Source organism: Heloderma suspectum, chromosome 10, assembly GCF_057233095.1.
Source record: "Heloderma suspectum isolate Gila_16-S chromosome 10, 16-S_ref, whole genome shotgun sequence".
NCBI lineage: Eukaryota > Metazoa > Chordata > Lepidosauria > Squamata > Helodermatidae > Heloderma > Heloderma suspectum.
In genome coordinates, this window is record NC_139467.1 from 30,312,797 (window position 1) to 30,456,673 (window position 143,877).

The following is a 143,877-nucleotide window of genomic DNA, read 5'->3' on the forward strand; positions in this document are numbered from 1 at the left end:
TGCCTGATTCATGGAATTTTACAGGGGTCCAGATGATGGCAGGGGCTTCAAGATGGAGGGCTCATAGTGCTCTCAAGAAGGCCTTGTGCAGCAATTCTGTCTTTTTTTCCTTAACAGATTTTCTGCAGTAAGAAAAGAGATGGAAGAAATGGTCAGAAAACATGGGAGACCTATGAGTGGAAGATATTATCCAGACCCCCACAAAATTCCATGGATGAGGCAGGATGATGGTGCCATAAATGCCCTGTCTGGAAACACTTGCCATCTCATATTTCTAACCCTCCTGTGTTTTTCCAGCAGTCCTTCTATCTTTTTTCCTATTAGAGAAAACCCATTAAGCAGGGGAAGATGGAATAACTCCATCATGTCTTTTGATTGGTAGTGTTAGGGGCTTCATGGATCATTGCCTTGTTGTGGCGAAGGGGCTTGCGTAACTCAGTGAAGCCATAAACTATGCTGTGCAGGGCCACCCAAGACGGACAGGTCATGCCAGAGAGTTCTGACAAAATGTGGTCAACTGGAGAAGGAAATGGCAACCCACTCCAGTATTCTTGCCAAGAAAACCCCATGGAATGTATCACAAGGCTAAAAGATATGATGACGGAAGATGAGCGCCTCAGGTCGGAAGGTGTCCAATACACTACTGGGGAAGAGCAGAGGGTATTTCCAAGTAGCGCCAGAAAGAGTGAAGCGGCTGGGCCAAAGCCGAAAGGACACTCAGCTGTGGATGTGTCTGGTGGTGAAAAGAAAGTCCGATGCTGTAAAGAACAATATTGTTTAGGAACCTGGAATTAGGGATGGACGAAAGGGACTTACCTTGTCCCGCAGCTTGCCCACGGGGCGCCACCATTTGTGTACGCACTTTTTTTTTTTTTCAAAGTCACCTGTGATAGGCTACGTGACGATTTACGTAGCCTATCACAGCTGACTTTGGAAATCTAGCCGTGATAGGCTACATAAATCGTCACGTAGCCTATCATGGGTGTGTGTGTGTGTGTGTGTGTGTGTTTTTACTGTACTTTTTTTTTTTGTAATGGCGGCGGCGGCAGCCGGTCGGGAGACTGGCCCCTGCCCCCGCCCCCGTCGAACCGCCGCTGGGACCCGCCGCTGAGAGGGACATTCGCCGAAGGTAAGTCCCATCCCGGGGGGGTGGGGGGCCGGCGGAGAATTTCCCCACCAATTTCGGGGGGCCGAATGCGTCGGCACTCGGCCTCCTGAAGATTCGTGGAGAAATTCTCCGCCATCCCTACCTGGAATGTAAGATCAATGAATCAAGGTAAGCTGGAGGTGGTCAAAGATTTGATGGCAAAATTGAACATCGACATCTTGGGAATCAGCGAACTCAAATGGACAAGCATGGGCAAATTTAATTCAGGTGACCATTATATCTACTACTGTGGGCAAGAATCCCTTAGAAGAAATGGAGTAGCACTCATAGTCAATAAAAGGGTGGGAAAAGCAGTACTGGGGTACTATCTCAAAAATGATAGAATGATCTCAGTACGAATCCAAGGCAAACCATTCAGCATCACAGTAATTCAAGTCTACGCCCCAACCACTGAGGCTGAAGAAGCTGAGGTTGATTGGTTCTATGAAGACCTAACAACACCTTCTAGAACTAACACCAAAAAAAGATGTCCTCTTCATCATAGGGGATTGGAATGCCAAAGTAGGAAGTCAAGAAATAATGGTGATAATAGGCAAGTATGGCCTTAGTGTACAAAATGAAGCAGAACAAAGGCTAATAGAGTTTTGCCAAGAGAACACGCTGATCATAGCAAACACTCTTTTCCAACAGCACAAGAGGCGACTCTACACATGGACATCACCAGATGGTCAATACTGAAATCAGACTGATTATGTCCTTTGCAGCCAAAGATGGAGAAGCTCTATACAGTCAGTCAAAACAAGACCTGGAGCTGACTGTGGCTTAGATCATGAGCTTCTTCTTGCAAAATTACAGCTTAAATTGAAGAACGTAGGGAAAACCACTAAACCGTTCAGGTATGACCTAAATCATACCCCTTATGAATATACAGTGGAGGTGAGGAATAGATTTCAGGGATTAGACCTGATAGACAGAGTGCCTGAGGAACTATGGATGGAGGTCCGTAACATTGTTCAGGAGGCAGCAACGAAATCCATCCCAAAGAAAAAGAAATGCAAGAAAGCCAAGTGGCTGTCTAATGAGGCTTTACAAGTAGCTGAGGAGAGAAGGGAAGCGAAAAGCAAAGGAGAAAGGGGAAGATATACCTAACTGAATGCAGAGTTTCAGAGAATAGCAAGGAGAGACAAGAAGGCCTTCTTAAATTAATAATGCAAAGAAATTGAGGAAAACAACAGAATGGGAAAGACTAGAGACCTTTCAAGAAAATCAGAGATATCAAGGGAACGTTTTGTGCAAAGACGGGCATGATAAAGGACAAAGAAGGCAAGGACCTAACAGAAGCAGATGAGATTAAGAAGAGTTGGAAAGAACACACAGAAGAACTATACAGGAAAGATCTTAATGTCCCTGATAGCCATGATAGTGCGCTCACTGAACTTGAGCCAGACATGCTAGAGAGTGAAGTCAAGTGGGCCTTAGGAAGCATTACTAACAACAACGCTAGCGGAGATGACAGTTTTCCAGCCGAGCTATTTAAAATCCTAAAAGATGATGCTGTTAAAGTGCTGCACTCAATATGCCAACACATTTGGAACACTCAACAGTGGCCACAAGACTGGAAAAGGTCAGTTTACATTCCAATTCCAAAGAGGGGCAATGCCAAAGAGTGTTCAAACTACTGTACAATTCACATGCCAGCAAGGTGATGCTCAAAATCTTACAAGCTAGGCTTCAGCAGTATGTGAACCGAGAACTTCCGGAAGTACAAGCTGAGTTTCGAAGAGGCAGAGGAACTAGAGATCAAATTGCCAACATTCACTGGATCATGGAGAAAGCAAGAGAATTCCAGAAAAACATCTATTTCTGCTTCATTGACTACGCTAAAGCTTTTGATTGTGTGGATCACAACAAACTGTGGCAAATTCTTAAAGTGATGGGAGTACCAGACCACCTTACCTGTCTCCTGAGAAACCTGTACGAGGGTCAAGAAGCAACAGTAAGAACCAGACATGGAACAACCGATTGGTTCAAAATTGGGAAAAGAGTACGACAAGGCTGCATATTGTCACCCTGCTTATTTAACTTATATGCAGAGTACGTCATGAGAAACGCTGGGTTGGATGAATCACAGCTCGGAATTAAGATTGCCGGGAGAATTATCAACAACCTCAGATATGCAGACGATACCACCCTAATGGCAGAAAGCGAAGAGGATCTAAAAAGCCTCTTGTTGAAGGTGAAAGTGGAGAGTGCAAAAGCTGGTTTGAAATTCAACATTAAAAAAACTAAGATCATGGCATCTGGCCCCATCACTTCCTGGCATATAGAAGGGGAAGAAATGGAAGCAGTGACAGATTTTATTTTCTTGGGCTCCAAGATCACCGCAGACGGTGACTGTAGCCATGAAATTAAAAGATGCTTGCTCCTTGGGAGGAAAGCTATGGCAAACCTAGACAGCATAGTAAGAAGCAGAGACATCACCTTGCTGACAAAGATTCGAACAATCAAAGCTATGGTTTTCCCAGTAGTAATGTATGGCTGTGAGAGCTGGACTATAAGGAAGGCTGAGAGCCAAAGAATCGATGCTTTCGAACTGTGGTGCTGGAGAAGACTCTTACGAGTCCCCTGGGCTGCAAGGAGGTCAAATCAGTCAATCCTAAAGGAAATCAACCCTGACTGCTCATTGGAAGGACAGATACTGAAGCTGAAGCTTAGATATTTTGGCCATCTAACGCGAGGAGAAAAGTCACTGGAAAAGACCCTGATGCTGGGAAAGATTGAAGGCAAAAGGAGAAGGGGACGGCAGAGGATGAGATGGCTAGATAGCATCACCGATGCAATGAATATGAACTTGAGCACACTCCGGGAGACAGTGGAGGACAGGAAGGCCTGGCGTGCTATGGTCCATGGGGTCACAAAGCATCGGACATGATTTAATGACTGAACAACATCTGGAAGCACCCTAGCTGAAAGTCTTTGGGACTATTCCATAAATAGGATTGCCAAGTTTTCATCCAGCTCCTGTAGTTGTGCCTTTAACATCAGCTTGATGTGCAGACTTTAGCAAGTGATGTTTATCTCCATTCTGTGAAAAAGTTTCAACTTCAAATCAAGCTGATGTTAAAGGTACAAATACAGGACTGGCATTTTTCTGGTCATTTGGCAACCCTATAACATAAACAGGAGCTTGCAAACTTTTTACCAAGCCTCACTTTGGAGGTTCAAATCCACTACTAATTTTCTTATTCAGAGCAGGGATACCAGTAAACAGATTCCTCAGTGTAATTTGATTTTAGGGCGTCATTACTTGTCTTGCATCATGGCCATTTCTTACATAACAACCACCCATGGGTGAAACAACCCACGGTTAGCCCTACAACAATCCATGGGTTAACTGCTGGGTTGTTTACACAGTGCTCTGCATTTGCACATCACACTCAACCTATGACCCGGCTGATCGCAGATTGTTGATTAAAAGCAGAAGTATAGAACCAGTTCTATGCAATCCCAGTGTGTGGTCTGAGAGCCCATGATAGAGCCACCTTGCTGAAGCTAAGCAGGTCTGGTTATTTATTTATTAATTAAATTTATTAATCGCCCATCTGGCTGGTCACCCAGCCACTTTGGTCAATGCTTGGATGGGAGATCACTTGGGAACCCCACCTACACTATCTCAAGTTCTATGATGGAGAAAGGCAAGTTATAAAATGCACTGAATAAAACAAATCAATACTTTCAGAAGAACATGAGGTTTTGCTGGAAGGCCAGCCAACTTCAGGAGTTTTCCTTAATGTCTTCCCTTTGTCAAGTTGTCCCAAGCCCTTTAATGGGTCAGATATCACACTCTGCGGAACCATGATGCAAAGAAATGGGGTGTTGTGCTACTTTACAAAGAGCAGCAGAGGGAGCTGTAAGCCAAGCTTGATAAAGTGCTATATATATAACCTATAAGTTTTTGTTCCACATAGAACACAGGATGCTGGGCATGCTATTTCAGAGCTCCCAAGAAAAGCATGTTACAGAAGATCTGTGCCAATTCTCAAGCTGATCCATCCAGGGGCGGGGGGGAATCCAAACCTCACAGTTGGGCAGTACTTTTATTAAAGGTAAACGTGTCCCCAACCAGTCGTGTCCGACTCTAGGGTGCGGTGCTCATCCCCGTTTCTAAGCCGAAGAGCCAGCGCTGTCCGAAGACGCTTCCGTGGTCATGTGGCCGGCATGACTGAACACCGAGGTGCATGGAACGCTGTTACCTTTCCCGCCGAGGCGGTACCTGTTTATCTACTTGCAATTTCTTGCTTTCGAACTGCTAGGTTGGCAGAAGCTGGGACTGAAGACGGGAGCTCACTCCGTCATGCACTACTCGGGTCTCGAACTGCTGTCCTGCCGACCTTCCGGTCTGCAGTTCAGCGTCTTAACCACTAAGCCAGCGCGGCCCCAATACTTTTATTAGGACCAACCAAAATATTGCCAAATGGTGTTTTTTTGTTTTGTTTTTTGTAGCTATCTTTGCTTGTTATCTGGAAAAAATGGTTGTTGTTGTTGTTGTTGTTCAGTCATTCAGTCGTGTCCGACTCTTCGTGACCCCATGGACCATAGCACGCCAGGCCTTCCTGTCCTGCGCTCTCTCCCGGAGTGTGCTCAAGTTCATATTCATTGCATCCGTGATGCTATCTAGCCATCTCATCCTCTGCCGTCCCCTTCTCCTTTTGCCTTCAGTCTTTCCCAGCATCAGGGTCTTTTCCAGGGAGTTTTCTCTTCGCATTAGGTGGCCAAAATATTGGAGCTTCAGCTTCATTATCTGTCCTTCCAATGAGCACTCAGGGTTGATTTCCTTTAGGATGGACTGATTTGACCTCCTTGCAGTCCAGGGCACTCGTAAGAGTCTTCTCCAGCACCACAGTTCGAAAGCATCAATTCTTCGGCGCTCAGCCTTCCTTATAGTCCAGCTCTCACAGCCATACATTACTACTGGGAAAACCATAGCTTTAATTAGACGGACCTTTGTCGGCAAGGTGATGTCTCTGCTTCTTACTATGCTGTCTAGGTTGGCCATAGCTTTCCTCCCAAGGAGCAAGCGTCTTTTAATTTCATGGCTACAGTCACCGTCTGCGGTGATCTTGGAGCCCAAGAAAGTAAAATCTGTCACTGCTTCCATTTCTTCCCCTTCTATATGCCAGGAAGTGATGGGGCCAGATGCCATGATCTTAGTTTTTTTAATGTTGAGTTTCAAACCAGCTTTTGCACTCTCCACTTTCACCCTCAGCAAGAGGCTCTTGAGATCCTCTTCGCTTTCTGCCATTAGGGTGGTATCGTCTGCATATCTGAGGTTGTTGATAATTCTCCCAGCAATCTTAATTCCGACCTCTGATTCATCCAACCCGGCGTTTCTCATGATGTACTCTGCATATAAGTTAAATAAGCAGGGTGACAATATGCAGCCTTGTTGTACTCCTTTCCCAATTTTGAACCAATCGGTTGTTCCATGTCTGGTTCTTACTGTTGCTTCTTGACCCTCGTACAGGTTTCTCAGGAGACAGGTAAGGTGGTCTGGTACTCCCATCACTTTAAGAATTTGCCACAGTTTGTTGTGATCCACACAATCAAAGGCTTTAGCATAGTCAATGAAGCAGAAATAGACGTTTTTCTGGAATTCTCTTGCTTTCTCCATGATGCAGCGAATGTTGGCGATTTGATCTCTAGTTCCTCTGCCTCTTCTAAACCCAGCTTGAACTTCCGGTAGTTCTCGGTTCACATACTGCTGAAGCCTAGCTTGTAGGATTTTGAGCATCACCTTGCTGGCATGTGAAATGAGCGCAATGGTGCGGTAGTTTGAACACTCTTTGGCGTTGCCCTTCTTTGGAATTGGAATGTAAACTGACCTTTTCCAGTCTTGTGGCCACTGTTGAGTGTTCCAGATTTGTTGGCATATTGAATGCAGCACTTTAACAGCATCATCTTTTAGGATTTTAAATAGCTCGGCTGGAATATTGTCGTCTCCGCTAGCTTTGTTGTTACTAATGCTTCCTAAGGCCCACTTGACTTCACTCTCTAGGATGTCCGGCTCAAGTTCAGTGACCGCACTATCATGGCTATCAGGGACATTCAGATCTTTCCTGTATAGTTCTTCTGTGTATTCTTGCCACCTCTTCTTAATCTCATCTGCTTCTGTTAGGCACCTGCCTTCTTTGTCTTTATCATGCCCGTCTTTGCACAAAACGTTCCCTTGAGATCTCCAATTTTCTTGAAGAGATCTCTAGTCTTTCCCATTCTGTTGTTTTCCTCGATTTCTTTGCATTGTTCATTTAAGAAGGCCTTCTTGTCTCTCCTTGCTATTCTCTGGAACTCTGCATTCAGTTGGGTATATCTTCCCCTTTCTCCCTTGCTTTTCGCTTCCCTTCTCTCCTCAGCTACTTGTAAAGCCTCATTAGACAGCCACTTGGCTTTCTTGCATTTCTTTTTCTTTGGGATGGATTTCGTTGCTGCCTCCTGAACAATGTTACGGACCTCCGTCCATAGTTCCTCAGGCACTCTGTCTATCAGGTCTAATCCCTGAAATCTATTCCTCACCTCCACTGTATATTCATCAGGGATATGATTTAGGTCATACCTGAACGGTTTAGTGGTTTTCCCGACGTTCTTCAATTTAAGCCGAAATTTTGCAAGAAGCAGCTCATGATCTGAGCCACAGTCAGCTCCAGGTCTTGTTTTTACTGACTGTATGGAGTTTCTCCATCTTTGGCTGCAAAGGACATAATCAATCTGATTTCGATATTGACCATCTGGTGACGTCCATGTGTAGAGTCGCCTCTTGTGCTGTTGGAAAAGAGTGTTTGCTATGATCAGCATGTCCTCTTGGCAAAACTCTATTAGCTTTTGTCCTGCTTCATTTTGTACACCAAGGCCATGCCTGCCTGTTATCCCGGTGATTTCTTGACTTCCTACTTTAGCATTCCAATCCCCTATGATGAAGAGGACATCTTTTTTTGGTGTTAGTTCTAGAAAGTGTTGTAGGTCTTCATAGAACCCATCAACCTCAGCTTCTTCGGCCTCAGTGGTTGGGGCATAGACTTGAATTACTGTGATGTTGAATGGTTTGCCTTGGATTCGTACTGAGATCATTCTATCATTTTTAAGATTGTACCCCAGTACTGCTTTTCCCACCCTTTTGTTGACTATGAGTGCTACTCCATTTCTTCTAAGGGATTCTTGCCCACAATAGTAGATATGATGGTCACCTGAATTAAATTTGCCCATGCTTGTCCATTTTAGTTCGCTGATTCCCAAGATGTCGATGTTCAATCTTGCCATCTCATGTTTGACCACCTCCAGCTTACCTTGATTCATTGATCTGACATTCCAGGTTCCTAAACAATATTGTTCTTTACAGCATCGGATTTTCTTTTCACCACCAGACACATCCACAGCTGAGTGTCCTTTCGGGTTTGGCCCAGCCGCTTCACTCTTTCTGGCGCTACTTGGAAATACCCTCTGCTCTTCCCCAGTAGCATATTGGACACCTTCCGACCTGAGGGGCTCATCTTCCGGCGTCATCTCTTTTAGCCTTGTGATACGTTCGATGGGGTTTTCTTGGCAAGAATACTGGAGTGGGTTGCCATTTCCTTCTCCAGTGGACCACATTTTGTTAGAACTCTCTGCCATGACCTGTCCGTCTTGGGTGGCCCTGCACGGCATAGCTTATGGCTTCACTGAGTTACGCAAGCCCCTTCGCCACAACAAGGCAGTGATCCATGAAGGGGTGGAAAAAATGGACCTAGCTTCAATTACACACATCCTGGTTACATCCAGACTAGACTATTTCAGTGCTCTCTGTGTAGGGCTGCCTTTAAAGACAGTTTGGAAACTTCATTTGGTACTGAACACAGCCTCCAGGATGTGTGTGTGTGTGTGTGTGTACACGTGTACATTTTGATCATGTTGTGCCAGTTGCAATGGCTGCCTATTCTTTTCCAGATTCAGTAACATGCCGTTTTTTACCTTTAAATACCTTAATTATTTGAAGATGAACCTGCCGGGGCCCTGCAATCAGCCCCAGAGACCCTGTTCTCTCGCCTGCCATCAAGAGCTATCAGATTTTCAGGCACCACAGTGGTGCCTGCCTTTTCAGTGGTGGCCCCACCTTTTTTGGAACTCCCTCCTCTTGGAAGTATGTATTGCCCCTTTCTTGGCAATCTTTATGTGGACCTTGAACAATTTTCTGTTTCATTTAGCTTTCATTGAATTTCATTGGTTTTCTGCTGGTTTGGTATTTTAGCAGCTGCTGCTGCTAATTGTGTTATTTAATTTATTAATTCTAGCTTGGCTTGTTTTAATGCTATATTGTAATGTACACTTTAATTGCATCTCATGTGTGAATTACGTAATGTGTATGTGCATATGCATACATATGCATAGCGCATGCATGTGCTTGCAGGTACATGCGTGCGCATGTCCATGCATCCGTGCTCATGCGGGTGCTGTATGTGCATGTGTGGCCGCCAACCCACTACCCAGCACTGCATGCAGCCAAAAAGGTTGCCCACCCATGCTATATACTAATTGTGAACTTATTCTCTGTGTGTGGATCCTTATGCAGCCAAAATGGCGTCATCCGAGCACAAAAAGGAAGTATCCGCATGCTCAGGAAAACCCCAAGGTTTGAGAAAATGTGAAAAAACACATACCAGATGGGACTCCCCCCCCCATCCCCCAGCCCAATGAGGAGTGGGCATAGTCATTGGCTACAGAATGCTGGCTGTGCATCCAATGAGGGAGAAACGTGGGAAACTGGAGAAAGTGTGTGTGTGAATGGAGAACATTGCTTAAAATTCTTCATATTTCAGCTTCCTCCTTCACGTTTCTAGAATTACAATTCCAGAAGTTCTCTAGTGCACAAGTGCATAACTGTACGCAGTGAAATCAAAGGCCAGTTGTCCTGCTTCCTTTTAAACCCCCTCCTACCTACCTCCCCAGATGGTAAGCGTGGCTCACCATGTTCAAGTTGCTGCTATGTTCTGATAAATCTAACTAGCAACGTTGTGAAACTAAACACAGAAGCACAACTGTTATGGTCAGTTTACTAACACTCTCTGCAGGATGTTTCACAATGGAGCTGGTTGGACTTGTTACAGAATAGTTGCAACTGAGTTCAAGACGGGCTGCAACAGAATAAAATAACACAGTGACCAGCAAGCAAAAAAGAGAGAGAAGAAACATGTTGACCCCCCCCCGCTGAATTGTTAGTGTAAGGCAGCCTTCCACAGCCAGTGGCCTCCAGATGTGTTGGGCTCCAGCTCCCATAATCCCCAGCTGGCCTAGCTATGCTGACTGGGGCTGATGGGAATTATAGTCCAACACATCTGGACGGTGCCCAGTGGGTGCCCTTCCCTACTTCTATTCATTAACAATTGAAGGGGCTGCTTGAACAAGTCACTGATTTCTCCTAATTGTCTCACACTTTAGGTAAAATGCTAATTAGAATGGCCTCCAGCACAGTGTTTTGAATATCTCCAAATGTGTTCAAAGTGGCTTACAACAACAGAGAAAGAGATGTGCGGCTTAACTGACCTGCGGAGGATGCTGTGTTCTGCCATGGCTTGTCCTGGGAACCTAGGTGGCAGGGGCAGTGTTATTTGGGGGTTGGCTCAAATAACATGCTGGGCTGTTGTTTTGTGCGAACCAGGCCAACTAGAGGTAAAACTAGAGCTAAGATTTTATGTAACTATCATTTTTCTAGTCCAAAACAAAACCTCTAGGGCAGCCTTCATCTGAAGATGGGTCTGGGCAGGTATGTGTGGAAGGAGACAATCCTTCAGGTTGCCTGTCCTCAAGCCATATAGGGCTTTAAAGTTTAGTACCAGCACTTTGAATTGGGCCCAGAAATAGACTGGAAGCCAGTAAAGATCACAGTCAATGGCATAACATGATCATATCAGCCAGTCCCTGTTAATACTCTCGTGGCCCTATTTAGAACCACTGAAATTTCCATACCATTTTCAAAGGCAGCCCACATCTAATGCACTGCTGTAATCGAAACAAGAGGTCATCAGAGGATAGCTAACTGCAGCCAGGGTATCTCTGTCCAGCTAGGGTTGTAAATGGCAGGTCAGCCTGAGCTGATAAAAGATGCTCCGTGCCGCTGAGGCCCCCTGTGCCTGCAGTGACAATGCTGGATACAAGAGCATCCCTCAAACTATGAACCTGATCCAGTTTAGGGGGGCTGCGACCCCCTCCAAGAACAGGTTGACCTCCACTTAGCTGGTCAGACAGACCACCCACTAATGGCTCTTCCATCTTGTCTGGATTGAAGACGAGAATTAAAGAATTTACTGCCAAGAGATGTAGCTTAGAGGGCGATCAAAGGCGATCTAATAGCAGCAATAACTTATGCCCTTTTTGTTTTTAAAACTTTTAGATTTATTTAGGGTGCAATCCTACGGGGATAGGTGACCGCCTCCGAACTCGGGGGTGACCACCTATCCAATTCAGGACAGGAGAATCACAGAGGGGATCACTCCCTCTGTGCTTCTCCTGCCCTGCATTTGCGGCTAGACAGCAGGTTTTGGTTGTCTGGCCACGGGAAGGCGGCGCAGGGGAGGAGGCTGCTGGACGACACATAGGATGTGTCATACTGACATTTCCGCCTTCCCCACCCCTGAACACCCCTGGAATGCCCCGTTTCAGCCACTCCACACTCCTCTTCCGAGCACGGAGTGTGAGGCTGTGCTGCCTGCGAGGCAGCGTGGAAAGGGGGGAAGGTTGGCCAGTTCCTGGAAAACCACATATCCTATGGCCTTCTAGCCACTGACTAGCGGCCATAGGATTGCTCCTTTGTTTGTTTGTTTGTTTGTTTATTGCATTGTTACCTTGCTCTTCAGCTGAAAAGGTTCCCACGGTGGCTTACATACAATGAATCAAAGTAAGATTTTCCCTGCCCACAGGGTAGGGAATCCAAAAAGACATAGCACAAAATGAAAATGATATGGGGGGAAAGAGAGGGAGGGAAAAAAAGGCAAACTCAGGAACCAATTTTCTATTTCCTCCGAGCTTAGCTGCAAATTGCAATCCACACAGCATGGGGCAGTGGGGGTGGGGTGGACAGATTTTCCCAGCAACAATATTTTGGTAAGAACCAGACATGGAACAACCGAGTGGTTCAAAATTGGGAAAGGAGTACGACAAGGCTGCATATTGTCACCCTGCTTATTTAACTTAAATGCAGAGTACATCATGAGAAACGCCGGGTTGGATGAATCACAGGTTGGAATTAAGATTGCCGGGAGAATTATCAACAACCTCCGATATGCAGACGATATCACCCTAATGGCAGAAAGCGAAGAGGATCTAAAGAGCCTCTTGTTGAGGGTGAAAGAGGAGAGTGCAAAAGCTGGTTTGAAACTCAACATTAAAAAAACGAAGATCATGGCATCTGGCCCCATCACTTCCTGGCATATAGAAGGGGAAGAAATGGAAGCAGTGACAGATTTTATTTTCTTGGGCTCCAAGACCACCACAGACGGTGACTGTAGCCATGAAATTAAAAGACGCTTGCTCCTTGGGAGGAAAGCTATGGCCAACCTAGACAGCATAGTAAGAAGCAGAGACATCACCTTGCTGACAAAGGTCCATCTAATCAAAGCTATGGTTTTCCCAGTAGTAATGTATGGCTGTGAGAGCTGGACTATAAGGAAGGCTGAGCGCCGAAGAATTGATGCTTTCGAACTGTGGTGCTGGAGAAGACTCTTACGAGTGCCCTGGACTGCAAGGAGGTCAAATCAGTCCATCCTAAAGGAAATCAACCCTGAGTGCTCATTGGAAGGACAGATACTGAAGCTGAACCTCAAATATTTTGGCCACCTAATGCGAAGAGAAAAGTCACTGGAAAAGACCCTGATGCTGGGAAGGATTGAAGGCAAAAGGAGAAGGGGACGGCAGAGGATGAGATGGCTGGATAGCATCACCGATGCAATGAATATGAACTTGAGCACGCTCCGGGAGAGAGCGCAGGACAGGAAGGCCTGGCGTGCTATGGTCCATGGGGTCATGAAAAGTCCAACTGAACGACTGAACAACAACAACAATCCCTGTTGTAATGCAAAGTATTTTGGGGTGGCTTGGTCTTGAATGGGCAGTTAAGAACCATTCCCTTTACAAAAGACCTGCTCCTGGTGGAAATGAAGATGGCTAGAATGGTTTGTTGCTATGGATCAATACAGCTGGTGAAGTCATACTTCTAATTTGTGGTTGGACGTAATAACAGTATTATGTGACTATTACTTTCTTGTGGTCACTCATGGTAACTTGTGAGCATGAGAAGTGCTCACCCATTACAACTATGGTTAGACCCCACTAACATTCACACATTACGAAATTCACTGCAATAAGAACAACCATCTTGGGTATATTTTTAAAAAATATTACAGACTGTCACAAGTAGTAAATATAACAAAACCAAAACACTTAAGAACGAGGACAATAAAAGCCTGACCACGAGCCTTTACTGGAGATAATCATGTGGACCTCTACTGTAACTATTTTATTTTATTTAAAAATCCCCCCACAGTTTTATTAAAAGTAATTCAAAGTGGCTTACAATGACATTTTAAAAATTAAAGAAAATACAATAAGATATCAACCAGGGCTGCAACCTCTTTATCATCTAGGACTGTAAGACATGGAATAACAGGATTAATTTACAGGAAGGCAGATTTTGGTTGAACATCAGGAAAAACTTTGTAACGGCCAGAGCACTCAGACAATGGAACCAACTGCCTAGAGGGCCAGTGGGCTCTCCCACACTGGAGGCATTCAAGCTGAGACTGGGCAGTCATCTGTCAGGGATGCTTTAAATTGGATTCCTGCACTGAGCAGGGGGTTGAACTCAATGGCCAAAATGGCCCCCTTCCAACTCTATGATTCTATGATCAAGAATTTAAGCAAAGCAGTAACACATGACACAACATATCCAACAGCAATAATAAAGCAATTTTATTGTTAGCCACCTTGAGATCGTGTGTGTGTGTGTGTGTGTGGAAAGGTGAGATACAATTTTAATGAATAAACAAAAACAGCAGATTCAGTGGAGGCTGATGGCTCCGATGTGATTGGGGCAGTGAATCTTCTCCGGGTTTCACCCCGGTTCTGAGTGAAACCCGGAGCAGATTCACTGCCCCACTCACATCGGGGCCATCAGCCTCCACTGATGCAGATTAAAAGCAAAATTGGTACAAGCAAAGCAGGAATTAGCAGGTCAGCAGTCATCAACCTCCCTGTATGTGGCAGATATGCTTAAGAGAGCAATCCTAGCCCCTCCTTGTTGAGGGCTGCAGGGGGTTACCATATTACGGAGGGTGCCCTCTGCTGGCAGGAAGGAGTACCACTATTAGGGGGAGGCTCCTCTGCAGAGGAGACCCTGCACTGCCCACATAGACAGACAGCTATCATGGGTAGTTCACCCCTGATGGTAGCAGGCAGAGATCCTCAAAATGGGGCATTCTGGGGCCATGTCAGAGCTGGTTTTCAATACACTACATCAGGGGTGGGAAGCCTCATGCCCAGGAGCTGAGTATCTCCCTCCTAAGGTCCCAATCTGCCCCCTTCAAGGTCCCCTAGCTGGCCATGCCCCCTTCCTCTGGCCACTTCAGGGTTCTCTAGTTGGCCATGTCCCCTTCCTCTGGCCACTTCAAGGTCCCCTGGCTGGCCATGCCCCCTTCCTCTGGCTGCTTTTGGAGTTTCCTGAAATTCAGTTTTGAAGAAGCTCTCAGGGGCTGCATTGCAGGAGTGGGCAGGGGGAAAGGCAAAATGGGGTGCGATCAAAGGCAAAAAGGGCAAGGTCAACATACCAAAAATACTAGCATATGTTAGCCTAAAACTCCTTCCGTCGGTAACTAAGCCTTGAAAAACCGTCCAAATGCCAGCAGAGTATCAAACAAGGAAAGGGGATGAGGCCAGGCAAGGGGGTGTGGCCATTTGGAGAACCCCCAGAAGGCCAGATGGGGACCCCAGGTGAGGTCCTGCTCCCCTGCCCTAAACCAACAGAACATGTAATGATACTTCAGTAGTAAGCTGTCCAAATGTTCTGTGCAGGACAGAATCCAAACAATAATGTTAAAAATTAAGCCTGGTCCTGCTTGGTTAAAGTCCAAACCAGCCATTTTCTAGCTTACTTTGTTAAGGGGTGGCCCTGATGAATATGGATCTGAATTTAAATTACTGACCTTTCCTTTGCATCAGATCTCTCTTTGCACTGGAGTCTTTTGTGTGCTTGTCAAATGGATATCACCTTTCCTATCAGGACAATATTTCTTCCACCTATCTTGATGGCCCTTTACTGATGTGAAGATTGAACAAAGCCTGTCAGATGCGCTGATGAGAATACTACAGCCCAAACTCAGCAACAGTAGCTTTGCACAGAATAGCAACAAAGAGTCTTGTGGCACCTTAAAGACTAACAGATTTATTATGGCATTAGCCTTCGTGGACTACAGTCTGCCTCATCAGATGCTTGGAATGCATGTGAGAACAAGCCCAACGTGACAGGAAGGGCTGTCGGTTGGGAAGCGACCTTGCAGAAGCTTTGCAATAAAGTCAATTCCGATCAGTATATACACCAGGGGTGCAGAACCTCAGGTGTACCTGGGGCCTCAATCTGGCCTGCTGTGATTCATAAAAACTTCAGAAGAGCCCTGCTGGATCAGACCAAAGGTCCATCCATTCCAGCATTCCATTCACACAGTGGCCAACCAGCTGTGAACCAGGAAACCACACGCAGGATGCAAGTGCAACAGCACCTTCCCGCCCATGTTCCCCAGCAACTGGTGTACGTAGGCTCACCACCTCTGGTACTGGAGGTAGCACATAGCCATCAAGACTAGTAACCATTGGTAGCCTTTTCCTCCAGGAATTTCCCCAACCCCCTTTTAAAGCCATCCAAATTGGTGGTCATCACTACATCTTGTGGTAGCAAATTCCATAGTTTAACTCAGCGCCGTGTGAAATCCTTCCTTTTTTCTGTCCTGAATCTTCCACCAGTCAGCTTCATGGGATGACCCCGGGTTCTAGTATTTTGAGAGAGGGAGAAAAATGGCTCCCTATCCACTTTCTCCACACTATGCATAATTTTGTAGACTTGATAGAAGTCTCCCCTTACCCTCCTTTTTTCCAAGCTGAACAATCCCAGCTGTTGTAATTTTCCCTCATAGAGGAGATGCTCCAGCCTCTTGGTAATTTTAGTTGCCCTTTTCTGCACTTTCCCCAGAGGGCCATGCATCTTCCCCTGACCTCCGATAGTTTGCTGGTTTCCTGGCTTTTCTGCAGTTTTCCCCCATTCTAAAAGATTGAAATGCCTCTCTTTAGGCTTACTTACTGACAGTAAGAGCTTTACACTCAAACCTGCCAGCATTTGGGGTGCTTTGGCCCTGCCCCTTTTGCTTTTGGCTCTGCCCACCACTGGAATGCTGCCCCCGAGAACCTCTTTGGAATGGAAACCAGCCCTTGGAATGAAATAGGATCAAGACCCCTGATATACACAGTGGGAGCCAGGAATGCATGTGGAGAGAGCATTTTATTTTTTTGGCCTAGGCAAAGTATCCAACAATGCAATCCTATACATGTCTACTCTGAAGTAATCTGCAGAGGTCAGTGGGGCAAAAACCTGTATAGCGGGCATGGAGGGGGGAGGGAAACGTGTGGCCCTCTGGATGTTGCTGGGCTGCAACTCCCATCATTCCTTACCATTGGCTATGCTGGCTGTGGCTGATGGGGTGTAGACCTCCAATGACCTGGAGGTCTACACATTCTGCACCTCTGCTATCTAGCTCTAAGTACAATTCTATGCGTGTTTGTGTTGTTTATTCGGTCAGTCGCTTCCGACTCTTCATGACTTCATGGACCAGCCCATGCCAGAGCTTCCTGTCGGCCGTCGCCACCCCCAGCTCCCCCAAGGTCGAGCCCATCACCTCCAGAATATCATCCATCCACCTTGCCCTTGGTCGGCCGCTCTTCCTTTTGCCTTCCACTTTCCCTAGCATCAGCATCTTCTCCAGCGTATCCTGTCTTCTCATTATGTGGCCAAAGTACTTCAGTTTTGCCTTTAATATCCTTCCCTCAAGTGAGCAGTCTGGCTTTATTTCCTGGAGTATGGACTGGTTTGATCTTCTTGCAGTCCAAGGCACTCTCAGAATTTTCCTCCAGCACCACAGTTCAAAAGCATCTATCTTCCTTCGCTCAGCCTTCCTTATGGTCCAGCTCTCGCAGCCATAGGTTACTACGGGGAATACCACTGCTTTAACTATGTGGACCTTTGTTGTCAGTGTGATGTCTCTGCTCTTAACTATTTTATCAAGATTTGTCATTGCTGTCCTCCCAAGAAGTCAACGTCTTCTGATTTCCTGGCTGCAGTCAGCGTCTGCAGTAATCTTTGCACCTAGAAAGACAAAGTCTGTCACTGCCTCCACGTTTTCTTCCTCTATTTGCCAGTTATCAATCAAGCTGGTTGCCATAACCTTGGTTTTTTTGAGGTTTAACTGCAACCCAGCTTTTGCACTTTCATCTTTCACCTTCGTCATGAGGTTCCTCAGCTCCTCCTCGCTTTCAGCCATCAAAGTGGTATCATCTGCATATCTGAGATTGTTAATGTTTCTTCCAGCGGTTTTAACTCCAGCCTTGGCTTCATCAAGCCCAGCACGTTGCATGATGTGTTCTGTGTACACGTTGAATAGGTAGGGTGAGAGTATACAACCCTGCTGTACTCTTTTTCCAATCTTAAACCAGTCCGTTGTTCCATGGTCTGTTCTTACCGTTGCTACTTGGTCGTTATACAGATTCCTCAGGAGGCAGACAAGATGACTTGGTATCCCCATACCACCAAGAACTTGCCACAATTTGTTATGATCCACACAGTCAAAGGCTTTAGAATAGTCAATAAAACAGAAATAGATGTTTTTCTGAAACTCCCTGGCTTTCTCCATTATCCAGCGGATATTGGCAATTTGGTCTCTAGTTCCTCTGCCTTTTCTAAACCCAGCTTGTACATCTGGCAATTCTCGTTCCATGAATTGCTGGAGTCTACCTTGCAAGATCTTGAGCATTACCTTACTGGCATGTGAAATAAGTGCCACTGTTCAATAGTTTGAACATTCTTTGGTGCTTCCCTTTTTGGGTATGGGGATATAGGTTGATTTTTTCCAATCTGTTGGCCATTCTTGTGTTTTCCAAATTTGCTGGCATATGGCATGCATCACCTTGACAGCATCACCTTGCAAGATTTTAAACAGTTCAGCTGGGACTTTTTTTTGCATTTAATTGGGCATATCTCCCCCTATCACTGTTGCCTTTTGCTTTCCTTCTTTCTTGGGCTGCTTCCAGTGTCTCAGCAGACAGCCATCTTGTTTTCTTGGTTTTCTTTTTTCTTTGGGGATGTTTTTTGTTGCCACCTCCTGAACAATGTTGCGAACTTCTCTCCATAGTTCTTCTGGGACCCTATCTACTAAATCTAGTCCCTTAAATCTATTCTTCACCTCCACTGCATATTCATTAGGAATATTCGTGAGCTCATATCTAACTGATCTGTGGGTCTTCCCTATTCTCTTTAGTCTGATTCTAAATTGTGCAATAAGAAGTTCATGATCTGAACTACAATCAGCTCCAGGTCTTGTTTTTATCGACTGCATAGATGTCCGCCACCTTTGGCTACAAAGGATGTAGTCAATCTGATTTCGGTGTCGACCATCTGGTGAAGTCCATGTATAAAGTCGTCTCTTAGGTTGTTGGAAGAGAGTGTTTGTTAAATGATGTTAATTTAACAATTTATTTATTTAACAAAATAAATTTAATTTATTTTGTAAATCATCATTTTATTTTGTTTTATTTAAATACATTTTTATACTGCCTTTCATAAAATGTATCCAGGGTGATTTACAATGCAATCTGGAATTTTAAAACTCAATTAAAATATATGGCAAAACATTAAAAATTCAATAAAATAGCAGAGTGAAGAGATTGTCAGTGCTTAACAAATACAAAATCATTAAAATGCCAGGCAGGGCAAACCCAGGCTCCCTGGGGTGATAGGATATGTTAGATTCCCCTTCAGGAGGCTGTAGTGTCGACACTCCTACAACTTGACAATAGGCTATTGTCAGAGGTCTGTCTAGCTGAATTTGTTTTGTTTTGGGAAGAACAGAAGGTGAAATTTTATTTTATTTTTCAGTTATTACATTTATATCCTGACTTTTTTCCTCCTGCAAGGAATCCAAGCTGGCTCACAAAGCTCTTCTCCTCTCCATATTATCCTCACAACAACCCTGTGAGGTAGGTTAGGCTGAGAGTCAGTCAAGTCAGTGAGTGGCCTAAAATCACCCAGTGAGCTCCATGGCCAAGTGGGGGCTAGAACTGGGATCTCCCGAGTCCCAGTCCAACACCCCAACCACTACCCCACACTGTCCCTCATCTCTGTCATTCCTCCTACCCTGCCTGGTTCTTGCCAGCAGGGCAGTGGATAGATGGGGGCTCTCTCTGATCTCAGATCTGTAGGGTTACGTTCCAAGCGAATGAAACTTTCTCTTTCTTTCTTTCTTTCTTTTCTGTCTTGCTGGGACCAGCCAACACAGTTTAGAAAATATCTAGAACTTAAAAATAAGACAAATAAAAACATAGTAAAACATGTTTAAAAATACCCTAAAAACCATTATGATTTTAAAAATCTGTGTCTAAAAAGGACCTGTCTTGACCCCCTTCCTGAAGGCAGAGAGAGCAGGGACCAGGTGCCACTCCACAGGGGATATGTTCCAGAGTTTGGGACCAACGCAGAAGAAATCCCTTTCCCGCATGCCCAACAAGTGGGTCTTTGCAAGCAAGGGTGTCTTCAAAAGGGCCATTAAAAATATCTTAGCTTGGTGCTGAAATATGAGAGACGTCCCATGAGCTTTTTGAGGAGGGTGTTCTATAGCTGGGGGTCCTCGTGTAGCCACAATGGCATCATCCATGCATAAGAGGGGGGCGGGGGATCAGCAGGCTTGGGAAAACCCCGAAGTCTGCAGAAATATAAGTAAAATAAAATAATATATTTTTTTAAAAGGTTAGGAAAAAAAGAATACTACAGAAAGGGGGGAAACCCTGAGGGACTTTGCATGTTCAGTGAGGGTGGAATGGTGGCTGGCTACTGGAGAGGAGGGGAGACCAAAAACAAAAAAACAAAAGGGAGGGAGGAGGGGGCTAATGGAATGGAGTGTCCTTGAAGAGGGCATGGCTGGCTAGCAGGAGCCCTGAACAGGAGCACTCTATACTGCAACATTTTGTTGCAGTTCCCACTTGTACAGGGCCGGCCTAAGATGTTTGGCTGCCTGAGGCAAAGAACAGGATGGCTCCCCCACCCTCTTCCACATGTACAAGTGAACCGCACTGGCAGCTGAATTTACCTTCAGTGATGGTGATGGGACAGCCTCCTCCACCACAGGTGAGGGCAGCAGGGAAGTTAAGAGGGTGCAGGACAGGCTGTGTGACACACACAGCTCCAACAAAGAGGAATGGCTGTGTGTGTGTGTGTGGGGGGGTATGCTCAGGAAGAACGGCGGGGGGCTACCACCGCTGCCTTCCCAGCATCTGCCACCTGAGGCAGTTGCCTCTCTCTGCTTAATGGTAGGGCCGGCCCTGCACTTGCATTCTCTCACCTCTTGCTTAGGATCAGTCTGAACTCATAGGATCAGTCTGAACATAGGTAAGCTACCCTCTGGTGGTTTCTTTTGTTGTTTACTGTTTTAAACAACACATTGGGGAGGAAAGGGGGGGGAGAGATGACTACACATCCTTTCTCTCCGCCTGACAGCTTCAGAAGTGCCCTCTGCTCCACAGACAAGAACAGTGGTGGTGGTGGCGGCTTCTCACCTTCACCCCTCAAGTCCCCTCGGTTTCCTTCCCACTTGTATCATTTTGCAATGCTTTGCTTGTGCACCGCCTAATAAAGTAACTTGGTGACCATATTTATTCTTGGTATCTTTTCAGCCTGATTTGGAGGTGGGCAGCCCTAGGACTATTATCCTCCTGTCACCACTTTGGATTAAATTGGAACTTTGCCCCAGCTCAGAGATGTGCTCCCCCTCCAACGCACACATTCAGACTATTTCCCAGGAGATTAAAATCCCTTTACATTATCCACATCCCCTGTAGGCTGAAGTGCGCAAACCCATAGCTTTTAAGATCCTTTCACAAGAAATGATGCGTGGACAATTCGGAATCAATTATTTACATCAGTTTTGTCTCCTGAGTTTGCTGTTTATTCCTACTGTCAAATTTTAGGTTGTAAATTCCTTGGGGCAAGGAGCTCTTCCTTTTGCTTATGTTACCCTTTCGGGTGTTAGATGCACTGCAGATGCTATATAGAGCTAGGACTGGCAAGACCCAAGTTCAAATCACCACTCAGCCAGGAAGCCTGCTGGGGGGGATTTTGGGCCATTTACTACCTCCCAGCTTAACCTACTTCACAGGGTTGTTGTGAGGCTAAAAGAAGGGAAGAAGAATATATGGTATCCCAGGCCCCTGGGAGGAAGGGTGGGACATAAATTGTGGGGCCCCCATCTGTGGAACAAGTTCCCTGATGAGGTCAGCCTGGTGCCAACATTATCTTTTCAGCGCCAGGTTAAGACCTCTCTCTTTCCCCAGGCATTTGGCAGCACATGATGAGTTTTAATTGGTCCTGGATGTGTGTTTAGTTATGACTGATAGTTCAATGTTGCTTTTAGTTATAAGTTGTTCATGTATATTGTCTGCGTGCTTTTATGTGCTTTTTTGTAAAAGGTTTTTAAACTTTTTATATTGTATTTAACGTTCTGTAAACTGCCCAGACAGCTTCAGCTATGGGGCGGTATAGAAATGCAATAAATACATAAATAAGTTCAGTTAATAACGTAACCATGACCGTATCGTTTTTCATGCAAGCAATGAACTTGTGCCTCAGCATTCACCCTTGTTCTGGATATGATGAGATGGGAGGAGACAATTTCTTGCAACACCTTGTACATACCTATCGAGTTTGTAACTACAGGTTATAATGCATATGTAGGAAGGAACCAGGGTCTTATAAAGTGGGGGGGGGGCTTTAAGTGGGAAGAGGCAGAAGGTAGATTGGGATCTACTGGTGATTTCCAGTAGATCACCAAGGATTTCTGACTCCCAATTGTTTAACAATGCAGCAACAAAGTGTCTCCCTGTTATGAATCTGGGACGGAGGGGAGAATGGCTTTTCTTATTGGTGGGCCCCTTCTTAACAAGCATTCCCAAAAAGGGCTTACAGTAAACTGCCACCAGCCTGGTCGAACCTCCTGACCCAACCTGGTCCAGCTTTTCCCAAGATAATCTCCCCCTGGTGTTTTGGACTACAAGACCCACCATTCCTGACCATTGGCCATGTTGGCAAGGGCTGATGGGAGTTGAAGCCCAAACCGTCTGGAGGGCACCAGGCTGCGGGAGGCAGCCCTAGTCAGTCTGGCTGTTTGGGGAGTTCTAAGCCCTTCTGCAAACAACCTCCTCCCTCCGCCCCTTCAGCCCAGTTCCAGGAAAAAGAGAGGTGCTTTGGATTTTCTTGCCCCAAACCCAGACACACAGAACGTAACAAAAACCTTGTGGAAATCCTACAAACACAAGCAGGAGCTTTGCATCTGTGCAGTCCTGCTCATGAGGAGGTGTTGGTGGTGCAGTGTGTGTTTGGCCCTGGTGGGTTCTGGGGGTTGGAAACTGGCCGCCAGACCCTCTGAAGTTGCAAACCCCTGGTTTGAGGGACACAGGTTAAAACCAGCAATTTCTGCCCAGAAACAAACAGATAGCCAGTGCCAATAGGAACATGGGATGGTGCCTTATACCAGCCCAGCCCACCGGCCCATTCAGCTCAGTACACTGACTGGCAGGGACTCTCCAGTGTTTCTGGAGATACGAGGGAGAGAATCTAGGACCATTTCCAGGGAAAGCATGTTCTCTGCCACACTGAGCTCTGATTTCCCCCTAAAAATAAAGTTCTAGTCCTCATGATTCTGAATAAAGGGCTGATTTAAGTGGGACAGAAGGAAGCTGCCTTATACTGAGTCAGACCATTAGACCATCAGTATTGCCTGACTGGGGGCGGGGGGGGGGGAGGGCAGATGGCAGATCTCTAGATGTTTTGGACTTCAGTTCCCACGAGCCCCTACCGGCATGGCCAGTGGTCAGGAATGTTGGGAGCTGAAGTCCCAAACCTCTGGAGATCTACTTTCCACCTACTGCTCGTCTGACTACACAGACTGGCAGGAGCTTCCCAGCCCTACCTGGAGATGCCAGCGCTTGAACCCGGGGCCTTCTCCACGCAAGGCATGCTGTGCACTGCCCCTGAGCGACCACGCTTCCACAACGGGGAGAGGATCTTCAAGCGCCGGCCAAATAGAATCAAATCCGCCCGTCCCGGGCGATCCCATGAGAATTAGGAGCCGCTGTCCCCGGTTGCTCCTTCCCGACGCGCAACGCCACCGACCAGGCCCTCCGCCTTTCCCAGGGGAGGACAGTCCAGGAGCTCTGCACAGCTCTTGCGGGAGAGAGCGCCCGAGGGTGGGAACTCGCCACTCGCCCACGCCGGGGAGGAAAAAAAAAAGCGAGCCAACGCGTCTCCTTCTCCAAACCAGCAGGAGAGGAGCCTGTCAAAAGGCGCAGGGGATGCCCCCGGCTGGCCGCGCCTCCAGCAAGCAGCAAGCGCGCAGTCCAGGGTGGGACCCGGGAGTCAGCGCCCCCCCCGGCACAGCTGACTGGGGGCGGCGATGCGCTGGAAGAGGCGCTCCCGAGCCGTCGAACACACGCGCGCTCGCGCGGCCCCCCCCCCCATTGAGCGCCTGCTCAGCGAGAAAGGGGAGGGCAGAGAAAGGGGAGGGGTGGCGACGGGGGCGGGCGGCGCTCCGTCTTTGGAAGAAATGGTTTTCTTGTAAGCGGCGTTACAGCGGCTGCAGGGCCAGTCGGGGGCATCCGGACGCCCGCCCGCTTGCATGCCCGCCCGAGCCGCGCTCTGCGGCTGCTGCAGCGGCTCCGCCGGCCGCGCGTTGGCCGCCTGTCTCGCCGCCCAGGGGCCGCGGCGCTGCGAGCGCGGGCGGGCGGGCGGGCGGCGATCCCCGCGCGCAGGAGGGAACAGGCCACGCCGCGGCCGGCCGCCGCCGCTTCCCCCGGCGAGGGCGCGCCCGCGGAGAGGGGCCGGCCGGGAGGGCGCGCGCGCCGCAGGTAAGCGGAGCGCTCTCCGCGCGCGCCGAGCCGAGCCGGGCGGTGCGGCGCGGCGCGCCGGCTGATGCCGCGGCGCCCGGGGTGGGAGCAGCGCCGGGAGGCTGCCGGTGGGCGAGGGGAGGCTCGCCGCCTCGGCCTGACGCCCCGCGGCGTTCCCAGCGAGGGCTGGGAGGCGAGGGCGGATCGGCCCCCTGGGGCGGAAGCGCCCCGCCGTCTCTCGCCGCGCCCGGGCTTTTCCTCGCGGCCGCCTCGGAAGCGGAGGGAACCGCGGCGAGGGAAGCCGAGGCGCGCGCGGCGGGGGGGGGGGAGATGCGCCCCTAAATACATGATTGATGGGGCGGGGGGAGAGGAGGGCATACTGGAGTGCGCGCACAACAAAGGCGGGCGCGTGCGGAGGGGGGTCTCCCCCGGGGCCCTGGGGCGCTCTGGTCCAGCACGCTTCCCGGAACTGCGGTGTGACGGTGTTTGTGGGAGGTGGAGGTGGGGGGGGGAGATGGATGGAGACCTGGAGGGCTTCTGAGCCCCTCTCGCCACCACCCGAAGAAGCCACGCTGCGCAAGACAAGGGGTTCCCGGGGCGGGGGGAGGCACACGGAGAGAAGGAGGCGTGTTCGATGGAGACGGGTTTATGACCCTTCTATCTCCTCCCCCAGGCTGTGCCTTCCAACATCTCTCCCCCCACCCCGGCTGTTCATGCGAGGGTGTGCGGGAAAAAAAAGAGGAAACCTGACGCCTCTCCCTCCCCGCGCCCCATTTCTTGACCGGGGCATCACGAACTCCTTTTGTGACACCCGCCTTAACCCCCATTCCCACGTGCCCAAGATCGGGACTAAAATAGAACGTGGGGTTCTGTGTGTGTGCGCGCGCGCGTACACGCGTGTGGTGGGGATGGCTTTCTTGCGATCCGGACGCCAACTCTCTCCCCCACCCCAAACCCGCCTCCGCTATGGCGAGTTACTCCCCGCCCTCGCCAGAGACGCCGGGGCCATCAAGTCCTCGGTTGCCGCCAGCCGCTCCGCGGCAACCGACAAAAGACGCCGGCAAAGAGAGCGGATGGGTTACACGGGTCGCTGCACTCTCTGCTCCGGACCTGCACGGGGGGGGGGGGGGAGTGGCGCGCGCGCGAGTCGCCTCCTAGCGACCTCCCTCCGCCATCGTAAGGCCGGCGATTTAACGGACAGAACAGCGGATCCCGTTAGAGCAGCGGATCCCGTTAGAGCCTCCCTCCCAGCCCGGGTCGCCTCCAGATGTCTTGTACTTCAACGCCCGTCAGCCCAAGCGAGGGTGGCCAGTAGGCAGGAATGCTGGGAGTTGTAGTCTGGAACATCTGGAGGGCAGCCTTTTGGGGAAGGCTGCTTTAAGTGGACTGGACACTTGTGACCACCCTCCTCTGCTTCTGCCTTGCTCCTTCTGCTCCAGGCTGCCTGAGTAGCCTAGTGCCTCTGTTTCCCCACCCGCTTTTCATTCTCATTTCTTTCTGTCCTGCTCTCAATCTTCTTTTGCTTTCATACCACCACCACCACCACCGCTCCCCCACTCCTGCTCTCTGCCACTGATGGGATTCTTCCTAAGTGAGCCGATGCAGCCCTAAGAAAGTTCCCAAAATTTCATGTGGCCAATGGGGCTATCTTTGTTTTTTCCGCCAGGGCCATCCCAAGACATTTTGCTGCCTGAGGCAAAGATCAAGTTGGGGTGCTGCCCTCCCCCCACCCAGCCCCTATTCCACCTACAGAAGCTGATCAGATCGGCAGATGAAACTCATTTCCTCACTGAGGATGGGGCGGCATAATTTACCCCACCACCATCACCTGAGGGCAGCAGGCTAGCTTAGGGGGTGCAGGACAGGTTGCCTGGAACAGGCAGCTCCGACTTTCAATGGGAGAAAATAGCCAGGGGGCTGCCACCCTCACTGCCCCGCCACACTATCCAGCATATGCAGCCTGACGCCTTCACCTCACAGTCTAACAGTAGGGCCGGCCCTCCTTTGTTGTTGCATCATACAGGAATGACTCTCATGCATTTTCATGACAACTCTGACTCCCCCCTTGTAACCGCTCCTCTTCCCCTGAAAAAACAACAGCACCCATTGCAGTGATGGTTTCTGAGGTTGTGGTGACAGCTTCTGAGGAAAATTATTTTCTTTCCTTCTGCCTTGACCAGGCACCCAGAAGTGTCCTTGGTTGCTCTTGTGCATTGTCATTTTTTGGTGGGGCTTGTTTAAATGCCTCCTTCCCCTAATTGGGGGTTTCTCCCAGAACTTGACCAGCCCAGTTTCCGCCTCTCTTCCAACACTCGCAGATCCGGGAATTGGTCTCTCCTTCCGACGGAAATCCTGTTTTCCCAGACAAGAGCTGAGCTGTGAGGAGATGATAGGACTCATGGGTGACAGGGTTTGAGGGGAAACTATGGCTACTCTTGCACATTGTGCTTCCTCGTCAGCTTTAAGCAGAAGTGAGCATTCTATTTCCTGTGTGTGTGTGTGTTTCTCTGGGTCACAGAGACTGTATTTTTCTTTTAAGAAATCACGATTCTGGAGGAGAACCCCTGAGAAAGGGCTGTAGCTCAGTGGCAGAGTGTAAAAGGTCCACGTTCTCTCCCCAGGATTTCCAGGTATGACTGGAGGCCAACCAGCTGCCCCAATAAGAACATAAGAAGAGCCCTGCTGGATCAGACCAAAGGTCCATCTAGCCCACCATTCTGTTCACACAGTGGCCAACCAGCTGCCCACAGGAAATCCACATGCAGGACATGAGTGCAACAGCACCCTTCCGCCCATGTTCCCCAGCAACTGATGTACACAGGCTCACTGACTCTGGTACTGGAGGTAGCACAGAGCCATCAGGACTAGTAGCCATTGATAGCCTTCTCCTCCAGGAATTTGTCCAATCCCCTTTTAAAGTCCTCCAAAGTGGTGGCCATCGCAACATCTTGTAGAAGTGGATTCCATAGTTTATGCGCTGTGTGGAGAAATACTTCCTTTTAGCTGACCTGAATCTCCCACCAGTCAGCTTCATTGGATGACCCCAATGGGTTCTAGTATTTTGAGAGAGGGAGAAAAATGTCCCCCTATCCACTTGCCACATTCTCCACTCCATGCATAAATGGGAAGCCCACAAGCAGGACATGAGTGCAGGAGCCTCGCTTGTGTTCCCCAGCCACTGGTGCACATAGGCATGCTGCCTCTGATACTGGAGGTAGCATAGAGCCATCAGGACTAGTAGCCATTGATAGCCTTCTCCAGGAATGTGTCTAAAGCCTGGAGAGCTGCTGCCCATCATTGTAGACCAGAGGTAGGCAACCTGGTGCCTTCCAGATTTTGTATACTACAACTGCCATAATCCCCAACCATTGCCCGTGCTAGCTGGAGTTTACGGAAGTTGTGGTCTGAAACATCTGGAGATCATTAGATTGCCTACCTCTGGTGTAGACAATACTGGGTAAGATAGACCAGTGGCCCGACTTGATATAAGGCAGCTTCCTATGGTCTATTTTAAATCAGCCCTTTATTCAGAAGCATGAGGACTGGAAACTTTCTTATCTTTAGGAGAAAGACCGTAGCTCAGTGGTAGGTACCACTTTCAATCCCTGACATCTACAAGCAAGGAAAGATTTGTTTGTTTGTTTCATTTATATCCTGCCTTTTTTCTCTTGCACGGAACCCAAGGCTGCTTACATTATCCTTCTCCTTTCCATTTTATCCTCACAACAACCCTGTAAGGCAGGTTGGGCTGAGAGTCTGTGACTGGCCCAGAGTCACCCAGTAAGCTTCCATGGCTGAGTGGAGACTAGAACCCGGATCTCCCGGCTCCCAGTCCAACACTCTAGCCACGACACCACACCAGCTCTGAAAGTTCCCAGTCTGAAGCCCTGGAGAGCTGCTATTAGGCAATACTGAGCTAGACGGACCAAAATGGCTGACGCAGTAAAAGGTAGTGTAATGTAACCTCCTACATGTTTGGCTCCGAAGCAGGTACAGAGTGATTTAGAAAGAGATGTGCCCCACAATGCCTTGCAATATCAGGGAGGATATTGGGAGCATAATATCTGACTTAAGTAATATTATAAGAGTAAAAGCACTGCATTGTTATTTTTTATTTCATTTATTATATTTTGACCACTCTCCACCTACCTGCCCAGAAGTGTATAACCTCAGGCTCAGGATCCTAATCTGGCCCTTCAGGGGTCTCAGTCTGGCCCTCCGGGATTCCCCTGAAGGCCCTGCCCCCTTCTCCCAAGCACTGAACAGTTGGTGGTTTCTTGGCTTTTGGTAGTCTTTTTTCTCATTCCAAAATGTCCAAATACCTCTCCAAAAGCTTAGTTTCTGGCAGTAAGAGCTTTAAGATGCAATCCTATGCATCTTTAGACAGAACAAAGTCCTACAACTCCCAGGAGGGAGTTGTAAGACTTTTTTTCTGTCTAAACACACATATGATTGCACCCTTAAACTAAAATGAATAAATGAATTATCTTTATTGCTAAAAGTGATAAGCCATCACAATTTTATATATTCAAAATAGAATAAAATACAAATAGGACAATAAGCTAAAAGGGAATACCATAAAAATAGTAAAATACAGTAAAAATGTAAAACCCATGGGCCGGTTGGACTCCACCAGGAAAAGAGCCTTCATTGTGGTGGCCCCTTTCCTGTGGAATTCCCTGCCTTTAGAGGTCAGGCGGGTGCCAACATTGTGTTCCTTCTGACGCCTCCTGAAGACTGTTATTTCAAGAGGCCTTCCTTGCATGACCAGCCATGGTTTGTTAAATTCCACTTTGTTGGGGTTTGTCTTTTACAAAAACATTTTTTAACTTTTTTAACCTGCTGTTTTATTCTTTTACCGTGTTGTTCTCCACTCCGAAATCTTCTGATATGGAGTGGTATATAAATATTGTAAAATAAATAAATAAATGTGGTAAACAGAAATACAAGAGCAAAAAGAGTATGAAATGCAAGATCCCATTGACATAGCTCAAAAGCTCCCTGATGGGATACTAGGCCAACACATATAAAGGAGAGCAACATTTATATGGGCCCCACATTTGGATGCATTACGTAAACTAAAATATGCTGGTATTTTTGGTTTCTTGACCCCACCCTTTTTGCCTTTGGCCCCTCCCAGCACCAGAATGCAGCTCCCAAAAGCTTCTCTGACCTGGAATTCAACCCTTGGTTGCACTAGCCCATTAGCTGTAACTGTAACAGAGGAATTTTGCCTCTGGATGTAGAAGTTCCATTTAGCTGTCATGGCAATAGCCATTGGTAGTCTTTATCTGGATCAATGGGCCCCAGCTGGGTTCCTTGTGCACTTAGGATGATGCTGACTTTTGGGCCAGACAGCAGCCAATGTGTGACACCGGTGGGTGGAGGAGGATCTTTGGCTTAAATTCCATTAGGTTGAGTCTAGGCCAGTTTCTCAAACTCCCTGTGTGTCAGGGTTGCCTCTGAGCATATAGAGTGCCAGAGCAGTTCAGATTCTGAGGAAGAGCTGCAACATGTGGGGGAGGAACTTTCCCAGGCTTCAGAGGCACAGCTGGATGGAGAGCCCCCCCCCTTCACACTCCCCTGTGAGTGATAGCAGACGGGGGGAGGCGGGGGAAGGACAACCTGAACTCTTAGATGCAAGGTGCAGACGCAGGCACAAGCGGGAGATTGCAAGGGCTGAACTTAGGCGCTCTGCCCGATTGGCTTGGCGTCAACAGTTGCGCCTAGAGGTGTCATGGAGAGGGGAAGGGTTCCCCCCCCCTTAAGTTAAGAGAGTTTGCTGCCTTTTTCCTTTGTCGTCTGTGAGTCTCTAGCAATTTGCATCTATATGCCTCCTTAGGGTAAATGGAATTAAAGCCTTGGAAATGCAGCCTCTGGTCTGAGTGTTGATTTTGGCTATTGGAGTTTTCAGCAGGGCAAAAGAATCCTGACACCGTGCCCCCTGCTAATTTCCCCCCCTGTCTCCTACCCACCCCGCTCAGCCCCACCAAGTCAGTTCTAACCATCTGTTCCATAGCAGTGTGTGCAAAGATTTGCCTCTGCCATGAACTCGCCAGGTACGGTGGCCATGTGTCCTCTTTTACAGAGGACCGTCCTCTCTTTGACGAACTGTCCTGTGACATTCCAGTTTAAAGATAAAGACCCATATGTCCTGCAGCTCATCACCCTTTAGCACCTGAACAGCAGACTGGACAGGTGGGCACACAGGTCACCTATTAAGCACTGTGGTGAGATTTACTGTATTTCTATTGAAATTAAAATGATTATTTCTAAATTTGCCATCTATACAGGGGATGTGCAAATCTGATGCCAATCGCTGCCCTCTTTTGTAGTGCTGCATTTCCTCTTTTCTGGCAATTCAAGTGACTACCGTATTACCAAGTGAGCCTTGGGCAAACCAGCGCCCCGGTTCACACAATCACAGGGTGGTTAATAAGCCACAGTGGCTTGTTAACCACCCTGCACGTGCCAGTCATGTGCCAGGGGGATTCGCATAATTAGCCTCCGCAGCGCAGCTTGTCCTGTTGTGTGAACACAGCCAGGGTGACTTGTTGCCGTGGGCAACACGCCACCCAGAACCTTCTGGGTGGCCTGTTACCCATGGCAACAAGCCACCCTGGCCGAGTTTGCATGACACGACAAGCTGTGCTGCTGAGGGTAATTTTGCTAATTTTGCCGGCACGCGTGGCAGGGGAAATAAGTCACCGTGGCTTATTTCCCCAGCTGCGATGGTGCAAACCGGGTTCTCTCTTGGCCTCGGTGCCCCCATCTATAATATGGGAAGGGGGGTAATACTGACTTACCTTACAAGGTTGCTGGAAGGATTACAACTTGATAATGTGCATGTGAAGCACTTCCAACACTTGAAAGTATTGTAAATGTGAAGCAATACTATGTCTAAAGATTTGTGGATTGAGACCCTAATCCAGCACTGTTAGAACTGAGCAAGACATCTCAAATTCATTCTAAAAGCACAAACAGGCAAAAAAATACTAGGACCAATTGGGTAGGGATGATGGGGCAACTGGTAGGGGAGGAGCAGCCCCCCCCCAATCCAATATGAATGAAGGAACATTTTCTGGAGGGCATTCAACCCACTCATGTCTTGGCTAGTGAGGCGAGAAGGCTCTACCTTTCTCAGGATCCTTTCTCCTCCTAAACGTTTGCACATTTCTCATGTGTTTTTGAGCCCCTGCAGGAGGGCCCCATTCCACAATTTCTGGTCCTTTGGTCTAGGACCAAGTTTCTCAAAGTATCACATTGGACACGCTGCGTGTCTTTTTCTCTTGGGCGTAAATCATATAAGATCTAGACTGGGGTGAATGCACACTTCTTTTGCCTCCTAGTTTTGCTCTGCCAGATGAAGTGTTAATTTAGTATCGCGGCAACCTATAATTGGTTTAACTGTAGATTAATCAACAAAAGCTTTAGTTGATTGATCTGTGGGGACTGAGAATTAAAAGCATGCCTGTTTTTTGTTTGTTTGTTTGTTTGAGGCTATTTTGGTGTTCATGTGTTACTATAAAAGGGAAGGGAAAAGAAAATGTTAAAGATGGATTTCTGATAATTGTGATAGTTCTTGTTTATTACACTGATTGTTCTTGTTTATTAAACTGTAAGTTGTTTCACACTTCCTTCAATACCTCAGAAAGACATTTGCTTAATTTTCGGGGGTGGGGGAGAAAACACACGTCCAAGGTAATATTCAAATAATTCACTGCATATTTTTAAACATATGTAATTGCTCTCATGATCATAGTCTGAGGATTTAAGTCAACCTTGTGTTGTATGACAACTCCCAGTAACCTCAACCAACGTGGCTGTGCTAGCTGCGTATTATGGGAATTGTCATCCAATGCATTTGGAGAGTGCTGGGTTGGGGGAGGCTGATCTGAGTAGAAGAACTGGCTACATTAAGGGATGCAATCCTATGCATGTTTAGTCAGAAAAAAAGTCCTTCAACTCCCAACATTCCCCAACCAGCATAGTTGGGAGTTATAGGAGTTTTTTCTGTCTAAACAGGCATAGGATTGCGCTCTAAGACACTGAAATCCATTTCCAGAACTGTATTCCTGACCAAACGCTCATGAGCCCTGGCAGTTGCTTTAAAAAGTATTCAAACTACAACTAGTTCAGAATGTTGCCATATCGTGCTAGTTTTACATCTTTTCTCAGTTCTTGTTGGTTTCTGGACTCCATTCAAAATGTGGGGTTTAAACCTTATAAAGACCTTAATGGTCTGGAATATCTCAAGGTATGAACCTACATATTCAGTAAGATACCTCTTGGTAGCTGTGCTCAAGCTCTCTGCACCATCTGCTGTGAGGTGGGTAGCTACGTGGGATTGACACCAGAATTATGGGACTGATTTCGCAGGGAGGGGGGCCAGTGTGGCGTAATGGGTAGAGTGGTGGACTGGGATTTGGGAGATCTGGGTTCTAGTCCCCAGTTGGCCATGATGCTCACTGGGTGACTTTGGACCAGTCACTGACTCTCGGCCTAACCTACCTCACAGGGTTGTTGGGAAGATAAAATGGAGGAGTAGGATCATGTGAGCTGCCTTGGGTTCCTTGCAAGAGGGAAAAATAAACAGAACATAAATGTAATGATAAATAACAATATGTAAATAATCTCGGTCCTCCATGATTTCACAACACTTTTGGGATTTGTGGACTCCTGGTTTTATCTATAAATTCTTGCTGGTGATGCTGGATGTACACTGTGTTTTATTGGTGTTCAGTGATTTTGCTTTTATTGTGCGTTAGGGTCTTAAGATTTCTTGTTAGCTGCTATCTGGGTCTGCAAATCAAAAGGCAGAGTACAGACATTTTAATAAGAACTCGTACAATGGAAGAGGCCACCTTGAGATCTGGGAAGGGGGGGTACCTGTGTTGCGCCCCCCCTGCCCCTGTAAACCGGCAGCATCTGAGAGCATACAAGTTAGTGGTGGCTTAAAATGAAAGGTCTGATCTTACAGAGCTACACTTAAAACTTCTTTTTACCTGGGAACCAGTTCTTACACACACACTCCATGGTCAAGCATCGTGTCTTTAATTAATGGCATGCACATGTTTAAACGGAGGCATTTGCCTGTAAAATACTCATAACCGGCAACCTCCATTGGTGTGTATTTTGCAGGCAAATGCCACCATTTAGACATACGTGAGCCATTCAGAAATGTCACTAGGCACATCCAGTTTGTACCCAGGAAATCACCAAGTACAAAATGTAGCATATGAAGCAACCCCCGCAGTCCCCCCCCCCTCTGCAAGACATCCCTCTGCCTATTCAAAGTTTTTAAATGGCATCTGGGAAGTGTGGGGCCACTAGAATTTTCAATGGATTTATAAAAGAGCGTTCATTTACTCTGCCCTGTAAAAACCCCCTCAAGCTTGTGAAAGTCATTGCTTCTGTATGGAGCTGCATAATGAGTCATTCAATAGCGCTTTCCCTGTGCAAAGTGCTTTGCAATCCTTATCGCATTCAGTTAGTGCCTGGGGTGCTGCAAATGTTGCATTTCATGCCCAGTGTTCTTTTGGACCAGGTTTTCAAAAGCTTACATCTCCCCGCCCCACATATTGCAGCTGTGTGTGTGTGGGGGGGGGCAGGTTGCCAAAAAACTTCAGTTCTGCAGCATGAGCAAAACTATGCTGGTTTTTAATCAATAGAATTGTAGAGTGGGATGCGGGGTGGGGGTGGGCAGTTTTTAGGCCAGCTAATGCAAGTCCCTGCTCACTCCAGCAAATCCAGAGGTGGAGCATCCCTAACACAGGACTATCTAGCTTCTGCTTGAAGACCTCCAGCAAAGGAGAGACCACCACTCCCCTAAGTAATTGGCCAACTGATCTTACCACCAAGATGTTTCTCCTTCTGTCCAACCTTAATCTACCCTCCTGTAACTTAAGCCCATTAGATGTAGTCCTGCCTTCTGGGGCAGAAGAGAACAAGTCGAGAACAGAGAACAGTTGCTGAGGAACGAGGGTGGGAGGGTGCTGTTGCACTCGTGACCTGCTTGTGTGTTCCCGGTCGATAGCTGGTTGGCCGCTGTGTGAACAGAATGCTGGACTAGATGGACCCTAGGTCTGATCCAGCAGGGCTCTTCTGATGTTCTTAAGTCTCTGCTTTCTTCCATATGACAGCCAATTGAGTCCATGTCCAAATCTGGCCTCCTCTTATGAAACCATGCTGAGCCCCATGCAAATTTCCAGATGTGCTTCCAGCCTCCTAGTGTGACTTTCCCTCCCCCTGTGACCTCCCTGCTCTCCATCAGCAGCTGGCTGCGTGGAACTGACGTTGGATGCTGCAGCTGGCCTGCACACTTGTCCATTCTGTATTTTAGCTCCTCTCAGGCTGAGGGGTGGGCAACATTTTTTCCAGCAAGGGAAAAAATCCTCCCATGGGTTATCTGTCAGGGGCCGCATGTTGGGGTGGGTTGCCAACAATGGGTGGGCCCAGAGCCAAAAATGGGTGGGTTACCCCCCCTTTCTCTCTCGCTTTCTCTTTGCCCTCCCTTTTTCTTTGGGTCCATTCAGACTACACCCAAACCCACACTCAGTGGTTGAGTGAGGGTTGTTTGTTGAACCATGGGTTAGCATGTTGTCTGAACACAGCCATGCACTGTGGCTTGTTAACCACCTGAACAACCCAACAACAAACCATGGGTTCTCAAGGTGGCTTGTTGAGAAAAATAAGCCACACTGCATGGTTAACAAGCCACCCTGCAGAAAATGTCCTGGGTTCAGACAACACGCTAACCCACGGTTCAACAAACAAGAAGTGCCTGCAGAGTTTCCTCCTAGCAAAAAGATTGTCTCCTGTATCTGATTTGCCAGTATATTAATACAGGAGACAATCTTTTTGCAGACACTTTTCTCTACCCCCTGAACAAGGCCTCAAAATAAGGGACAGGCCAAAACACATCAGGCTTCTTGTCAATAAACCTATTTTGCAACCTGAGAATGGGTTTCTCTCTTTTGTGACCATCCTTTAACTCCTACAGTGTTCATGCTGAAGCCCACTCCAAATGCGGACGCAGCAGAAGTGTGGTCAATTTTTTACTAGAATGGAATTGTGCATGGCCATGGCTTTCCATACAGCTGTGGTAACATCTGGAGTGGCTTTCCACATGGCTGGAAAGAAGGTGGTTTAGGAAGTTCTTATGCCTGTGCTGCTGCACTTTCCTGTTGGTAGTGCTGGTACAAATTGTCCCCAAATGATCCCAGGGCCACAGGGGATGCTGCTGCAGATGTTACTGAAGCCACATGGGCCTCTGGCCAATACAGCAGTCATTTTTTTGGGGGGGGGGATAAAACATGCTTTTCAGGTAAAATTCACATCATCCACTGCATATTTTAAACTGATGCAATTGCTCTCATGAGCATAGTCTGAGGATCTAAGTCAACCTTCTGTTGGATGACAACTCCCAGTAACCTCAGCCAACGTGGCTGTGCTAGCTGGGTATTATGGGAATTGTCATCCAATGCATTTGGAGAGTGCTGGGTTGGGGGAGGCTAATCTAAGTAGAAGAACTGGCTGCATTAAGGGTGCAATCCTATGCATGTTTAGACAGAAAGAAGCCCTACAACTCCCAGTATTCCCCAGCCAGCCATGCTTGAATAAAGAGATATATCTACAAGAGGCATCTGTGGTCCCAGGGCATAGTCTGAAGGCACATGAGGCAGCCACCTTGCTGAAGTTAAGCAGGTTTGGGTCTGGTCAGTGCTTGGGAACCACATGTAGCCACCTTGAGTTCCATGATGGAAGAAAGGTGCAATATAAATGTAATACATACATACATACATACATAAGCTCAGTGATCATCCTAGCTGCTGCATGCTGCGCTAGCTGCAGCTTCCAAGCCAGGTGCAAGGGCAGCCTCACATAGAGTGCATTACAGTAGTCTAATCATGAAGTTGCCTGATTACACTTGCCATGATAAGTGTGGATGTACTGAAGTCCATTCTGTGATGGTGGCCTGCTCCTTGGTATAAATCATAAGTGTTCTTAATACACTTCACCTCCTTGCAGGTAAGATAAGATCACCGACACCCTCCTCACCACACATACAGCCTTCCTCTCACCCCCTCCCCCATACATACACACAAGAGTCCGGGGCAGATCACATTTGCCTGTTTACATTTTAAAAAAAAATGTAAACTGCTTGGAGCTTTTAGGCTATCAAGTAGTATACAAGTAGTTTAAATAATAAATAATTTCAGGTGGGGAGGATGGAATTTAGGTGGACACCAACAGGAGCAACACCCAAGATAGGAGACCTGCACCTTGGCATTAGAGCTCCTGGCCTGCACAAAAAGGTACCAAGTCCTAAGCTGAGCAGCTGGTAACCAAACTGAGCCCCTGTAGTGGCTCGAGTGTTAGGCTAGGACTGGGGAGACCCAGGTTCAAATCCGTACTTGGCCATGAAGCTCACTGGGTGATGTTGGGTCAGTCACTGTCCCTTAGGCTTGCTGCAAGGATAAAATGGGGTTGAGAGCCATGGGGATCTCTCTAAATGAGAAACTGGGGATAGGAGAGAAATGAGTTTGCATTTCAGTGCGAACTTACCAACTTTGCACATTCAGAAGCTAAACACGAACTGTTATGCAATTATACACTGTGATCCGTGCTTATCCGAAGTTTGCAATGCCTTTCTCCAAAAAAAACAACACAAAAATGCACTACATTTGAAAATGCGCACACAAAACTGTGTGCATTTGAAAGAAAAATGTGTCTGGAAAATTGTGCACAAAAATGCTTCATCCAGTGGAAAAAAATCGCTTGCAAAAAAATGTGTACATTTGAAAAGATGTGCACAACAAATGTGGAAACAGTATGAATTTTTATGCAGACAAAACTGATTTGCAATCTGATGTGGGAATGGGATGGAATGAACTTAGCAGTGCACAAAGGAGAATGTGAGTGAAATTGAGCTTGACAGATTTGTCCATCCCTGCAAAAAATAATTGGAGGAATGAAAACGGTGTTCCCTCTGGAACCTGCTCACCTAAACAGCAAATCCAATTTGCTTTATGGGATGTCCAGCCCTGGCTGCAAGCCACAGTTTCTGCTGGAGGCATTATTCTACCCTGGTGACTCCCAAATATTCTATTGCACAGGAACCCATGGAGAGAGGCAACGCTTTCTGGAGATGGCGTGAGCATCTTCCTGGCCACTGACTCATTCCACAGCCTTGGGTAAAATGTCTCCTGTCTGGCCCTGGCCCTGTGAAAGGGAGATGCTTGCTCAGTGTTTCCTCCCTGGGATGCCCTGGTGACTCCGGTTGCTGCAAAAGTACAGAAAGTCAACAACAACAACAAAAGTCTTCTGTGTTCATGTTTCTGTAGTGGAGGAGGATGCGGTACCCACATGAGCATTCCAGATTTCTCTTTAAGCTTGATGCTGATGGTGCTATGGCCATAGGACTTTAGAAAAATGCTTCTAGTGAAGGTTATAAGGAAAGACCATGGTATAAACTCTGTGTGTATAAGGTTCTAGTCCTTTGGGGTTGATTGCATGTCATCCACTTTCCCCTGCACAGGAACGTAAGAAACTACCTTTTACTGAGTCAGACCCTTGATCCATCTAGCCCGGTACTGTCAACACTGACTGGCAGCATCTCTCCAGTGTTTCAGGCAGGAGTTTTCCCAGTCCTACCTGGAGATGTCGGGGATCGAACCTGGAAACTTCTGCATGTAAAGCAGATGCTCTACTACTGAGCCACAGGCCCCCCCCTTCTTTTGCATCAGTTGTTTAAGGCAGGGGAGCCTTTTTCACCCCAACCATTGCATTTTCTCATGGGTATCCATTCTGGATGCCAAAGCCACAAACACACTCTGTTCAAACAATCCCCCCTCCCCAATACAAACACACTTTGAACCGTAAAGAGCAACACACTTAAAGGCAACACACGCAAGTTCACAGTCCTAGTTCTGGATGCTGCCACCTTTAGATGGGAGGCAGGTGGCAACCAGATAATAGGGCCTTGCTGGTGGTGACACCCTGGTTGTGGAAATCTCTCCCCAGAGATGTTTCACTGGCATCTACTTTGCTAAGTTTTTCAGCATGAAAGGAAAGGTTCCTCCTGTGCAAGCACCGATGACGTGAAGATAATTTTATTCTCCTGAGTTTTTAATGAGTGACTTTTTTACTGCTGCTTTTTATTGTGTGTTTTTATAGTGTATAAAAACACACATTTTATAGTGTGTGTGTTTACCGTGTAATTGTTTTAATGTAATATTCATTATTGAGTCTAAAGTGTTTATTGTTAGAATAACAATGGAAGCTTTTACTGCAAGGTAGGCTAGAGATCTTTTAAAAACAAAAGTGCAATCCTATGCAAGTCTACTCAGGAGTAGGCCCAACATAGTTCACTGGGAATTACTCCCAGGTAGGTGGGTACAGGAGAGCCTAACAGTACAATCCTATGCATGTCTACTTAGAAGAAAGCCCCACTGAGTTCAGTGGGACTTACTCCCAACTAAGTATGTCTAGGATTGCAGTCTTAATAACCTGAGTAAAGCGTTATTAAGATTGGAATAACGCTCCGTCTCACGTTTCTGCACCCACAAGCCTTCTGGATTCTGCAGACAGTTTTACGGCAGCTTGACTTCTCCTGCAGTACTTTTATCTTTGCTTAAATTCAGCCTGGGTGGCAGGTGGTTTTACAATTTTTAATGTGCATGTATTTAAGTGAATGTTAAGTAAATATGCACATGAGTAATGTCTGTCTCTTCCTGTCCACCCCCCTCCCACACACACATACCATGGTCAAGTAACGTGGCCAACTGCTCTACTTTACAGAGAACAGCCTTCTGTTTGAAGTGCTGTCCCATCCAAGTCCAGTTTAAAGATAAGGAGACACAAGAAGGGAGAGCAGGAAGTTTCCCATCCACAGTGAGCACCTGGGCAGCTGACAGAACAGGCAGCATCCAGCTCACCTGGTCACAGTCGTCCTCACTAAGGTGACATTAATTGTGTATCTTTTTAAATGATAGTCGTTATTTCTAAATTGCGTCTATACATATGAATTAGTATGTGCAAACATTGTGCAAAGCGATGTCCTCCGTTGTCATTCTCTTTGTGTCAGGGGTCACCCTAGGTAGAAGAGATGATAGTCCTACTCCTATGCATGCTCCCAGGGTCCTGTGCCTAGTATCCCAGCTGGGGAGGGGAGAGAATGGAGAGGCGTAATTTCACTCTCTCGGGTCGGTGTGGGGCTCAGTTATGAAAATAAAACAAAAACCAGGACAGGACGCGAGTTGGACTAGAAGTGGTTAGCATAGAATTACAGACATGCAGAATGATCAAAAAGTCAAGGAACCTGAGGCATCGTCTTGAAGTTGTGTTTTTTGGAGGGTTGAGTTTAATGTTAATAATCGCCATGTTGGGGGGGTTGGGGGGTCCTGACAGAAATCTCCCCCAACAGAGCAACTATTAATGTTAAACTCCCCTCCAATCCCCTCACCTGCTATTCTGAGGGGGGAGAAAGCCGCCACGGGCACCACTAGAAGGTTCCCTTCCAGTAGCCATAACAGTTTTGCAAGCAGGGCAATTGTTACTGGGACTGTGGCGAGGGAAGAAAGATAAACCCCCTAACTCATATCATCCAGACAGTAGAAGCTGAAGGAAACATCCCTGCTGCTTCATGCACTTTGTACAATGCATTTGTGATGGTTTTAATTTTTGTGAACCGCCCAGAGAACGTCGCTTATGGGGTGGTGTAGAAATATAAGAAATGAATGAAGGTTGCGTTCAATTGCTGCACGTGGCGGCTTTCTCAATGTGAGCAGTGTCAGTTCACCGTGGGTATCAGGGGATTTTTCTACAGGGCACCACAGTCCTTGTGGGGTGGGGAAGAAGGACTGGGGTTGGCCATTTCCAGTCAGGTGATGATAAAATGTCCTGATCCCCGAGGTGTGCTGAAATGTAGAGGCAGCCGCCGTGTGCGGGGGTGGCTCGAGGTTTTTGAGCGCTTTGGGGCAAGGCGGCCTCCCTCAGTGGGTCTGCCTTCTCAGCCCCATTGCCACCAGCTGCTACTCCTCCTCGGCCTCATCATGGCTACCATTTGCTTGCTTGACAGGCAGGGAGCCAGGGAGCAAGCGGGCCGTGGCATCTCCTGCTCCCCCTCCTCACTGCTTCCGTTGTCTGGGCCAGAGCAAGAGGCAGGTGAACAAGCCGGTTCCAGTGGTAGAGAGGAGAAGCAACTCCAGGGGCTCTTGTCAGTGGGCCCGTGCTGGGGTGTGGGCCCTCTGCAGGTGCCTGACCAGGCCTACCCTTGGTGCTGGCCCTGACCAGGCGGAATGATTTGAGGTTGCCTGCCAAAAGAGCACCAAAAGTGTGAGGACAGACAGAGATGATACGCCACTTGCTTCAGCATCAAATGCGGGGCATGGGGACTCGGGATGCTTGTAAGCCACCCAGGGTCACTGAGATCGTCCCTGTCAGATTGGCTAAGTTTGTGATGATTCTTTCTTGATACCAGATGTGAAATGAAAACTCTCCCAAAACAAAAGAGTCTTGTGGTGCCTTTTAAAGTAGCCTTCTCTGACTTGGTGGCTACGCTGGCTGGGAATGATAGGAGTTGTAGTCCAACACGTCTGGAGGGCACCCGGTTCGGGAAGGCTGCCTTAAAGGCCAGCAAATTTATTGTGGAATCAGCTGTCATGGATTTAGATCCTACTGCATCAAATGTACCTTGCAGCAAATTAAGTGCACTGGAGGGGGAACCCTCCATGACCAAATGTATTCTGGTGTGTGGGGGGGTGCATTTTGCACCTCTGTGTGCTTCATTGCATTGAATGTATAACTGGTCACAATCAAAAGCCCAAAGATGAGATTCTCACAAAGCTGTACTTTAAAAAAAAAAAAAAAAAAGTCTAAAAAAGCAAGTTTCTAGCCCTCATGTTAATAGAGGCATGTTTGAAATAGGGACAGGAAACATGATGCTGGAGTTATTTTGAATGCACTGGAACTAAATTGTCATGGCCTCCAGAAGTCAAGGAAGACGTTTGCATAGCTAGATCATAGAATCATAGAATAGTAGGGTTGGAAGGGGCCTACAAGGCCATCGAATCCAACCCCCTGCTCAATGCAGGAATCCAAGTCAGAGCATCCCTGACAAATGGCTGTCCAGCCTCGTCTTGAAGGCCTCCAGTGTGGGAGAGCCCACCACCTCCCGAGGTCATTGGTTCCATTGTCATATTGCTCTTACAGTCAGGAAGTTTTTCCTGATGTTCAGCCGGAATCTGGCTTCCTGTAACTTGAGCCCATTATTCCGTGTCCTGCACTCTGGGACGATCAAGAAGAGATCCTGGCCTTCTTCTCTGTGACAGCCTTTCAAGATGACCTAATGCCATTGCTCCTGTTTTCTTGTCACACTTCCCTTGCTCATGTATGCATGTGGCTTCTTTAGCTTTTGCCTCTCCAAATAAATAAATAGTCCTTGCCTAAGAGATCCCAGAACTTAGGGAGTTCCAGCATCTTCCATATTGTGGGATGTATGTCTTGCAGGATGCAGTTTGCAGAGTGCAGCATTCACTCTTCTTCTGGGACAGATCAGAGTGAGCTTTGAATATGCCCTCGGACACTTGAAGGGCATTTTGATAGGGGTAGGTGAGAATTTAGTTTCAGTTTGGTTTTGATGAGAATTTTTGAAAATTTGCAAAATGTGCATATTCAGGACAAAAACACCTTGAGATTTAAAAAAACGCTGAATGTGGGAGAAACCCAAGTAGACAGATCTGCCCATCCAGGCTCAGGGCTTTGAGTGCTTCGCTCATAAAAGTCTGAGTTGGGATTCCTGTGTATTCACTTGTGCTTCTGCTGAATTAGGGTTGCCACCTCTTTTTGCTGACAGGCTCTTCACCTTTAACAGCTAGAAGGCAGGCAGGTACAACATGGCCCTCTCCAGTCTGGGAATAGCTGTGCCTGAATTTGACTGGCACAGGTGAGTGAGAATTTTGTTTCAGATTGCTTTGATAAGAATGTATCAAAATTCGCAAAGTTTTCCATATTTGGGAGAGAACAAACTTGATATATATATTTTTTTAATTGAATGTTGGAGAAAGCAAAATGGGCTGATTTGCTCATCCCTAATTTTGATCTCACCTGCCACCGAACCCACTAGCCAAACACCTCCCCACCCTGAAAGGGCCCCCTTCTTGTTTGCATTGGGTCACAGACCATCCCGGGAGGATAGCTGGGAAGTCAGATGGCTGCGGAGAGATTTCCCACAATGCACCCTTCTCTCTTTTCCAGTTTCCCCTGTTGCCAAGCAGACCTATATTAGCAGTATTAAGCTATTCCCTCTACAGCTGTCCATCCCATCCCCCCATCTCCTCTCCCGTCCTGCTCAGCTTCCTCCTTGCAGCTGCAATGAACTGGACCGGAATCTCATGGCTTCCTGTCTCCATCCTGTTTCCCTGTAGCAACCGCCCTCTGCTCCCCTCTGCCACTTCCTCTCTTGCTTACACCTCGGTCAGACCCTCTTTTGCTTGAAAGACCTCAGTGCTAGTAACCCTCTCCTTTTTCGGGGACCATCAGCAAACACACACCTCCCCAGTGCAGTGCAAATTATGTTATGGTTGTTTATTAAAAGAACTTCAGGAAAGTTGCCAAAGCAAATGGCAGAATTGATCTGCAAGCTCTTTTTTCCCCAATCTTCAATGGTATATTCCAAGACTAGGGGGAGGGGCAGATAAAAATTTCAAAGCCGAAAGGATGCTCAGAGAGTGTAGGGCTTGGAATGTGGCACGCACGCAGTGTTTTGTGGAGCTATGAGGGGGCGTTCCTTAATTCAGAACACTTAAAAAAAAAAAGTGGGTGTATATTAGCCCCCTTCCAGCATCCATCTCTCCCATAATAACATGTCTATTCCTCAGAGTGACTTTCAGTGCAGTCCTATGCATGACCTGGGCTGGTCTGAAGAGTAGGCATTGTCGGGCACCTGCCAAGGGCCCACACCCCATCAGGCCGCACTGACATGAGCCCCTTGGACTTTCTCCTTCTCGTCACCTTTCCAACCCACTTGTTCTCCTGCTTCCAACCCACTTGATCTTGGAAACTAAGCAGGGTCAGCCCTGGTTAGTACTTGGATGGGAGACTGCCTGGGAATCAGGCTTCCTGCATTGAGCAGGGGGTTGGACTCGATGGTGTTGTAGGGGACCTAACGGCAGTGTCCCAATCCCTAGGCAACAGCTCCTCCGCTGCCACGGAGAATGGGGGTCTCAGGGAAAGGGGGCGTCGATTTGAGGAAAAGGGAAATGATCCTTTTGATCATTTGACACATAGACAGCTGGGTTTGTGATGGGTGTGTAGACTTCATGGTAAATCTCCTGCCTGGTGTGAAGGTTGTGGATATCACACACATCTAGATGGGTTTGTAGATTGTGCTGGGGTGGAGTCAGTGGTTGTGGTCCATGCTGGTACCAATGATGTGGAGAACGGTAGTGTGCAGTCCTGGAAGCTGAACTTAGATTGGTAGGTAGGAGGTTGAAATCCAGGACCACGATGGTGGCTTTCTCTGAAATGCTGCCTGTTCTACATGCAGGACCAGCAAGACAGGCGAAGCTGAGGCGTCTCAATGTGTAGATGAGATGGTGGTGTAGAGAGGAGGGGTTCAGATTTGTTAGGCACTGGAGGACGTTTTGGGACAAGCCGGGCCTGTATGAGAGGGACGGGCTCCACTTGAACCAGAACAGAACCCGACTGCTGGCACTTAACATAAAAAAGGTGTCAGAGCAGCTTCTAAACTGAACCCCGGGGGAAAGCTGACAAGAGCTTGGAAGCAACCAGTTTAATTTAAATAATTCCTAGGGGAAGAAGACGAAGATGTTTCTGATTGCCCAAATGGGGGTGGAGAGGGAATAGGCTGGAGCATATGGTGAAACATAACAGCCAGTCAAAGAGGCCTAAGGGCCAAAGTAGAAAATGCACTTGCCAGAGATATCTGGGGAGGGACACCGTGTATAGGTGCTTCTGTGCAAATGCTAGAAGCCCCTGAGACAAGATGGGAGAACTGGAGGCCTGGTTTTAAAGGAGGACGTAGATATAGTGGGCATAACGGAAAACTGGTGGAATGGAGAGAACCAGTGGGATATGATCATCTCTGGATATAAACTCTATTATAAGAAGAACAGGAAAGGGTGTACAGGAGGAGGCGTTGCTCTGTTTGTTAGAGAGGGCATAGTGGCAGACAGACGAGAAAACCTAAAAGGGACAGACTCCTCCACTGAAGTGCTGTGGGTGATAATACCGGGCCCCAAAGGTTATTTAGTACTAAGGACATGCTGTCATCCCCAGACCAGAATGCTCACGGTGATCTTGCGATGGAAAATGAAATCAAGGAGGCATACGAACAAGGAAGTGTTGTAATAAAGGGTGACTTCAATTACCCCCACATTGGCTGGATAAATATATGTTCCAGTCACAGTAAAGAGGTAACATTTCTTGATGCCCCAAACGACTGTGCCCTGGAACAGTTGGTCATGGAACCGAACAGAGGGGCGGCGACCCTGGACCTAATCCTAAATGGTGTCACCCAGGACCTAGTGCAAGGTGTGAGTGTTGTTGAACCAACTGGAAAACTGTCACCACGATACTGTTAGATTGAACATATATATTTTAGCGGGAAATTGCCAAGGAAGTCCAATACAGTCACATTTGACTTCAAAACGGGAGACTTCTCTAAAATGAGGGAACTGGTAAAAAGGAAGTTGAAAGGGGGGATAAATAGGGTTAAATTCCTTCAAAATGCTTGCAGGTTACTCAGAACCACAATAATAGAAGCTCAGTTAGAATGTATACCACAAGTTAGGAAAGGTAATACCAAGTCCAAGAGGTCACCATGAGCAGTGTCAAGGAAGCTATTAGAGAGAAGAAGGCTTCCTTCAGAAAATGAAAGTCTTGACCCAATGTGAACAAGAGGGAGCACAAAGGAGATGCAAGGAGACAATACAAGATGCAAAAAAGCACTTTGAGGAGCATCTTGCTAACAATATCAAGGCCAACAATAAATAATTCTTTAAATATATGACAAGTAAGAAACCAGCTAGAGAGGCAGTTGAACTGCTGGATGGCAATGGAGTTAAAGGAGGACTAAAGGAGGATAAGAAGATTACGGAGACGTTAAGTTAAATCTTTTCATCTGTCTTTTCTGCTGAAGATGTAGGATAGATACCTGTGCCTGCACAGATGTTTTCAGGAAAAGGAGTCTGAGGAACTGAGGCCAATAGTGACAAAAGATGAAGTTCTCAACTTCATTGGCAAATTGAAAGTTAATAAATCACTGGGCCCAGATAGTATCTATCCTAGAGTTCTTAAAGAACTCAAATGTGAAATTGCTGATCTTCTAATGAAAATGTAAAACATATCCTTAAGATCAGCTGTACCAGAGTACTGGAGAATGGCCAATGTAGCACCAATTTTTAAAAAGGGATCCAGGGGGGATCTGGGAAATTACAGGCCAGTTAGCTTAATGTCTGTTCCAGGTAATTTGGTTGAAAGCTCTATTAAAGATAAAATTAGTAAGCATATAGAAGGACAAGCCCTGCTGAAAAAGAAAACATGGCTTTTGCAAAGGTAAGACATGTCTCACTAACCTTATAAATTTCTTTGAGAGTGTCAATAAATATGTGGACAGGGGTGGTCCAGTAGACAATGTTTACTTGAACTTGCAAAAGGCTTTTTAGCAACATCCCTCTCCAAAGATTTGTGAGCAAACTTAGCAGCCATGGAATAAGAGGAGTGGTCCTCTTATGGATCAGTAACTGGTTAAAGAACAGAAAGCAGAGGGTAGGAATAATGGAAGGATGTAAACAGTGGGATCCCACAGGGATCTGTATTGGGATCAATGCTTTTCAACTTGTTCATAAATTATCTAGAATTAGGAGTCAGCAGTGAGGTGGCCAGATTTGCTGATGACACCAAATTATTTAGGGTGGTTAAAACAAAAAGGGATTGTGAGGATTTCCAAAAGGATCTCTTCAAACTGGGGGAATGAGCATCAAAATGGCAAATGTGGTTCAATGTAAGCAAGTGTAAAGTGATGCACATTGGGACAAAAAATCCCAACTTCACATATATGCTGATGGGATCTGAGCCAGTGGTGACTGACCAAGAAAGAGATCTTGGGGTTGTGGTGGACAGCTCGATGAAAATGTTGACCCAGTATGTGGTTGCTGTGAAAAGGGCAAATTCCATGTTAGGCATAATTAGGAAAGGAATTGAAAATAAAACGGTCAAGATCATACTCCTCTTATACAAATCTATGGTGTGACCACACTTGGAATACTGTGTACAATTCTGGTCAGCACCCCCCCCCCCCAAAAAAAAAAAAAAAGATATTGTAGAGTTGGAAAAAGTTCAGAAAAGAGCAACTAAAATTATCAAGGGGCTGGGGTTACAACATCTGGGATTGTTTAACTTGGAGAAAAGGTGAGTGAGGAGAGACATGATAGATGTGTACAAAAATATGCATGATGTGGAGAAAGTGGATGGGTAGACATTTTTCTCCTCTCATAAGAATAGAATCCAGGGTCATCCCATGAAGCTGATTGGTGGGAGATTCAGAACAGATAAAAGGAGCTACTTCTTCAACAGTGCAGAAGCTATGGAATTTGCTACCGCAAGATGTAGTGACGGCCACCAATTTGGATGGTTTTAAAAGGGGATTGGACAAATTCATGGAGGATAAGGCCCATCAATGGCTACATGCTACCTCCAGTATCAGAGGCAGTATGCCTGTGTACACCAGTTGCTGGGGAACATGGGCAGGAGGGTGCTGTTGCACTCATGTCCTGCTTGTGGGTTTCCTGTTGGGAGCTGGTTGGCCACTGTGTGAAGAGAATGCTGGACTAGATGGACCCTTGGTCTGATCCAGCAGGGCTCTTCTGATGTTCTTAAGATGAGGAGCAAGAACAGCCATTGACAATGACAATGAAAAGGCACACCCAGTGATGGAGCGGGCCCATTGGGGATATCTTGCTCAAGGACTCTCAAAAACATGGAGACGGTACAGCACCCTCCTTTGGGGCACTTGGCTCTGCAGCATTGGCAGCAGGCAGCTGCCATTTTAAATCCCCAAATGTGGCAGTTCACCATCCTTTCCAATCTGCCACCTGAGACAAGGGGTTCACTGAGTCCCATGGTAGGGGTGGCCCTACTCACTTCTAAGCACACAACTTCTCTGGGCTGGGAGGAATTAGCGTATACATGGTGCTCTTTCTTCCCCCCTTCGGCTCTCATTTCTCGTGTTCACGCTTGGCAAGACCTGCTGAAACGTAGCATCTCCCGCATAGCCAGTCATCTCCATGGCCATCTGCCTCCATGTGCAAGCTGGGCTCACATTGCCAGGAACCTGGGCTGTTGGACGGGCCCCAAAGACTACTTCACAGCAAGCTGCTCCTGCCTGGTCAATCTGAGAAAGACCATGTCTTAAGCAAACAGGCACCTGGCTGCTAATGGTTGGTTTTCACATGACATTTAAAGAGTCAGCACCACCAGCTCCTTTTTGCGTCTGCAAAACCTAACGTTCAATGTTCAATGTAACGTTCAATGCAAAGAGGTTTGAGGATGGCTCTCTTCCACGTCCTGTCTTGCCTCAGAACATGCACATGAACATACAAAAAGTGTGAGCAAAAAGCTCAAACTCAAAAGCACTCTTAATGTTTTGTGTGAATATGTGTATCGTATTAGGATTATTTAAATTATATTTTGTATGCTGCCTGTAAGACGAAGAGCTGTATAAACTTTGAAAATAAATAAATAAATACACAAAATAACTTTTTATTGACTCAGACTGGCTAGCAAGTGGCATGATTTTGTGGTGGTGTCGTACAAGATGCTGTAATCTGCCTGTGCATTATTCTGCAAATGTGAGAGTATTCAGTGAAAATACCTTCTAGTCAACATCTAGAGGGCAACAGCAAACCAACCAAAACGCTGGTCCGAACCTTACCAAAACTCAACAGATCGATCTGTTTATTTATGAACCTTCATAGACTGCCTTGTCTGCTCTAAAAAGCCATCAAGGTGGTGAACAACAATTTAAAACAATGAAACCTTAAAACAAGAAAATCAAGAATATTAAAAACAGAGATTTGCTCATGAGTTTCAAGTCTGCAGCATCCTTCTGTCACCCGCCGCCCTGCCACAAATTGTTCAAGGTATAGTGACTGTAAGCTTAGCCTGTAATTGAAATAAGAGAGAAAAGATCTCTTGACGCCATCTTCTAAGTCTGGAGTATATCGCTCTTGCATTTTCTGTACATGTCCAGAGGTGTGGCCTGCCTACTTGTAGCTCTTCCTGCCTGTACTTCCCTTTCTCTTGCCATTGTGGGAGGGCAGAGCCTGTGAGATATTGCCCTTGTTGCGTAGGTCGCTGGATTCCTCTGGGGACAATAGGCCTGCTGGGATGTCAAAGGGGAAGCAGGCCAGGGGGTGGATGGCAAGTCAAGCCCTCCTCCTTCCAGGGCTGCAACCCTAACAATAGGCCTCCTGGGTTCAGCTATTTTAAGCTTTCAATGGGATTCCAATTACTGCTGCTTTTCTTGTTGTTGTTGGGGAAAACTGAGCTGTACCACGCAGGCAGGTTCAGAGCAAGCAGAGGGATCGTGGTGGCAAGGGAGGGACTTCCGATGCAGGGGAGAGAGGGGGTTCCCTACTTTGATTGTGTGGCATCTTGAAAGTGGAAGGTGGCCATGTGTCTTGCTTTAAGGAAGATAGCCTTCTATTTGGAGGGCTGTTGGGGGAAATAGTCCTCTATTTCCAAGTGTCCTCTATTTAAGGTGTCCAGCCTTTGTCCGGTTCAAAGATAAAAACCCATGAAAAGAGAGCGCAGATCAGGAGCTCTGAAGTTGCCCATCCACAGTTAGGACCTGGACAACAGACTGACCAGGCAGGCAGGTCTCCTGTTCACAGTGTTCGCCCACTAATGTGAGATGCGTAGCATTCCTATTTAAATGACAGTCATGATTTCCAGATGTGCAGCCATATGTATCGATCAGCATATGCAAATTTTACACAAATATGTGGCCTCTTTTGCCCTCTTTTGTGGGGAGGGATGCCATTATTCTTTTGTGGTGATGCGTTCATGGCCATTATGTTTCCTCTTGCAATCTGCACAGGCAAGCAGTGAAGGAGAAGTTCCCTATGGCAGGGCTGGCAACTTCAGGCCTAGGGGTCAAATCTGGCCCTCCCTTGGTTCTAATATGGCCCTCTGGGGTTCCTCAGAAGGCCCCGGCCCTGTTCCCCCAAGCACCAATCATTGGGTGCTATTCCAGCATTTGTGTAGTTTCTTCCCCATTGTAAAAGGTTGAAATGCCTCTCCTAAGGCTTAGTTACTGGCTGAAAGAGCTTTAAGCTTACAATACGTGGTTTTTGTTGTTGTAATGTTGGTCCCACCCCCTTTGCCTTTGGCTCCACCCCCTTTGCCTTCAGCCCCCTCCCACCACTGGAATGCAGCCCCCAAGAGCTTCTACGACATTGAATTTGGGCCCTCCGGCCAAAAGAGATTCTCTACCCCTGACATATTGCCAGGGCATTCCATAGTACCGCTCCATCCACCCCTGATACATGTGGCTGGATGGGAGGAAACCAGGGAGGGGCCATAACTTAGTGCGAGAGTGCCCACTTGGTATGTAGAAGATCCTGGGTTCAGTCCCTGGAGACTCCAGTTGAAAAAGGTATCAGGTTGAACCAGGTAGATGTGTGCAATGGAGGCTGGTGGCTCCAACGTCAGTGAGGCAGTGAATCCACTCTGGGTTTCAGTCAGAACTCTGAATGGGGAGGAATAAGCTGAAGCTGAACCCTGACAAGACCGAGGTACTTTTGGTGGGAGACAAGAGGAGGCTGGGGGATGTTGACCTGGTGTTGAATGGGGTACAGCTACCCTTGAAAGACCAGGTCCGCAGCCTGGGGGTCATTTTGGACTCCCAGCTGTCCATGGAGGCTCAGGTGTCAGCTGTGAGCTGGACAGCGCTGTATCAACTCCATCTGATACAGCGGCTGTGCCCCTTCCTTCCCGACTATCTGCTCCCATCCGTAGTACATGCCCTGGTCTCCTCTCGTTTAGACTACTGTAATGCGCTCTACATGGGGTTACCCTTGAAGACGGTTCGGAAACTGCAGCTGGTACAGAACGCGGCGGCTCGCCTGATTAAAGGCAGCCGCCGGCGAGATCACATCACTCCAGTGCTGAAGGAGTTGCACTGGTTACCAGTTGTTTTCCGGGCCAAATTCAAGGTGTTGGTTTTGACCTTTAAAACCCTATATGGTTCTGGCCCAGCCTATCTTAAGGAGCGCCTCCAGCAGCACCAGACAGGCCACTTAACAAGATCAGCCTCGGATGGCCTTCTCTCTGTCCCATCAGCCAGGACAGCTAGACTGGTGGGGAAGAGGGAGAGAGCCTTTTCTGTGGTGGCCCCCACTCTGTGGAACTCCCTCCCTGGGGAACTCCGTCATGCCCCCTCTTTAATGAGCTTCCGTCGTGCATTAAAAACGTGGTTGTTCAGGCAGGCATTTGGGGTGGGTTAGGGTATTTTAGAAAATGCTTTTATTGTAGAATTTTATTGTTTTAAACTGTTTTATTGTATGTTGTACATCGCCCAGAGTGGCTGGGTGACCAGCCAGATGGGTGATTAATAAATTTAATAATAAATAAAAAAAAAAATGAAGGAGCTATCTAAGATGCCCAGTATGTTGGATAGCTCCATTAGAGTTCTGATTGTTTCTGGCTGAAAAGTGAAGAGGACTCACTGCCCCACTGACACTGGAGCCACCAGCCTCCACTGGAGATGCAATGGGGTGGAAAAACACACAGCAAAACCCAGGAAAATTCTGAGAAGACCTTCCTGGTCATTCTGTGGCCGATGGAATGTTGCCAGGTACACTATCAGGCCTTCACGGGGTTGGCACCCACCCTTTGGAACCTTCTCGCACGTGTGGTTCAAGAGGCAGAAACAGTGGTGGGTTTTGAACACCTCTTGAAATCACACTTGTTCACACAGGCTTTCCCTGACTTGTGAAGGACTCTGTTCTATATGGTGCTGTAATGTTTTTATTTATTATTTTTATCTTGCATTTCAATATGAAACACTTAACGGATTTTAATATATGAAGTGGTATAAAATGTTTTTTTAAAAAAATGTGACGGGGGCAGGACAGAGAGAACAGCCTCTCTTGAGGATCTTAAGACCCAGGCAGGCTTATATGGGGAACGTGATCTTTGAAATAGTTTGGCCCCTGTTATGTTGATGTGGCACCAGAGGCAAAAATCCCACAAGTGCCTCACAACAACAACAACCATTTAATAAACAATTTTCTGCCTTTTCATGGCCTGCAAAATTAGCTATATGCTTCAGCCACCTCTTTGTGCCAAATGGTAGGGCCGGCCCTGAGTGCTTATACAAACTGCAGCTGGCAAATAACATTTTAAAAGAGGAATTCACTCTCACCCAGAAAAGAATGCCTCTTCTAAGGTGGTGCCTGCTGTGACACTTGTATGTATCACCTAAAAACAGGGTTGGATGCAGAATTAGTCATACTTGGACTAGATCAATGGCATTTAAGTTAGTCATGAGCTCCACTGATTTCAATAGGCACTGCTCTAAGTATTACTAGATCTGGATTCAACCCAGAGCATTTGCTTCTTCTTGGTTTGGAAACTGAAGTGATGCAGCTAGGTAATTCTAGGCTCTGGACTTAATGATCTTTCTGGCCAATCCAATGTAGATGGTAGTGTGTGGTATTACTTCACGCTTTGTTCAAACTGTGGTTAGCCAGCCTTGCTGGAGCGGGGGGGGGGGGGCTCCTGTTGGTTCTGCTGAGTGGAGGCCTTGGACATCTGTGCCCAAAGACCTGCCCTTAGGGCACCACTGCACAGATGCAAATTGAATCCATAGATTAGTCAGCTCCAGCTCATGTGATTTTAAAATGTATTTAATCAGGTTGCAGTCTAATAAGAATGTGTCTGTCAAAATGTGTGTTGTCGTTGCTTTTTCTTCTAGATGGAAAGGAACTTGTTTAGGTTTCTAAAAGTAGTGTGTGTGGTATGCTGCAGTCATCAGACCTCATGGGAGTATCTTGCCCCAAACCACTAGTTTGCAACTTTGCTACTGTGAACCCTTTTTTTCTCATATAAGGTGAAGCAACTGTGCCTTTCTGGTGTGAGGATGCATGCGGCTTTGACACAGTTGAAAGTGGGCAGGTCTTCTCAGTCTAGTTAGCACCTGGATGGAAGATCGCCTGGGAGCCCTACTGAAGCTGTCCCGAGAGCCAGATATAATAAGTGCTAGTTTGTTTGTTTGTTTGTTTATTTCATTTATATCTCACCTTTTTTCCTCCAAGGAACCCAAGGTGGGGTACACAATCCTCCTCTCCATTTTATCCTCACAACAACAACCCTGTGAGGTAGGTTGGGCTGAGAGTCTGTGATGGGCACAAAGTCACCCAGTGAGCTTCCATGGCCGAGTGGAGACTAGAACCCAGATCTCCCAGCTCCCAGTCCAACACTCAAACTACTACACCACACTGGCTCTCTAGTTAATTATCTGACAAATGCTGGGAGAGCGATTGCTTTGCAGCTATGTGGTGACATATTGCAAATCCCTGTCTAAGGATCCTTTGTATTTGAGGAGGGCAGTTGATTGGAGGAGAGGGAAGGCTCTTGGAGTAGGGGGAGCTAAGCAGACAAGGGGTGGGGGAGCTCTACGCAGGCAAATGTAAATCCCACCTTTCCGCAAACAGTGGCTAACGTAGCAAAGAATTGCATCAAAACAGTTACTATGTGCTATTTAAAAATGTGAGCAATTTTTAAAAAATAGAGGGAATCAATACAAGACTACAGCAATCGAATAAAAACCAGTTAAAAGACTGTTTAAAAAAAAGCAAGCAGTAAAGGAGACCAAATTGCCTAGACAAGCCAAAGGTCTGCCTAAATCAAAAGGTTTCTGGGTGCTGGCAGAAGGACATCGGAGAGGGGACTATGTGGGCCATCCTGGGGAGGGAGTTCCCAGGCTTGAGTTCAGCCACTGAGAAGACCCTCTCTCGAGTCCCCTGCCAAACACACTTTGGGTGTTCATAGCATGGACACTTCAGCATGGCCGGAAAAAAGGAAATGCATCTCTGAAAGAGAGGACAAAAGATGGCATCAATTTGTGTAGCGTTTGCATATGCTAATGTATATGTATATGCAAATTTAAAAATAATTATAATTTAAACAGAAATACAATACAGCTCATTACATTGTGGAAGATTGTGACCTGTGTGCCTGCGGACTCATACTTCAGGTACCCTGGTCCACTTTGAGTAGGGCTTGGAGATAAACAGATAACAGCAAAGCTTTTCTACTGTGGGAGTAACTTTCTCCCCATAATAGCCCCCGGTCAGCAGACTGGCTGCAGCATTCTGAACCAGCTGAAGCTTCTAAACAGTCTTCAAAGGCAGCCCCATGTAGGGCTCATTGCAGTAGTCCAAACCTGATGTGGTGACCAAAACTGGTTCACTTCAGGTTCTCCTGTATCTTGAGCTTTGTCAAGGTCTGACAGCTCCACATCAGCATCACAACTGAGTGGTGGCAGGGCAGGTGATTTTCACAGTAGTCCTCAAGTCTCAATGAATTCTGGGATATCCCATAAAAGGATCCAGCAGCAGGTTCAGCCTTAAGAGGAGCAGCAAGGCATCCTATCAGCAGTGAGAGAGGGCAGATGAGAAACAGCTATGAAGCTATATCCAGACTATGTGGCTAATCTAGCACATAATTCTAAGATATATGATATAATATAATATAATATTTAATATAATATAAGATACTATAATATAATATCTAAGATATAAGATAAGATATATCCACACTATGTGGCTAATCTAGCACACAACCACCCAGCTTATTTCTGAAGGATAAGCTTTGGAAGAGGTGAGCTGTTTGATAGAAGCAGTGCTCCTTGATAGGGAATCAATTTTGCCCAAGGTTAATTTAACACAGTATAATTAACCTAAGTTCATTTGACATGATGATAAACTTAGCAAGATTTTTTTAAAAAAAGAAAAATCTGAATTTCCTTTTCAAAAGATGGCAATGAAGTATGTATTTGGTTCTTTAATGTGATTTGGAATGAATCCAAGTATTAAAGAATACTTGGGCTGGTTACTGATCTTAGTCTTAGCCTAGCTCTGCAGAGCATGGGGTGGGTGGGTGGGGGGTGTGAGGGAAGAAGAGCCTAATCCATTTCTCTTTCTCTTGCTACTCAAGAGTTGGCAGATGTCGAAATGCTTCTTTTTCTCCTTCAGTCATTAAGCCAGCCACCCCCAACCTGGTGTCCTCTAGATGTGTTGGAATACAACTCCCATCATTCCCTGACCATTGGCCCTGCTGGTTGGGGAAGACTTCATTAACCCATCCTCCCTCCAAGTGTGATTGCTGGACATCCCCCTATGTAACTACTGGAGTCAATTCCATGTGTATCTTTGTATGTGTGCGCAAGAGAAGTTGACGTCTACAACAATGACTACCGCTTTGTGTAGCCTCTGGTGATGTTGGACCTCTGCCAACTCCTTGTTTGCCCCAAACTGGAGTAGGGCAGAGGAGGACAGAGAAAGCCTTGATGGTGCGTTAGCCAACTTAATAGAGACTGCTGTGTGTTTCCTCCGTCTGGGGCCCTGCATTCATATTCATATTCATGGCAGGCCCTGGGGGTTTCATGCACCACAGCAACCCCCGTGTCTGATGCACAATTTGCACTTCAGTGCAGCTCTTGACCCGCAGGATCAGGTCACACAATGTCAGGAGGGCAAGCTGGGCATGGCTCCATCTTTAAAAATAGTTCCACATTCCCTCCTGCCTTGAGCCTTGAGCCATGGATCGGCAGTAGGTTCAGAAGAGATGGGAAGGAAGAATCTTCCTGCCTCACACATGATAAGAACATCAGAAGAGCCCTGCTGGATCAAACCAAGGGTCCATCTAGTCCACCATTCTGTTCATACAGTGGCCAACCAGCTGTCGACCAGGAACCCACAAGCGGGACATGAGTGCAACAGCACCCTCCCACCCATGTTCCCCAGCAACTGGTGTACATAGGCTCACTGCCTCTGGTACTGGAGATGGCACATAGCGATCAGGACTAGTAGCCACTGATAGCCTTCTCCAGGAATTTGTCCAACCCCTTTTTAAAGCCATCCAAATTGGTGGCCATCGCTACGTCATGTGGTAGCGAATTCCATAGTTTGACTCTGCGCTGTGTGAAGAAGGGCTTCCTTTTATCTGTCCTGAATCTCCCACCAATCAGCTTCATAAGATGACCCCATTGGGTTCTAGTATTTTGAGAGGTGTTCTACTTAGATCATCATAATTATATAGATATAATTTTTTTAAAGTTAATTGCTTAAAGTGCCCAAACTTTCTCAGGGCTGTCCAGAGGTCAAAGCATAAGACCATCCCTGCCCAGAGGCTAGGAGTACAGAACCTCTTTCAGGCCAAGGGCCAAATTCCCTTTCAGAGAAGCTCTCCGGGGCCGCAATCCACCGGGGGCAGGACCGAAGGCAAAAGAGGCGGGACCAAAACACAAAAAAATGCTGCATATTTCATCTTATACTGACTCAGTATTTAAGGCAGCTTCCTGAGTTTTTGTAAGTTGGCTTAGTATTGTATTTTATCATGTTGGCTTTTGTTTTTGATTTTGTATTGTTATCGTGGTGGTTTTACTGTTCTGCATTTTAGATCTTCATATTGTATTGCTTTATTTTTTAACTGTACAACACCTAGACAACTGGTTTTGTAGGCACCTTAAAAATCAGGGGTGGAGAACACGGGCTGTATGTAGCCCCTGCTGCCCACTAAATTCAGTTAAAAAAATTGTTTTGAAAAAAAGAAAGGCATCCATCATGGCTACGGAGCATAAAAAGCATCAAAATTAGCTTGCAAAGAAGTGAATATTGACCATTCCAGCAATCCATTGCCATGATGGGTGCCTTTTTATTTTATTTTTTATTATGTTTTTTAGGCGCCTGTGGAGAGATTGTGTGCAACCCCCAGGAGCGGGGAGTCCAAAGGGGGCAAAAATAGTCCCTGGACCTCCCAAAATTGCCCACCCCTATTATAAATACAAATAATAAATAAATACATGAGAAATAACAGTATATTTCGTGTAAATGGTTCCCATCCTAAAACACATTTCCTCTGATTTTGAGGGATTATCTTTCAAGACAGCAAGCTTCAGATTGCAGCCATCTTTTAAGTTCCACAGGTTATGATTCAGTTAAAATGTGTATATGAAAAGTACCTTTCCTTCAGGTAACTGCAAGACAATAGGGGTGGAGATTTGCTACTTGTCTTTGGGGGGGGGATGCTTGCCCCCTTCCCTGCCCCCATCTGTGTCTTGGGGTGGGGAACCTGTAGCTCTCCAGATGTTGGACTGGAACTCCTCTACCATCCCTGACTGTTGGTACAGCTGATGGGATTTGGAATCCAGCAAGGTCTGAGAGGGGCATAGGTTACCCATCTCTGATCTATGTGTTGGCCCTTCCTTTTCACCAACACCATATTTTTTATTTTTTAATTACATTTATGTCCCGCCTTTTTTCCTCTTGCAAGGAACCCAAGGCGGCTTACATTATCCTCCTCCTCTTCATTTTATCCTCACAACAACATCCCTGTGTGGTAGGTTGGGCTGAGAGTCTGTGACGGGCCCAAAGTCACCCAGTGAGCTCCCATGGCTGAGTCGGGACTAGAACCCGGATCTCCTGGGTCCCACTCCAACATTCTCACCACTACAACACACTGGCTCTCTACACTACCATATGTAGTGCCAGGGAGGGGAAGTCCTTTCCATCTGCTACTGCAAAGAAATAGTGCATTCCTGGGAGAGGCTAGCAAAGATCTCATCACTATGCCTACTTGCTGGACCAGTCGTGGACCAGTTCTTCTGTTAATTTGCATGATTTGGCTTCTGCTTCCACATGGAGTGGAGACATGGCACACCGGTAACATTGGATGGTCCTATGGCACACCAGTAACAGCCAATGCTGGAAGACCATGCAGGAAGAACAGATGATGCTGTTACTCGCCATGTTGGGAGTATTGAGAGCAATGGTGCTGACACAGGGAAGTAACCACACATTCCCACATAGTCTCCCTGTTCCAAATATTACTAGCATGGCATGGAGACATTTTTCTCCCTTTCTCATAATACTAGAACCCAGTGGGATCATCCCATAAAGCTGATTGGTGGGAGATTCAGGACAGATGAAAGGAAGGGCTTCTTCATGCATCGCATAAACTATGAAATTCGCTACCACAAGACATAGTGATGGCCACCACTTTGGATGATGTTAAAAGGGGGTTGGACATATTTAGCACCATCTTATGTTTGCTTGCCCTACTCAGAAGTCCTATTAAGTTCAAGGGACTTCGCTCCCAGGTAAGTGTGTAATAGGATGGCAACGTACATCTCTGACTTGCAGGACTGCAGACTAAAGCTTTTCTCGAGTCCTGGGGGTCAGAATAGGAAGAGACACAGCAAGACTCAACAGTCTCCCCTTCCCTGGGAACACTGCTCCCAGTCGGAGCCTGCCGTGTTCTAGAGCAGGGCTGACCAGAAGGTAGCTCCCCAGGTGTTCTGGACTTCCACCACCAGAAGCCCCTGCCAGCATGGCCAATGGTCAGGAATGCTGGGAGTTGAAGTTCAAAACATCTGGAGATCAACCTCCCACCCACCCCTGCTCTAGAGATGCAGTCTGCTCGCAGACCCACCCTGCCGCTTGGGGACCTGCAGCCCCACCACACGTCCCGCCACCTTCCTCTTCCATTCTGAGAAATGCAGCTCTGGTCGACTGCGAGCGGCGACTGTGCGGAAGTGAAAGCTGGGCAGTGAGTCAGAGCAAAGGAAACCAACAAGCCCAGCAGCGCCTTGTCTTTGGTTCGCATGAGCCAGAGGTCCGACAGGCGAGCACTGAAGATGGGTCTCTTGGGGACACGTAGCATAACGGCATTTGGCAGGGATGGGGAACATCTGGGCCCCCAGATGTTGTTGGACTCCCAACTCCCATTGGCCCCAGCCAGCATAGGCAGTGGTCAGGGGTGATGAAGTTGCAGTTCAACAGCATCTGAAGAGCCATAGGCCCCCCAGCCATGGCATATGGAAGTGGTGCAGACCCTTGAGGCCGGGGTCCCAGTCTGGGCCTCTAGGGTTCTCCAGATGGCCATACCCCCTTTCCTCAGCCACACTCCCTTTCCTCAGCCCTGCCCTGCCTCGCCTCTTTGCCCCGCCCACCAATCACTGGCTGTTTTCCTGTCTTGGTGCAGTTTTTCCCCCATTTGAAAAGCCTCTCCTAAGGCTTAGCTCCTGGCTGGAAGACCTTTAAGTTATAATATGCTGGTATTTGGGGGTATTTCAGCCCCACCTCCATTTGCCTTCAACCACAGGAATGTGGCCCCCGAGAATTTCTCTGAATTGGAATTTGGCCCTCAGGCTGAACGAGGTTCAACCCCGCTGCCATATAGGTTTATTATTTATTTTATTATTTTCTTTCATTTATATCCCACCTTTCTTCCATTGTGAAACTCAAGGTGGCTACATGCAGTTCCCAGGGGTCTTCCCTCCAAGCACTGACCAGACCCAGACTTGCTTAACTTCAGCATGGTGACTGCCTCATGTGCCTTCAGACCCTGCCCTATGCCTATGAGGTTCTCATTTAGGCCCCAAATGTCCCTATTTACCAGGGACATTCACTAGTTTTTGGCACTTGCTTTGGGTAAAAATCCTGTTGCTGTTTTCTCCCTGTTTTTGGCTTTGGCGAATAATGTTGGGGCTGCTTTAAAACAATTTTTGTCAGCATGCACCAGTGTAAGCTAGAGTTCAAGTGTTCAGTGTTTCCCAGGTTCCTAAGAACATCAAATGCCCATCCAGCCCAGCATCCTGTTTCCAACGGTGGCCCGTTGGATGCCTCCAGGAAGCCCGTTGCAGGGTATGAAAGCAATAGCTCTCCCACACTGTTGCACGCCAACAACTGGTATTCAGCAGCATGCTGTCTCTGAATGTGTATGTTCTGTTTAGCTACTAATGGTTACTGATAGGCCTCTCCTCCATGAGGGATGGCTACTTGTCAGGGATGTTGTTGCAGATTCCTGCAGTGAGCAGGCAGGTTGGGCTATATGCCCTCTAAGGTCCCTTCCAACGCTGACATTCTATGATTAAAATTTGCCCAGACCATTTTTAAAGCCACCTGGGCAGTGGAGGCTGGTGGCTCCAATGTCAGTTGGGCAGCAAATCCACCCTAGATTTCAGTCAGAACCAGTCAGAACTCAATGGGACAGGATTCTGACTCTGGGTATTCATGTTCAATTGTCTATTCATGTTTAATTATAAATTCATGTTTAACTTCTTCCTGTCCTAAGGCTCTTCTGTCCCTACTATCGCCCCTGTGCCTTGTGAATCAGCCCGACTCTCTGCTTGCTTTTACCATGACAAATCTATGTTTATGAGTATATGCATTCATTCTTCAATATACAATCCCCCCCACCCCAATTCTCCACAAACATTGTTAACGCAGTTACAAAACGGCCCTGGGGAATGGTGCCTGTTGGTGATGTCACAGGCACTAGCCCAAGGGTGCTGAAACTCTTTCAGCCTGAGGGCAGAATTCCATTCTGGAGAAGCTCTTGGGGGTGCATTCCAGTGGTGGGTAGGACTGAAGGCAAAGGGATTGGGGCCAAAACTACAAAACCCATTGAGAATACAAAAAGAATACAAACCATGCCAGCCTATTTTAGCTTAAAGCTCCTACTGCCAGTAACCAAGCCTTAGGAGAGGCATTTCAACCTTTTGGAATGGGGAAAAAACTGCACAAAAGCCAGGAAACCACCAAAAAAGTGTGGCTGGGGGAAAGGAGGCAGGGTTAGGGAAAGGGGGTGTGGCCATCTAGGGAACCCTGGAGAGTCAGACTGGGTCTCCAGGAAGGCCGGCTTTGGCTCCCTGGCCCTGAGGTTCTCCACCCCTGCACTAGCCCACAGATGCTTGCAACAGCAAGCTCTTCTCCAGTTCAAACTTAACCATGGTGAAACCAGAATTTACTTTTCCAGAGTTTGCCCCAGGATGACAGAAAAATGAACGCTTACTTGTGGGAGAGCAACAACATTCTCCAATCATTCCCAGCACTCATGAAACATTTATGTCTCCCTTGACCAGAAATAAGGAGATTTCAATGAGTACGTGTGACTTTTGTCGACTTCCATAATGAAATTCGGAATTTCCGAATCCGTGTTTTTCTGACTGCAGAACTTGCCATTTGTTTGGACTTGAACAGGGAGCCCTACAGAGCAGGCACTGGCTACCAGTACCCACCAAGGACTGCTAGCTGGAGGCAGGAACTGCTGGCAGTTCCAGCCAGGAGACTCTCATACAGTGGGGTAGTGGCCAATTTGGAAATGCAGGTGCTGATCATGATAGTCCTCATAGCCATGCCCCCAAGGAGAGTCCAAAAACATCAGGCAGCTGTAGTGTAGCCTTCCCCAACCTGGTGCCCTCCAGATGTGTTGGCCTGCAACTCCCATCATTCCCTGCCACCATGGGAGTTGCAGTCCAACACATCTGGAGGGCACCAGGTTGGGGAAGTCTGCTGTACCGATCTAGATCATCAAGCTAGTTTTAGCAGTTTTCATCTCTACCAGGAGTGGGGCTTTTGTAAAGTGAATAGGTTTTCATTGCCTGTTCAAGACCAAGACATGCCAAAATACTTGGCATTACAACCGGGGTAGCTCACAACAATTTGCTGGGGAAATCCCTCCCTCCGCTCCCCCTCCCTCCCCGGCCTCAGCGACTGTGAGGATTGCAGCTAAGCTCAGAGGGAACAGGGACTTCTGAGGGGGGTGGGGATGGCAGGTGATATCAGCATCCCTGCTCATCAAAAACTTCTGGTGCTTCCACCCTGCGAGCCCTGGTCCTCTACAACACCGCTCCGGTAACATCCCACCAGCATACTGGAAAGTCAGGTGACATTGAAGGGCCAGTCTGATTTGCTCCCTGCAATTATAAAGACTTTAGGGAGCAATCGTATGCATGTTTAGACAGAGAAAAGGCCCACAACTCCCAGCATTCCCCAGCCAGCCATGCTTGCTGGCTGGGGAATGCCTTTTCTCTGTCTAAACATGCATAGGATTGCGCCCTTAAGGTCTGTTGACTTCTTCAGTGTGGACATTGCTGGGGGAGGTGATCTGGTATTCCCTCTGTGCTTCAGATTCCTGTTCTTCAGTTCACCTGCTGGTAACCTGCCTTTAGCTTCCTTGCGTCCAAGATACCTAAGAAAGTGGACTAGAAATACCGAACCTGAGACCTACGTGCACCATGCAAACCCAAAGGCAGTGCGCGTGCGTGTGCGTGTGCGCATGTGTTAAAGCCACCGCAGGGATGGCCATCTTCAGCAGAGGTCAGGCTACATGGGAAGCAGGGTTGTTCCTCCCACCTGTTCCTTTCTAGTCTGATGCACCTTAGCAGGAAACAGTGCAAGCTGAGATATGAAAGTGAAGCCAATACACATGCAGATGAAACCGCAAGAGTTATTTTCATGTCATCTGACTGGACTTTGGCCAGGGTGGTTTCTACTGTGATGAAATGCACCACTTAATCTGAGATCAAAAAAAAAGAAAAAAGGATGCATACTCTTACATCGCTTTGCAATGTTGGGAAATTAGGGGTTTTGGAGGTGGTTCATTCCTTATTCAGCCGTATTGGAAAGGAACCACTTTTTTCATGTAGTATTTCCAGTTTGGTTCACACAGGCACTGAACTCAGTGGCGGTTACAAAATGGAGAAGTTTGCTCAGCAAATCGTGAGTCAAGGCACCTTAATCAGGAAGGTCAGCCCAGTTCTGCTACTTCTGCCTCTTGCTGTGCTGTAGGTTTCAGGGCTGGACTATGCTGTAGGCACAGGAGTAGCATCATTCCGAGGGAAGCCATAAGTCAGTGGTTAAAAAAGAAAAGGAAAAACTCCCAAGTTCTATGCCCAGCATTTCTAGTTCCCTATTAGTAGTTTATTAAGATTTTGCATGCTCTGTAAGAAAAACAGCTAATACTAGAAATGGAGGAGAAGAACTAAGATTAAAAAGTTGAGGTTGGGAGATTGCCACAGTTGTTACAGCCTTGAGCCTCTGTGTAATCATTGAAACCAGAGGGTTCCCCCCCCCCAATTGGATAGGTAGAAAGATAAGGCAGAAGACAGAAGATAAAGGGAAGCAAGAAGGGAAAGCAACATCACTGCAAGTGAGAAGGATCTTGGAATTGTTGCAGATCACAAGCTGAATATGAGCCAACAATGGGATGTGGCTGCAAAAAAGGCAAATGCTATTTTGGGCTGCATTGATAGAAGCATAGCTTCCAAATCCAGGGAAGTACTAGTTCTCCTCTACTTAGCGCTGGTTAGGCCTCATCTGGAGTACTGTGTCCAGTTCTGAGCACTGCACTTTCAGAAGGATGCAGACAAGCTGGAGATGGTTCAGAGGAGGGCAGCAGGGATGATCAGGGGACTGGAAACAAAGCCCAGTGAGGAGAGACTGAAAGAACTGGGCATGTTTAGCCTTGAGAAGAGAAGACTGAGGCGAGATATGATAGCGCTCTTGAAGTACTTGAAAGGTTGTCACAGAGAGGAAGGCCAGGATCTCTTCTTGATCATCCCAGAGTGCAGGACACGGAATAATGGGCTCAAGTTACAGGAAGCCAGATTCTGGTTAAACATCAGGAACTTCCTGACTGTTAGAGCAATACAACAATGGAACCAATGACCTAGGGAGGTGGTGGGCTCTCCCACACTGGAGGCGTTCAAGATGAGGCTGGACAGCCATCTGTCAGGGATGCTCTGACTTGGATTCCTTCATTGAGCAGGGAGTTGGACTCGATGGCCTTGTAGGCCCCTTCCAACCCTACTATTCTATGATTCTATGAAAGGAGGGGATGGGTAAGGGAGAGAACCATCCAACTCCCCATGGTTCCCCCATGAGAAAGAGCTGTAACGACCTTTGGTCTCTTAGTCTTTCTCTTCCCCTCGCCTTCTCTTTTGCATCCAGAAGGAAGAGGCTTGACTTTAAACCAGGTGTGGGGAACTGCCGGCCCACAGAGATTCCCCATCCAGTCTACAGAGCTTCCATGCATTCCTCCGCTGTATCTCTGCTCTCCCATTGGGAGGGTGAGTGATGCACAGAGGAATCCCCTGTTTTCTCCAATCACAGAGCAGAGAGATAACAGTGGGGATGCAGATGTGCGCAGTGCTGGGGACCTGGCAGGTGCTGGAATGATCGGCTCTTACTGCTGGCCATGTCTTCCTTTGTGTGCCTCTCGCTGACCCCAGTGGGGATGGTGAAAGATGCTCAGAGGAGGTGCCTGACTTGGCCAGTGCTGGGAGAGCTGCTCTCAGCGCCAGCCGAGTTCCTTTCTCTGTGCCAAGAGAGGCACAGAGAGCCATCCCTTTCTCAGCACGGAGAAAGGCAAAATGAGTGGGGCAGGGGACAGGGTGTCAGTGCTGTGGCTGTGCCCACTGACATCATCTGGCCCAGGGAGAGCCCGGGGGGGGGGAATCAGCCCCTCACCTTAAAGTACCCCTGCTTTAAAGTTTTAAAGCCTCCACCCCTGCTTTAAATTAACCTCATTTCCCAAGACCTCCGCACTTGGGGAACTTCACTTAAATTGTGTTTCTGTTAAAAGCATGGGTGGGCAACCTGTAGTCTTCGGAGGCCATTGCTGCCTCCCACAGGTGCCCTGCCGCCGCCGTTCCCCTGGCCTTTACCACCACAATCACACAAGGTGCACGAGGAGTGTCACCCCACGTGCCCCGTTTCCCAGCAAAGAAGCGTTCCTGAAAAGGCTTTAACCAGGACATTCTTCTATGCAAGCCCATCAAAAGGAATGTGAGACCACTCATGTGCGTTTGCGCAGCTCCGGTTCCTTTCAGCAGGGCTTGTGTGCAGAGAACTTCCCGCAGGATTGCGCCCACCTTTCTTGTGCTTTTGAATAATAGTTGTTGTCTCGCTCCCAACGTGGCATTTAAGCCATTGTTTAATATTCATGCTTTGGAGCTCCAGCAAAAGATGGAATGAGCATGGGCGCATAGCCGACCACTTGGTCTCCTGTGTTTGAATAAGAATTGCCTCAAGTGGGGATTTTAAAAATAAGAATACGTTTTCCCCCCCCCCTTTTATGCAACGAATGCCTAACAAAGTACCCCATAAATGAACAGCACATGAGCCTAGTTTTGCAGTATTTGTTTTAATTCTTTTAAAACATTACAGTTGTGGCACAACAGTCTTTCCTAGCGCTACAGTGGTTGTGGAAATCACTGCAGAGGGTCCCTGAGTATTCCGTGGCAACTCCAGGTTTTTGAGGGCCCCTGAGCAAGGCCCCCTCAATGGGCCGCCCTCAGTGGCAGTGAGTCTATCTTCTCACTGCCACTGTCACCATCTCCTAATGCTCCTCGTTCTCTTTCTCAGCGTTGCTGCCACTTGCTTGCTTGACAGGCAGAGAGCCAGTGAGCAAGTGGGCAGGCGCATCTCCTCTCCTCCTTCTCACAGCCACCATTGTCTGGCCCAGAGCAAGAGGCAAGTGAGCAAGCAGGTTGTGGTGGTGAAGAGGAGGAGCAGCTCCAGGGGGGCTCTTGTCAGTGGGCCCCTGCTGGGCTGTGAGCCATCTGCAGTTGCCCGACCAGGCCTACCCTTGACAGTGCCTCCCCTGTGAGCATTTCTTGTTTGCCCAGGACTTTTTCCTTGAGGTTGTATTCTGGTTGCTTTCTGCAACAGTATATCCAAGTGAGAGTGAGAAAAATGGAGTGAGAGAGAGAAAAATGGCCCCAAGATGGTTATGTGAATTGGCCATTGAAGAAGGGACAGGGGTTGCCAAAATCCAACCAGGCTGCAGAAAGGAGTTTTTTGCAACTCAATGCATGGGGCAGCACGCCAGAGCTGTCCCACATGCAGACATCGGGCTCTCCTTTTGTTGCTGCTCAGCAAACCGTTAAGGAGCTCCGGTGGGTTTGGCTGGTTGTGGTTCCATCAGAGGTCTCTCTTCTCCCCCCCCCCGCCGCCCCCGTTTGCCTTTTGGGCTACTAGGAAGGGCGCCCAGTGCCCCTGAGCCAGGACATGTCCAATTCAGTCCATCGTTCTTTGCTCCCATTGTGTTAAGGCACCCACCATGGACAATAATTCCACAGACCAGCTGTCAGGAGACAAGGATGTGGGGTGACAACCGCATGGGCCGGCACTGGGCCTGATGGCAAAACGGCAAGCAAAGCAAACTCGATAGGGCGGGGGGCTGTCAGTGCCACTGCCTGATAACGGGGAGGAAGGGAGGGTGCGCTGGCTCTGCCCCAGCGACTGGGAGTAGGAGGCAGACAGAACTCGCAGCCCTCAAGATTTTGATTGTTGACATCCCCATGCGAAACATGCAAGCAAATCCATCATTTCCATTCCTCTTCCCCCAAAGCAGGAAGATCGGGACAACGTTTTCGGGGTCAGATAAGCTGAGAGCACCGCCATCGCCCTGAGCTGCTCATTTGCAGCATCTGAGTGCAGCATTAGCAGCTAGAAGACAGGGTGGCCACTCGCTCATCTCCTAAGAAGGGGATGGAGATTCCATAAAATGTGCCTATGTCATTTATATGTATACTGTATGTACAGACTTGGAAAGAATTGCTATCACTTAACTAGAAATAAAATATAATCAGCAGCAGATTGTATGAAGGGAAATGAGAAAGGGAGACGAGAGGGGAAGCAGGGCCATTCTACCACCTCTGCTGAAAGACGTATATTTTTTCCTCTTCCCTTCTCATTCCTTTTTCCTTGTGTGCTGTGGGTTTTCTATTATTGTAAGTCTGTGGAAAGGGACTGTCTTGTTTTACTGATTGCGTGTAAGCCACTCCGGGAATCTTTTTTGGCTGAGGAGCAAGATAAAAATGTTTTAAATAAATAAATCAGCGATCTCACCATAGCGGGCAAGACTGTGACCAGGTGACCCTGTGTTGCTGGGCAATTTCAAGGCCCAGCTCTGCCCTTCCTTCCGATGGTTCTTTATCTTCAAAGCAGACATGGACCGGGCAGGCCTTCAAATGGAGGACGCCTTCAAATAGAGGACTGACCCCCGTAAAGTAGCACATACAGCCACCCTATTTTGTGTTGTGCAAATGCCGATGCGCTAAGCCTCTTGCACGCGTGCCCTTGGAGGGTATGCGCCAATGTGCCAATGCTGCGGCGTATCTGTCTCGAGTAACGGGGCCTCTTTTTCTGTTTGTTTGAGTTTCTGTCATTGTTTCGTAGGCACATCTTCTCATCCAGCAGGGAACATGAAGCAAGAGCGCTGACCTGAACTACCATCCTGGTGAGTGCCAGCAGGGGGGCGAGGGGCGGGAGGAGAACCACATCTTTCATTTCATCGGTCCCTGTTTATATGAAAGCAGAAGAGCATGAAAGAATCTCCTCCATCCTATGCGGGGTAGGGGAAAAGCCAGGATGGAGTAGTGCAGATGGACAAAGAGGAGCCTGAAGCAGGTCCTGTTTGAGGCTGGAACGAAATGTTTGGCTGGGGACTTAGGTCTCTGGGGAACGGGTGCAAAATGGCCTGGAAAGCTGCCTTCGATCAGGTCAGGCTACTGGTTGTGGGTTCCCCGTGGGCAGCTGGCTGGCTACTGTGTGAACAGAATGCTGGGCTAGATGGACCTCCGGTCTGATCCAGCAGGGCTCTTCTGATGTTCTTAAGAGCCCCGGCTGCTCTGACTGGCAGCACCTCTTCAGCCAGCCCTACCATTAGGCAGAGTGAGGCAGCTGATCTGGGGTGTCCTGAAAGGGCAGCAAACCAAGAGTGATTTAATTTTATTCTCCTTGTGTTTTTATTCCCAGGGAGAATCGTGTGGGATTCTCTGCCTCGGGTGCCAAAATAGCTTGGCCAGCCTTGGCTACTGTGCACCTTGGCATGGGAGGGTGGGGGGCGCCATTAGCTGTTCTGTCTTGGGCCAGCCCTGGCCGTGCTGTCCATGGTGTCGGGCAGGTGTCTTTGTCACCACCTGGAACAGAGCAGGGATGTTAACTTGAAATGGATAAAGCTGCAAGCTCTTTGCTCCTAATTCCATTCTCCAAGCTCCTTTAACAACCCCCGTATCAATTTTGCTCTCCACCCCCAGCACAAATCTCCAGATATGTGGGGCTGGCTTGGCTTTCACCGGCAGCTCACATCTTTGGAACAATTGCAGGAATGAACTGAGAAACTGCCATCTATCATTTTGTTTCTATTTTTCACCCCCCTCGTCTCCGACTGCAGCGGCACATACCACATCAGTGTACTGTTTCTTCATCTGGACACTGCCAGAGAAAATGGGGTTTGCGTGTGTGTGTGTGTGCATGTGTGACTTTGTCATGGTTTTGTGTTTGTCCAGACCACAAAATGGCTGTTGCTGTGTGCAGAGGCCATAAGGAGGCTACGGAGATCCCTTAAGACAAATCCTTTAAGTCAAATTTGCTACGTGTGCCCCAGTTGCTGGTTTGCAAGCAACATACTCAGACACAGCCAGGATCCTCCAATGGCAGTCTGAGAGAGACCGCTGGCAATGGTATTGTCTCCCTGCCGCCGCCCCACTCCTCACTTGCTCCCAATTACCCCGCTTACCCAGGGCTGTCAGGGGCAGGTGGCCCTGATGTCTCTGTCACTCCGAGTTAAGACATGTTCCCACCTCCTCCATGCCTTGGCCATGCACTGATCCTTCCTACAAAGTTCCTGTCTCCACTGCATACAGCAACAGACTCTGCCTAAGGGTGAACATACACCCCTGTTTGTGCTTTCTTCCATACAGATGGGTAGAACCTGTTTTTCTGAAGGTGGGAGAAGCTATCCGCAGGTGGGTGGGTGGGAGGGCACAGATTTATTTCTTTATTACTTATTTATTTGCTGCCTTGGGCAAATGGACTATTCCTCCACCCCCAGCACTTGCAGGCATTTGGGTCTTTAGGCTTAGACTGGCGTAACAACAATGTGTTAAAGAATCAAGAGCTGAACAGGATATTTTGTGTTCCTTTTTGCATTCTGCATGCCTTGTTGCTTCTTTTCCTTCCTCCCACCTATTTTATTATGGTTTCTCTGCTCCAGATGGCCAAGAGAGATCAGAAGGCTCTCAATTTATGTCCCCCAGATTCTAGGGAATATTGCCTAGCCGGCAAGCTGCTAAGCTTCCTCCATGTGCTGCCTCCAAAAATGTGGGGCCTCAGCATGCACGCGCACACACTCTCTCTCGCTTTCTGAGATGCTGACACAGCGGACAAAGTGTGTCCCTGAAGTCTCAATAACCAAAGTGGCTGCCTGGGTTACCTCTAGGGCTGGCCCAGCTCTGGAGCTCATGCGCACAACTGCATCCATAGTCTCCTCCATCTACGAAGAATCACACCTTTTGAATCCTCTGTTGGGTGTATGAGATTGGACCAGCTTCCCTGCCTCCCTTGTCCCATTTGCTTCATCTTCCTAAGCTTTCCATGCTATGACTCCTTCCCAGGGTTGTCCATGGTAGCATAATTATGGGGCGGGGGCGGGGCAGCCTTGACACTAAAGTAGGTGCTGTACGGGTGTGTGCGTGAAAATCTTCCCTTCCCATAACATAGAGGGTCCGCTTATGGGGCATATTCTTTGTGATGGCCTGTAGAAAGGCTGGATTTAATTAATTAATTAATTAATTAATTAATTGCATGTATACCACCCAATAGCCGAAGCTCTTTTTTGACCCTCCCTGCTCTGTTTTCTGGGATAACTGGATATTGTATCCTTTTCATCCATTCTCCAAGATTGCCCCACAACACTTCTGGTTGATAATAACTCCAGTTCCATAGATCAGGGGTAGGCAGAAGGTAGGTCTGGATCTGCTGTTATCTACTGGTAGATTGGGGGTAGGCAGAAGGTAGGTCTGGATCTACTGGTGTTCTGCAGTAGATCATCAAGGATTTCTCACTCCTAATTGCTTAGCGATAGCAACAAGAAAACTACACCACCACCCGCATTCTCCATCCTAGTCTATATTGCTGCAATGAAGAAATCTTGGGGTAATCAGGAGTGGAGTTCTGTGTGGAAGGACTGGGGGCTCCATTCAGTTGTGGTACTCAGAAACAAATTCCTGGGCTCCAAGTTCTTTAACTGGGACTGTATATCTTTTGCACCTGGCTCCAGTTGGTGGGTATCAGGGTTCTAGAAAAAACCCAACAGAGATCCCACAAGCCAGACATCTGCCCACCCTCAACATGGTCTATAAGCAGCAGGTTATCATAGCCCGGCCCCTCCCGAACCTTTTCAAGTGCTCGTCATGATCTGGTGACCCTTTTGATCCTACCTTGCCTCGTTGCGCACATGCCTTCATTTCGTTGACGTTCCAAACATGTTGCTGTGCAACCGGCATGTCGCAGAAAGAAAGGAAGGGGGGGAAACACAGTCCTTGAGAAAACAAACCCAGCAAGTGCCCTTTCTCCTTCCACTCCCTCAAGATTTGCATCGTGCCATCTCTCCCCCACACTCTGTCGCATTTGCCCAGCGTCATATACCCACATAGACGCTGAAACCACTGCCTTCCATGTTGGGCGGCAGAGCAAAACTGCAACCCTTTACAATCCTGGCTGCTGCTATCTAGTAACTGTTGACAGGCAGGGACACCATTTAAGGTAGAGTGGGGTGGGGTGGGGGGAAGCAGCTCCTCTGGCCCCTGGCTTCAGACCACGTATGATTCTTCAGGAGCATAGATCCTCTTTGGTGATTATGTAGTGAGCGCAACAAATGTGCTTTTAAATGCGCTGGTTTCTTTATTGCAATTTAAGTCGCAATCCTATGCTTGTTTAGACAGAGAAAAGGCCTGTAACTCCCAGCATGCCCCAGCCAGGCCTCTGCCACTTGGTTTAGACACCCAAATGATGGAGGCCCCTGAGACTGGAGGCTTCCATCTATCCTATGCCATGCTGGGCTCTTGCTGGCGGGGCCGAAGGAGCGATGGAGCCTTTTTTTGCTGCTCTGTCCTTTGAAGCAATTTTCCTTCGACTGCCCTCCAAGCCCTTGTAACATGCTCTCAGGGCGGGGGGCAGGGGGCAAGAGCAGGGGCTGCAAGGCCTTTGGATCCAGCAGTTCCATGGCTGCTCCCCTCCCTGTCCAACAGCCCACCCCCAACACACCCATTTCCTCCCTTTCCGAGGTCGGAGTCCATCCCTCAGGAGAAGGAGCCACTGTAGAGCTTCCCACAACAGTTGGAAGGGATGGAGCGATCCATAGTAAGACCTTCTCTGAGGCTGGACCTCTGTCTCCAGCCTTGGAGGGGGGGAGTTTTCCTGCATTGTACGGCCCCTCAGATGTCTAGGGGCCATTTTGTTGTTGTTCAGTCATTAAGTCGTGTCCGACTCTTCGTGACCCCATGGACCATAGCCCACCAGGCCTTCCTGTCCTGCGCTCTCTCCCGGAGTGTGCTCAAGTCCATGTTCATTGCATCGGTGATGCTATCTAGCCATCTCATCCTCTGCTGTCCCCTTCCCTCTTTTGCCTTCGATCTTTCCCAGCATCAGGGTCTTTTCCAGGGACTTTTCTCTTCGTATTAGGTGGCCAAAATATTTGAGCTTCAGCTTCAGTATCTGTCCTTCCAATGAGCACTCAGGGTTGATTTTCTTTATGATTGACTGATTTGACCTCCTTGCAGTCCAGAGGACTCGTAAGAGTCTTCTCCAGCACCACAGTTCGAAAGCATTGATTCTTCGGTGCTCAGCCTTCCTTATAGTCCAGCTCTCACAGCCATACATTACTACTGGGAAAACCATAGCTTTGATTAGATGAATCTTTGTCGGCAAGGTGATGTCTCTGCTTCTTACTATGCTGTCTAGGTTGGCCATAGCTTCCCTCCCAAGGAGCAAGCATCTTTTAATTTCATGGCTACAGTCACCGTCTGCGGTGATCTTGGAGCCCAAGAAAGTAAAATCTGTCACTGCTTCCATTTCTTCCCCTTCTATATGCCAGGAAGTGATGGGGCCAGATGCCATGATCTTCATTTTTTTAATATTGAGTTTCAAACCAGCTTTTGCACTCTCCTCTTTCACCCTCAACAAGAGGCTCTTTAGATCCTCTTCACTTTCTGCCATTAGGGTGGTATCGTCTGCATATCTGAGGTTGTTGATAATTCTCCCAGCAATCTTAATTCCGACCTGTGATCTGGCCAAGAAAACCCCATGGAACATATCACAAGGGGCCATAGGATTGTTCTTTTAATCTTCAGAATACTCAAGAGCAGGTATTCGCACCTTGCTGTCAATACAGCTCCCCGGCCCGTTGCCTCTATTTCTTTGCTGATCATTACTGCAACCAGGACCGGCCCAGCCATTAGGCAGAGTGATGCAGTTGCCTCAGGCAGCCGATGCTGTGTGGTGTGGAAGAGGCTGCGATGGCAGCTCCTTGGCCATTCCCATCTGTTGGAGGCCAGAGCTGCGTGTTCCAGGCAGCCTGCCCTAACCCATCCTTCCCCAATCTTGTGCCCTCCAGATGTGTGGGACTATAACTCCCATCATCCCCCAGCCTGCTCTGCTGATGTGTTGTAGTCCCAACATATCTGGAGGACACCAGGTTGGGGACAGGTCATTCTATGTTAGCCTGCTGCCCTCAAGTGTGGTGAAGGACGCTGCCCTGTCTCCAGAGTTGAAATAACAGTAAACAGCCAGCCTGGTGGGCATCTGTAGGTGGAATGGAGCCTGGAGCATCTTTTATTCTGCCTCTGGAAGCAAAATGCCTTGGGACCGCCCCACCTGGAATGGTGCCCCGTGCCCTTTTCATTCCTCCTTCCCCTGCTTCTCTCCTTCCGTTTCCTGTAGCTGCTGCCTGGCGATGGGTTGTGTGCAATGCAAAAAGAAGAAAGACAACAAGAACCAGAACAAGGGCGGTGATGGGGCAGCTAACCCACCCCCCAACTCTTGCTACGACCCTGACCCCACCCAGCAGAACCCGCCCAACAGCTTCACGTGCATCCCGGACTTCAACAACTTCCAAGGCACGCCGGGGCCTTCCACACCTGCCTTCATGGGGGGCACTGGCCTCTACCCCGCCCCTTCGCTGCACATGCATGGAATCGGGATTGCAGGTCAGTCTCCCGAGCGAGTCTGCAGCTGGGTAGGGCCAGGGTTCAGAGGACTTGGGCAGGGAGGGCCGGCCTCTGCTGTATCCCCTTCCTGCTCTTTCCCGCGCTGTCTGGTGTGATGTGCCGGGCTACAGCTGGCTGTCCTGGCTGGGAAAGATGGGAAGTTGCAGTCCAGGGCTGGGGAATCTCAGGCCCAGGAGCCAAATCTGGCCTTCCTGGGGTCCCAGTCCATCCCTTTCCCTTCTCCAGGCTCCCCCCTCCCCCCCAACCACCGATTGTTCAGTGGCTTCCCGGCTTTTGCGCAGTTTTCCTCCCATTCTAAAAGGTGGAAATGCCTCTGCAAAGCTGAAGTGGCCATCCGAAGGCTACAAGGTGTGGATATTTTGGGCCCCACCAATTTCGTCTTTGGCCTCACCCAGCTCTGGAATGTGGCCCCCCAGAGCTTTTCCAAAATTGAATGTGTCCCTCAGGCTAAAAGAGGCTCTTCACCCATGCTTTAGTCCAACAGAGTTGCGGAGGGTTGGCTTAAACTGTCTCCATCCAACTTGTTGAATGGAAGTGGGATGGTGGCGGTGGCGGTATTTCCTGTGGGCCAGGATCACGGCTAATGCACCCGGGGACAGAGTTTCTCTGAAGGTGAGCTTGTGTGCACAGCTTTCGCTGGCTTCTCACTGCCCTCCTGTCCTGATGCCCTGCAGGTGGAGGAGTGACCCTTTTCGTGGCCTTGTACGATTATGAAGCCAGAACGGAGGATGACCTAACGTTTGTGAAGGGAGAGAAATTCCACATCATCAACAACACGTGAGTATCGGGTTGTGGCCAAAGGTGCATGCGCAGGGCTGGCATCAAGGGCAGGCCTGGTCGGACACGTGCTGAGGGCCCACACCCCAGCAGGGGCCCGCTGACAAGATCCTCCTGGACTTGCTCCTGCTCTTCGCCATTCCAGCCTGCTTGTTCGCCTGCCTCTCGCCCAGGCCCAGACAACAGTGGTGGTGAGGAGGAGGAGCAGGAGATGCCCGGGCCTCCTCGTTGCCTGGCTGCCTGGCTGCCAAGCAAGCGAGTGGCAGCCATGAGGAGAAAGAGGAGGAGGAGACCCAGCCGTGGCTGGCAATGGCAACAAGAAGACAGACTCACTGAGGGAGGGGGCCCCTTGCGTGTGTCTTGCTGGAGGGCCCGCCGAAACCAGCACTGCACACACGGCAACAGCCTTGCTGAAGCTAAGCAGGTCTGGGCCTGGTCAGCGCCTGGATGAGAGACCACATGGGAATCCCATGTTTGCTGCCTCCAGTTCCATTGGGGAGCAGCGTGGGGAGGAGAATGGCAGGTTATAAATGAAATAAACAGAAACCCTCCATTTCAGCATGGTGGGGAAGAGGTTTGGTCTCCTTAATATGTGTCGGTGTGGCAGCTGTATACTTGGGATAATAATAGACTGAGAGAAGTAACAAGCAGTAATAGAAGAACTGCACACGGCTCGCCTTGTGAGGAGACACGTGTCTGTGTTCATCTGGAACTTGTGCACTTTACTGTGGGGTGGGGTGGGGGATATGCAAGTCCCTCGACACAAATAAGGGTGAAAAGTAAAAACACGATTCACAAGCATTCCCTTTATCCCAGCTTGTTTGATTATCCTACGCCTAGTTATGTATTATTTATATAAGACAAAGAGCTTTCTATTCAGGCAAGGCAAAGCTGGCCTGTGGCTGCGGGGGGTTTCAATCGGGTGCTCCTGTTTATTTCTTTTATTGTTGTGACTTTAATGGTGGTCTTTAATTTATTTGTTTTATGTTATGTTTGGAGGATGTGGTTAGTCACATAATGGCTGCTGAGGGGGCCTGGCTAGTCAAAAGTGAGCTAAAGAGGTGTGTGTGTGTGTGTGTGAGAGAGAGAGAGAGAGAGAGAGAGAGAGGAGAGAGAAAAAGGGAGAGAGAGAAAGGGCAAGGCTAGAGGCTGGGAGTGGGGAGAAAGAGCAAGGCTAGGGGCTAGGAGGGGGAGAAAGAGCAAGGCTAGGGGCTAGGAGGGGGAGAAACAATGAGCTAAAGGTTTCCAGGGAGAGAAATAGTGAGGCTAGAGGGGGAGATAGCAAGGCAAAGCGGTAGAGGGGGGAGAATGAGCAAGGCTAGGGGCTAGAAAGGGTGAGAGAAAAGGCTAAGGACATGGAAGGGAGAGAAATAGTGAGGAAAAGGGTTGGGGGAGAGAAAGGGGGAAGGAGTGGAGAGCTTCGTGGGCATCACTGGAGTTCCCCTTGGGTGCCATGGCACCCATGGGCACTGGGTTGGGGACCCCTGAGCTAAGGGGTCTTTATTGCCCGCTCAAGACCATGCCCCACAAAATATTTTGCATTACAATAGGGAACAATATACTGTTGCTGGGGAAATTCATCCCCCTGCCCCCAGCTGCTGCAAGGGGGAACCGAGAAGTCTGAGGTGTGTGGCGGATGATGTCAGTGCCCCTGCTAATAAAAATATCCTGGTGCTTTGACCCTCTGATTCCTGCCTCCATGACACCACTGCTTTGGCTAGGTCCAGCTATTGGGCCATCTGTGCTGGTATAGTCCCCTCTGACTGGCAGGGGCTCCCCAAGCTCTCCTGTCCGAGGTCTTTCTCATCAGCTGCTACTGGGTCCTTTTAATTGCAGGCGCCGGGATCAAACTGGGGACCTCCCACCTGGGAAGCAGCGGAGGCTGGAGGCTCCAATGTCAGTGGGGCGGTGAATCCGCTCTGGGTTTCAGTCAGAACCAGTCAAGAGTCTCTAGGAGCTATCCAAGGTGCTGAACCCATTTTGGGGATAGGGTTCAGCACTCTGGATAGCTCCTTTAGAGTTCTGACTGGTTCTTACTGAAACCAGAGTGCATTTCCTTTCTGAGATAGGTCTGCAAAAGGAGAGAAATGTCTCAGGATGCAAAGATTTTTCATTTTTGGAAAGCCCTTTCCAAAAGGACTTTCCAAAATCAAAATCTTTGCATCCCAAGATGGTTCTGTCCTTTTGGAAGTCAACTGCGGGGGCGGACCAGCCTTTTGCACCCCCACAGACATAGCAGCCACCAGTCTCCACTGGCGCGAAGTACCCCCCGAGCTCTGTCCTCGTGGGTTTCACTTTCTTTTCCTCCTGTTCCATCAGGGAGGGCGACTGGTGGGAGGCGAGGTCTCTGAACACGGGAGCCACAGGCTACATCCCTAGCAATTACGTGGCGCCTGTGGACTCCATCCAGGCAGAAGAGTAAGTACGACAGAACACCTGGAGGGGGCGGCCTGCATGTGGGGGGAATGGGGGGGAGCAGGGCGGGGGGGAGGTGTCCAATGGATTCAGGATGGTTGTTTGCTTGCAAAGAATGGTCACTTACAGCAAAAGGTTCACATGGAGGAAAGTTCCAGCTCCAAATTGCAAAGCATTTCTGGTGCGATGTGTGTGTGTGTGGGGGGGCTTCCTGTGGATGGGGGAGGGGGCTTCAGTGGTCAATGTAGCTGCTTTTCCCCCTTCCTTTTCCTCTGTCAATTTCTGCAGTGTTTTAAAAACAGGAACATGGGAAGCTGCCCTATAGACCATTGGTCCATCCAGAACAGGAGTGTTCATCCTCAGGCTCGTGGGCCAGATCCGGCCCCCTGGAGTTCCCTAAATGGCTCCAGCTCCTTCCTTGACCGCCCCTTCCCCCCCGACCGCTGATTGTTTGCTGGTTTTGCGGCTTGGAAGGAGCCCAGGAAGTCGCCTTAGACTTCACCTAACTTTCCCACCTAGCCTACAGTTGTCCGTTCTGACTGGCAGTTGCACCCCAGCCTCTCTGGCAGTGGAGGCTGGTGGCTCCAATGTCAGTGGGGCAGTGCATCCTCTCCGGGTGTCAGACAGAACCAGTCAGACCTCTAAAGGAGCTATCCAAGGTTAGAGTTCTGACTGGCTCATTCTGAAACCCACAGCCGATTCACCACCTCACTGTCATCGGAGCCACCAGCCTCCACTGGTCTCAGATATCGAGAGAACTTCCTATCATCTGCTTACCTGATTCTTTTTAGCAGGAGAAGTCGGGGGCTGAACCTGGGACCTTTGACATGCAAAGCAAGCACTCCACCACGGAGCTACGGCCCCTCCCTAACCCTATCCTCCTAAAACCATCGTCTGTCTCTGACTAAACAGGGATTTACTTTTGATTCCCACAATGGCTCCATTCCCCAGTAGGAGGGTCTTGGGTGAGGGTCTCTCTCTTTCTCTCTCTCTCTCCAGAACATCACTTCTACATCTCCTTTCCCAGGTGGTACTTCGGGAAAATCGGCCGCAAGGATGCGGAGAGGCAGCTCCTGTGCCACAGCAACCCCCGGGGGACCTTCCTCATCCGCGAGAGTGAGACCACCAAAGGTACCGCTAGGCCAGTGCCTCTGCATCCCTCCCCTCCAGGGCAGGCGCTCCCCGGGGTGCTTCCAGCCTCTTCGTTTCATTTATTACATTTCTCTGCTGCCCAACAGCTGAAGTTCTCTGGGATTCAAAGATAAAACAAACCTTAACAGTACATTATTATACATAGTATAAAAAACCATTGGCTTACAAACGTATAAATGGACAGCATGCACACACCCCTAAGCAATTTTAAACAATCAACAATAAGAAAAATCCAGCACCTGATGCTTCCAAATGCCTGAGAGAAAAGGAAGGTCTTAACTTGGCACCAAAAAGATAACAGTGTTGGCACCAAGCAGGCCTTGTTGGGGAAATTGTTCTATAATTGGGGGCCACCACCGAAAAGGCCTTGTTGCCACCCTCCGGGCCTCCTCCTCGGAGGCACCTGAAGGAGGATCTTAGAAGACGAGCACAGCATTTGATTTAATCCTGTGCTGATGCACAGCTGAAGAGGGGAAGGTCTGACTGAAGCATCTAGCACAGCCTTTCCCAAACCAGTGCCTGCCAGATGTGTTGGACTATAACTCCCGTCTCCCCCAGCCAGCATGACATCATGGGAGACTAAAGGAAGCACTGGGAAAACATGGGAGGGCTACAAATGGAAGACACTGTTTTCTGGACCCTACTTGGAGCGAAACAGGTTAAGATCGAGACATCCAGCCATTTCTACCTCTAAAGCTCTTCTAGAAGATGATTTCAACATCCACAACACGTGGAAACAACATTGGCTAGGAAATTGCCCTCCACAATGACGAAGTTTGCCCTACATTTTGGAAAAACCACCTGGATTTGATCAGCCCCGTGCGATATGGACAACCTTGAACCGAATTGACACGGGTCTTGGTAGATGTGCAGATGCCCTTTATAAATGGGGCAAAATAACATCATCAAATTGTGATTGTGGGGCTGAAAAACAAACTATCCAACAGATAGTGACAGAGTGTCAAAACCGAGCCTACAATGGAGACTTTGCCGATTTCCTGGCTGTGACAACTGAAGCAAAAAACTGTATCTGTAACCTAGACATAAGTTTGTAATTTTCCTGTCTATATTTTGTATTTCATATTATGGTCTCAGATACGCAGACGATACCACCCTAATGGCAGATAGCGAAGAGGATCTAAAGAGCCTCTTGTTGAGGGTGAAAGAGGAGAGTGCAAAAGCTGGTTTGAAACTCAACATTAAAAAAACTAAGATCATGGCATCTGGCCCCATCACTTCCTGGCATATAGAAGGGGAAGAAATGGAAGCAGTGACAGATTTTACTTTCTTGGGCTCCAAGATCACAGCAGACGGTGACTGTAGCCATGAAATTAAAAGACGCTTGCTCCTTGGGAGGAAAGCTATGGCCAACCTAGACAGCATAGTAAGAAGCAGAGACATCACCTTGCCGACAAAGATTCGTCTAATCAAAGCTATGGTTTTCCCAGTAGCAACATATGGCTGTGAGAGCTGGACTATAAGGAAGGCTGAGCGCCGAAGAATCGATACTTTCGAACTGTGGTGCTGGAGAAGACTCTTACGAGTCCCCTGGACTGCAAGGAGGTCAAATCAGTCCATCCTAAAGGAAATCAACCCTGAGTGCTCCTTGGAAGGACAGATACTGAAGCTGAAGCTCAAATATTTTGGCCACCCAATGCGAAGAGAAAACTCCCTGGAAAAGACCCTGATGCTGGGAAGGACTGAAGGCAAAAGGAGAAGGGGACGGCAGAGGATGAGATGGCTAGATAGCATCACCAATGCAATGAATATGAACTTGAGCACACTCCGGGAGAGAGTGGAGGACAGGAAGGCCTGGCGTGCTATGGTCCATGGGGTCACGAAGAGTCGGACACGACTGAACGACTGAACAACAACAACAACAACAACGTTTCTATTGTAACGTGATGTAGATGTGCCATACAATAAATAAATAATAATCTGGACCCTGCCTGAATAAAATTCCATGAACGAGGCACTGGGATCCCCCACCTGGAAGCACCCTCCCAGTGGAGGCTGGTGGCTCCGATTTCGGTGGGGCTGTGATTCCATCCTGGATTTCAGTCAGAACTAGCCAGAATGCTAAAGGAGCCATTCAAGGTGCTGAATCCATTTTGGGGATAGGGTTCAACACTTTGGACTGCTCCTTTAGAGTTCTGGCTGGTTCAGTTTAAAACCCAGAATAGAAGCATGGCCCCATCACTATCGGAGCCACCAGCCTCCACTGCACCCTCGTTCTCCAGCAAAGCTGTAGTGCATCCCTGATCCCTTTCGATTTGGCTCCTGGTTTACAGCGCCATCTGCTGGCTTGTCCTATATTTACCTCTCCATCATTTCTCTCTCTCTGCTTCCCTAACCTGGTGTGTTGGGGGTGAGTTTTAATTTGACCCTCCCTTCAAGCTGACCCACCTGTGCCTTCTGATCTCCCTCTCCCAGGCGCCTACTCACTGTCTATCCGTGACTGGGACGAAGTGAAGGGCGACCATGTCAAGCATTATAAAATCCGGAAACTCGACAGCGGTGGATACTACATCACCACGCGGGCCCAGTTTGAGACTGTGCAGCAACTAGTCCAACATTACATAGGTAAGGTGTGATGTGAGTTTTTTTTTTGGGGGGGGGCGTTCAGACAAGGATTGGCAAATAAAAAGGAGGGACTCAGACTCCAGACCCTCCTCCTCTGGGCACTGCAGAATTGATCTCAAATCGATTTAGGCAGGGCAAGAGCAACTCAATTGAGCCTAGCGGGGAAAGAACGTTCCTGGCCATTGGCCATGTTTGCTGGGGCTGATGGGAGTTGATGTCCAAAATATCTGGAGGGCACTAGGTTGGGAGGCAGTCCTAGTCTCTTCTCGTTTTTTTGTTTTTGTTTTTGTTTGTTTTTTCTTTTTTTAATCATGAAATGTTATTTTATTCCGAAACAAGGTTAACAAAATAAAAGCAACAATAAGAACATGCATAATAGTAAATCATAATCACTAAAGAAACAAAGGAATTCATTAATTATAAATCTAAGTAGGAGCTCAATTTCTAATGAAAGTAAAAATTCAAGTTCTACAACATATGAAAGGAGCGTGTGCAGGTGTGTGCCATTTTTGTGTGTTTGTGCATACTAATCAGAAAAAATATAGGCAACTGTGGAACTTTATTGAAAGTTTGAAGGGCCTCAGCATAGGAAATGAATGGAAACGATGGTGTCATAATATCATTCTAGTCTCTTCTGTATGCCAAAGGGAATTTATCCTACTGAACTTTCACAAGTACCTTTTGAGGATCTACTGACGGCAACAATTATTCAGTTGATGTGTAATAATGATTACCTCTTGCTGTAACCACTATCCCCTGCAGTCTTTCCTGATGCCAAGAAAGCAGGTGCCCAATAACTCAACTCTTATGCCAAAGCACCCTGCCTGCGGTTGGGTCAGAAGGGCTCTTTGGAGAAGAAAGGCTCCCGTGTGCTGCCGCCTGGTGGTGTTGAACAGCGCTTCTCCTCCTTTGCAACCTCCAACTTATTCCGTGCTGCTCTCTCATCAGCCTCTTTCTCTTTCTCTTTCTGTTTGATGCATCGCCCTCCCTTCCCGCTCTGCACCCTTGCTTTCCCTTCTGCAAGAGAGAGCCGCGGGGCTGTGCTGCCGCCTGGCCGTGCCGTGCCACAAGGGGATGCCCAAACTGGCAGACCTGTCCGTCAAAACCAAAGACGTTTGGGAGATCCCGCGCGAATCGCTGCAGCTCATCAAGAAACTGGGCAATGGGCAGTTTGGGGAAGTGTGGATGGGTAGGACTGGCGACCAGAACTGGGGAGGCTGAGCCAAAAGGGGAGGAGGAAGAGGAAGAGCACGCCAGGCCCAAGGGGAGCCATGTGGGTGGGGGGGAGCGAAGAGTGGAGTCAGTGCCAGAGACACCAAAAAGTCCCTTTCCCCTCTCGCCATCTGCCTTGGCCCAGCAGGCAGGGCAGCCAAAGAACACCCTTAGAAGACCATCTCAGGATTCAGGCCGATTTGTGTGGCAGTCCCCAAATCCTCCAACCAGAGCCTGGTGCAAAAGACATACACGTCGAATTTAAGCATTCTGAGCCCAGAAATCTGCTCTGAGAACCAGAACTGGTGGAGGCTGGTGGCGCCGATGTCCATGAGGCAGCGAATCTGCTGCGTGTTTCAGTCAGAACCAGTCAGAAATCTAAAGGAGCTTTGCTTTATATCTTGGATAGCTCCTCTAGAGTTCTGACTGGTTCTGACCAAAACCTGGAGCAGATTCATCACCCCACAGACATCGGAGCCACCAGCCTCCACTGCCATGGCTGATTCATTTCAGTGGTCTAACCTGGAGGTTACCTGGGGCTGGATAATAGCACCAAGGCTCACCTTTCAAATAGTTGTGCCGTAAAGGGGATTTCCACAGACAAGCTCGATCCAGCCCGGATTCTCTCCCCTACCTCAGAAATAACCGTGAAGGAATTCGGTCACCGACGCTACTCTAAATGCAAGCCAAGTGTACCACCTGGTGGTTGAAGCAGCTATTGCTGTAGGATAACACGGGCCTTGTGCTACACTCCTCCTCCTCCTCGGGCTCCAGCTGCCTCTAGCGGGCGCATGCCGAATTCATCGCTCCCTTTTCCATCTCATCCTCTCTCCCTCATTCATCCCATCCCGTCTCCACCATTCCACCCCCTACAGAGCACAATGATGGTCTCTGCCACCTACTAACCAAGGCCTGCCCCAATCTGAAGCCCCAGACTATGGGATTGTCGAAAGACGCGTGGGAAATCATGCGCGACTCCATATACTTGGACAAGAAGCTTGGCATGGGATGTTTCGGAGATGTGTGGATGGGTAAGGCGGGGTGGGGGGTATTGCAATATGCAATACAATATGCAATACCTGCATATTGTGGCTTCAAGCTCTTACCGCGAGTAACTCAGCCTTAGGGGAGGCATTTCAAGCTTTTAGAATGAGGGGAAAACTGCACAAAAGCCAGGAGGCCTAGGGAGGTGGTGGGCTCTCCCACACTGGAGGCCTTCAAGACGAGGCTGGACAGCCACCTGTCAGGGATGCTCTGACTTGGATTCCTGCCTCGAGCAGGGGGTTGGACTCGACTGCCTTTTAGGCCCCTTCCAACCCTACTATTCTATGATTCTATGAAATGTTCAACAGCTGGGGGAAAGGAGGTGGGGCCAGAGAAAGGGGGAGTGGCCAGTCCTGCACTTGTTGGCTGGGTCCAGGACCAGCGTCAAGGCCAGGCGCCTGCCAAGGGGCCACCCCCCAGCAGGCATCCAATGACAAGAGCCCCAAGAGTGGTTCCTTCTCTCCCCTATTGCAACCTCCTGGTTCACCTGCCTCTCGCTCTGGCCCAGGGACCGGAGGTGCTGAGAAGGAGGAACAGCAGATGCCTTGACCTACCTGGTTGCTGGCTCTCTGCCTGTCAAAGTTAAGGTACAAACATATACACAATTAAAATGATTTCATGTTTAAACATGCAAATATTAAAAACATTGTATCCAGAACATATAATATATAAAACAAAAACAGAATAGTAAAACTTGAAAAGTGTGATATTGAAATGTTCTAGTAATATAAAAGGACACATGTGACAACATGTAAAATTATATATAATAAAAATATTTCGAAACTACAAATGGGCCACATGGGTAAATCCAGCATATGTTCTACTTAGAGTAGATCCATTGGAATGAATGGGAATGAAGTTAGTCTTGACTCACTGCAGTCCAGTTCATTCCAATGGGTCTACTCTAAGTAGGATTTATGGTGGATTTTGCCCATGATATCTTTATCCTCCATGACACTGCTGCAGGCTAATGGAGGAGAAGGACACGTTTTTATTTTCAATCCACTTTTCTAAACCTGTTTTGGCAACTATATTCATCAAGCAAAACCACCTAGAATAAACATCTGCCAAACATGTATGGATATATATATTCATTCCTCCAGTGAAAGAATTTTTAATTAGGGCTCAGGCCATACTAATATTTTCAATAGGCCACTGATGAAGATGAGAAGTTGAAATGCATTCGGCCCATTTGTAGTTTTTAAAGATCTTCTTCTTCTTCTTCTTCTTCTTCTTCTTCTTCTTCTTCTTCTTCTTCTATTATTATTATTATTATTATTATCATCATCATTACACACACATTTACATTTTGTCAAATGTGTCCTTTTATATTAGTATAACATTTTAATATCAGTTTTTAGGTTTTACCATTCTGTTTTCATTTTATGTATTGTGACACCTACGTTCTGGATACAATGGTTTTTAATATTTGCACTGTTTAACATGAAATCAGTTTAATTGTGTATGTTTTTGTAGCTTAACTTTGGCTTTTGTCAACTGCATATCTCGTGAAGGACGATCGGGGCTTCGATGTCGCCATCTCTGCCTGTCAAGCAAGCAAGTGGTAGCAATGATGAGAGAGAGGAGGAGGAGGAGCGAGAGCAGCCGGTGACCACGGCAGCAAGAAGGCGGACTCACTGAGGGAGGGGGCCCGCGGACGTTGTCTTGCCCAAGGGCCCTCCAAACCTGGAGCTGGCCCCGGCCAGGGGTGTGCGCAATTGACCGTTCTGCATCGGGCTCTTCGTTCGGCAGGCATTTCATTTCTGTTTTCAGTTAGCGCCATCATCCTGACCCAGCCATGGCTTTCCCCATCCATCTCCACATCCCCACGGGGTGGTGGGTGGGGAGGGGGGTGGAAGCGCAGGGAAGTGCTGTGGATTCCCTGCTCCCCCTCCCCACAATGACTGTGTCCCTGCTTCCCGCTGGCTCCAGGCACTTGGAACGGCACCACTAAAGTCGCCGTGAAAACCTTGAAGCCGGGCACCATGTCTCCAGAAGCCTTCCTGGAAGAGGCCCAGATCATGAAGCGCCTGCGGCATGACAAGTTGGTGCAGCTGTACGCTGTGGTGTCAGAGGAGCCCATCTACATCGTCACGGAGTTCATGAGCCAAGGTGCGGCCGACCTGGCGCCCAGCTTCACAGCAGCGATGCCTCTGGGCGTGCGAGTGGCTGGCTGGCAGGCAGGCGGGTGGGCGGGCTGGGTGACCAAAGAGGGGCTGGGAACGGGAAGGACTTCTTCACACAGCACAGAGTCAAACTGTGGAATGTGCTACCGCAAGATGTAGCGATGGCCACTGATTTGGATGGCTTTAAAAGGGGGGTGGACAAATTCCTGGGGGAGAAGGCCATCAATGGCTACCAGGCTTGAGGGCTATGTGTTACATCCAGTACCAGAGGCAGGATGCCAATATACACCAGTTGCTGGGGTACTTGGGCGGGAGGGTGCTGATGCGCTCATGTCCTGCTTGTGGGTTTCCCATTGGGGCATCTGGTTGGCCACTGTGTGGACAGAATGCTGGACCAGATGGACCCTTGGTCTGGTCCAGCAGGGCTGTTCTTATGTTCTTAAGACTCCAAGTGAGCCACTCGCCCCAACAAAGTCTAGGGCTGCTCTGCCTCCCATTATGCCTCCAGTACCATATCCCCCTTCCCAGGCTCCATCCCTTCCTTGAGGAGTGGAAGGCCTTAAAGGGGCAGGCCTCTGCACTGGAGCCTAGCACTTCTCTACCTTCTCTCAGACAGTTCCCTCTAGGCCCATGGGCTGTGCTGATGTGCTAACATGGAGATGTAGGTCTGTAATGTGGAGGGGATAGGTTCCTCAGGCATGGGGTGTGCGTGCATGTGTGTGCAGGCTCCAAGGGTATGGACTCCAGAGGTTCTAATCCAAGGGTCCCTAGCTCAAGGTCACCTCAATCGAATGGGCTCTGGCTCAGGTTGAGTCATGAGGTTGCAGTCTGGGTCAGACTCCAGCACCTTGGCCTCTGGTGCCACTGGTCCAATAGATCTGGCTGGCCATCCCCCTTGTCAAAGACAGAACCCAGGCTCCTGCTCAGGGTGGGTGTTGTGATAAGGAGATCCATGTAAGAAAAGATATAGGCCTATATCAGGCATGGCAGAAAACCATGATTTCCCACTCCATGTCTGCCTAAGCTTCAGGCAGACACCCTCCTTTTTCCCTTCCCTTCTTGTGGCCACAAGGAGGAGATTGAGAACATCCTGTCCCACTTTTAAACAAGCCACAGTTACCTGTTCTGTCCGAATGCAGAACTATGGTTCGTTGACACTGTGGTTTCAAAACTAATCTGGATCTGAAACCAGAGTTTGATCCTGGCTTGTTTTCACGGACCATCATTTCAACAAACCACAGTTCCCAGAGTCTGGAGCTAACAGCGAGGTGTGAATTGTTTAAAAGCAGAACAGGATATTTCCAATCTCTTCCTTGTAGCTGTAAAAGGGGAAGAAAAAGGGAGCATGCAAGCTTGAGACTCATAGAGGTTTGTTCATGTAGCAAGATGCTACAGTTTCCTGTTATGTCTGAAATGGGCTGAGATCTATCTGTCATCTATCTATCTATCTATCTATCTATCTATCTATCTATCTATCTCGGGGGGTGTTGAACCTCTTTCAGCTTGATGACCACATTCCATTTTGGAGGCATTCTTGGGGGCCGCATTCCAGCAGTGGGTGAGGCCAAAGGCAAAAGACAAAAGGGGCCAAAATACCAAAGATACTGGCATATTTGAGCTTAATGTTCTTCCTGCCAGTAACTAGGCCTTAGGGGAAGCATTTCAACCTTTCAGAAGGGGGGAAACTGCACAAAAGCCAGGAAAAACACCAAATGATTGGTGGCTGGGGGAAAGTGGGTGGGGCCAGGAGATTCACGGGATTTGGCCCCCAAACCTGAGTTTCTGCACCCCTGATATATGTATAAATGAAGAGCTCTGGAGGGTGCTCAGAGGGTGGTGGTGTCTACTTGGAGCCTTTCTAATCTAGTATAGAATCAAGGGTGGATCAGCCCAGGCTATCAGGGAATGGTCACTTAATAGCTAGGGACGATTTGCCCGAAGAAACTGGGAGCAGAAAGTAAATGGGGCAGAGAATGTGGGGTAACCGGCCAATGGGAAGAAACTGGATGAGGGATATTGGGAAGGGATCCTTAGAAGCATCTGATTTCCTGACTCTCCCCTCCCCAGGGAGTTTACTGGATTTTTTGAAAGACGGAGATGGCCGTTTTCTGAAGTTGCCCCAGCTGGTGGACATGTCAGCCCAGGTAACTTGAGGTGGTGAGCTGGGTGGGTGGGTGTAAACTTAATTTATCATTAACACTCTCCAGAATTGCTGGTTAAATTCCTCCACACACAACCCCCCACACACACACCAGTTAAAATTTGCCCCAACAAGTTAATCAACTCAAGCTCCTCTTGTGGGATTGACCAATTAATGGTGCAGTCCTGTATGTGTATACTCTCTCAGAAGTCCCACTGAGTTCAGTGATGCATATTCCCAGGTAAGTGTGCGCAGGATTGCAGCCGAAGGGTGCAATCCTATGCATGTTTGGACAGAAAAAAGCCCTACAACTGGGAGCTGTAGGACTGCTTTCTCTCTAAACGTGCATAAGATTGTGCCATAAATGGATTGAAGCATGCAGCCATCGCCAGCAGGGCAGGTCCAGGCTTGAAGGGGCCCGCAGCACAAGGTCCCCTCCTACATGGGTGGGCCGCCTTACGTGCTGGTAAGGAGCTGCTGTGTCGCAGTGAGTGCGGTGTGCCTTGGAGTCGGTGCCGGCTCCAGGTTTCAGAGGGTCTTTGTGCATGACACCCTCAGTGGGCCTCTTCCCTCAGTGAGCCTCCCTTCTCGCTGCCATGGTCACCAGCTGCTCTTTCTCCTTGTCCTCTTTCTCATCCTTGCCACTGCTTGGTGGCCTCTCCTGCTCCACTTTCTCACCAGCACTGTGGTCTGGGCCGGAGCGAGCGGCAGCTGGACAAGCAGGTGGCGAGGGTGAATGGGGGAGCAAGTCCAGGGGAATCTTGTCAGTGGGCCCCTGCTGAGGTGTGGGCCCTCGGCAGGTGCTCGGGCGTGCCTACCCTTGACGCCGGCCCTCTCTTGGAGCTATCGTGTTAAACTTAGCACTACACCAGGGGCGTTGTAGGAGGATGTAGAGGAACACTACAGCAGGAAATTTAAACGGTGGGCAGCTCCCACACCTAGCCGCCCAATGCAGCCCCACAGTGCATCATTGGGCCCTGGGCATTCTAACCAGAACAAATGAGTCAGCATATGCAGCAGCAGAAGAGGCTCCTACGGAACTCCTACCCATTCTGGTCTTCTTCCTGCCTGCCCGCCTGCCCCGGGGTATAGGCCACCTACACATCTGCTTGTTACAGCAGGTACATGTGAGGAGATGTGAAAAGGTGGGTGGGGAAAACCACATCTGCCTCTCCTCCTGTAGCATCGGCGAATTTAAGGCTACAGGCATGTTCCTCGGGTTGCTGCATGGCAATCTTATCTAGCTTTCCCCACATAACAGCCAGACTCTTCTCTCTCACAGCTTTGCTGCTGTAGTTTGAATTCTGAAGTTCCGAAAACTATGACTGTGGGAATGAAATGAGTCAAGTATAACATGATGGCATCTCAGGTTGAAGGCAGATGTAACTTTTGTAGGATGGGGGTATGGTGCAGGGCTGGCCCACTCATGAAGCACGGCGAGGCACTTGCTTGAGGAGGCAGAGCTGGAACTGTGGTTAATTGTTCCCCCTGCCCCCAGCCACGCCCAGCCCAGAGAGCCCACCACCACCTCCAGTGCGTGCTCTAGAGAGCCCTGCCAGCCGTTTTCCCTCCATGACATGTGCTGCAGTGAGAAAGCCGCTGGTAGAGCTGGCACAGCCTCCAGCCCCCTGTTGCTCTGAGGCTCTTTCAAGATCTTGGCACATGGCTGACATCTCACGAGATCTCAACTGTATCCTACAACATCTCACAAGAGCTTGGCAATGTCCTGCGACATCTCGTGAGATCTCAGCCATGTGTTGAGATCTCATGAGAGCCCGTAGCAAGTGAGATCTTGTGAGAGCCCCTGCGTGGCAGCAAAGGAAAGGCAGTAGGCTCCCCGGGCTGGGGGTGGTGGTGGTGGCGATGGCGGTGGCAGGGAGGGAGGGTTGCATGGTGGTAGCAGCAGCAGTGGCACAAATTCTGCTTCTACTTCAGGCTGCAAGAAAGCTTACACTGGGCCTGGTAAGGTGGGACAAGCTTAGAAGAGCCCTCACCATCTTCTGTACAAATGTAGCCTGGGCTGAATTCTGAAGAAACTCATTTCTTGAATGGGAAAAGCCAGCTGTGTGCAGTGCCAATTGGCTAATGTCTTTGACATCACCAATACACATGCACAGGGATGTCAGAGAACTCTGAAATGTATTTCCATTAATTTGACCTACAGATTCTGCAGCGGAGTAGCATCTTGATGATGGATTTCTATTAATTTGACCTACAGATTCTGCAGCGGAGTAGCATCTTCTGAATCATGCAGATTCTGTAGACTTGTGAACCACTTTTTTTATTTTCCAGAATCGTACATAGCTTTAGTTGTACTAAAGTATGGAAGTTAGTGGAAAATACACTAATTTATACAATATTTTTAAAAATACACCCCCCCCACACACACACACACATTTGATACAACTCTGATCTGTCTTCCGCTTCTGCTGTGTAGTACTAAGAAAAATATGCAAAATATTCTGTATCAGCAAAAGTTACATAAATTGTGGCAGATGTTTTTGTGTATTTTTCTAAAGCGAAAAAGAAATCCAATTCCATTAGTGAGCAGACAACGAAATAAAAGACATCTGACAATCAGCAAAACTCTCATGGAATGGGTTAAACAGAATCTATGCATCTACACACACACACACACACACTTCTGGAACAGTTTGGTTATTTCATCTTTTAAATGGAAGTGATTTTTTAATAAGGTTAAGGATGAACATACAAACAAATGCATGGGCTGCTAAAAAAAAAAAACAGTTTAAAAGATGGTAAATCCACCTGAAGTGGGTGTGTGTGTGTGTGTGTGCAGTATTGATGAGTGAGCCAAGGCTTGATTTATTGGTTTGTAGGATCACACCACTGATCAAAAAGCTGTTGTGAGCAGTTTCAACATTATGTCTGTCTTCCTCAGTGTGAAAATGCATTTTATGGTTGCACGGTAAAAGAACATTTCATGGATAACGTTTTAAAAGCCCACGGACAGGGCATGCCACAAGATACCTATAGGAACGGCTTGCAATCCTATAAGTTGCAATCCTATGAACATTTACCTAGAAGTAAACCCCATTGAACACAGGGGGGCTTATTTTTATGCTGCCCTTCATTTTACGATACCAGAGCAGTATAGAAAATGTTACAAAGGAGTCCTAATATAACAGACAATAAAAACAATAAAACAGCATCAACTACAGCAATAAAAGGCAGAAGATACATAGAAGACACAGCTCACTTCAGCCATATGAATTAATTCATTCTTTCAGTGTAAAACAACTGTACACATTTTCCTCCTGCCGCCCTGCTGCCCCTGCCCAAATGTTGAGGAGATATACGAGAATGTTTGGCTTAGACTTGCCCTGCTGGCCGATCTAACGTAGAGGAGTTTGAGGCAGACCCTTTTTGGGGAAAAAGTACTAGACAATGAGGAGAAGCCCTTATACCAGTCTACTTGAACCAGGCACCTTCCAGATGTGCTGGACTGCAACTCCCATCATCCACTGGGGTGATGGGAGTTGTAGTCCAGCACTTCTGGAAGGCGCCCGGTTGAGGGAGTCTGCTCTGTCCGTTTGGGAACAGCCGAGCTACAGCCATCTGTGCCGTCCGCAGCACTGTCCCATTCTTCCTTCTCCGTGCAATTCAGATCGCAGCCGGCATGGCTTACATCGAACGGATGAACTACATCCACCGGGACTTGCGCGCCGCCAACATCCTCGTGGGTGACAACCTGGTGTGCAAGATCGCTGACTTTGGCCTGGCCCGCCTCATTGAGGACAACGAATACACAGCGCGCCAAGGTAGGTGCCCAGACGTTTCCTGCAAGAAGACCAGGGCAGGCCATCTGAGGTGGGTGGCTCCAAGTTTTTGATGGGGCTGTAAATCCATTCTGGGGTTCAGTCGGGACCAGCCAGAACTCTAAAGAAGCTATCCAAAGATCGGGTTCAGCAGTTTGGATAGCTCCTTTTAGAGTTCTGGCTGGTCCCGACTGAAACCCAGAATGGATTTACAGCCCCCCCCCCCCAAATCAGAGTCACCAGCCTCCACCGTTTGTCCAGCTAACCTCCTGTTGTCTGCTCTGACTGGCAACAGCACCCTGCAGTTTCAGGCATGGGTTTTCCCGTCACCTGCAGACCTGAGCCTTTTCTGCATGCAAAGCAAGCGCTCCACCGCTGAGCTATGGACCGTCCTCCGCAGGCACGGTGTTGAACTTCATGCCCGCTGGCCAGGTCCATTCTAAAAGGCTGACATGCCTCTCCTACGGGTTAGTTACTGGCATTGAACATTGGGAAGAGCTTGAAGCTCCAAGATGTTGGCATTTGGGGTATTTCCCTCTCCTGGCAGCAAGAGCTTGAAGCTCCAAGATGTTGGCATTTGGGGTATTTCCCTTTCCTTTTTCCTTTGGCCCTTCCCCCTTTTGCCTTGCCTCCACCCCACTGGAATGTGCCCCCTGAGAGTGTCTCCAAAACTCAGTTTGGTCCTTGGGTTAAAAGACTGGATGGGGATAATGGCTGTGGTAGTCCAACCCATCTGGAAGACACCAGGCTGGGGACAGCTGAGCCAGAGGGCCACACTGGATTCCAGCCTAGGGCACAATCACAGAATAAAAGAGGAGTGCATTTTCTCCCTTCCTTTCCTTTTTTGGCCTTGAATGGGGCTCGTTTCCTGTGCAAATATGCCGGCACAGTGTGTGCCAAGGGAAAAGGGCATTTTTAGTTCCCCGGTGATGTCATCCCTCCTGTGTGGATGAAAGCTTTGGGCTTGCTTACCCTGCTGGAAGGCAGGCAGGCAGATGGATGAGCCAGTAAATGACTTCCAGGTGTTGGACTTGTCTCCTTCCCTACAATCTCAACATCTTTTTCCATTCTGCTTCTTGGCAGGCGCCAAATTCCCCATCAAGTGGACAGCCCCTGAAGCTGCTCTTTATGGCAAGTTTACCATCAAGTCAGATGTGTGGTCCTTTGGCATCCTCCTGACAGAGCTTGTGACCAAGGGTCGAGTACCTTACCCAGGTAAAGCCTTGCCCTGTGATGCTTCTCCCATGGCAAGATCATTGTGGGGGATTGTTGTTTGGTGAGGGAGGGTGCTGCGAACTACAGTTCCCAGCAGGGCTGGCCCCACACATTTTGTTGCCTCAGGCAAAGGACAAGATGACGTCCCCTCCCGTTTCATGTACAAAGGCTGACTGGGCTGGCTGTTGACTCTTTTCTCCCACACCGGCAATGTGACAGCATACTCAGCCACACCTGAAGGCAGCAGGCTAACTTAGGGGGCATAGGGCAAGCCATGTGGCCCACAGCTCCTTTCTCCAAAAACTTGCTGCCACCTCTCAGCATCTGCTGCCTGAGGGCACTGCCTCACTCTGCCTAATGGTAAGGCCGGCCCTGGTTCCCAGAGTTCCCTGCGGCAAGGGAACAGCCCTTCAGCCTGTTTGACTACTTTATGTTTGCAGTGTAAACACATCCTGAGCCAAAATATCCCTACAACTCCCAGCATTTACAATAGGCTGTTCTTTTGGCCCCGCCCCCTTTGTCCTCAGCCCCACCTCTTTCCTTTGGCCCTGCCCACCACTGGCATGCGACCTCCAAGAGCTTCTCCGAAATTGAATGCAGCCCTCAGGCTGAAAGGGGTTCAATGTAACGGTACTCAAAATGTGTCACCTGAGGCCCCCGCTCTGCATGGTCTCATGGCAGGCCAGCATATGACTGCAACCCTCCCTGCACCCCCCACCTCGTTCCTCTTCTGCAGGCATGAACAACCGGGAGGTGCTGGAGCAAGTGGAGCGGGGGTACCGCATGCAGTGCTCTGGGAACTGCCCTCCGTCACTGCACGAGCTGATGGTGCAGTGCTGGAAAAAGGAGCCTGAGGAGCGTCCCACCTTCGAATACCTCCAGTCTTTCCTTGAAGACTACTTCACTGCCACAGAGCCTCAGTACCAGCCAGGAGACAACCAGTAACAGTTGCAGGAGAGGCCAGCTGGGGATCTTGGCCATGGACAGGCCCCCCCCACAGGACTTTCTCTGGGGTGTGGCACTCCAGGACTTGGCCATACACAGAAACAATCTCCAGGCACTGAGGATCCTGTTTTTGTACAACTGGGGTTGGACTCCTTCCTTCCTTCCTTCTTTCCTCCCTTCCTTCCTCCCTCTCTCTCTCTCTCTCTCTCCTTTTTATAATTCCAGTTTGCGGGGAGGGAGTTGTTTTGTTTTTTAAGAATTGTGATTTTGTGTTTTAAGTCCTGCCACCTCCGGGGTGACTTCCATTTTTGGAGTTATGAAGAAGACAATGCGCCAGGCTTGGGGCTGGGGGACGGAGGAGGGCAGAGGAGAGAAAGTGGGTTTTGTATAGTACGTCTCTCTTAATGAACTTAACCCCGGTACCTCCCCTCCTTTTCCTCCTACATCAGGGGTGGGGAAGTTGTGGCCTTCCAGATATTGTGGGACTGCAACTCCCATCATCCCAGATCATTGGCCCAGATGGATGGGGCTGATAAGAGTTAGGTTCCAGTGACATCTGGAGGTTCCCTATGTAATTCTGGAAGGGGATGATGATAACTGGATAGTGAATACCCATTTCCTCCTTTTCTATCAGCTGATACTCCTGACTGCCCACTTTGAGCCCCCTGACTGCCCACTTTGAGCCATCTCCCCTGCCTTGTATGCAGCCATCTTACTGGGATGAAATCCATTTGCTGAGATTGTGGTTTGAGGGGGAAACTATGCAGAGCTCAGCAGATGGAGAACCCAACATAAGTGATCTGCTAATGCAGCTTTCTCCAACCTGGTGCCCTCCCAGTGCATTGGTCTACATCTCCCATCATACTCAGCCAAAACAACCAGTGGAGATAATGGGAACTGTAGTCCAACACATTGGGAGGGCTCCAGGTTGGGGACAGCTGCGCTAATGAATTGTGAGCTGCCCACATCGCCCATCACAGGTTTAAAAGTCACCATTACCACTCAGTTTCAACTCATAAAATGCCCAGAAACAGATCATTTTTGTGTTCCACGCTGTGACACACCCTGTGGGGTGGGACAGGCTGCAAGGCACCCTTTTTTGACTATTTAGGGCAGAGGTGCACAAGCTTTTTGGCCCCGAGGACTGCACGTGATGCTGGCTTGAGGGTTGGGGGGCTTGCATACATATGCGCAGTCACGCACATATGCACCCACTCACACATGTAAGTGCATGCACGTACACTCACACACCACCAATTCTGATACAGATTGCTCTTTCTTTGCTGCTTGCAGCAGTAGAAAAAGGGCAAAATCTGTTTGAGGATCTCTGGGGGAGGGAGCGGAGAGGACAGGAGGCAGGGAAATTAGCAGGGGGAATTTGGTGGCTGTAGGAGGGCAGGACACCCGGGGGGGGGGTGCAGGTTGTGCTGCCCTGATTTAGGGATTTTCACTGCCAGCACTCACATGATTAATCACCATTCCTAGCCTGGATATGTGGGAATCCAGGATTATGTCTTGTGCCTATAGAGAAAGATGCACCAAGGGGTATAGGTGTGAGTAAGAACAAAAGTTGAGCATATTTATTCAAGAAGAAGCAGGGAGAAGTTCAGAAAAGGTCAGTTGCTTTTAAAAGAAAACGAAACATGGAATTAACTAATTCCACTAAGACTTTAGTATCAGGGACTTAAAAATCCTAAGAATAACTCACCAAAGTAGTTTATGTGGTGGACAGCAGTGGGGAATCTAGGACCCTGCAGCATGGTTTAGTCTTGATTCTGGGCTGTTCACTTGGTGGTTGAGTGTGGGTTGTTTTGAACCATGGCTTGTTTGTTGAACCGTGGGGTTGTCGGGTTGTCTGAACGCAGCCAAGGTGGCTGGTTAACCATGTAGTGTGGCTTATTTTTCTCAACAAGCCACCTTGTAAACCCATGGGTTGGTGTTGCATTGTTCAGGGTGGTTAACAAGCCACACTGCATGGGTAACAAGCCACACTGGCTGTGTTCAGACAACACGCTAACTCATGGTTCAACAAACAATCCAGGGTTCAAAGCAACCTACACTCAACCACTGAGCGTGGGTTAGCATGTTGTGTGAACAGGCCCTTTATCAGCCACTCAAAAACAAAGGACAATTTCACAAACAGAGGCATTTCTGTGGTGGGCGGGAACTCTCATAGGGCATTTTTACATGAGGCATTTATCATGCATTCGTGATTGCTCACTCACGGAATTTCACAGGTTCTTTTCATGACATCGTCAACCAGCGGTGCCTCTTTTGTTGTTTTCTAGAATTATTCTACCATACTAAAAATCACCGAAAATGCAGTAATAACCCCCCTTGCCAAAAACCACATCAAAGAGGTGATGTACTTCAAGAATTGCGTGATATTTTAGAAATCTTGCAGTGCCATCTGCTGGCTATATCAATGAAACATATAGAACGTGCCCACAAAGGGACTGGGGGAGTGTGTGTGCGGGGGGAGGAAGGGGCATGCACCCATTATAAACCCACGACGACTCTGGAAGATGAAGCCCCAGTAAGATTGCAGATTTTTTCTTAATGTAGAGAGGCTCATAGAGAGGTCGGAAGTGCAAACTGCCGAATCAACAGCCCGAGAGGATCTTGATCCTGCAGCCTTGAAGCGATTCCTGCATGTACGTACCTATTTGACATAAGGCCGAGTCATGCGGGGAAGGAGGTGTTGGGTTTGTCACACATGGCTGCTTCCTTCCGGTTCTTTCCCACACCCCTCCCTGTTCTTAACCAGAGCCAATATTATTAAATCCATAATCCACTGGCTGTGTGGTGGGAGTGTTGCCAAGTGCGATTTAAATTGGGGAGAGGAGGAAGGGCGAGATGCGTGCCGTGGTGACTCTGTCATCCCGTTTACAGAAGGAAGAGAGGGACACTGAATCTGTGAAACGTCTGTTCTGTAGTGGTGCCTTCTGAGCACAGGAGGAGTGTGGGCACCACCCCACGAGAGTTAGCCATGACTTAGGCAATATCCATACTGCTGACATATCAGTGGCTTAGGGTGCAATCCTATGCATGTTTAGACAGAAAATAGTCCTACAATTCCCAGCATGCCCCAGCCAACACTTCTGGCTGGGGCATGCTGGGAGTTATAGGACTTTTTTCTGTCTAAACATGCATAGGATTGCAACTTTAACCGTCATGTCCTCTGCACAGGGTATCCTGTCAACTGAAGTTCTAGGAAGAGCACTGAGGTTCTGTAACAGAGAATTCATGGCACCCTAATCAAACTACAGTTCCCAGGATTCTTTGGGAGAAGCCTTGATAATTATGTCGATGTACAGCTGAGAAAAGGATGTCCAAAGTCAGCTTTCCCCGTCCTGCTCCCCTCCAGATGTGTTGGACTGCAGCTTCCACAATTCCTAGCCAGGATGGCTACTCCACAGGCTGGGAATTATGGGAGTTGCAGGCTAACACATCTGGAGGGCACCAGGTTGGGGAAAGCTGTCCTAAGTAGTCATTGAAGCAGGGAGGGGGGAGAAGGTATGGTATTAATAAAAACGTACAAGCCCCAACTCCCCCAGTTTTAGTCAAATCATGCCTCCCATGGCCTTCTAAAGTGGCTATAAGGGAGGGAATCACAAAAAGTAAGGGATCCGCCTCCCCTCCACCCCCAGTAATTTGAGCACTCCTCATTTTAAAATTGCTGGAATTAAAATGCAGGAATAAATGCTTAAGTCTGACTGATTTCAGTAACTGGAGCCTTTGCATGTTTACTGAGAAGTAAGCCCCGATGTGTTCAACAGGGCTTGTTCTCAACTGGGTATTTTAGGATTAAAATACCCAGTGAAATACTCCTTCACTGTGGCTAACTTTTGCTAGATTGTGACCGTTTGGGGAAAGGGAGAGGGGGGGTTTGCCTTATACAAACTTTGATACTGCAGGGAGGTTATTTGGGTAGGGAAAGTGGAATAAGTTGCCCTCTTTTTCCCACAAGGAGGCTTGTGTTCAGTGAGCTCATGGTATCCCAGAATTAGCTTTTGCTCTGCATTAAAAATCCTCCTCTCTGTGTGGAAATCCTGGGAAGCGGTGAAGTGAGCCCTATTCTGATAACACTCACATGGACAAATAGTTCAGGAATAATGGCACATACTCCTCTTCCTTAAACAGGACAGCTTTACACTAGCCCCTTTCCCTGGAATCACCAACTTTAGTCCACTCACAGTTAATAGAGCATCCAAATTGTTGAATTCCACAGTTTTTTGTGTTGTCCTCCCATGTGTTTTCAGAACTGATTTGTGGCATTTTAATTTTTATTTTTGGTAATAAGATGCACCTGCAGCACCAGCCTGTTCACTGTGGACAGGCGACATGCTATTATGTTTTTACAGGCTACTGTGCTTTTTAATTAAAAGCTTCCTGCTTGCAGATTGTGCTTGTTTTATTCCTTCCTGTACAGTACTGTTGGGGGATTAGTGATTAATTACTCCTCAGTTAGTTAGTTTCAGTCCCTCTGGGGTAAGGAGAATTTACATTCCTAGTTACTTTTGGGAAGACAATCCTGGAATCCAGCCCCACCCCCGCCCCCCGCCTCGGGAGTACTTTTCTCCAAGTCTCTAGTTACTTTTCCCCCCTTTTATTTCTTTTATAGAAAAATAGTATATTTCTCTATAGAAGAAGACAAAATGAATGAAAAGAAATTAGTAATTAAAGCTCCCCTTGCGCCTTGCTGGCCTGGTAGGGAACAGTTACTGAATAATTGAGAGGCACTTAGTTACTAATCTCCCAGCACTGAAGTGGAAGAAAACAGCCTGCAGTCAGGAAGCTTTCCATTAATAGTGCAGGGGACCTTGGCTGAATATTATAGAATGATCTTGACTATGGGGATGGTTATTGCTAGATAATGTAGGACTATTAAATGCAGTGTGGAAACGCCTTCTTCCAGTTGATTATGGGAAAGCAGTGCTTCAACAGTGCTAAAGTGCCCTAGTTTGGAAGCACTCCAGGAGGGTGTAACCCTGCTTCTCTCTCAGGACCAATTCATACTTGATCCTGGTGGTATGGCTGCCAGGATACTGAACTATGTAGACTCAAAACTGCATGTTTAGTGGCTTGTGTGTGTGTGTGTGTGTGTGTATGTGAATGCAAATGGCTAGCCACAGTTAGGAGCTGGAGAAATTGCTGCAGCCCAAGAGGAAGGGCAGGTGAGCTGCACTGCTGCTAACACCATCAACAGTCTCCCACCTGAGAGGGCGATCAAGTGGCAAAGGCGAGCAAGCGAGCGAGTAGCAATATAGCCATGAGGAGCAGCACTGGACCAGTGGTCAGGAGTTGGGCCTTTTAAGGCATAGGGGGCCCTGGTAGCTGCCCAAGGTTGCAACTTTCAGCACTGGTCCTGAATGGCACTGAGGTTATGCTGGGATGTAGAAAGCCTGGAATTCAACGAAATGCATGGTAAGCTGTCATCTGGAGACTTCCCACCCCAAACTTGTCTCAACAGCCCTCGGACCCAAATGCTCCCTTCAACTAAAAGAATCCCAGGATTCTGGTAGTGGGGATAGTCTAGTTCAGGGGGCAAGGTGAGTCACAATGAGCAAGCCGTTTGGATAGGGCTGTAGTGTCCTATGCATGACACATGCCATCCTTGCTGCTGGCTTTCAACTGGAGGTCACACCTGCAGGGTTGGGCAAGTTCTTCCCGTGGACCATACTTGGCTGAATTTCTCAGCAATTCCCCTTGCTTCAGGGCCCTGTTTCTCCCAGAGGCAGTCTACGGGGCTACCTACCTCTCCAATAAAAGCCCCCACCCCCCAATTCCTCCTTCTGGAAATGCACAGTCTCATGATGCTTCCGTACGCTGGGAATGCATTTGTCTGAGATGGTCTGAGAATCATTTCTTAAACGATGATTCGTTCATAGGAATGGTAGACAAACCCTGTGCCTACAGAGCAGGGACCAAAGAAGCCCAGATTGTTAAAATGGGGGGGGGAGTCTTTCAGTAGGGGTGGGGGCAGGTAACCCCTGCTAGATAAAAGGTCTTCATATATAAAGGCAATAGTCACATGCAACAGTACAGTCAAGTTAGCACAATTTTGAACTGTAGGTCGGTTGCAGCGCAGACAGACCCTGAAGGGAAATCGTGGGCACTGGTGATGTGTGAACATGGCAGGCAAGTGGTTAGGTGCCAGAAGATGCCAAACCCAGAGATAATCTCTCCCCGCCCCCCACCCCAACACCCCCTGCTTTTGACCACATCCCCTGGAGCTACCCCTTTCTATGCTAAGTTGTATGTGGTGTTTTTTTAAAATAAATCTGTAAATAAAGAGAAATAAACCTTTCTAACAAGAGGGAAGCGTGCAAGTCTTTGCCATGTGGTGGGGAGTCTGATGTGTATTCAGAATAAAGTCGAAGCAAAGAGAGCTCATGAGAGTATCTACTTCAGACAGATCAAATTGTAGGGAATTAAGTTTATATTTTATAGGAGTTTAAAGGCAGGTAAATTTGACCTGTGTGCATATTGTGAGTAGCAGAGGGGTGGGTGGGATGCTCCAATTCCCCTCCCCTGAGCTTCCGCTGCTCCTTCTGCCTTAGCTATAATTTTTACTCTTTCCTCCTCCCAAGGTGACACATAACCGCCTGCAGTCAGCATCTAGGCGACACAGTTTGGATTGCCTACAACAGCTTGTGACTAGGGATGGATGAAGCTGTCAAATTTCGCTCATTTTTTTTTTCAAAGTTGCACCCCGTTTCCAAATTAGTTGCAATTTTTTTAAAAAAAAAAACCTGCACAAAAAGTCGTATGTGTTTTCGTGCATGTTTCTCAAGATGTATAAATTTTGTATGCATTTTTTGCTGAGGCAGTTTCCCCTAAAATAAAGCATTCTTGTGCACACTTCTCTGTAATGTGCACATTTTTGTGCGCGCTTTTCTGCACCATGTGCATTCCGAACGGGTATTTTCAATGCGTGAACTTTGATCACAAACATTGGGAAAGTGTAGATATTGGTGTTTAGCTGTGGTTCTGGTTCATGTTTGGTTAGTGCGAATTTGGTAAGTAAACTGAACGGGTTTCTCCCCCTTCTGTACTTCTGACCCACCAGCCCACCAGCCGTCGATTGTAACCTGCCAAGAGTTTGACGGTTCCCCCTATTTTGCAGCACAACCAAGTCCGATGGGCCATCCCGCATTGGTGCTGAGCTGTGTTTGGCTTGGCATCTTGCAGTTTGTGCCAGCTTGGCCAAGGCAATCCATGTCAATGGCCCTCCGCCATTGTTCCCACTTATATGGTGCCAAGGGAAGTCTCAAAGGAGGGACCCCAGTGGTCAACCTCTGGCCTCTCCCTTACATCCTGAGCCACAGCACTCTTGTCCCTCAGCAAAGCAGGCAGATTACGTTCTGTGGATCAAGGGCACCCTCTAGCCTGAATATGGTCAGCTGGCAACACAGGTCAGTGAGGGCAAACCAGGCCTTATAAAACCCTCACATCCAAGTTCACCCCTCAGTCGGAACCACTCATTTCATTGAGTAGCCATACCAATTCCTTAAGACAACGGTGGAGAAACCTTTCTCTGCTCAGGGCTGCATTGCCTCAGGAGTAATCTGCCCGGGGCCACATGCTGTCAGTGATCAGGGCCAAAGCCAATGGTGCCCGAGCTCAAAGTGGGTGAGACCAGGGCCGGCCCTACCATTATGCAGAGTGAGGCAGTCGCCTCAGGCAGCAGATGCTGGGGGGTGGCAGCAAGGCACTGGAGGAGAGCGCTGTGTGCCAAGCACCCTGCTCTGTGTCCCCTAACCTAGCCTGGTGCATTCGGGTGTGGTGGAGGATGCTGTCCCATCACCCATCGTGAAGAAAGATTCAGCTGGCAGCCTAGTCAGCTTTTGAACGTGGAATGGGAGGGGGCGCCGTCTAGCTCTTTGCCTCAGGCAGCAAAATGTCTTGAGCCAGCCCTGGGTGGGGCAGCCCCCTTTTCTCTCTTCCACCCCCTTTTCTCCCTGCCACTCTCTTCTATCCCACCCACCGAGCTGTCGGAGGATGGACAGATCACTTTTGCCAGAGATCTAAAGGGAAGGCTTGCAGGGGGCTTTTGAAATGAGGCTGCGGGCCACACGGAAGAAGGCCAAAGGCTGTGTGGCTCTCTGGCCCCAGGTTGCCCACCTTGCCTTCAGACACAACTGACATAGGAAGCTGCCTCCAGTGTTGTCTATGATTGCCAGTAGCTATCCAGGGGAACTGTGCCATCAGCTGCTCCCTGCTCCTTGTAGCTGGAGACGACCAGGACATGCAAAGCACAAACTCTGCCACTGAGCGCTGGTCCTTTCCTTCTCTTTGCCCTGTCTCCAGTATTTGACTACCTGCTTGCCTTCAAACCCATCTGGCCTTGGGCATCCTCCCTTGTATGCAATGAAACCAGGGTTGCCAAAAGTTGGCTTGCCCTGGAGCATGGATACGGCCTGACACCGCTGTCCTATTTTATTATTACATTTTACTATTACTTTTATAAATTTATATCCCACTTTTTTCCTCTTGCAAGAAACCCAGGTGGCTTATATGTCCTCCTCTTCTCCATTTTATCCTCACAACAACCCTGTGAGGTAGGCTAAGCTAAGAGTCAGTGATTGGGCCAAGATCACCTGGTCAGCTTCATGGCTGGATGGGGACTAGAACCCGGATCTCCCAAGTCCCAGTACAACACACTAACCACTGCACCACACTGGCTTTCATATCAGTTGGATGTCAGGGTGGAAACTGAGCCCATAGAGCCCCAGAGCAGTTCTGATTCTGAGGAGGAACAGCAATCCATGGGAGAGGAGCTCACTCATCTCTCACAAGCACAGCTGCTGGCAGAGATTCTTCCTGCCAGCATTCCTGGGATAGATAGTGACCCTGGCAGTGAGAGAGTGCTGGATGGGGGCTTGCTGGATGCTAGGCGCAGATGCAGGGAGCGACGACAGATGGAGGGCGCCGAAAGGAGGCGTACCGCTCGTTTGGTGCTCAAACAACGGTCGCGTCCCGAGGACTCAAGGGAAAGAGGGAGGATCTCTCCATAGCCCATAAGTTCAGAGTCTTCCCGTGGTTCCCCTTCAAATGGGGACCAACTGCCTTACCTGGAGCTTAGGCTACTCTGCTATCTTTCCCCAGTGCTGTTCCTTGCTTAGTCACTAGTGACTAAGATTAGTCACTTCAGATTACTTCAGATTAGTATCTGAAAGAGTCATAAAGGAATAAAGCCTCGGAAAGGATCCTCGTCTGTGTCCTGAGTTGGCTATTGGAGGGGACTGCAAGAGGCAGCTAGGGCGCTCCTGACATTGAGCAAGTTGAGGATGAAAAGACCTTGAGTTACCTAGCCCATCCGTCTCAGCACTGAGTGGGATGTGGGGTGAATGCAGTGGTGTTGTGGAGCCAGGGCTCACTGGGGACACAGTGCCAGCACTTTTTTTTTTTAATTAGCAGGGATGCTGACATCATCTGCCACCCCCCTCAGACTTCCCTGTTCCCTTGGAGCTTAGCTGCAATTCTCACGGTAGCTGGGAGGAGATGAATTTTCCCACCAACAACAATATATTACTCCCTGTTGTAATGCAAAATATTGGGGGGGGGGCTTGAATGGGCAATTAAGAGCCATTCGCTTTATCAAAAGACCTGCTCCTGGTGGAGCTAAAACTGCTAGAATTGGTTTGTTGATATGGAGCAACACAGCTGCCTGAATTTTTGGACTATCCTGGGGGCAGGGGAGGGGTGGCTACAGGGACTGTCATGATGAGTGCCTGCACTTTGAAATTTAATTTACCACTTTACCACTGGGCAAATGGAGAGAAGGACGTTCTGCTCTTGCTCACCCCATGTGCAACTGTGGCCATGGCATCCCTGGAATGACACTGGGTCCATGAAAGCTTCCAGCATAATACATTTGTTAGACTACAACAGCCTTCTCTAACCTGGTGCCCTCCAGATGTTTTGGGCTATCATTTTAAGGATTGCATCAGAGCAGAAGATGGACATGCATGTGTTGACAAAGCAGTGAAACTGCCTCTGCCCCTCTGCAAGGGATGTGTTTGCATGCACCTGATGTGATGCTTTGCTTCTGGTCGGAGATTCAAATCAAATGGCACCGTTTAGAGCAGTTCTGCATTGTGAAAACAGTTCCTGTCTGTCCAAGAGGATCAGAGTGACTGTCAGGGTGGAAACTGAGCCGATAGAACCCCAGAGCAGTTCTGATTCTGAGGAGGATCAGCAATGCATGGGAGAGGAGCCAGCTCATCCCTCACAGGCACAGCAGCTGGCAGAGATTCCTCCTGCCGGCATTCCTGAGATAGATAGTGATCCTGGCAGTGAGAAAGTGCGGGAGGGGGGCTTGCTAGATGCTCGACGCAGACGCAGGGAGCGACGAGTGATGGAGGGCACGGAAAGGAGGCGTAGCGCCTGTTTGGCGCACAAGCAATGGCCGCGTCCCGTGGACCCAAGGGAAAGAGGGAGGATCTCTCCCTAGCCCATAAGTTCAGGGTCTTCAAGTGATTCTCCTTCACTAACTGCCTACCCAGAGCATAGGCTACTCTGCTGTTCATTGCTTAGTCGCTGGTGATTAGCATCTGAAAGAGGCATTAAGTTGTAAAAGGATTAAAGCCTTGAAAAGAATCTTTTCGTCTGTGTCTTGAGTTGGCTATTGGAGTGTACTGAAAGAGGCTGCTAGGATGCTCCCGACAGTGACAAAACTACAGAGGCTGTGTAGAGTTGCCAGGTCGAGACCCAGAGAGGGCCTCCTGTGCTTAGGGGTGGACGAAAGTCCCTTTCCTGTCCTCGAAGGTTGTTCGCGGTGGGGGGGAGGCGCTTCGCTGCTCCCCCCGCGAAGTTCAGGCCGGGGGGGAGGCTTCCCGCCTCGCCCGGCCGCGAATTCGAAAGTTTAAAAAAAAACAAAAACCCGCCCCCTGATAGGCTACGTGACGATTAACGTAGCCTATCACGGCTAGATCTGCAAAGTCAGCCGTGATAGGCTACGTCAATCGTCACGTAGCCTATCACGGGTGACTTTAAAAAAAAAAAAAAAGTGCATACGCTAATGGCGGCCCCCATAGGGAGCTGCCATTCGCGTTCCTTATTTGGTCGCTGTAATCTACGTAAATATTTACGTAGACCACGGCGAAAATAAGGGCAGTGCTCTTTGCGTTGCCCTTATTTTCGCCGTAGTCTACGTAAACGTTTACATAGACTACAGCGACCAAATAAGGAATGGGAATGGTGGCTCCCTATGGGGGCTGCCATTATCCCTACGCGCTTTTTTTTTTTTAAAAGTCACCCGTGATAGGCTACGTGACGATTGACGTAGCCTATCACGGCTGACTTTGCAAATCTAGCCGTGATAGGCTACGTTAATCGTCACATAGCCTATCAGGGGGCGTTTTTTTTTTTTCTTTTATTGGAATGGCGGTGGCGGCAGCCGGTCGAAAGACCGGCTGCCACTCCCGCCCCGCACGAACACCCGACGAACCGCCGGCTGGACCCGCCGCCGGGAGGGACATTCGGCGAAGGTAAGTCCCGTCCCGGGGGGGGTGCGGGGTGCGGGGGGGTGAGGAGGATTCTCCCCGAAACTTGTTCGGGGGGCCGAACACGTTGGCGCTCGGCCCCCCGAAGTTTCGGGGAGAAATTCTCCGCCATCCCTACCTGTGCTCCAGCATTTTTCAGGGTTGCACAGAGCAGAAAATTCCACCAAGAGGGGCCATGCTGGAAGCCAGGAGAAGCATCCTTTGTTGGCAGCAGCCTGGTGGCCTCTTAGCTTCAATTTAGCCCATCCAGGACAGCCCCTGCCCACTCACTGCACCCTTCTCTCTCCCACTTCTGTAGCAGCCAGAGATTCCCCTTGCTCAAGGACGGAGGCACACAGACAACAGCTTGCAGGAGGCCTGGTGCCCGGGATGTCAACATTCATCGCAGCGAGAAAAATGCAGCTAAGCGAAAGGCCTTGCCAGCACCTGCCCTTTCCCCATCCAGCTGGTGCTCCTGACACAGCACCCCCCTGATCTGCCCCCGCCTGCTGCTTTCGGAAACTGGCAGCAGCCGAGATCATGCTGCCTGCAAGTTGCAGGATCAGGCCATCAAGCATTGGCTGCCTCCCCTTCCATCGTGCTCGAAATCCTGCTCAAAGCCATCTGCGGAGGACATTTGGTGCAGCCTCACCCCCACACACACACACACACATGCCAAGTTTGCCGGGGAGTTGTTTTTATGCTGACCAAGCCAGCCAGGACAGCTGGCTGTGCAAAAAGCATAGGAGGGTCAAGGGGCCAGGAGGGTGAGTGAAGTGAGTTCTTCTGCTTGGAAGGAAAGACGGAAGGGACGCCTAGGGAGCGAGAGGCACATGCAAAGGGGGAGCAAACAGTGTTGCCAGCTAGCTGAGCCTTTTCAGCAGAGCTGGTGCAATGCAGTGCGGTTGATGTACTTGGCGAACATGTGGCAGGCACAGAGGGGTGCGCGCAGACACGGTTGAGAGGAAATGAATTTAATTCGCAGGCTACTTCTCCGAATCTGGGATGCCTGGTCAAGGCTATGCACTTTACCAGGCATGGGTTATATGTGTGAGAAATGCCTGGTGTTATGATGGATCACTTCAAGAATTTAGGTTCCTGAGGGCTCCCAAACACCCATGTACAGAGGAGGCTGCCCTACTGTGTCTCTGCACGATCGACTGGGCTGAACCCGCTTCCTTCCAGTTAAGCGTTGCTGGGGGCAGGGAAGGCCACTATGTCTTTGTGTCCGGTGTGGCTGAACAATCCAGTCACTCCAGATGCAAAGATGTGGCAGGGGGACTCACTTGGACCCAGATGGAGGTCGTCCATATCTTCCCTGGGTGAGTCCCTGCCCTCGGCCACTTCCGTCCGATCAGGAGGAATGCCGAGATCAGACACGTGGGCACACTGGTAAGCTCTTCTTATGGTGGGTGACCCTTGCGGTGCACAGAGGCAAATCTAAAAAGATGGCTCCAAGCACGTTCACAGCTCCCCGAGACTTTCCTTCCTTGCATCTCTGTGAGGCTGTAGCACAGCTGCAAATCAGAATGCGGCTGTATAGCTTGCTCCTCCCTCCCGGGTCGGCTGGCCTGATCACTGCTGCCGCCTCCTGCAGGGAAAGGAAGCACTGCACAGCCAGTGGCCCGAGATGGGAGGAGGTTGCACTGCTTCCATCGCAAGGCACTCAGCTACAGGGCACTTGCTTTCCTGTCAGGAGAAGGAGGGAGGAAACAGTGATGGTGAGTGGGCACTGGGCAGGTGAACACTGGCTGCCGGGCACTTCATTCCCCAACAGGAGGAGGAGGAGGAGGCAGTGACAGTGATCACATGCTAGCCAGCCAGCAGAGAGGACCAAGATGCTACAGCAGCATTGAATTAACAGAGGTGGTAGTGGCGGTGGTGATGCTATCACATTTTGACTCACTGGTGGACGAGAGCATAAAGCAGAGTTGGGTTTGCTGCTATGCTGGAGCAACAGAGTCATATACAACATGGTTCTCGGTGCTCACCTTGAGCTTCCCCTGTATATATCTGTATGCACACTTACTCTTACCCCTGTGCCAATGCTGGCTGGGAATGATGGGAGTTGCAGTCCAACACTTCTGAAGAACACCAGGCTGGGGAAGGCTGATGTATCCAGTAGGCAGGCTCCTGGTAATCAGGCTGGGTCAGAGAGGGACCCGAGACAGCTCCCCGTGAGAACTCCCAAGACCAAGTCCTGTGCTAGTGACGTGCGGATCAGCAAAACCCTCACCAAACTTCTCCATACTCTGTCTTGAAGGTCCTTCCAACTCAAGTCCATATCAGATTGTGAGCTCTTTTTTTTTCTTTTCCATGAAAATTCGTCCGTATTTTCATGCATATTTTTCCTAGTGTACACATCAATTGTGTGCATTTTTGAAACGTGCGTTCTTTTCCCATTGATTAAAGTGTATTGGTGCACATTTTTGAAAAGTATGCATTTTTTCATGCATATTTTTCAAACGTACGCACGCTGTTGAAAACCATCGTTTTGGTTCGCAAATCACATTGCAAGCTCAGAAATGTACGGACTCTGACTGCAGCTTGTGTCCGAGTCTGTGTTTAGTCTGGAAGGTGCAAATTGGATAAATCTTGATAAAAAATGAACTGAAAATGAATTTCTTATACATCCCTACCCTATGCGGAAAGGTTGAAGGAGTTAGCTGAAGAAAAGACAATTCAGAAAGAATATTACAGCCATCTTTTGGAGAAGCATTCAAGGGCTGCATTCCAGTAGTGGGCAGAGCTGAAGACAAACGGGGGGGGGGGGGATATGTTTTTTAAAAGCCAGCATATTGTAACTTGAAGCTTTGGTTCCTGTAACTAAGCTTTGGGAGAGGCATTTCAACCTTTTAGAATGGGAGGAGGGAACTTTACAAAAGCCAGGAAATTACCAAACGAAAGGGTGTGGCCAAAGGTGAAAGGGGCAGAGCCAAAATCCCAGCACATTTTAGCTTAAAGCTCTCACTGCCTGTAGCTAAGCCTTGGGAGAGGCATTTCAGCCTTTTAGAATGGGGGAAAAAACTGTGCAACAGCTAGGAAACCACCAAACAATCAGTGGTTGAGGAAAGTGGGGGCAGGAGAACCTTAGAAGTCTGGATTTGACCTGTGGGCCTGAGGTCCAACATGTAATTATGCCACCCTGAGATCTTAATGATATAGGGTGGGATACAAATTTTTCAAATGAATGAATGAGTGAATGAATGAATGTCTGTTCTGGGGTAATGAGGGGCCGTGGGCAATTGGAGATATGATGGAGCTGTAAATTCTGGTTCACGTTTGAAGAGTCTGAACCCTGTGGCCTCAGAGGAGCACTGAGGTGGCCCTGCACAGCGCTGTCCTTTTGACTGGGCCTGATGCAGAATGCATCCCTGGCCAAGGCACCTGGAATCCGTGACATGACAGTGGTTCTGGAGCCCAGTCTAGGTGGTCTCTTTCTGCCCTCACGGTGCTCACGAGTCCTGCACTCTCCAGCGTTTGAAAGAGAGGGGGGGGGGAGGGAGGTATGTTTCTTTTCAGTGGAGGCTGGTGGCCCTGATGTCAGTAGGGTGGTGAATCCGCTCCAGGTTTCAGTCAGAACTAGTCAGAACTCGTGGGGTTACCCTTGAAGACGGTTCGGAAGCTGCAGCTGGTACAGAACGCGGCGGCTCGCCTGATTAAAGGCAGCCGCCGGCAAGGCCACATCACTCCAGTGCTGAAGGAGCTGCACTGGCTACCAGTTGTTTTCCGGGCCAAATTCAAGGTGTTCTTTTGACCTTTAAAACCCTATATGGTTCCGGCCCAGCCTATCTCAAGGAGCGCCTCCAGCAACACCAGACAGGCCGCTCAACAAGATCAGCCTCATATGGCCTTCTCTCTGTCCCATCAGCCAGGACAGCTAGGCTGGTGAGGATGAGGGAGAGGGCCTTCTCTGTGGTGGCCCCCACTCTGTGGAACTCCCTCCCTAGGGAACTCCGCCATGCCCCCTCTTTAATGAGCTTCTGCCACACATTGAAAACGTGGCTGTTCAGGCAGGCATTTGGGGTGGGCTAGGGTAAATTTAGAAATGTGATGTTTTTAATGTTAAATTTTATTGATTGAACTGTTTTTATTGTTGTACATCACCCAGAGTGGCTGGATGACCAGCCAGATGGGTGATAGATAAATAAATAAATAAATATCTAAAGAGGCTATCCATGGTTCACCTTGGACTTGAAGGCATCCTCCATTCAAAAGGCTGTCCAGTCCAAGTCTGTTTTAAGCCTAAAGAACCGTAAGAACAGTTGCCCATCAACTGTTAGCACCTGGACATCAGTCTGAACAGACAGGCATACGGGTCACCTGGTCGCAGTCCTCTACGCTCCACGGCCAGGGCGAGCTGCTGTAAAAGCAGGATTGGACTCCTGCCCCTGTGTAGAAGGTGGAATTGCAGCAGGTGTCGCTCCGATCGAGCAGGGGGCACTTCGCATGTTCCGCACCCCTGTGCGACAAGCTATATTTCCAACAGTTCTTTTACAGAGTAATTACAGACAGGCTGAGGGGGTGTAGTCCTCCTCTGCTGACCTGATCATCCCCACAATGTCTGACTGACCAGAGCAACACTAAACCAGAAGTGAGGCAGCTGCAGCGTGTGCATAAATACCAAAGAAAAGAGATACTCATTTGCACAGGATTTGCGGGCAACCACGAGTTTTGGATTTTACGCTGCCCCTGTCGATCCTGCTAGTCCGTGGGCTGTCATTTGGACTACTCGGGATTGTCTAGCCTGGTCACCGGTGTCTGGAAACAGCCTGTAGTTAATTACTGATTATCGTTATAGATTGCATTTTTATCCCACCCTCCCTCCAGACTGGTGTTCACTCATACACACACCGTCGTAGTCGCACAACAACCCTGTGAGGTAGGTTAGGCTGAAAGGTAGTGACTGGCCCAAGGTCATCCAGGGAGCGTCATGGCTCAGTGGGGCTTTGAATCCAGGACTCCCAAGTCCCAGTATGATACTTCAATCCAGGGGTAAGCAACTTCTGGGGGTCCCGGGGCAAATCCTCTACCCAGCACCTACTGGGGCCTGTGCACCTCCCTGCTGCACTTGCCGCCCCTCCACTGCCATTATTTGCTGCTGAAATCTGGCACAGTGGAAGCAACCCCTGGCCCGCGGAGGATTTATCTTGAAATAAGGTGCGTGGGGAGCACATGCCTTATTTCAAAGCACATCTGCACTCCCAGAAAGCAGCACATTGCCCATATTCCTTCATGTAAAGAGAAATCCCGGGATTTTACCACTGTGCCACCGAATTTCAATGCCGAATCCAGTTCTGTGGCAGCAGGGGTGATGGCAGGCAGGCACAAAAAGGTTCAGGGGGCTGCTGCAACCGCTACACTTCTGTGGCTCTCACCTACATGAACAGGGATTTATTTTGAATAGCGTGATCCATGTGAGCGAGCAGGAAAAGAAATTTTGGAATTTCCTCGCTGAGCCGAACCATCTGTTTATGTTTTGGTTGCCAAATCCAGATGCTGAGACCAGATCCTGCGTCTTTAGGGATTGCATCTGAGAATTTCGCCAGGCACGACTTTCCCCGTCCCAGTGCGGCAGTGATCGAGGAATGTGTATCCAGTGGGATGTCATGTGGCACCAAAACAGACAAGGAGCTTTTTCTGGGTCTGGAGCTAACAACCCTGCATGGAACACCCCACCTCCTGGGTCGGCCAGTCAGATGCAGCCGGGGAGCTGACAAGCAGGCCGCGATGAGCCCCAGCATCAGGAAACCACAGAATCATAGAATAGCAGGGTTGGAATGGGCCTACAAGACCATTGAGTCCAACCCCCTGCTCAAGGCAGGAATCCAAGTCAGAGCATCCCTGACAGATAGCATCTGAGGATTCCAGTGTGTGCAGAAGAGCATGGCCAGTGGACCTGATGCCTTGAGCACTGCCTGATGCAGCGGAGGCTGGAGGCTCTGATTTTGGTGGGGCTCTGAATCCATCCTGGGTTTCAGTCAGAACCAGCCAGACCCTGAAAGGAGCTATCTGAGGTGCTGAACACTCACCTCCCCAAGGTTCAGCACTTTGAATAGCTCCTTTAGAGTTCTGGCTAGTTCTGACTGAAACCCAGAATGGAGTCACGGCCCCACCGAAATGGGAGCCACCAGCCTCCACTGGTCTGCAGCAATCGCCCCCTCCACCCCTATCTTTCCTTGCCTCCCTGATGCGTCAGGCTCACCTTCCTTCCTTGCTTTGTTCTGTGCTGCTCTTGAGTGGCAGAAGCCAAAGCAACACCGAGGGACGTAAGGCCCAGCCAGGCGTTGCTGCTGTGGGTGCCGCCCTCCTGCAAAGTCATAGGCTTGGCGACAGAGGGGCTGCTTTGCACAGAAGTGAAACAGCCCCGATGCCGCTAGCCAGGGATGACGGACGACCAGCAAACGTCTCCTCGGCTCGGCCCTCCTCAGCTCGGCTTCACCAGCCAACAGTGACTAAATCGCTGATCCAGCAGGGGACTTTTATTCCTGTTTGGGCCAGGCAGGGTTGTCTGGTGGCGCCTGTGTGCTCCACGGTTCGAGGGCTACGTCCGCCTGTCAATGCCTGAACGATGAAGGAGACAGCACTTTTGAGGGCGGAGGCTTGTTTTTATCGAATGGGTCGAGCGATCCAGCGTGCCCAGCCCAGCAGCCAGAGGGCCCCGTGCCTTCCCTTTCATTTCGTGAGGCCTGGCTCACGAGGCAGCCACAAAGTGGGGGAGGAGGTCGCGCCTGCAGGCAGCTAGAAGACACCTTGCAGTCTTTTGCCCATCAGGGCTGGTGCCAGCATCTGGCATCCTTGGGCAGCTACCAAGGCCCCAGCACCATAGCGGGCCCCACTTCTGCTGCCTGCCCTGGTGCCTACATTGTTTCCTGGCCTGGCACACCAAGCACACTTTTACGTTCCCACAATGCCCCTGACCTAGCATCGCTCTGAGGCATTGTGGGAACTGGAAGGGGCATCTTGACCCAGCTGCCTAGACCGGCTTGGAGTGCTGCCAGAGAAGCCCACCAGGGCCCACTGACAGAGGAGGGGGCCCACCAGAAGACACTTTGCCCGGGAACCCTCAAACTGGTAGGAGCTGCCACAAAAAGGAGGCTCCTGTAGCTTCTTTTTTATCCTCTCAGCCGTGTTCTTAGCCAGCAGTCTTCCTGCCCAGCTGCTAACTCTCAATGGCGCACAGTTTTTATGGTTCTTTATCTTCAAACCAGACATGGACAGAGCAGCCGTTCAAAGAGAGGGCACCTTCAACCAGAGGAGTGTCCTCTGGAAACGAGGACACATGGCCCACCCTACGATTGCCTCAGTCGCACCGCCTGTCGTCCTCGTCCGGGTGCAGTCCCTGGAGAAACAAAGAGAGCCTGAGAGAAGGCTTTGCTCCCCTCGGCCTTGTGGGAGGAGAGGAGAAGGGGTGGATGGGCACCGCTCCAGCTGCAGCTCAGGGCCGCTGCTTGAAGGATCTCGCATGCCTGATTGCAGCTGGTGGTTTCTTCTTGCTGTATTGAGGGAATGAACGCACAGAAGAGGCTGGGAGGAGGCCAACGCCTGGAGGGGGAGGGAAGGGGAGTTAGTGGAGCGGCTGCCCTGCTTTCCATGGCTGATCCTGGCAGATTTGCTTCAGAGAGGATCGGTGTGACTACCAAGCTGTGCCCAGCCGCCCTTGCAGGGGGAGCTATAAAGCAGAGCCTGGAGGGGAAGCAGCCTGGATGTCAGGGGTGTTTCTGAGTGCAGGGAGTGGAATAGCAGTTCAGATTCTGAAGGAGAATCGCCAGACATGGGGGAGGTGTTTTCCCAGGCTAGTCCAGACATGACTGGGCCGGCTTCTCAGGTTACAAACGTCCAGCTGGCTGAGGATGAGGGTCGCTCTTCACCCCCCACCCCGGTGAGAGGCAGCGAACAGGAAGAGGCGAGGTCTGGGGAGTCTGACCTAATAGATGCCAGACACAGGCACAGAGCAAAGAGAGAGAAGGCAGGGCAGAACTTCAACGGTCTACACGATTGGGCTTGTGTGAAAAGCTGCGCTTAGAGACCTCATGAGAGAGGGGCCCCCCGTTAAGTTAGGCTAGTCAGACCACCTCCCTCTTCAAACGGAGGGCAACTCTCATAACTTCCTTTTGAATCCCCTGAAGGCATTCCTTTGTAGACTGAGAGTCACTAAGAATTTGAACCTGTATGACCCTGTGAAGTAATGGATTAAAAGCTGTAGACTGAAGCCTTTCATCTGTGTTTGTTTTTGGTGTTGAAATAAAGTGGGGGCTAAAGGAATCCTGACACTGTGGGAGGGAAGGGACAAGGAAGGCCTTGCCAGGTGTCTGCGGCCTTGCAGACCACTAAGCAGGGCCGGCCCTACCATGAGGCAGGGTCAGACAGCCGCCTCAGGCAGCAGATGCTGAAGGGCAGTGAGGCATTGGAGGACCCTGACCTAGTCAGTGTCAGCAATACCGGGCTAGATGGACCAATGATCTGACTCGGTATAAGCAGCTTCTCGTGTGACAGAGCTGTGTGTGTGAGGCGGCCTGCCCTCCACCCGCTAAGCTAGCCTGCTGCCCTCAGGTGCAGTGGAGGATGTCCCGTCATCAGTGCTGAAGGAAGGCTTGCTTCCAGCCCAGTCACCTTCTATATATAGAATGAGGGAGGGGGCATCTTGTCCTTGGCCTAAAGAGCCCCAAACAGCTCCCCCAAAACAGGCCAATGAGGACTGAGCATGCTCAGTGGCCACAGAAAAGTAGGTATCTATTGGGGGGGGGGAAGGAATGTAATGGAATATCCTAGAAAAGGGCATGGATTGGAAGAATGAGAAGGAGCACCCCACGCTGCAACTTTTTGTTGCAGGTCCCACGTGCCACCTTTTAGAAGAACAGGAATCCTCTTAAATATTGGGTCCGCTTATTCCCCAGGTGACACCTAATTTTGATTACGGACTTTACTTTGGATAGAGCCCGGCCTGGAGGGGCAGCCACATTGGCCTTGCCCACTGATCCCCAGCCAAGACAAGGCACAGGCAAGGGCCTCTTCCAGTATGAGGAGCAACAGTGGCCCTCACTGCTCACTCTCACTGGCCACTGCCTTTGCTTGCGCAACATGAATGAGCAGCTGAGGTGCATGACTGTCATCAGCTGCCATCCAGCAACAGCCATTCCTTCAGGCTGCAACAGTGGTGTCTCCTTTTACAGAGGACAGTCCTCTATTTCAAGGTGCCCTCTGTTTGAAAGGCTGCCCTGTCCAGTTCCAGCTTAAAGATAAAGAACCATAAGAACTGCAGCCCATCAGCCATTAGCAACTGGACAGCAGACTAGACAGGCAGGCACACAGGTCACCTGGTCAGTCTTTCATGCTATGGTGAAATGGACTATATTTCTATTCCTATATTTGCATCTATGCACATAAATCTGCATATGCAAATGTTATGCAAATCAGTGCCCTCTTTTGTCCTCTTTTTTGGGTGATGCATTTCGTCTTTTTTGGCAATTCATAAGTGGCAACCCTAGAAGGGAAGCAGGGGCATGCTATCAACTCTGCTGAGACACCAGCTACTTTTGGCTCCCCTCTCCACCAACTATTTCCAGTTCCATTATAAGGACTTAGGGTGCAGTCCTGTTGGGATAGTTGACCACCTCGGAATTCAGAGGCAGTTGACCGTCCAACGCAGGGCAGGAGGAGCATGGAGGGGAACTTCTCCTCCACACTCTGGATGTCCTGCATTTGTGGCTAGACAGACGATTTGGGCTGTCTAGCTGGGGGCTTCGGAGCAGGGGGGAGGAGGCTGGACGACACACACGAAACGTTGTTACAATGCTTCGGTGGTCTCCTCCCCTCCTCACCCCCGGGAATGCACCCTTTTCACCTGCTCCGTGCTGCAGTTACGAGTGTGGAGACAGGGAAGAATCATGCCACCTATGAGGTGGGGGGGGAGGGGGAGGGGAGCGCGGTTTCTGAGAACTGAAAAATGTTATGGCCTCTAGACACTGTCTAGCAGCCACAGGATTGCTCTCTCTGTAACTTCAGGAAACCATGCCCCCAAATCCTGAACGAGGAATCCACACAAGGAATCCAAGAGCAAGGGATAGCTATCTGGCAGAAGAAATCACTGAACAATGCACTCTTATAATAGCCTATTCAGATGTAAGTTCAACTGACTTCCATGGGACTTGCATCCAGGTAAGTGTGCACAGGATTGCGGCCTAAATTGATCTCAGCCAATATCAGGGAAGGCACCCTAAAAACAGCATAGATGATATATAACCCCATTAAATCTATCAACTGAGGACTGTTCTGCAAGATTCTGGAGGGGGTGCACAGCTAAGGGCTCATATACCATCATATTCTAGTGAAAAGCTTTTTGGACACAGGTGTTTAGAGAAATCTCAGCCACAACCAGGCAAACAATAATCCCTGAAATACCTGGCGGTATTTAATACCTTCATTAGGACAAATGAAAAATCGGTCTTCAAGGAATTGATTATATTTATTCCAGTGGCAACCTGTCTGACAGTCACCCTTTTGGAAATTGCCTAAAGAACTGACTCTAGACATAGGGTTTAAAAATCTATGGAGAGTAGCAATAATAGAAAAGCTAAGACACCAAATTCACATCAAAAAGACAAACCACGCAAGGCACTTTGCTTTATTTTGTACACAAGCGCAGAAAGAAATAAGACAGGACGCCACCGCCACCTTGGGACCGCATCTGGAAGGACCACTGATCAGGCCACGCATGCCAGAGAAGTGAAAAGATGATACTGGGTTGCTGTTTCGCTTAGGTATCGTATATTGAAAGCAGGTACTCCCTAATGTGGAAAAAGAGACAACATAAAGTGTGTGGTTTGAACTATCCATAGTTATGATTGTTTGTTCATTATTTTGAGAGAGAGAGAGAGAGAGAGAGAGAGAGAGAGGGAGGGAGGTACAGAAGAACAGAAGAAGAGCCATACTGGATCTGACCAAGGATCCATCCAGTCCAGCATTCTGTTCCCATTAGTGAACTAGTAGCTGAGTTTGCTTTTTCCTTTTCCCTCCCAATCCCTTTTCCTTTTCCCTCCCAATCCCTTTTCCTTTCCCCTCCCAATCCCTTTTCCTTTTCTATTGTGTCTTTTAGATTGCAATCCTGAGAGTAGTGACTATATTATTATTGGTCTTTTAAAACTGCATGGGTGGGGGGGCCTTTTCAGCTGAAGGGTGGGGTAAAATTCCAGTAAATAAAATATTTAAAAATGCCATGATTTTCAGTGGAGCTAGTTCACAGCAGCAGCTAAAAGCCCTCACGTGCCCAACAATCACGATGCTCATCCATGTGTGAGTTGCAATTTATTTTGACTCAGGACAGCATCCTCCGTTTTGAGTCAACGTAGAATAATGCACATAACTTAATTTTCATTTTTAGCTTTTGTCTTCATCGTAAGAGGTGAGCCTCAGGGCAGTACTGAATCAATAAGGACCATTTTTCACCCGTTTTACCCACCTCTGAATCAGCTGTTTTGTTTCAATTATATTTTAGGGGTGAAGCAAAATTCTTTCTCTCTTTTTATTGGGTGGGGGAGAGAGAATCAGAGCAGCTGCCATTTCGTTTCTCCCAGAAAGCCCTGTTCTGAGGTGCTTCTTGAATTTTATTTATTTATTTTTCAATATTTGCATAGCGCTCCATACGTAAAACAGATTTCAGAGCGATGAACACAAAAGATAAAACAGTAACAGAATCAAAAGATTAAAACACCACATTAAAATTATGCTTAAAAACAACAACAACAGAATGCCAATAGAAACTGTGACTTTTATTAAGGAATGCCTCCTGGAACAGTGCTGTTTTCAGCAGGCCCTGGAAATAACACAGTGTTGGTGCCTGCCTGACCTCCAGGGGCAGGGAGTTCCAAAGACAGGGGGCCACCACACTGAAGGCTCTTCTCCTGGTGGGCTCCAATTGGGCCATTTGGGGAAATTCAAAGTGGCTGCTGCTATAAAAATGTTTGCCTCCTTTGGCATTTCCAATTATATTGGACACCAGTTGAATATCTACAGAAAAACACATACATTTTTATAGAGTGGGTGGATCATTCCTCCAGCAGCCAATTTCATTCAAGAGGTGCAATGCTAAATACCCCTCCAAAGAAAGAGCACTGATTGAAGTACGCTTGTTAAAAATATACAGTTATGTGTCTCGTTCGATGTAACCTATTTTTAAACCTGAAATGGTAGGGAAAACTTTTTTTTTTAATGTTTGGCTTTCCTTCTTCTTTTTTATAACAATGTCTTGCACAAAACAAAAAAATGCCAAAGACGCTTTATTCCAGCATTCCCCAACCTGGTGCCCTCCAGATGTTTTGGACCACAGCTCCCAGCATTCCTGACCATTGGTCATGCTGGCTGGAGCTGATGGGAGTTGAAGTCCAAAACATCTGGAGGACACCAACCTGGGAAAGGCTGCTTTGTTCAAAAGCCGGCCCAAAGATTTAAAAGGTACGCCATGCTATTTCTTGGGGGTGATATTAACAGTGCAGTCCTATGCACATCTACACATAAGTAAACTCCACTGAGTTCAGTGGAACTTACTCTCAAGAGAACGTGCCGAAGAACCAACAAAATGATCTGAAGAAACAAAACTGGGGTAGGAGCCATTTCACAAAATGGTTTCTCCTTGAATTAGTGGGTCAGTTTCATGTATTTCAGGCCAAATCACTCTTTCTCTTTCTGCTGTCCAGCCCTGGTTAACTTCTTTTCTTAGTTTTGCCAGTTTGGACCCATCACAGTTCTCACTGTTGGTGGGAAGACTCCAAATTGACATTCACATGTAGATACCAGGCTTGGCCTCCAGCAGTATTTAAGAATAGTCTTGCTAAGAGGAAGGAGGTGTTGTTCAGTCATTCAGTCGTGTCCGACTCTTCGTGGCCCCATGGACCATAGCACGCCAGGCCTTCCTGTCCTGCGCTCTCTCCCGGAGCGTGCTCAAGTTCATATTCATTGCATTGGTGATGCTATCTAGCCATCTCATCCTCTGCCGTCCCCTTCTCCTTTTTCCTTCAGTCTTTCCCAGCATCAGGGTCTTTTCCAGAGAGTTTTCTCTTCACATTAGGTGGCCAAAATACTTGAGCTTCAGCTTCAGTATCTGTCCTTCCAATGAGCAGTCAGGGTTGATTTCCTTTAGGATTGACTGATTTGACCTCCTTGCAGTCCAGGGGACTCGTAAGAGTCTTCTCCAGCACCACAGTTCGAAAGCATCAATTCTTCGGCGCTCAGCCTTCCATATAGTCCAGCTCTCACAGCCATACATTACTACTGGGAAAACCATAGCTTTGATTAGACGGACCTTTGTCAGCAAGGTGATGTCTCTGCTTCTTACTATGCTGTCTAGGTTGGCCATAGCTTTCCTCCCAAGGAGCAAGCGTCTTTTAATTTCATGGCTACAGTCACCGTCTGCGGTGATCTTGGAGCCCAAGAAAGTAAAATCTGTCACTGCTTCCATTTCTTCCCCTTCTATATGCCAGGAAGTGATGGGGCCAGATGCCATGATCTTAGTTTTTTTAATGTTGAGTTTCAAACCAGCTTTTGCACTCTCCTCTTTCACCCTCAACAAGAGGCTCTTCAGATCCTCTTCACTTTCTGCCATTAGGGTGGTATCATCTGCATATTGGAGGTTGTTGATAATTCTCCCAGCAATCTTAATTCCGACCTGTGATTCATCCAACCCGGCATTTCTCATGATGTACTCTGCATATAAGTTAAATAAGCAGGGTGACAATATGCAGCCTTGTCGTACTCCTTTCCCAATTTTGAACCACTTGGTTGTTCCATGTCTGGTTCTTGCTGTTGCTTCTTGACCCTCATACAGGTTTCTCTGGAGACAGATAAGGTGGTCTGGTACTCCCATCACTTTAAGAATTTGCCACAGTTTGTTGTGATCCACACAATCAAAGGCTTTAGCGTAGTCAATGAAGCAGAAATAGATGTTTTTCTGGAATTCTCTTGCTTTCTCCATGATGCAGCGAATGTTGGCGATTTGATCTCTAGTTCCTCTGCCTCTTCGAAACCCAGCTTGTACTTCCGGTAGTTCTCGGTTCGCATACTGCTGAAGCCTAGCTTGTAGGATTTTGAGCATCACCTTGCTGGCATGTGAAATGAGCGCAATTGTGCGGTAGTTTGAACACTCTTTGGTGTTGCCCTTTTTTGGAATTGGAATGTAAACTGACCTTTTCCAGTCTTGCGGCCATTGTTGAGAGTTCCAAATTTGTTGGCATATTGAGTGCAGCACTTTAACAGCATCATCTTTTAGGATTTTAAATAGCTCAGCTGGAAGACTGTCATCTCCGCTAGCTTTGTTGTTACTAATGCTTCCTAAGGCCCACTTGACTTCACTCTCGAGGATATCCGGCTCAAGTTCAGTGACCGCACTCTCATGGCTATCAGGGACATTCAGATCTTTCCTGTATAGTTCTTCTGTGTATTCTTTCCACCTCTTCTTAATCTCATCTGCATCTGTTAGGTCCCTGCCTTCTTTGTCCTATATCATGCCCATCTTTGCACAAAACGTTCCCTTGAGATCTCCGATTTTCTTGAAGAGATCTCTAGTCTTTCCCATTCTGTTGTTTTCCTCTATTTCTTTGCATTGTTCATTTAAGAAGGCCTTCTTGCCTCTCCTTGCTAGCCTCTGGAACTCTGCATTCAGTTGGATATATCTTCCCCTTTCTCCCTTGCTTTTCGCTTCCCTTCTTTCGTGAGCTACTTGTAAAGCCTCATCAGACAGCCACTTGGCTTTCTTGCATTTCTTTTTCTTTGGGATGGATTTCGTTGCTGCCTCCTGAACAATGTTACGGACCTCCGTCCATAGTTCCTCAGGCACTCTGTCTATCAGGTCTAATCCCTGAAATCTATTCCACACCTCCACTGTATATTCATAAGGGATATGATTTAGGTCATACCTGAATGGTTTAGTGGTTTTCCCTACGTTCTTCAATTTAAGCTGAAATTTTGCAAGAAGAAGCTCATGATCTGAGCCACAGTCAGCTCCAGGTCTTGTTTTGACTGACTGTATAGAGCTTCTCCATCTTTGGCTGCAAAGGACATAATCAATCTGATTTCGATATTGACCATCTGGTGATGTCCATGTGTAGAGTCGTCTGTTGTGCTGTTGGAAAAGAGTGTTTGCTATGATCAGCGTGTTCTCTTGGCAGAACTCTATTAGCTTTTGTCCTGCTTCATTTTGTACACCAAGGCCATGCCTGCCTGTTATCCCAGTGATTTCTTGACTTCCTACTTTAGCATTCCAATCCCCTATGATGAAGAGGACATCTTTTTTTGGTGTTAGTTCTAGAAGGTGTTGTAGGTCTTCATAGAACCGATCAACCTCAGCTTCTTCGGCATCAGTGGTTGGGGCATAGCCTTGAATTACTGTGATGTTGAATGGTTTGCCTTGGATTCGTACTGAGATCATTCTATCATTTTTAAGATTGTACCCCAGTACTGCTTTTCCCACCCTTTTGTTGACTATGAGTGCTACTCCATTTCTTCTAAGGGATTCTTGCCCACAATAGTAGATATGATGGTCACCTGAATTAAATTCGCCCATGCCTGTTCATTTTAGTTCACTGATTCCCAAGATGTCGATGTTCAATCTTGCCATCTCATGTTTGACCACCTCCAGCTTACCTTGATTCATTGATCTAACATTCCAGGTTCCTAAACAATATTGTTCTTTACAGGATCGGATTTTCTTTTCACCACCAGACACATCCACAGCTGAGTGTCCTTTCGGCTTTGGCCCAGCCGCTTCACTCTTTCTGGCGCTACTTGGAAATACCCTCTGCTCTTCCCCAGTAGTATATTGGACACCTTCCGACCTGTGCTGAGGGGCTCATCTTCCGGGGTCATCTCTTTTAGCCTTGTGATACGTTCCTTGGGGTTTTCTTGGCAAGAATACTGGAGTGGGTTGCCATTTCCTTCTCCAGTGGACCACATTTTGTCAGAACTCTCTGCCATGACCTGTCCATCTTGGGTGGCCCTACACGGCATAGCTTATGGCTTCACTGAGTTATGCAAGCCCCTTCACCACAACAAGGCAGTGATCCATGAAGGGGGGAAGGAGGTGGGGGTTGCCTAAACAGGGTTTTCATTGTTTGTTTGTTTGTTTATAGCATTTTTCTCCCACCCTTTAGCCAAAACGCCTCCCAAGGCAGCTTACAAAGACATTTCTTAAGACAGTCCCTGCCCACAGGCTTACAATCTAAAAAACATGACACAAAAGGAAAGAGGATGGGGAGGGAAGAGGAAAAAAGCCAATTCAGGCACTGGTTTCTTAGTTGCAAAGTTTCGTGGAAGGGTGAACTGGTAAATTTGTCACTTACCTATATTCAGCCTTTTTGCAAATTTAGGTATCCAATCTAAAATGCTTGGATGTTAACCTTATTGGGTGTATTAGGATGGGTGCCCCAAAATGCAATTCCATCCATACCTGTAAGTCCCACAGAACTCAGTGGGGCTTACTTATGAGTGGACATGCATGGGATTGCATGGTAAATTCAGCAAAACCTGAATATGGTCAATGTAGGGTACTTCCAGATGAGGCTTTTATTGTGTAATCGGCCTGCCTCGAACATGGGATTTTACCAGGTGTGGGTGGCTGTGCATTCAGATGATGCTGTCTTCCATTTCTAGCCCTCCTGTGTCTTCCCACTGCTTCTTCCATCTTTTTTCTTACCACTGAAAAAATGTTAAGGAGGAAAAGATGGAATTGCTTCCCAGTGTTATTTTACTAGTAGTGCTAGTAGGAGCGGTCTGTCCAGAAGCACCCTTAACATGGCTGGCTGGGGAATGCTGGGAGTTGTAGGATTTTTTTCTGTCTAAACATGCATAGGATTGCACCCTTAGTCACAGTTGCTAGCAGATTCATGTGACTAGGGACATACTAAACTGGTTGAGAGCAGGTCTGTGTTGAGCAGGTCTATAAACATTTTCAGGATGAACAGGGGACTTCCATGCAGCCTAAGACATGAAGGTCCCTAGATTCTCTTTGATCTGCCTACTCCATTTCCTCGCACCAGTCTGATCACATTGGCCAATCTTTTCTCGTAAATCCACAGGAATAGGTCTTTGCCATGTGTTAACTCCGTCTAGCACCAGCAGAAGGGGAAATATCCTCCAATTCACACTTCCTCCAGTTTCATGCCTTGGCAAGGGCTAAGCACCCATTGCCCACCTATATGAGATGGACACCCACAGCCCTTGCTGGAACCTGCTTGACTAAGGTCCCTCCCCTGGTCAATTGCCTCCTCTCTTCATAGAATAAAGGGAGATGGTTTGATGGTGCCCTGTCATCTTCCACTTTACACCTGAGGAGACCCATGTGGAGTTAGCATGTAAGTTGGCTACCTAGCTTATTAGTTATGTGATATAGGTTATATAGAATGGCTTTGTTTGCAGGGGGCAGGCAACCTGTAGCTCTCCAGATGTTGGATTCCAACGCGCCCCAGCCAGCGTTTGGCTATGCTGGCTGGGGATGATGGAAATTGGAGTCAAACAACATTTGGAAGGCACCAGGTTGGGGAAGGGTGGTGTAAACCAAAGGAAGAGATGCTTGTCTCAAGCAAGCTTCAAGTATCTTACCTATTCTCTGTTTGCAGCCTTTGTACAAATAGCTGGAAAAAGAGAATAGGTTGATTAATATGAATATGATCTGGAGGCAGAGGAAGCAGTCTGAGGGGGCCATAGGATACTGGGGAATCCCCACTCCAAGTTCAGAGAGAGTGCTCCGACTTCAGAAGGGGGAGTTGGAGATCTGACCCCCCTCCCCCACCCCCTTGTAGCAGGTGCAGAAAGAACTGAACCAGCTGGCCTCCAAGGCTGGAAAATCAACCTCGTAGAGGGGGGAAAGGGGCGTTCCAGTGGGCAGGGAGGGGAGGAAACCAGAGATGCCAGGTTAGGAGATACCTGAGCCTCTTCCAGCCTCTCCCTCTGAAGCACTGTGGCTAGACGGGCAAAAAAGCAGGTCTAGCGAAAAACGCAGGGTGGGAGAATGGGAAGGTGAAGATTGCCTCCACCGCTCCTCCTGCCCTGCATAGGATGATCGGAACCCTCCATGTTCAGGGGCTTCCGATCATCAAGGGTGCAACCCATAGGCTTGGACCCTAAGAGCATGATCTGTGAGGCAGGAATTTCCTGGTTCCAATTTCATTTCAGCCATGAATGAACTCAAAAAAGCTGGTCTCAGGCAAACCACTGTCCCTTGGACCAGATCATGGGAGTGCCTCTCCCAATCCCAACCAGCATGTGGAGGGAGCAGGTAGGGTGGTCACGTGTCCTCCTTTACAGAGGGCAGTCCTCTAATGGAAAGCTTTCTGGAGGATTGTCCTCTATTTGAAGGTGTCCTCTGTCTCAAAGGCTGTCCAGTCCAAGACTGGTTGGTAAGCAGTCATAAGCATTCTTATGATAAAGAACCATAAGAATGCTTGCCCACCCACAGTTAGCACCTGTAGACTGAACAGGTAGGCACACCTGTATTTCTATTTAAACTATAAGCATTATTTCTAAGTAGAGGTTGGCCTCTATAAATATACATTAGCACATGCACATTTTATGCAAATCCCCATCCTCTTTTGTCTTCATTTTTAGTTATGAATGTCCTCTTTTTGGTAATTCATATGTGGCCACCCAGCATGCCAGCTGCACATATTATACATATACACATGGGGACGGAACATCCAAATGCTGCCAAAGTTCAACACTCATAGATGGAAATCACACGGTCTGTTTCCTGATTCAAGGAGGAGATCGGCTGTATGATTTTCAGCTCCATGCATTGAAATGTAGGGGCTCAGGCAGCATTCAGATGTTTCATCCTCATGTCACATGCAGATGTGGGAATGGAGGAGCCGAGGGTGGCACCCCAGCTGGGCGGTGAGGAGATCTGTCCACTCTCTCCCCTCCACTAGACTGGATCGGGGGAGATGCACTGTCTGAGGTGGTCCTTGTCCTCAGCCCCCAGTGTATAATATCAGCATAATAAGAGAAGCCTGTCTTACAGGTAGGGATGTCAGAGAATTTCACCACGAATCTCGAGGAGGCCGAATGCCAGCGCATTCGGCCCCCCAAAATTGGTGGTGAAACGGTCTGCCCCCCCCCCCGGACGGGACTTACCTTACGTGCGGTTTTTGTTTTTGTTTTTTTACTCAGCTGTGATAGGCTACATAAACATTTACGTAGCCTATCACAGCTGACTGCAGGGATGCAAACGGCGGCGGCGGCTACGGCTGCCGCCATTTGCGGCCCGGCCAGCCAGGATTCGGGGGTGGAGGGACGGAGCGCCTCCCCCCCGGCCAGAATTTCGGGGGGAAGGGACGGCGCGCCTCCCCCCCTGCCAGAATTTCGGGGGGAGGGACGGAGCGCCTCCCCCCCACCGCGAATCAAATTTCGTTCAAGGTAAGTGACTTTCGTACATCCCTACTTACAGGTCTTCTCTAAGGACTGCCGAAATAGCGTATGCAATACAGCTTTGAATATTAGGGTAAGAGCTATATATGTTTTTATTTATGGTTTCAAATCCTTTTTGCGGTGGGGGCTTGTCCAAGTCTTCTGATCCAAATGGCTCAGAGATCCATTTCCAGGGGAGGCTGGACCCATTTTGGGGATAGGGTCTGGCACCTTGGATAGCTCCTTTAGTCTTCTGGCTGGCTGTAACTAAAACCCAGAATGGAATCTTTGTCCCATCGAAATCAGATCCGCCAGCCTCCCCCGTCCATTTCACACATTGAGCAGAGGCCAACCCTGGCACGCACAGTACAGGGAGCACAATCTCAGCAGGGAACACCCTGCATCCGCTCCCCAATGATGCTCTCCCCGATGAGCATCCCAGAATGACACTGGTGTTTGCAAATACCTGCTTGTCTGTCGCATTCATGCTTGATGTGTTCGAGCGAACGCTTCAAACATCTTAGGGGCACGCAACGTGTGACGTGCTGTTACCCTAAAACTATTTCAGGAAATGCAGTCTGTGCACACGCAGGGGGTGCGCGGGCCCCTGAGTCCAGGGAGAATGGCTATTTGCCGTGGTGGGGTTGCTTCATGCGCAGCTTCTTTTCCATTCTCCTGCTGTCTCCATATGCCCTGTTTTGTTTTGCTTCCTCCCCTGTTCTTCTGCTCTTAGGCCTTTTGCACTTCTCTTTGCCTGACAGCTGAAGCGTTAACTCTCTGACCTGCTGCTGACACCCCCTGGCACACGACCTGCTTTTAGCCCACTCAAAAAGCCCTGACGGTGGCAGGAGGTGATTAAAGGGGATGCTTTCTTTAATCCAGCGGCACAGGCTCATTTCTTCCTATCCCTCAGTAAGAGGCTGCTTGGCTGCTTCTGGGAGGGGGGGGGGATTGATTTTATGTTAATCACCAGCCCGGTGACTGGGGCGGTGTGACTGTGAAATCAAAAGGCACTTATCTGCTTTCCAGAAGGACACTGCAGGGAATATGGCTGCTGTTTTGTTTCTCTCCCAGCATCCTCTGCTCCCCAGGGACAGCCCTTGCTCTTTTTCTGAAGTGTGTATGTCTCTCTGTTTATGCTTTGGGAGGGATCTCTAGGGGCACAGGCAGAAGACAGGAAAGATGCCGTGCTCTAATTCTCATGGATATATCTGGTCTCTCCACCTGAAATGTCCCTGCTGGTTTCTGCCCTACCTCTTGTCTAAGGCTGAAATGTTACCATCGCAGCTCGGTTGCTGAGGAAGTGGCATTTCCACCGAGTAAGGGAGTGCACCCCTCAACTTAAGACTGAATAGGCATTATGGTGGGCAGGGTACAGAAGCAAGCACACAGGCAGGACCAAATTCACACCAGCTTCGTTCTGGTTCCGCAGAATCTCAAACTGCGTTCCAGGTCTCCTTGCACACACCCTCGGTTTCAAACCAGGCCTCCCTCTTTGGCAAGAAGATGTCACACACACATTTCAGATTCTCTCGGGAGCTGCTGGGGCTGGAACTGGAAGCCTTTGGGTTTGTGTGCAGCCATGAGTCTTCGGCTGAATGGGGGAGAGCACAACCTGTGTAGGGGTTGCTGGCTCCATCCTCAACATCAGCACAGCATAAAACAGGTTCCGGGGTGGTGGGCTGACTTCTAAACACCTTCAGCTAAATGTGCTTAAAATCCCCCTTCAGACTTTTGCCTGCAGCTGATACACCAAGGGATACACGGCCTTTTTGACCCTGAAGGGTGAGCAAGCATGGAGACGAGAAGGAGAAGGTGCATGGGTGATTTCCAGCCGGCTCCTGAGCACAGGAAGATGCTTTATACTGAGACAGACTATTAGTCTATCAAGCTTAGTGCTGGTGACACTGACTGGCAGCAATGGTTCTTCAGGGTTTCAGACAGGGGCCTTTCCCAGTTCTACCTTGAGATGCTAGTGATTGAACCAGGGACCTCTTCCATGCAAAGCATGTGCTCTGCCACAGAGCTATGCCCCTTCCCCAAGGGCCTTAGGCAACTGGTTGGAGCAGTTAGGAAGGAGACTCTAAGGCAGCCTTCTCCAAACAGGGGCCCTCCACATGTTTTGGACTTCAGCTCGCATCAGCAGCAGCCAATGATCAGGAATGCGGGGAGTTGTGGTCCAAAACACCTGGAGGGCATCAGGTTGGGGGAGGCTGCCACATCTAAGGCAGGGGTGGGGGGAAAGTAGATCTCCAGATGTTTTGCACTTCAGCTCCCAACAATCCTGGACATTGGCCATGTAGGCAGGGGCTTCTGGGAGTTGAAGTCCGAGACATCTGGAGATCTCCATTTTGCCCACCCCTGGTCTAAGGGTCCCATTGTGTTGGGGAAGGGATGCTCTTTGTGCATGCCTGTGTATGCACATGCATTCTCTCTCTTACACACACACACACACACACACACACACTGTGCAATCATGTGGTTCAGGGATCTGCCACACACAGCCGAGGGCCACTTATAGCCCCCTGGCCATTTTTGTGGCCACCACCATCACCACTGTTGCCAAATTTTCTGTGATAGCAGCAAAAAAAAAAGCTGCAATCTTCCTTTAAAACAAGGCATGCATGCGCCTTGTCGGGGAGCGGAATTGAGTTTCGGGAGGCCTCCCGGGAGTGCGCTTTTGCGTCCTAACAAGGCGCGTGCGTCCTGTGTGCCTTGTTCTAAAGGAAAATGGTAGCTTTTCCGCTGCCGTGGCTGGTGGGACACTGAATTTTGGTGGAAAAATCGACAGCACAGCAGTGGGGCCAGGGAGGGGTGCGACTCCTTGTGATGGGTTCCGACGGGGGCAGGGGGGGGTGGCATTGGCCCCTGAATTTGCTGGACTTGCCCACCCCTGATGTAGTTCTTAAAGGGAGAGAACCTCTCTCAGCAAAAACAGTGTAAATTTTTGTGGCTTGTAGGGGCTGAATGAGTCCTGCTCCTTGAAGGAAGGATCATAGGGACTCCCACTCACCCTCCCTGGGCCGTAGTGTGGGCTGGCTGGCTGGCTCGCAGCCCCACACCTGCCTTCTCTAACCCATGGTGACGCCTACCCTTCTTTGTTTTAAAAGGCACATCGATCCAGTTTGTGAGAGCTTCCCTCCCTGCCCCCCCCCCCCGCACATCCACCCCATAGTATGTTCTCCTGTCACGTACTCCCACCTTGGCTCTCTCTCTCTCCGTCTGCCCTCCTTTGAACTTTTCTCTCTGCCTCCTTTAAAAGCGCAGTGCTGAAGCTGTGCACAGAATCCCAGGCGTGCCCTGGGCAATGCAGAGAGAAAAAGGCACTCGAAAGGCAGCCTCTAGCCTGCAAGCAGCTTGCTCGACACATCCCCAATTAGAATGCCTCGTGCTCCCTTTGCGGTGGAGGCATCACACTGTGAACTCATCTTTCCCTTGCCTCCCACCATTACCTCGAAATCGCTCTCCTCCTGACCGCCTTCTAATTAATACTCCCCATCTCCAGATCTGCCTGGCATTGATATAGCCCTTCCCGGGCACGTCGGCCTCTTGCGCTGTGATGCTTTCAACTTTCAGCCAAGCCACGGAGAGGTGGCATGCAAACAGCTCGGCACACACCTACGCGAGCCTGCCGCGCATCGCACATCCGCACACTCTGAGTGGCAGGTGGCTGTTGGCTTGAATTAGATTAGATTCGACTTTTTCCGGCAAGCCATCTTGGCTTTCCTTTGTTGTCATGGACAGCATGGATGCAAAGAGCTGGCATCAGAGCAGCATCTTGCCCTCCTACGACGCACCAGGCTGCTGAAATGAGTCAGACTACATGGCTGTGGAGGCCTCTGGAAAAGCGAGCCGGAGAGCCGGAGTAGCACAGCAGCTAATGCTGCAAGCTGAGAAGTCCGCAGCTTAAATCTCACCCCAGCTGTGAACTTGCTAGATTGCTTTAGGCAATTTTTCTTTTAGCATTCCCACCCTCTCCACTTACAGGCTATAATAATGCCAACCTCCTTTGCAGGGCTGTTGTACAGATACAGCCCAAGCCATGTCTCAGATTTTCTACTTTCAAGAGCTGACAATCTTGTAATATCACTATGCCCTGCGTTATGACTAGTGATGGCTACAGGTTTTTTGAAGGCCCTTGGGAAGACACCCTCCATGTAACCTTCCTTCAGTGAGTCTGCTTTCTCCCTGCTCCTCCTCCTTCTCCTCTTCCTCATCATTGCTACCACTTGCTTGCTCGACAGGCAGATTGCCAGGGAGCAAGCAGGCTGTGGCATCTCCTGCTCCTCTGTCACACCACCTCCGTTGCCTGGGCCAGACTGAGAGGCAAGCGAACAAGCAGGTTGGAATGCTGCAAAGGAGGAGCAACTCCAAGGGGGCTCTTATCAGTGGGCCCCTGCTGGGGTGTGGGCCCTTGGCAGGTACCCAACCATGCCTACCCTTGACACTGACCGTGCTTATGGCATCACCATACCCCACCTTGTGATATCAACATGCCCTGTCTCTTGCTGGAGATGTGATGATTTTATGTACAGATTACTTGAACATTTGCAGCTGCCTTTAAATACATTGTTGTATCCGGCTCAGTAGCGTCTACTGCTTTTATTGTGGGTGGTTAAGCCTTTGGCCATGCTGGCTGGGAATGATGGGAGATGTAGTCTCACACATCTGTAGGGCACCAGGTTGGGGAGGGCTGATTTAGAATGTCGGACTGCTGGGCAGATCTGGGTTCAAGTGAAGCTTACTAAGGGGCATCAGGCCAATCAACATCTGTCGGCCTGGCCTACCTCACAAAGTTGTTGTGAAAATAAAATGCGGTGGCAGTGGAGAACCATGTATACTGCCTTGAGCTTCTTGGAGGAAAAGGGGGTTATACATGTACAAAATCAATAAATGCACCAAATTTTCATGTTTCCTCCTCTCCGTAGAGGAATGGCCACAGAGGATATGGGTCAAACAAGCCATTATTTGGAATGCCAAGCCTTTTTTTCCCTTTCAGGATAATCGTGTGTTCCATACACGTTCCTCCAAGGACATACGTTTCGCTGCTGTGAGTTCTGTTGGAAAGAGAAAGTGGGATACATTTAAAAAATATAACAGAACAGAGTAAATGTCAGTGAAGGAAAGGCATTACCTCAAAATCTGCCCACACACACACTACCCATGCTTTCACAGAACCAGTACTTACTCTTTGGGAGTTACAATTCCCCTGTGGTCATTCAGTGTGGGGACCCTTTGAGAAAGACTCCAGTTAAATCAAGAATGACCTCAGCATTGCCACTGCTTGCAGCCTCGTATGTACCATGGAAACAGTGAATTATGCCCATGGGCAAGGACAGGGTTGCGCATTGATTTCCTCACACAGGTGCCTGGAAGGCTGCAAGGGATGCTTGCTCACAATGCCATCCTTTACAAAGGCCTCATTATGCTCAAGGGCTAATCCTCCTGGACAGATATATGCAGCTGTAGGCCTATCTATCTCCCCATGGCTAGGATTTATAGGCCTACCTTTCTGATGTCTCACCGAAGGTGTTCCCAGGCTCCCATCTTGCACAGAGCTGAGAGACAACAGTTTCAGGGCTGGATGAGAGTCTCTCTCTCTCTCTCTTGTGAATTTTAGACTGGAGACACTAGGTTTTTAAAAATACATACGTATTTATTTAGGTGATTTTTAGATCACTTTCCGATCCCATCAGATTCCCAAAGCAAGGTGCCATTAAACAGAGTTTAACAATACAAAACAAGCACAAACAAAACGGAATTATACCACTGCAAAGCTCTGTATAGCTTGTAACTGGAAGTCTCCAAATCAACCAGCTAAAGAGCAGTGGATTAATAAATTTGGGAAACTATGAGTATGTATAAACTTACTCAGCAAGGGCAGCAAGCAAGGAATCCTAACTTGAAGAATGATATTATGGCACCATGGTTTCCATTCATTTCCTATGTTGAGGCATTTCAAACTTTTGATAAAGTTCCAACAAAATACAGTTGCCTATTTTTTTTTTCTGATTACTATGCACAAACACACAAAAGAGAGCTTCGGCTATTGGGCGGTATAGAAATGAAATGAATGAATAAATAAATAAATAAATAACAAATAACAAATGGCACACACCTGCACACACTCCTTTCATATGTTGTAGAACTTACATTTTTACTTTCATTAGAAATTGAGCTCCTACTTAGATTTATAATAGGTGAAATCCATTGTTTCTTTAGTGATGTGATTTATTATTATGCAGGTTCTTCTTCTTCTTCTTCTTCTTGCCTTTATTTTGTTAACCTTGTTTCAAAATAAAATAAAATTTCAAAATTAAAAAAGGGGCATCAGCACAACTCATGAGACACTAGTCATAAAAGGTCCAATGGAGGCTGGTGGCTCCAATGTCAGTGGGGCAGTGAATCCACTCCAGGTTTCAGTCAGAATCAGTCAGAACTCTAAAGGAGCTATCCAAGGTGTGAAACGCCTTCAGAGTTCTGACTGGTTCTGACTGAAACCTGGAGCACATTCACCACCCCACTGGAGACACCAGTCTCCGCTGAAAAGGTCTGTCTAAAAAGAAAAGCTTTAACAGTCCCCTTTAAGGGAATAAGGGTCCTGGATCTATTGCACATTGTTGGGGAGAATATTCAGAAGTATAGGAGCCAACACCAAAAAGGCTTATTTGTTGGCAATCACCAGCTTAACAGGCGAGGTCCCAAGTGTGATCCTTCTAGTGACTCTTGTTCTTTCTTTAGCAGAACAAACTGAAGTCCCCACAAATGTGGAAAACGTATCCCAGCCCCTTGCATGTCTCTCTGTTTCGCTATTATTTTAGAGCAGGGAATGGCAGCCTTTAGCCTTCAGGCCGCCTTTGGCTCTTGGACTAATCTCATGTGGCCCTCAGCCTAATTTCAAAAGCCTTCTGCACACAATCAGTTCAGACCTCTGCCAAGTGTGATCTATCTCTTCTCTGGTAGCCTGCTGGGTGGGGGAAGCAAGAGGGAGAGAGAGGAAAAGGGGTGGCAGAAAGAGAAAAGGGTTGACTCACTAGCCTTTAGCTCTGGTCCTGCCCACCGGTGGCTAGGGATGTACGGATTCTGTTAGATCTGTTCCGTCTCTGTTTCTCAGATTGTCAGATGTCTTTCGTTCTGTCATTCGCTCATTGATGGAATCAGATATTTTTTACCAGAATTTTGTTCTACTTGCACTCATTTGCATTAGCACTAATTCATGCTAGTGCTAATACGAACTAATGTGGATTAGTGCATGTGCACATGTGTGCAGCTGTGTATTAGCATTAGTACACACTTGCGCTAATACGTTGATGTGGATTAGTGCTAATGCAAATTAGCACAAATCGCCCCGAGTGAAAAACCAGTCTGCAAGTCTGCAGAATCCATGTAACTCAGAAAAAGCCGGTCTGCTGCAGAATCTACAGGTTGAATTTATAGAAATCCGAACTTATTTGAATCCATTGTGGATTTCTCCAGCATCCCTACCGCCTGGCCTCAGCCTCACCAACATGAGGTCCCAGACAGATTGCCCTCAAGTGAATGTGGCCATTGTGTCAGGTCTGACATGGTCCTGATTCTGGAGACCTCCTCCTATGATAACTCAGATATTGCAGAGCCCAAAGGATCTCTGGTGGAGGTGAGGCCCCCTGACTCCAACAGTACTCTGGCCAACCCCAGCCTCTCTGAAGAGGCCATGCCAGGCCCATCTGCAGAAGAGGACCTGAATGGTGCTGTAGAAAGTGTCTCCAACTCCCCTCCACATTATGTCCCCCTGTGGAGACAGAGGGTGAAGGTGAGTCACCTCCCAGCCCAGGAAACACTGCCAACAGAAGGTGTTGGCCCAGGCAGCCAGTCATAGAATCATAGAATCCTAGAATACTAGGGTTGGAAGTGGGCTATGGCCATCGAGTCCAACCCGCTACTCAGTGCAGGAATCCAAGTCAAAGCATCCCTGACAGATGGCTGTCCAGCCTCGTCTTGAATGCCTCCAGTGTGGGAGAGCCCACTACCTCCCTAGGTAACTGGTTCCATTGTCATATTGCTCTAACAGTCAGGAAGTTTCTCCCGATGTTCAGCCAGAATCTGGCTTCCTGTAACTTGAGCCCATGATTCCGTGTCCTGCACTCTAGGATGATTGAGCAGAGATCCTGGCCTTCCTTTCTGTGACAACCTTTCAAGTACTTGAAGAGCACTATCATATCCCCCCTCACTCTTCTCTTCTCAAGGCTAAACATGCCCAATTCTTTCAGTCTCTCCTCAGAGGGCTTTGTTTCCAGTCCCCTGATCATCTTTGTTGCCTCCTCTGAACCCTCTCCAGTTTGTCTGCATCCTTCTTAACGTGCAGTGCCCAGAACTGGACACAGTACTCAAGATGAGGCCTAACCAGTGCTGAATAGAGGGGAACTAGTACTTCACACCCCTTCATGGATCACTGCCTTGTAGTGGCGAAGGGGCTTGCATAACTCAGTGAAGCCATAAGCTATGCTGTGCAGGGCCACCCAAGATGGACAGGTCATGATGGAGAGTTCTGACAAAATGTGGTCCACTGGAGAAGGAAATGGCAACCCACTCCAGGATTCTTGCCAAGAAAACCCCATGGAACCTATCACAAGGCTAAAAGATATGACGCCGGAAGATGAGCCCTCAGCACAGGTCGGAAGGTGTCCAATATACTACTGGGGAAGTGCTGTAAAGAACAATATTATTTAGGAACCTGGAATGTTAGATCAATGAATCAAGGTAAGCTGGAGGTGGTCAAACATTTGATGGCAAGATTGAACATTGACATCTTGGGAATCAGCGAACTAAAATGGACAAGCATGGGCGAATTTAATTCAGGTGACCATCGTATCTACTACTGTGGGCAAGAATCCCTTAGAAGAAATGGAGTAGCACTCATAGTCAACAAAAGGGTGGGAAAAGCAGTACTGGGGTACAATCTCAAAAATGATAGAATGATCTCAGTACGAATCCAAGGCAAACCATTCAACATCACAGTAATTCAAGTCTATGCCCCAACCACTGATGCCGAAGAAGCTGAGGTTGATGGGTTCTATGAAGACCTACAACACCTTCTAGAACTAACACCAAAAAAAGATGTCCTCTTCATCATAGGGGATTGGAATGCTAAAGTAGGAAGTCAAGAAATCACCGGGATAACAGGCAAGCATGGCCTTGGTGTACAAAGTGAAGCAGGACAAAGGCTAATAGAGTTCTGCCAAGAGAACACGCTGATCATAGCAAACACTCTTTTCCAACAGCACAAGAGGCGACTCTACACATGGACATCACCAGATGGTCAATATCGAAATCAGATTGATTATGTCCTTTGCAGCCAAAGATGGAGAAGCTCTATACAGTCAGTAAAAACAAGACCTGGAGTTGACTGTGGCTCAGATCATGGGCTTCTTATTGCAAAATTTCAGCTTAAATTGAAGAACGTAGGGAAAGCTACTAAACCATTCAGGTATGACCTAAATCATATCCCTTATGAATATATAGTGGAGGTGACAAATAGATTTCAGGGATTAGACCTGATAGACAGAGTGCCTGAGGAACTATGGATGGAGGTCCATAACATTGTTCAGGAGGCAGCAACGAAATCCATCCCAAAGAAAAAGAAATGCAAGAAAGCCAAGTGGCTGTCTGATGAGGCTTTACAAGTAGCTGAGGAAACAAGGGAAGTGAAAAGCAAGGGAGAAAGGGGAAGATATACCCAACTGAATGCAGATTTCCAGAGAATAGCAAGGAGAGACAAGAAGGCCTTCTTAAATGAACAATGCAAAGAAATAGAGGAAAACAATAGAATGGGAAAGACTAGAGATCCCTTCAAGAAAATTGGAGATCTCAAGGGAACTTTTTGTGCAAAGACAGGCATGATAAAGGACAAAGAAGGCAGGGACCTAACAGAAGCAGATGAGATTCGAGAGTCAAGAAGCAACAGTAAGAACCGGACATGGAACAACCAAGTGGTTCAAAATTGGGAAAGGAGTACGACAAGGCTGTATGTTGTCACCCTGCTTATTTAATTTATATGCAGAGTACATCATGAGAAACGCCGGGTTGGATGAATCACAGGTCGGAATTAAGATTGCCGGGAGAATTATAAACAACCTCAGATACGCAGATGATACCACCCTTATAGCAGAAAGCGAAGAGGATCTAAAGAGCCTCTTATTGAGGGTGAAAGTGGAGAGTGCAAAAGCTGGTTTGAAACTCAACATTAAAAAAACTAAGATCATGGCATCTGGCCCCATCACTTCCTGGCATATAGAAGGGGAAGAAATGGAAGAAGTGACAGATTTTATTTCTTGGGCTCCAAGATCATGGCAGACGGTGACTGTAGCCATGAAATTAAAAGACGCTTGCTCCTTGGGAGGAAAGCTATGGCCAACCTAGACAGCATAGTAAGAAGCAGAGACATCACCTTGCCAACAAAGATTTGTATAATCACAGCTATGGTTTTCCCAGTAGTAATGTATGGCTGTGAGAGCTGGACTATAAGGAAGGCTGAGCGCCGAAGAATTGGTGCTTTCGAACTGTGGTGCTGAAGAAGACTCTTACAAGTCCCCTGGACTGCAAGGAGGTCAAATCAGTCCATCCTAAAGGAAATCAACCCTGACTGCTCATTGGAAGGACAGATACTGAAGTTGAAGCTCAACTATTTTGGCCACCTAATGCGAAGAGAAAACTCCCTGGAAAAGACCCTGATGCTGGGAAAGATTGAAGGCAAAAGGAGAAGGGGATGGCAAAGGATGAGATGGCTAGATAGCATCACCGATGCAATGAATATGAACTTGAGAACACTCCGGGAGAGAGCGGAGGACAGGAAGGCCTGGCGTGCTATGGTCCATGGGGTCACAAAGAGTCAGACATGACTGAATGACTGAATGAACAACAACAACAGTACTTCACAGGATTTTGAAGCTATACTTCTATTAATGCAGCCCACAATAGCATTTGCCTTTTTTGCAGCCACATCACATTGTTGGCTCATATTCAGCTTGTATCTACAAAAATTCCAAGATCCTTCTTACTTGTAGTGTTGTTGAGCCAAGTATCCCCCATCCTGTAACTGTGCATTTGGGTTTTTTTTCCCTAGGTGCAGAACTTGGCATTTATCCCTATTAAATCTCATTGTGTTGTTTTCTGCCCAGTGCTCCAGTCTATCAAGATCACTTTGAATTCTGATTCTGTCTTCCAAAGTATTAGCTCTCCTGCCCAATTTTGTGTCATCTGCAAATTTGATCAGCATTCCCTGCACCTCCTCCTCCAAGTCATTAATAAAAATGTTGAAGAGCACTGGGCCCAGGACTGAGCCCTGCGGTACCCTGCTTATTACCTCCCCCCAGTTTGAGAAGATCCCACTGATAAGCACTCTTTGAGTCTGATTCTGTAGCCAACTGTGGATCCACCTGATGGTTGTTTCATCTAGCCCACTTTGAGCTAGTTTGCTCATCAGGATATCATGGGGCACTTTGTCAAAAGCTTTGCTGAAGTCGAGGCATATTATGTCCACAGCATTCCCACAGTCCACAAGGGAGGTTACCTGTTCAAACAATGAGATCAGATTCGTCTGGCAGGATTTGTTCTTGACAAATCCATGTTGGCTTCGAGTAATCTCTGCATTGTTTTCAAGGTGCTTGCAGATTGATCGCTTTATAATCTGCTCCAGAATTTTCCGAGGGATTGATGTCAGACTGACTGGTCTGTAGTTCCCAGGTTCCTCCTTTTTGCCCTTTTTGAAGATAGGGACAACATTAGCCCTCCTCCAGTCATCTGGCACTTTACCCGTCCTCCATGATTTCTCAAAGAGAATAGACAGCGGTTCTGAGAGTTCTTCTGCCAGTTCCTTTATTACTCTAGGATGCAGTTCATTTGGCCCTGGAGATCTGAACTCATTCAAAGTAATTAGGTGTTCCTTGACCATATGCCTATCAACCTCAAGCTGCAATCCTGCCCCTTCAGCCTGTACTTCACCTTTGCCAGGGGGGTCACAGACCCTCTTTTGGGAGAAGACTTAGCCAAAGTAGGAATTGAGCACTTCTGCCTTTTCTTTGTCATCTGTTATCATTTTGCCATCCTTATTTAATAGTTGAACCACCATTTCTTTCCTCTGTCTTTTACTATGCACATATCTGAAGAAAGACTTTTTGTTGCTTTTAGCATCTCTTGCTAACCTCAGCTCGTTCTCAGCTTTAGCCTTCCTGACGCCACCCTGTAATTCTGTGCTACCTGCCTGTACTCTTCCTTTGTAGCTTGGCCTTCCTTCCACTTCCTATATGTATCCCTTTTTGTTTTCAGGTCATCTCTTAGCTTTTTGTGAAGCCACATTGGCTTCTTCTGTTGTCTTCCGCCTTTTTTTCTTGTTTGAATTGTTTGTAATTGTGCTTTGAGAATTTCCTTTTTTAAAAACTCCCACACATCTTGGACTCCTTTTCTCCCAAGAGTCGCTTGCCATGGGACCTTACTTATCATTTTTCTGAGTTTATTAAAATTGGCTTTCCTCAAATCCAGGGTATGTGTTTGGGTACACTCGGCTTTTGTTTCCTTTAGAACCAAGAATTCAAGTATAACATGGTCACTTCCTCCCAGAGTTCCTGTAACTATTACATTATCTACGAAGTCATCTCTGTTGGTTAGGATCAAGTCAAGGATAGCTGAAGTGTGTGCCTCAAGGCCCAAAGAAACTGGACTCCTCAAGAGTACGGGACTCCTCAGGAATAAGGAGGCCCTGAAGACAGGATTAACTGCTTGCAGCTGGACCTGGTTCTGGACTGGGAGGCCAGACTATATAAGCTCTCAGTTGAGACCTTCTGCTTGCTGGAACAACAACACCTTTATTTCAGGTCCTAGAACAGTGTTCCCCAACCTGGTGCCCTCCAGATGTGTTGGACTATAACACCCAGCATGACCCAGCCAGCTATGCTGGGTGTTGCAGTCCAAGACATCTGGAGGCTACCACATTGGGGAAAGTTGTCCTAGGACCTTCCAATCTAGCTTTCCTGACCTTCCTTCTTCTCCTGACTGGTCTCTGTGCTGCTGACCCCTGGATGTCTGTTAACACCCTGCTTCTTGGATTGTGCTTGATTTGGACTGTTTGCCTGTGCTTGACTTCAGCTTTGCTTCAGACCCTGCTTTTAGACTACCCCTCTTAACTGGTAGTACTGTGGTTCTGGGCTTTACCACCTTTTTTACCTTGCTGTGCCGATTTGCCCACAAATTGCCCCAGGAATGAGCTTGAGCCAGCCATTGCAGAATATCTCAACAGAAAAAAGGTTGCCTGTCTCTATTTTGGAGGTTCCTCCATGAGAGTGTTCTTCCTGCCTACCTTACAACACAATGTTGGGTAAAGGTTTAATTTTTGTGAACCGCCCAGAGAGCTTCAGCTATTGGGCGGTATAGAAATGAAATAAATAATAATAATAATAATAATAATAATAATAATAATAAAGCAACAGCTCCCCTACTGATAGCTAATGGAATTGCCACACAATGCATTTTTGTGTTCAGCTAACTGTGCTGTACTTGGAGTGAAAGCAACAAGACTGCCAGGGGATGTGTCAGTAACTCTCACCAGGATGCAAATCACAACCAAAGGATGGCTTTATTGGCTAAGGGACAGGCATCCATGTGCGGAGGAGAAAGGAGACAAGCTTGAGTGCTGATGGCAGAAAACTTGTGAAGCATCAGCTCCAACACTTCAGGGCTCGTTCGACGATGGTGAAGAAAGCTCATTTTTCTACCACCATTGTGTCTGTGCTGTCCAGATGAGGTGCTCCAGATGTTGAAAGGCCTTTTACATCTGGGACACCAAGAAGAATTGGAGGCACTCTGGGTGGCATGCTATGACTAAAACTTGCTAAGCAATTGGCAAATAAACGTCTCTCACATCCCTTCCAACTTAGTCACTATCATGTCAGTTGCATGTAGTGTATAGAGTGTTTCTAGGGCTTCTGCCTGTCCTGTTTTCATTGATGTAAACTGAAAATGGGAGAAGGCTCTTGAAGAGGGGAAACGAACCATCAACGTTCTCTTCCTTTGCTTATCCTGGTTGACTGGTTCTGCCAAAGGGGGACTGGCCAGTTGGGGTGTGGAAGTATTGAACACCTTGCTGGGTGGCAGTGGGGGGGGAGGATTAAGCCTTTCAGCAGGGCTGGTTGAATGGCCCTGCTTCTCACCCTCATCTCCCGCAGTGCTGGTTGGCAGTGGAGGCTGGTGGCTCCGATGCCAGTGGGGCCATGAATCTGCTCCAGGTTTCGGTCAGAACGCTAAAGGAGCTCTCCAAGGTGCTTGCCATCTCAGATAGCTCCTTTAGCGTTCTGACTGAAACCTGGAGTGGATTCACTACCCACTGACATTGGAGCCACCAGCCTCCACTGCTGGCTGGGAACGCATCTGGTCCAGGCATAGCTATTGCCAGGCCTTGACCTAGTCTGGAGATGGGCTGCAGCTGGGGTTCCATTCAGGTGCAGGCAGAAGAGGATCAGAAGGTCACAATAGATGTGGTCAGAAATGGGGTGGAGTCAGGTACCAGACTATGCAGGCCAGTTGAGTCACCAGGAGTCTGCTGTTAGTATTCATAGGGACACGTCGCACCGATTGATGTGCCAGCTTGGCTACAAGGGCTATATACGGCCTGGTTTGTCTCGATTGGCTTGTAGAGTCAAGGATCCATACTGAAGCTGGGAGGCTTGTGGTAAGGAGCACAGGCTTATTATATGGCTTTTCTTGAATTTTGTAGTTTTTCTTTGTTCTTTTTAAATGCAAATCACATCGCTTTGAAAGGCCGCTAGGAATCGTTGAAGATGCGTGGCCAGCATTGTGGAATATGTCCTCTTGTGTTCTGGTGCTACAGAGCATTGCCTTGATGCTGCAGAGATGTGTTGGCATCCTCAAAACCCAGGTAAAATGGGAAAAGTATCTGGACTGAGTTAAACAGGGGACCTGAAAAGCCCAAAGGACATGAACCCAGTGTGAACTTCCCTGGGTCCAGTTATGAGATAGCTGCCCCCCTCAACCTCCCTGCCCCATGACATGAAAAGAAAATCAGCATAATCTATTCTTTCTCCCCAGGTGTTTCCTACTGTGTGATTGCTTGGTTTGCTAATTAGTTTTCCAGTGGGAGTCTCTCACTTCCAAATATTTTCCCCAGGATGCTCTTCTGGAAATGGGGGTCCTTGCAATCTGGGTGAGAGTCTGCCCTCCAGGCCTAATGAGTTCATTTTGCATCGGGCTGTTGCATGGTTGAATGTTTTTTTCCTCCCAGAGAGAGAGAGAGACAGAGACAGAGAGAATTGTGAATAACCCCTTTTGGTTCTTCCTGGGGTTTTATGGAATCCCTTATGGGCATGTTCAAGAAAAAAAATGGTCAGACACATACGCTACGAAGAGAGGTTTTGAAAGACTGCAATTCTTTCAGAGAAAAAGGTGACATGAAAGTGTTGTGTACACACACACACTTTGTATGTGTGTGGGAAATGTGTATATATAATACAGCCTTCCCTAACCTGGTGTCAGATGTGTTGGACTGCAACTCCCATAATTCCTATTCAGCATGGCCATTTGTTGGGGAAGGCTATATATAAATAGAGGCTGGTGGCTCCGATTTCAGTGGGGCTCTGAATCCAGTCTGGGTTTCAGTCAGAACCAGTCAAAGCTCTAAGGAGCTATCCAAGGTGTTGAGCCCATTTGGGGGATATGTTCAGCACTTTAGATAGCTCCTTCTGTTCTGCCTGGTTCTGACTGAAACCCAGAGTGGATTCAATGCCCCACTGCAATAGAGTCACCAGCCTCCACTGTAAACACGCGCACGCACGCACACACACACACACACACACACACTTTTGCATATGGCACACTTCTATGAATTCTTCAATACCTGAGTGTTCTTAAAACTAGGGAGCTAGTTGGAAGCACAGGGAAGGAGGTTTTGGAAGCCCTGGAAGGAAGTTTTGGAAGCAAATGAGAGGAGGTTTTGGAAGCACATGTTGGATGCACATGGGAGGAGGTTTGGGGTTCTGTCTGCTAGCCCACCTGCTGCTGTTGACACACAGTCATACCAGTGTGTACGCACAGGGCTCTTCCACACACGAGGACCCCCATGTGCCAATCACAGCAAGGGACCAAACACAATATGGGAGTGGTTTGCATGAACCCCCTAGTTTTTAAGAACATAAGACAGAAGGAATCCAAAGGAGTGTGGCATATGCCACAGTTTTCTTTTTAAAAGGATGAAAAATCACATTGCTTATGTAATGTATATTTATACCTTAGTATTTATTTATTATTCAAATTTATATCCTGCATTTCTACATTAGGTGTCCAATGTGTCTAACAACATAAATTCAATTTACAATAAATGCAAGTTTATCTGGTGACTGGAAGAGGGGCAGGGGAGAGAAGGCATTGGCTTTGCCCACTGTTGGCTCTGGTTCCTGCATGACTTTTTCCATCAGTGAATGGCCCTTCGTAGAAAGCTTCCTTGGCCCTGCTTTAGACAGCAGCAGTCACATTTTCAAATAAGTAATGCCAATAGTAAAGGACACTGGACTAGGATTGCCAACTTATTCTACATTTACTGGTCTTGCTCTTTTCCCTTCAACATGGATTCCTTGACATCCAGAAATTCAGTGGACAGTGCGTGTCTCCTCCACCCCCACCCCCCACCCCAGCATGTTGGGAAGTAGGGAACATAGTAGAAACATAGCTTTACCTGCTATTAAAAGCACAGTTGCATCTGGCTGGCAAGCCTACCCATGATGAAGCTGACACTTCAGTATGTATGTATTTAAAATATTTATATCCCACTTTTCTGCCTGTCAACAGGCCTCTAAGGTGTCTTACAATGAAAGAAAACCTGCGCACATGCACACACACACGCGCGCACATGCACACACACACACAGATAGATATATATATATATATATATAGAGAGAGAGAGAGAGAGAGAGAGAGAGAGACAGTCACGACTGAAAAAAAGGTACAGTGAGTACTGCAAGGGCTGCTGCTTTTTAAAGGTTCTGCAGTGACCATATGGGAAAACAGCAAAAAAAAAAAACCCAACCCTTCATAATTTCAACCCTGGGGCTGAAGCACTTCTTCTTGGACAGCTGGATAGTCTAGATTCCTGGCTGTTCTGGTGATTGAAGCCGTGGCGGATGGTGCCATGTTTGAGGAGGGCCTGGGCAAGGTGCTCTCTGGGCATCTTACAAGCGTAGTGCAGGATAAGCAGTGGCAGGGGTGGGGCCATACCCACATCTCTTGGACCTTGTAGTGTGCAGCAGAGGATTCTGATGAGGACAAGGCACAGACAACTTCCTCAGGGGTAATACATTCATGGCCCTCCTGGCCAGAGGACACAGCCCTCCATCATCCTTGAATCTCCATCTCAGCCTTGCAGAAGTGTCATGCTACAAAATCAGTTAAGGGCCCTTTAACAATCCAGTCATTTCCTCCAGAAGGGGCAGATCTAACCACACTAGAGGTCTTGTCAGCTATTACAAGGCTTCAGTTGGCTTTAGCTCCCTGCTGAGACAACATCCTTCTATTGTCCTAGTAGGAGAGAGTTCCAGCCAGCAACACCCATGTGCTGCTATCTAAGGTCCTGTTTTTTCCTGCCTTGATCTGACTGCCATTAGATGCTACCAGCTTCCCCTGAAAGCCTCAAGGCATTGCGGAATGGGACAGAAAGGCAACAGCTTTGAAAGGACAGCTGTGCAGTTCCATCTGTCTGGTACTCTCAGCCCAACAATGAGAAGAGTCACCACCATTTTAATTTTCCCCAGAATGCCTCTGGCCTCAACTTAACATCATAGAGGAATGCTACAGAAAGGGCTAGACCCAAAGGCACTGATGGTAATAAAACACTGGTCGATATAACTGCCGGCCTGTTGCTTCTCTTCCCAGCACCGGACCTTAAATTAAAATAAAGGGATGCCAGTATTGGCCACGGTAGTCACCCTGGTGCCCTGGCATTTGCCTAACCATGCTGTGTGCTGACACCAGGCCTGGGGATGATGATTTAAATGCCCACTCCCCAGGCCTTAGATCAGCCTTCTCCAACCTGGCATCGTGCAAATGTATTGGACTGCAACTCCCATAATTCCCAGCCAGCATGACTATACTGGCTGTGAATTATGGGAATCGTAGTCCAACACATCTGGAGGTCACCAGGTTGGAGAAGGCTGCCTTTAGAGAGAGGACTTTTATCCTGCCCTTCCTCCGAGGAGCTCTGGGAGGTATGCATATGCCCCTTCTTATCCTCACAGCATCCCTGTGAAATAGGCGAAGTGGAGAGATAATGAGTCTCCCAAGCTCGCCCCATGAACTTCACAATTCAGCAGGGCACTAAATCCAGATTTCCATTGTCCTAGTCCAGCCATCTATCTGCTCCAGACCCTTTGGCCCACCCAGCCTCCTTGAAAACAAATGCCTCTTCTGCCAAACTATATACAAGTGGGAACTGCAACAAAATGTTGTGGTGTGGAGCGCTCCTGTTGAGTGTTCTAGTCAGTGGAGGCTGGTGGCCCCATTTTCGGTGGGGCTGTGAATTCACACTGGGTTTCAGTCAGAACCAGCCAGAACACTACAGAGCTATCCAAGGTGTTGAACCTATTCATAGGGGGATAGGGGTTGGCACCTTGGATAGCTCCTTTAGAGTCCTGACTGGTTCTGGCTGAAACCCAGAATGGATTCCAGAATGGAGGAGCCGTAGAAACATTCAGAGCGCAGGGGAAGAGACTGAACACACACCTCCCCCGTCTCTGTTGGAGCCCTGAGCACTTCGCCAGTGTGACAGAGCGGAGCATGGGAGAGATCAGCCGCTGCAGGCTGTAAGAAACCTGGCTGCTATCTTCTGAACTTTGTTTTCCTGACGTAGCTGTTGCAGTTTGTACCGTTTATTAAAACTTTAATGCATGGGAAAGATTTAGTTCATTGGGCTCGGGTTTACACACTACTGAAAGATAATAACTGATATTGTGTTACAATGCTTGATTTTGCCTATTTTGTAATTAATCTGAAATGTTATCATGTTAGTATCAGTTAAATGAGTTGTTTATGATCGTAATGAGGTCCTGTTATAATGTTGTTGTTGTGATGCTGTTTTGTTGGCTGCTTTGGGCACTTTTTGTGGAAAAGCGGCATATAAATTAGATGATGATGATGATCATGCACAGCCCCACTGAAATTGGAGCCACCAGCCTCCACTGGTTCTAGTCAGTCAGCTGCAGCGTATTCCCGCTCCCCCTGGTTTTCCTCCCCGACTCCAAATAGTCACATCCTGTGGCCACTGCATATGCTCTGGGCTGTAGGGTTTTTTCTTAAGGTTTTTATTTATACTGCTGTGTACCTGGGGGTTCTCCCAAGCCTGTTGATCCCTCCTTTTTGTACGTGGGTGGTGCGGTTTTGGCTACACCTGCAATGGCACTCAGCGCCTGAACATCGGGAATAGAGAGCAGGATGACTATGCCGCTCGTGTAAAGAGCACCTGTGTCTCTGGCCAATTTACCAGTCCCCCATATTGGGTGCCTATCGTAATGAATGATGAAATGGGTCTGCTTGTGTACGTGGGATGCCCGCCAAGGGCATAAATCCCTCTGCTTAAAAAAAAAGACAGAGAAAACCCAGCGATAGTTCAACCTGCGTGGATAACCCTGCAATAGTTACTAGAAGGTGTAAACAAAGAGAAAGTAACTGCAAGTATTCCTGAATATACTCCTTCCCTCATCCCCCAATTGCCTCTTGCTTCAGAACCGCATTGTGAATCTTGCTTCCACCACCATCACTGGACTCTGAAATGGAGCCACTATACTGGAATAATCCAGTGGCAGCCAGTGCTGGCGTTTGCCTCCTAAATGAGCTTCGGAACAGCAGTGATCTTTCAAGATTAGCTTGCATTGGCCTTGTCTTTGTGCCTGGCACACAGAAATTAAGCAGGTGATGCTTTGCCCGCTGTTCATCTCCATGGTTGTTTGCTTGAGATTGCTTGCTTGAAGTTGTTTTACATATATGTTCTCTTGTGTATCTTGTCTGTTTGTGAGTGTGTTTTTAATGTAAATAGCTTTTAATCTCTGTGTACTGTATTTTTTTAAATGTTTTTGATCTTTGTAAACCACCCAGAGAGCTTTGGCTATGGGGCGGTATAGAAATGTTGATCATAATAAAGCATCATCTGCTAAATTTGTATTTCGATCCCCCCCTAACAGCATCCCTCAACAATAGCCCTCTCCTTACCCCCATGGCAATGAAGGAATGACTGCCCTTTGGGAGGAAATGAAGGGATAGGAAGGGGCACCCCTGCAGTGAGCAGGCTTTGCTCAGCGCTTTGCACATGCTCTGTGTCCTTGAGTTTGTAGAACAGGTGTGGGGAACCTGAGGCCTGAGAGCCCTTCTGGGGTTCCAATCTGGCCTCCTGGTGCACCCCAGAAGGCCACGCCCCGTTCCCCCAACAGTGATTGTTCGGTGGTTTCCTGGCTTTGGTGTAGTATCTTCCCCAATCTAAAATGTTGAAATGCTTCTCCTGAGGCTTAGCTGCTGGGGCAAAGAGCGTTAATATTTGCTGGCATTTTGGTGCTGCCTCTATTGCCTCCAGCCCCAACTCGCCACTGAATTTGGCCTCCCCACCCCATCATAGAATCATAGGGTTTTAGAGTTGGAAGGACTCTTGGAGGGCATCTAGTCCAGCCTCCCCCAACCTGGTGCCCTCCAGATGCGCTGGACGCTTTATGCTGGCTGGGGATGATGGGAGTTGTACTCCAACACATCCAGAGGGCGCCCGATTTGGGGAAGGCTGATCTAGTCCAACACCCTGCAGGAAACTTGAAACAGCATCATCCCTGGCAAACCCTCTGCTTAAATACCTCCAGCGAAGCAGGACCCACCACCTCCTGGGGCAGTCTGTTCCACTGACAAACAGCTCTTACCATTGCAAAGCTTTCCCGACATCTGCTTCCCTGCCATTTCCACCCCTTTATTTATTATTATTACATTTATATCCTGTCTTCGTTTTCTCTTGCAAGGGCCCAAGGAGGCTTACATGGTTTGCCTCCTGTCCATTTTTTCCTCATAACAACCCTGTGAGGTAGGGTAGGCTGAAAGCCAGTGACTGGCCCAAAGTCACCCAGTGAGCTTCATGGCCGAGTGGGGGCTAGAACCCGGATCTCCCAAGTCCTAGTCCAGCACTCTCACCAC

At 48.3% G+C, this 143,877-nt stretch overlaps 1 protein-coding gene across 1 annotated transcript; it reads left to right on the plus strand.

Moving 5' to 3' along the window:
• The first annotated feature begins 24,241 nt into the window (after window positions 1-24,241).
• On the plus strand, window positions 24,242-96,207 carry FGR (FGR proto-oncogene, Src family tyrosine kinase). Its single transcript, XM_084815743.1, has 14 exons — window positions 24,242-24,331; window positions 66,589-66,649; window positions 72,133-72,398; window positions 73,094-73,196; window positions 75,516-75,614; window positions 76,639-76,742; window positions 79,197-79,346; window positions 80,371-80,535; window positions 83,535-83,714; window positions 85,796-85,872; window positions 89,497-89,650; window positions 90,731-90,862; window positions 91,599-94,841; window positions 94,963-96,207. Exons 3-13 carry the CDS (start codon window positions 72,146-72,148, stop codon window positions 91,805-91,807), a joined length of 1,626 nt encoding a protein of 541 aa, XP_084671869.1. The 5' UTR covers window positions 24,242-24,331; window positions 66,589-66,649; window positions 72,133-72,145; the 3' UTR covers window positions 91,808-94,841; window positions 94,963-96,207.
• The last annotated feature ends 47,670 nt before the right edge of the window (window positions 96,208-143,877 follow it).

Coding starts and splice junctions, on each gene's coding strand:
- FGR (XM_084815743.1), top strand. CDS start 72,146: ATGGGTTGTGTGCAATGCAAAAAGAAGAAAGACAACAAGAACCAGAAC. Junction 75,615..76,638: donor GACTCCATCCAGGCAGAAGA/GTAAGTACGACA, acceptor CTCCTTTCCCAG/GTGGTACTTCGGGAAAATCG. Junction 85,873..89,496: donor TGGTGGACATGTCAGCCCAG/GTAACTTGAGGT, acceptor CGTGCAATTCAG/ATCGCAGCCGGCATGGCTTA.